At 44.7% G+C, this 144,179-nt stretch overlaps 1 protein-coding gene across 8 annotated transcripts; it reads left to right on the top strand.

Moving 5' to 3' along the window:
• Nucleotides 1–30,589: 30,589 nt before the first annotated feature.
• On the top strand, nucleotides 30,590–117,313 carry BMP2 (bone morphogenetic protein 2). Of its 8 annotated transcripts, XR_011738069.1 has the most exons (8): nucleotides 30,590–31,270; nucleotides 32,123–32,481; nucleotides 34,863–35,100; nucleotides 38,790–38,950; nucleotides 40,456–40,586; nucleotides 95,553–95,680; nucleotides 105,403–105,604; nucleotides 106,437–109,607. XR_011738069.1 is itself a non-coding variant. In XM_065835894.2 (3 exons), exons 2-3 carry the CDS (start codon nucleotides 32,130–32,132, stop codon nucleotides 35,705–35,707), a joined length of 1,197 nt encoding a protein of 398 aa, XP_065691966.1. In that variant the 5' UTR covers nucleotides 30,590–31,270; nucleotides 32,123–32,129; the 3' UTR covers nucleotides 35,708–36,550. The 8 variants fall into 8 exon arrangements, 1 of the variants encoding a protein (XP_065691966.1); XR_011738065.1 differs by lacking the exons at nucleotides 38,790–38,950; nucleotides 40,456–40,586 and adding an exon at nucleotides 116,844–117,313 and having other exon boundaries at nucleotides 106,437–109,387; XR_011738068.1 differs by lacking the exon at nucleotides 40,456–40,586.
• The last annotated feature ends 26,866 nt before the right edge of the window (nucleotides 117,314–144,179 follow it).

Genomic DNA, 144,179 nt, shown 5'->3' on the forward strand with positions numbered 1-144,179 from the left:
ACCCCGGCACAGAGCCCATACAGCAGGCCTTACGTTCTGTTTGCTGGGCTGTTATTGGGCCATGCCTCCCTATCTCCCCTGCTCCTGTGACCCACGGGAGCTGGAGCGAAGCCAGCGCAGGTCTGTGAGCTGCAGCAACAATCCCACCTTTGTTTTGCTGGGCAGATGAATAGATAGATAACAGCGAGTTAATGGATCGCAGCCCCTTCCCCCTCGCAGACGTCAGTCCTATCACTCACCTCCTCCCCCAGCAAAACGAGGCCTCGGGGACAGAGAAAGAGCGCAAAGATTAAAACTAACCCGTCGCTTTGGAACTCCTCAGCGAAAGGGGCTGATAAGAGAGGGCTGAGATCAGGAATCAGATTTCAGGGGTAACAAATGAATAACTAGAAAACGGAAGGATGCCGAAAGGGTTATCAGAAGAGAGCGAGATGGTGAGCACGTCCCAACAGCTTCTGTTCTGAAAAAAATTAAAAAGAAAAAAAAAAAAAAGAGGCAAGGTGTTTCTCTTATAGCAGCTACAGATGCAAAGAGCTGCTCAGACCACTTTGCACCCACCAAGACCCTGGAAAGGCAAAAGAGTGTCCCAGAGCTCTGGTGAAGCTCTCAATCAAGCACCGTTTCCATGCTGGCAGATCCGTGGGGTCTGTAAGCCCCACTGTTTGGTGCTCTCGCCGGGAAGCGACCAGCACTGGAAGGATTCAGGGAGTAGACAGGGCTCACGCACCAGGCTCCGGCTGGGCAATGTGGTTTCAATTTAGGAGGTCTCCTCCCAAAAGCCTCCAGAAAAGCTGCCTGAATATAAAAGTCCATGTTCTGGTAAGACTATCCCCACCTCTAGGGAGGAGTGAGATTCAGCAGTGGAGGCTTCGCAAAATCGCTGCAAAGGTAAAGTTCACGCCTCCAGAGATCTCACAAAGAAGTTGTTGGAGTCAGTGTGTGATCCGAGTTGTGTATTTCCCCTGCTGAGACACAGGCCTTTCGTATATTCTTTGTGCAGGAGAGATTATCAAGAGCGAGCAGGACAGTGAGAGAGAGGCGTGTCAAGTGGCATTACCTCTTTTTGGGATGATGGGGAAGGGGGAACCCACTTGTATCTTCCACCCCAGTGAAGACCGCAGGGGGTTGTTTTACTCAGAGGAGTTGGGCAGACAGCTGCGGCAAGGTTGCGAGGTTGCTCCAGCAAGTGCACGGTTGGCAGGTTTCTGCCCATTACCTGGCTGATGTGCAAGAGGCTAAAAACAGGCAAGGAGGATCCTGGGGCCTTGTCCCTCCTGCCTGGCATGGAGTGACCTGGGCTGGTTTTGATTCCGTCTTTAAAAATAAAAGTAAGCCTGAGGAAAGGGAGGAGGAGAGATCTGCCTTTGAGAATTTGTTTTCGCATTTCCAGTGGGTGAGCCTGTCTACTTACTCACTTGGGCACATAGTAGTTAATACAATTTTCTTGATAATAATAGTTTGGGGGCTCTGAAAAGCCAGCAGGTGGGAGCCAGATAAACCAGTTGGGAAGGTAAACATGGACAACTCCTGGGATGGCCTCAGCCATCTCCAGCAAGGCTGCGGCAGCCTCAGGTGTGGGGCTGGAGCCCCATCTCCAGCTGCTTTTGGGTCCAAACAGCTCCCTTGAGGCAGCACCAGAGCAACATCATCATCATCAGCCTCAATAGGTGTCCTTTAGCCACCCACGTGAGTGGTGAATAGGCTACGATTACAGTCTTTTCCTTCTTTTGAAATTCTGGATTTGGAGCCTACAGCAGTTCCCTGGTTTTGCTGGTGCTGCTGAATGTACAGGGGTTTTAAAAGCTATACTGCGTATCATGAGACTTGGGGAAGAATTGGAATATTAGGCAATTTTCCTGGCAGCTACTCTAAGAACCATTTTTAGGCCTGGCTTACATTAAAAAAATTGCCTTGATACCATTTTTTTTTTTCTTAGGAAAGAATTCTATATTTTTTTTTTTTTACCACTGGTTATAGTGGGACAAGACCTCATGTGAATGCAGTTATTTTGGTGTCAAAGTGACATATACCATTCCACTTTTTTCTGGTGAGAGCTGTAGTGCTTTCACTATTCTAATATACTCAAAGATGCACTACATTTGTATGTAGATGAGATGTTAATGGCAGAGACTTCATTACAGCACGGTGAGGGTGAGCAGGAAGGTAATTATAGTCTTGCTTTTTATTGTTGTTATATAATGCTACTGTGGATATTTTTCCACCCCAGCTGCGGCTCCCAGCCTGCCCAGTCTTACTTTCCATTGCAGTGTGGATTTTGGATCCCACAGGTTCAGGGATACATGGCAAGATGTCCCAGAATGGCTCATTTTCCCATGCACCACGACCGTGGAGGTGCAGAGGCAGACCTGTGCTTGCAGATTTTGCCTGGGTGTGAAACCAGGGATACTGTCCAGTTTTCTTTTCATTTTCTAGAACCAATGAAGGGCCTGACCCCAAATCTGGATTATTAAAGCAGCTTTTTTAAGAATAATTCAAACCTGAACCTGGATTTCACCCCAAATCGTGCGAGCAGTGTTCGCACTTACGATCAATCAGATCTGCGCTGTACAATCAGAAATCACACAACAACTTTCAGCTGTCCTGTGCAAGCATCTTCCCTTTGCAGAATACAACCACCATGAGTCTGATGCTTCTCTGGAAGAGCCAAGCTGTAGGTCCACATGCTTTTCTTGGGCTCTGTGGGTTTGCTGGCTGCGTGGCAGGGCTGCCTGAGCTGGAAATCCCAAACAGATTAATTCCTCAAGTCCTTTCAGGTGAGATTTCCAAGCAGGGAAATCAAGGATAGAAAACAAGACATACAACAGCTTTTCTTAGGCCGTGTGTTATTCCTCCCCAGTAGTTCTGGACAAATTCCGCAAAATGACTTCGTAAAACCTTTCCCTGAGGTGAGAGCATTCTTGCAAGCTGGAGAAGCAGAAATCTCTACAGGAGCTCAGTAGGTCCTACAAGGGATTTCACACCTGACTGGTTACTAACAGAAACATTTAAGGAACATGAAAAAAGCCCCATTCTTTAGGGCTTCATCCCATGTCCAGCAAAGATGCCATCAGGGATCTTACACCTGAACAATCTTTATGATTGCACATTCAGATCCTCTGTGATTCCTCAGGGAGATAACAAGAGATAATAGCACACATCCCGTGAAGTAACTGCTGGGGCTGTCAAACTTCTTGTCTAACCATCCCAGTGATGCTGGGTCACAAATCCTTTCGTTAAATGCATGTAGAAGAAGTAGCATGTTGAAACCTGTTAGCACTACAACGCCATTATTATTGGTATTACTCCTATTAACACCGCTACTGCTACTAATATGTTAATGAGTCATATCATTAATAGATTAAGAATGAATTATGTACTGAGGTAACGTATGTTACACTTTGATTTCAAGTGAAGGTCATTTGCAAATGTCGTGCATGCTTTACTGTGGGGATGTATTTCCCTGCTTAGCAGCTCTGGTGCTAGAGAAACATTTGGCATTGCTCCTGTTTTCCTAGAAGTTTTCCGCAGAATTGCTGTTTGTTCAGTGGTGCTACTTCCTTTGGTCTTGTTTTCATTAATGAAATAGGAAAGGACCTAATTCTCTTAATTTTTGGAGGCCCGAAATTTCCCATTAGTTTTGAAAAGGACAAGGAAGACAAGAAAAAATCCAGGGCCAGTCCTCAAATGTGCTCTTTGAGGCACTAGGTAAGAGACAGTGAAATTTGCCTCTTTCTGACTCCAGCAATTGCAGAGAAAATGCTCCGAGAAGCTCCTTTAGCAGGATAATATCCATAGTCTACCCACCACGACCTGGGCGATGCTTCAGCCGCGTGTGTCGCGCACATTCGTATTCCTCAGTGTCAGTGGAATGATATTTGATTTATATTTGCAGGTTTGATATTTGATGCTGTGATTTAATTTTTGGAGGAACCGTGTTCCCTTCCAGGGAAAATTCTTGTTTGAGAAAGAAAGAAAGAAAGAAAAGGGGTGGGAGAAGAAAAAAAGAGCGAGAATGATAGAGGTTACGATAGTATTATGTTACCGATTGGATAAACTGACAAAACAGCCTACTGTAACTCGGAGAGTTTAATTTTGTACGTTTTGGCAACTTCTTAAAGCAGAAAATGAGAGCAGTACTGTCAACAGGGCTTTTGATATTTCTCAGTGTTTATACTAGAGATGAAAGTGCATTCTGAATTAGAGTGGAAGGCAGCAGGCCAGATCCTGACTTCGGCGACAAGAGGTGATAAACGCTGTAGATCTGACCCCCCTGTAACAGCGGGTAGGAAATGGTTCTCCTGTTGCACAAGATGTTGTGAGATTTCAAGTTTTTTCCATTCCACTTGAAAGACAGAGGGATTCGTAAAGGTTGGTGGGGTTTTGTTCTTATTACTGCAATAAACCAGTAGATCGCCAAGTCACTCGCTTGGCATATGGGAGACCCAGCATCATGTTCCTGCTCTTTCTGGTTCAGTATTCCGGCCTCTGGGCTACACATTTGGTCTCTCTGTTACCAGCAAGTATTTTATGACTTACATCCAATATGAAATGACTCCTACAGGAAAGCAACATCTGAGAATGGCCTCTTGCCTGGAGGCTAAGACATCCCTCTTGGATATAGGAGATCCAAGATCAGCTCCCTGATGTGGATCAGGCTCTTAGTTTTACATCTTCTGCGCTCCAGCTGAACACTGAAACCATTGGCTGCTCTGGGCACGTTTGTTCATATGTGTTTTAACCAGAAGTTTCCTCCTGGACCAGAGAAACCTTTTCCCAGTGGAAGCTTTGCTGAAGCTGATACGTACAAACAACCAAAAAATCACATTGTGAGGGGACGACGAACTAGCAGAATCAACTCTGAACAAATACGGGTTGAGACACGTTTGCCAGCGATGCAAATCAGTCTCAGTGCCATTGTGTCCTTTTGCTAAGATTTAATGGAAAGAGCTATAAATTGTGGTTACGATTAGCCAGCAAGAAAGGTATCTGTCAGGCAAGTTCTGCCACCCTTACTCATGTGCAGCATTTCATTTCCCAGGTTCTCTCGACTATTTTGCTGGACCGTCCCCGTAGAGCCGCTCTGCGCTGCTCCTCTCCGCCTCCAGCAGTGCTGTTAAGGGACAATTCCCTCAGTCTTTGGTAAGCTACAATTTCCTTCCTCGCTCACAACTAATGAGAAAGGCTTCACCTCTTCTCCAAACCTTCTCGCCTATTTATTTATAGAGGCAAATATCCAGACAGTATGGGTAGTGCTTCAAACCAGACTTGGACTTGGGATGTAGGCAGGTCCAGCTCAGCTACACAGTAGGGTTTTTGTTGGGTGGAGGCATCTTAGTGTCCGGCTTGGGACAGAATATCTTGCCTCTAAATAAATGGTATGCCCTGCAGGATAAGGTGATTCTCAACATGAGTGAGGCTGGTGAAACTTGGGCTTATAAAAATATCTGAGCAGTGGAAGAAAATAACTGCTGTTTGCCAAGAAGATGCGTTTTTCTATTTTAATTTTTGTTAGGCTGTGATAAAGTAAATGTTGTCTATGATGTAAAGCTGAAGGGTTGACCAGAACTTCCTTTGTGGTCGAGCTCTTTTTTTATTGATTGATTTTAAATCCTCTATATTTGTCAGGCTCACAAGTACAGCGGTGATTAAGTTAGAAGGGAATATTTGTGTCTTTAAGGAAAAATACAGCGACCCCTCCTCTGCTTTGCCCTTCTCTGCCTTGCAAGGAAATCTACATTTGGCCAGAATGTTTTTTCTCCTTCAGTGGAAAATGTTGATTAAATATTCAAAAAAAATAGCAATTAAACCCCCAGACTCCTAAATCCCAAGAAACTTCAATGGGAAACTGCTCAATATGGAACAGTTGCATAATTTTGGCTGAAAATGCACATTGGCTTTTTTTTTTTTTTTTTGGTAGAAGCTCAAAACTTTTAAGGAAATGTCTTGGAAAAATCACTTTTCTGTTGATAAAAACGTGTTTTTTCAAGCATTTCTGTGCAAGCTGCTGTGCAGTGGAGTTGGTTGAGCAAAGCCATGGCCACATGGCTGTGCTGCTGAAAGGCACATGAGCGGCTTTCCATACTGATTTTTTTATTCTTGAGCCAGAAATGATTTTGGTTCAGCTTTTTGGTTGTTCTTCACACCAGGACAGACACCGGGGTTTGAGCCGGGATCATTTGAGAGGTCAAGTCCAGTCTTGTCGCACCGCACTGATGCTGCTGCTGCCGTCAGCCCCTCGGGGTCTGGCTTTAAGCTCTCTCTGCACTTTTGGGGCACATCTTTGCTTAGCTGGTTTTACTGGGGTAAAATTCCTCCTCTTATTACTCCCCATTGGCATATACTGTGTTACTGCTGACTCGGGTTTGTTCTACAAACAACGTGCAAGTGTTACGTGTGGAGGTACAAAATACAAAATGGCCAGGTGAGATGACCAGGTTGTGGCAAGTCAGTGACCCGACGGCAAAGCTCAGCTGAACTCGGTGTGGTCAGGTCACCAAGTCCTCAAATAATACAAAATTACTCATCTTCCTTCAAAATCCATGCCTGCTTCTGCAGCTAGCTTTTGAACGTAGAAATGTATGGAATCGGGATATATGAAATGCATTCCAGGGAAGAGGATGAACGAGCAATATGAACATGGAAGAGCTTTGCACATCGATGTTTCTCTTGTTCCCTGGGTGTGTTGGCTGCTTCTCTAGCGTGTTCGGTACTCCGTGGTTCTCAGGGTCTGATCCATCTCCCATCTGACTGGGTTTTGCTTCTGGTTGAAGATTTAGAGAAGAGCTGGACACTGGCAATCTGCAAGACTGGAAATAGAAAAGGTGGAGCCACGTTTTGGTGTCAGTTGAGTTTATTTACACCATTTAGGATGTGGACTTCTCTGCTTTGTTTTCCCTCAAGGAAAAGAGATAACAGAGGAGGTAGAGGTGGTCTGCAGCAGAATCAGCAATGAAAGTTGGCTGATGGGCAATTTCTTCATGTCGATTCGGTTTAGCTCTCGTTGAGGTCAGTTTGTCCAGTGCTGGCAAGGAGCCCTTATGATGGCCATGAGTAGAGAGAGTACACTAGATGCTCACAAGGTGCACAAGGTAGTCTTCAGTGGCACTAGGGAAAACAGTTCACGCAAGGGGAAGAGATTTATTTCCACAGACCTTTGTTTTAAAGGGTATTTTGGGGTACGAGTTAACCTTTCCTTGGGTCTCTTGCCAGCAGGTAGGAACCTTTTTGAGTTGTCCTTTTTCTGAGAAGGGCTGAATCGTCCGCCCTAAAGCATCCCTTAATGCAATTAAAACCAGCAGTACTGCTTCTCCAACACTGGGGCCTCCGATACTGGGAGGGGAAGCGGAGGCTCTTCTTTGAAGTCCCACCTACATGAACATCAGTGGCAGAACTTCAAAGGGAAGCTGCTATTTCCTCTTGGAGCTCAGCCCTGGTGCTCAGCATTGCTAACAAAGCAGTCAGACTGGTTGTAAAGGCACTGATCCAGCAGAGAACTTAAGCATATGCTTAAGTCCCTGAGGACTTAACCGCATGGTCCGCTGGGTTGGGACTCAGCTCATCTGGAGACTGGACTGATGGTCAGGGTTACATCTCCCAGGTCAAAATTTCAAGGGAAAGAGCTGGGTTAAAAAAGCCTTTCACAAAGGGCTTGATGGGTGCTGCAAAGCTGGGCTCACCATTCATAACCCCATGGCTTGGGGCACCTGTGCAGCAGCAGAAGGTGGAAATCCCACAAGCAATGCTACTGAATTTAGCAAATAACTTGGAGACAGCCAGCAGGCTGCAATAACTCTCAGCAAGTGCCTGTAAATCATTAATTCAGGGCTACCCTAAATCAGCATTGTTGAGTTCACCTCAGAGGAGCTGGCCAGGTGAGGACCCAGCCCAACAGATAGAGTTGTAAAGATGGGAGTCTATTTGCAAACAGGTAAGAAATGCTAAAGGCACAATCACTCAGCCCCACCTTTTGCTGAGTAATATTTTCATTTTAGTGTGAGTTGCTCTGCTGTCTGTGGAGCTACTGGCAGACTAACGGATGGCAGAGTTGAGATGTAATTTTCTAGTAAACATTATTTAGGTAATTCATGTAATTTGCACCAACTTACTCTCTGTTTTTATCCTCGGGCAACAGACAGACCTTGTGGTCATGATCTGCAGTTGATACGCGGGTACCACACTGCCAGCCCTGTTGTCAGCATCACCTCATCCCCTCTTCAGTAGCAGCGCAGCGTGAGAGCTTCTCCCTCATCCCAACCTACACGAAGCCCCGTGTTTGCCTCATGTGTAGCAATTAAAAGATGCCTGGGAGATGTTCCATTCTGGCAGCCTGGGTGTTTGCAGTTGGAAAGGCTGCTCTTCTTTGTGGAGCAGATGTATCAGATGGAACGTGGTACTTTTTGTAGGCTGTGGGAACAAACAGGTCACAAAGCCTGAGAAACCCCAGTAGTTTCCAGGCCTTGCTCCCTGAGGTCCTCCTGCACTTGTGGCAGCACCGCTTGCCAAATCTGAGAGCTGACTGCAGCTTTCCTCCACCTTGCTGCTCTCCCCATAGGGGAACCCATTGCCTAATTGCTAATCCCCCTTCCCAAGAAAGTGAACCGAGAACCGTGTGTTTCCTGGAGATTCTCATCTGAGACAAAGTGGGAACATCTTTATTTGGATTATGAAAACACCTGTGAAACTGCTAAGACACTGGTTTTGGATGTCACCAGCAGACATCTGCCCAGCCGTTCATGTTCCCAGAAGAAACTTGTGACGTATCTTCACTGTCTGGGTGAGCGCTGCGTGGTTCGTGCTGACCACAGCAGCAAGACTTGCTCAATTCCATGCCAAACTGCTCTGTTATGTGCCCACAGTCTTGCGGCATGACCCGCCAAAAGTAAGACCCCCACACCTCTGCTTCTTGGTTCAGGTGTAGGACGCTAGCACAGCGCTGACGTTGCGTGGTATGTCCTTGGCGTACTCCTTGTGGGCTCAAGTGGGTGTCTCCGCTCTGTGATTTGGTGTGAAGGTCTGGTTTGGAAGTTCCCGCACGCAAAGAGTAGACATGTGTTTCTTTGGATGGGGCACTCGTTGACAAACAGCGGCGCGATTCATTGCTCGCACCCGAATGTTCTGCAAGGGGCTTTTGTTCCTGAAAGTGAGTGTGGTCACCTCAACCTGAGTGTGAAGCTGCTGACCACGGAGACTTGAAAAACTTCAAACTCAGCTTTTCTGCACCTTGAGAATTCACAAGAAGCAGCCAATGTGATTTTGAAGGACTGAAGCCTTGTGTTGTGCTAGTGTGCAAGGAAACTGGTCAGACCTGGGTGCTGACACAAGTGTCTCGGGTGGCCTTGAGCAATTCGTTTGGTGTCTTTTTCCTTTGGTGTCCCACCTGTAAATTAGGCTAATAACTCCTTACCCAGCTGGCTATTAGCCAGCAGGTTCTTCAGGTAAGGGGTATATCTCATTGCAGGTTGTATAAATACTAGATTTGCTCTTGAGCAGGATTCTCCTGTAAAATGAAGAAATAATAACCAATGGAAACAGGGTGGATTTTTGGAGGCATTTCTTCCAAAGGTTCTTTGGATTCAAAGAAGGTGCATTTTGTTAATCTTCTTCATTTGTGTGGTTTCTACCCATGGGTTAGTACTGAAAGGGTTTTATCCGATTCAGGGTGTACATGCAAATATTTCTATTTGAATAATACTGGAGAATAAATTTAGAAATGTTTAAAGAGGGTATGAATACCTCAATCTGCTAGGTGGAAAAATTACTACTTCTTGTGGGTAACCCAACCTGTTTAAGTTGCTAAAAACATACCTGACTTAAAAAAAAGAGAGAAGGAATAGCTGCAAAAAGAGCTTTTTAAAAAAACAACTCTCTTCACATTTCTAGTTTAATATTTCAGTATGCAACAGTATTTTCATAACTGCAGCTTTTTTTGGGCAGAGGTGGGGGAAATTAGAATATATTAAAGAACTCTGGAAGCCACTTTCTATTTGTAAAGCGTGTTGTGTGTGTATCATAACACCTACAGCATTTGTAGCTCTGCCAGATTGTGCATCAGCTGCCAGAATTTTCCTCGCTAAATGACATTATCCTACTTTGTGGGTATCGAAAACAAATATTTTGAGGGGAGGGAGCATTCTCATCCACAAAACGTTCGTCGTGCTTGCAATATTCAGTCATAGCGTTTTATTTGAAGGCTGCTGCGTTTTTCAGCTGCTTATCACGAGTCAAAGTCCAGGTTTGGTGAATGTTTGCGTGCTCTCCAGATGGTCATCGGGATGTATTTTTTGCAATATAGCAGTCCCTGGGGGCTCTGAAGATGAGGGGCTTGGGATGCTGGGTGCCCTATGAACACGTCATAGTGGAAATTGAAAAATATGGTGGTTATCTTCAGAAGCCTCCCGCAGGCTTGTGGGTTTTGAGAGTGACACAGAGACATTCCCTTGCCAACGTGGGCACTCCTGTTGTTCAGCGTAAAAGCCACGATTAAATTGTAAGCTAATTAGTAGTTAGTTATTAATATGTACTTGCTTTTTAATCATAGTAGACACTTGTGATCAGTTTTCACAGGTATAAAGAACTAGTGTCGCGCTGAAAACTGTAACGTGCTTGAATCCGCAGCTGGGCAGTTTTCTGTGACTTGAGAGACCTGTTGGTTTTTAGAATTTGTTATTAGAGATGGATGATTAAAATAGAAAGGAAATGGAAAGATGTTGTGGAGCCAGCTAGGAAAAAATCTTCAGGAATGGACTCTTCTGGCTTTTTTGCTCCCCTTTGAGAAATGATATTATCTGGGATGGATGGGGTTGCTCCAGAGGCTTCAGGGCACATTAAAGGGTAATAAGAAGGGCATGGGGTGAGGAAAAGGTTCCTGCTGGGTTAAAGAGAGACACATGATAGCTCATCTGGGAGCAGAGAGTCAGGTTTAATAATGTCCTTGCTAAACGCAGTTAATAATTGAGGTCAGGGCCCTGGGTGAGGGTAATAAGGGGATAGTCTCCCGTGTGTGGAGTGATGGGGTAAGGACAAGCTGTTCAGAGTACACAAGTGATGCTGACACCAGGCTCGGTCACTTGGGCCCGTGGTGGCAGCAGGTAGTTCACAAAGCACTGCTTTTTGTTTTTCTCTGTGTGTGTCTTGTCTTTTAAAATCCCTGATAATCGCATCGCTTGCAGAACAGGGGGGGCAGCACAGAAGCAAGTGTGTTGGCTTAGCACAGCCAAAATGGGAACTGGTCGGCTAGCGGAGATCTGGTTAAGACAACAGGCTTATCTTGCTCCATCGTGCTGATGCGGTAATGTATAGCCGGAATTAGGAACTAAAGGGCTATAAATGTTTCCATCAGAAGGACTGGGTTTAGGTATCTGAGAGCCGTTACGTGTGCTGTATGTCAGAGTCCCTCCCAAAAGCCAGTGCAGTCATTCTCAGAACGCTCTGTGAAGGCAGGATTAGCTTTTCCTCATTGTACAGATGAGAAATTGAATTATCAAACACCCAAGAGACGTGGCTAAAGTTATACAGGCAATCTCTGTCAAAACAGAATTAGGTTTTTAAGCACGGTCCCTGGCTAGTTCCCATAAGGTATTTATGCTCACAGGGTTTACATTGCCACTGACACCGGTGTATTCTCACAAAAATGTTGAGAGAAGAGTTCATACTTACTACAAGAGACAAAATACGTGATGATCATGCTCAAGACACCAGTTTTTGGGTTACAAATGAAACAGAACTATTAGATTAAACTAAACAAATCTTAACATATTAAACTGAACTGAGTAGAATAAATGTCAATTTCTTGTTACATCTACTCGCCATCAGTCTAAGCAGCCCAAATTTGCTCTGTATCAAGAAGACTGGTGAAGAACAGCCGTTATCTGAAAAAACACAAACTTGTTTAATATGTTGCTTGCTTTGGATGGCCTGTACTTCGTGGCCCAAATCCTGTCATAAGGTGCAGGTGGAAAATGCCCATTGGTTTTGGTGGTGCCATGGGCTGTGTGGTCCAAGCCCGGTGCGTTCTTTGTGACAAGATTTGAGCTACATCTTTCTGGGACGAGGCAGCCGTCATTCCTGGCACAGCAGGGAAAAACCAGCACAACTCATCACGGTTTCTTCCACCTCATGGCAAAGTTGGAGGGAGGATGGGGAAAAAAACAGGCGTTCTGATTGCAGCTTTTGTATGTGCTTTGGCAGAGAGAACACAGTGTGATTATGGGCCTGAATTTTGCCATTAAGTAGTAAGTCCTTGAAAACTCTCATTCTGCTGGCTTTAGGCAAGGGAAAAGGATGTTTCTGGGAGGTGGAAGAAATGGGAACATGTTGTCGAGGGAAGAGCAGTGTTGTGATGCTGTGCAGATCTGGGTTCAGCTCCAGACGCTTGCACCATTTCTGTTGCTGCGTGGCCCCCCGTGCACTTGATCATCCAGCACCTTTATTGCCCTTCCCGTTACGTAGGAGGGGGCAACTATAATACTTCTGCCTAGTTAAAAGGTTTGGGACAAGGACACCTTCTTCCTAGTCCATACATTGCCTAGCACAGCATCAATACATTACCTAGCACAGGCAGGGGCTTGTGACCAGCAGGGACTTCTGTGCCAGCAATTAATAATAAATCACAAATATCATGCAAGTTCCCTGACAGAGCCTTCCTTCCTTCCACAAGCTTGTACTCAAGGTATGGGGTAAGGAAAACAAAAAGAGGAAAGAAACAGCTTACTAAATGGTTGGATTGCATTAGTTTGGCAGTCTTTGCCTTAAAAAGGCCTGGTAGCACATGAAAAATTAATCAGTATGTGAAGGACTGGAACATTAGCGCAAGATCTAGTAGACTGATGAAGGACTGAAAATACTGCATGAATAAGTAATTCATAGCTTATCATCCCAGTAATCATTTCCTCAGTGATAACCAGCTTTTAGAAAGCATTAAACTGAACATGGCATGACTTAAAATTTCAGATAAATGCGGGTCACGTTTTGGCTGTTGGTGAGGTTGAGTGGCAGAGGGGGGATGGCAGGAAAGGAACCATTTCTGTGAGTTCTTTGTGCAGGGACGTGTGCTGGGTGAGTCCCCAGGGTCAGCAGCGCCCAAAGGGGCATCTTTTAAGGGATGCAGCTGTATACAATTCCTCTCACATCTAAATGCTGCAGCCGTCCCCGGTCAGTAAAATACCTGACATAGTTTGTGGCCAGTTGGACCTTCCATGTCCATGCTCCCGAGCATGGGTCCCGTTCCGAAAAATAGCATGTGGTCTGCAGAAAAATCCTATACTGTGAGGCGTACGTTAACCTTAATTGCTGTGTTTCCTCAGTTTTTAGGCTTGGCTTTGTCACTGCCGTAATGTCCTTTTAACGTTGTTATTGTTTCTTACATACATTAAGAGTTTTACCCATGATGGATGGCCAGGTCTCTGTGATGTTTGGTTGCAAAAGCTCAGTTACATGTAGTGCTAAAATATTAACCAAAGGAGACGATTAACAGTCTGTGTGCACAACTAAGATGGATTTAGGGCTTCTGATCCCCTGGCTGGGTGTAGTTTGTCCTCACAGGTATTACCAGCCCAGATTACACTGTTGTACCCCTGCTATAATTTCGTCTGCCTTTACTCCGCTGTTCCCAGAGGAGAATCCGTCCCTGCTAGTGGTGGCGGGTGCTCCCAAAATCACAGAGTCCCAATTGTCCTCCCTGTGCGATTCATTTGCCACATGTTTAAAAATGAATGTAGCTATGTGAATAAGAGGAAAAGTTCAGGCAGAGGAATAATTTATAATTCCCAATAATATTGCTTCTAGCTACTGCTCTATAGTGCCAGTTCCTGCCCAGTGTGGTTTCAGCAGCTAACAGCTATAAAAGTTTGTTGACCCGAGAGGCTTAGTATCAACCATAGGTACAGTCAAAGTCAATATGGAGGCTGAAAATTCAGTGCTAATAGAAAAATAGAAGTCAATATTTAAGATGTGAGTCAGGAACTTAAAATAGGAAAGTGAAACAGATGAGGGCTGTAGCTGCAAGAGGGCTGGAGGTGAAATGTTTAGATCCGAGGACCACTGCTGATTACTATCTTCCCCTCTAACAAGGTTGCTCATTCTGCCTCAGAAATTCATTTCCAGCGGCCAGGCCACCTCCCTGACCCATATTGCTCAGACTGCCGTTACGTCAGAGCCTATTTGGGGTTATAAGTGAAATCCTCTGTCTTCTGGGTGAAATCCACAGGTAATTATATGTGGGGCAAATATGGGCTGGGGCACGGAGAGGCCAGGAGAAGAGTTTGGCTGAGCTCTGTTTATACTGGAAAATCCCCTTTCTAAGGCTGTACTGTTCAGTCCTGGAGGGGAGAGGAGGGGGCACAGGGGAACTCCCCCCGCGTGAGGCGGCAGCTGCCGGGACAGGGGTTTTTCACAGCCCAGCTCTTCCAGCTGAGCGTCGGGTGGAAAAGTCACCAGCCCTAAGTGGGGGTTTTCATACCAGAGAGGGGCACGAGGACCTGAGAGCTCTTACCCACAAATGAAAATGATGTGGCCTTATTTACACCGTGAGGGATGGGGAGCAATGCCCGAGCACGCTGGTGATGAATTTATATGCCCTTCAGTGAGGTGGTATTTTAATTTATATGTCCTTTCCTCAGTTTGGTTGCAGTGGACCAGATCTCCAGCAGATGTGAGTCTGTCCAGCTTCATTAAAATCAGTGGAGCCTGTTTACTCCAGCTAGGGACCGCATCCACATCTTCTGGCATTTAAAGAAGTTGCCGTCTGCCAGGTTCTCCTATCACGCTGCCTTTCCATGGCAAGACTTGGTAGCCGAGAAGGTTTCTCAGGAGTCACGCTGACATTATTTTGCTACTGTAAGAGGAACCCATCACATCCTCCCCCGGCACATGTGATGACATCCCTTTGTTTTGGCTTTGATGTCATAACATTGTTTTCACAGACTTGCCCTGATCTTGTTGTGACAAGGTCAAGTCCCATTCGATTCAAGAGGAAAATATTAATACCAGGGTGAAAAACCCTGGTATTAATTAAAGTGCTGAGCAGTAACTTCAGGCATGTGCTGCTGTCTTTATTTCTCGCACGTAAAGTGCTGCAGCCAACACAATTGGTTGATGGTGCAATAATAGCTTTGATTTAAAAAAAAACGTGCGTATTCTAGTGAATGATTGCTGGACAGGAAGGAATTGGGTTGAAAATATGATCAGTGCTCAAAAGCAACACCAGCAGTAGCAGGGAGGTAAGTCTGACAAACCATGCTGCAGTAACACACAGTTGACTGGCAAAATCTGCTATTGAAACTATATATTTTTTTAAGGTTTGTTTCAGCTGAGCTACCTGAGGTCTCTATATAAATCTGAGCTTTTTATTTTTAAATCCGAATGTCCCAAACCTCAAATATTTAAGCTGAAACAGTCTGACTGTAATACGGTTCCTGTTTCGTGCTACCTCATCTGGCTGTTGTGAACCACACTAGATTTTAATTCAGTGTAATTGCAGACATCTCTAATTTGCTAGCATTATTGTAGTATCAGTAGTGTCGCTATTTTTTCTGACCAACTACTCAGGCAACATGGCGTGTCAGCACATCCTAAAATCTATACGTTGGGTTATGCGATCCCTGGTAATTATTTAACTTAGTATTTCAGGTGTAGAAACTGAGGCACATTGCAAGGAATGATTTGCCCATAGTCCTAAATCCAACCTGTCGTAGAATCAGTACATAACTGGATCCCGGTCTGATGGGATGTTTCCCTGAAGTAGGAAAAGTGCAGTTATTGCACACTCCCCTTTGCTGCAGTGTTACTGCTACCGAGCAATAAACAAACTGATCTCTGTTTGGCTCGCCTTGGGGACCAGTATTGAAATGGATACGGCACCTTTCGGCCAAGCTTCTTCAGCTGGAGAGTTCTCAGAGGTAAGGTATCCATAGAGATACATTATCTATACGTAAGGGTATACGTAGAGGGTTCTCTTAGGGATGGCAGAAATCCAAGGTTTCTAATTCTCAAGATACACCAGCAGTACAGGCAGGACTCTTTCTAAATCCTTGCTTTGCCTTGCAAAAGTCAATCAAATGCAGGACATTGCAAATCAAGCCTTTTGAGGCTCCACGAAGCGTCACGTCTGATGGAACTTTCTTTCCATAGAAAGCCTGTCAACTGGGAGCAGTTTTCATCATCGTAGCTCTGGGGAGGTCCCGTGATTTTAGACCAGACAAGTCATGAGTCAGTACTAAACAAACCCTTGTTTGCAGCCCACTGTCTGAAGCACTTGTGTTATGTGTCAGAGGCTTTGAAGATTTTGTTTAAATATAGTTGGGTATTGTAAAATGTTCTTGTTGCAATAGAAAGGTTTCCCATCATCTAGACACAAATTCAGCAGTACAGATTTTAGAGGGATGGAATGTCCTAAACTGACCTAAAATTGTTCTACTTTGCATAAACATGTCATGATTTTTGAAGAGCTGAGTCTCTTTCACGGACAGAAACTTGGAATTTCTCCCCTCAGACAGTACAAAGCTTTTGATTATGAGCTTTGATGAGTCAGGGAGTATTGAATCTTACACTTAACACTCTTGCAAGACTGAATGTTGCGTATTCTGTTGCTCAGAAAATTGTAATTTTGCAGAGGTGTTACCCATTGAGGAAGAAAGCTTGAATCAGCGTCTTCTGGGCTTATGTCTAAAGATGTATCTCCAAGGTGGTCCCAAGCAGAAATACTGACATGTTTCCTTACTCTGTTTCCATAAAGAAGGTGCAAAGTACCTTGACAAGTGGACATGAAGAATTAGCAAGACTGGTTTAAAAATGAGTTGCAAGACAAAATAACAATTCCTTTATTGAACCCGTAGTTGCTCAGAGTAGAAGACAATGTTCTTCCCCACCATCCCAATACAAAGAAGCGTGCCTGCATGTGTTCAAACACCAGCTATATTTCCCACATCTTCCCACAAAACTGAGCATGAAAAAGAGAACAAGTTACAAAGTAAAATAAAATATCTGTTACTAAGAAGCTATTTGGCACACAAAAAAATAATTCAAGTGAGAGGAAGAAAATCCTCACACCATCACACGCCCCTGGGTAAAGCTGGAAAAAACAAGCAGCAGCGTAACCTGTTGCAGATACATTTGACCCTTTGCCCAAGCTGAATTTCATTAGTATATCTCAAGGAGGATGGGCTGTTAAATGATTCAAGCTGGATAAGATTTGCTGCAATGGAAAACTTGCATGCTTCTATTCCTCTCCAGTTGAAAAAACATTTGCAAAAATAGATTAGCAAATCATTGTCGCAAACCGGACTGTTAACCTAAGAGCAGAAAATGCAAGGGGATTTGAAACTGCGTTTTAATTTATTACACTTCTAAATAATTTATTGTACATCTCACAATATATTGAAATTAAAACCTGAAGTATGACGTACAGTAAATAATTCAGAACGGGTCTTTCATCAAGTGTGAACTGGGTTATTGATACTTTATTTTAGTTAGATGGACATCAATGTCAGCTCCTGCAGGGGATTTCTCAGTTAACTGATTTTCCTTGCCTTGGTATTGGTAAGATCCTCCTTTAGACAGTCTGCAAGATCCTTGTGCTTAGTACTCGGTCAGGATAAGGCTGCAGTTATTGATCAAAACCTGATTGTCCCCTCTCCATACCAAAGATGCCGGAGAAGAGCAGCACCTGGGGCAGGAGCCGTGTGTTGTTTGCAGATTGATGGCACATTGGCAAAAACAAACACAAGCATCACTGCAAAACTGTTTTTGTTATTTGAGATTGAAATCTCAACAATCAATTAGTATCTCATTAGGGTTCTATTTACATAGCTAATGAAGATAATTTATGAGGAAAGCAAACATTTGAGACTCCCCAGCACAGTCAATTGACTGCAACTCTCGTGAAGCAGAGAGCCAGCTGCATTGAGAGCTGACTTCTTATGAACAGAAAACGTGTTATTTTATTTTATTTTATTTTATTTTATTTTATTTTATTTTATTTTATTTTATTTTATTTTATTTTATTTTATTTTATTTTATTTTATTTATTTATTTTTAATCTCAAAACCAACCAACCAACCAAAAAAGAACAGGGATCATCAGACCTGTTTGGAATTTGTGGATCAGTCCTGTTCAGCCCATCTCAGAGGAGGTCTATACGTTATTGTAGGTAACCCAGAGTTTACTGCAGGACAGTGTGAATTTGGCACTTCCATATTTTGGGGAAGATTCACTGAATGAAGATACTAATTCCTGTAGTGAAAAACGGTGTTTAGAGAGTGTTCCAGTACACCAGACCCTTTGGTGCTGCGTAGACTTAGAATTATAGGGTTTACAAATGGCTGGTGGGCTGTAGCTTAGTCCTTAGGAGGTGGGAAGAAGTCAATTATTTTTAATTTTGAGGCATTTTCCCAGCTCTGGTCTTGTAGAACTACAGCTCCTGTTTGCAAGTAGCAAAGCAGCAAGGAAATGGAGCCCAAATCTCCCACGGCAGAGGAAAACCAAACAAGAGGAGCTGTGAACTGTTTGGTTTGGTTTTCAGTGCCAGCTCAGGAGTTAATCTGATCAGGGCCTGAGCCTTGCGGCCACTTCTGTGTGTGTTCACCAGAAGGCTCTAGAGAACAAGACCCAGCCTAGGCTGACGTTTCTGGCAGAGCATGGGAACTTGTGTGACGCCTCACCCAGGTTCATTCCCACCTCACCCAGGTTCATTCCCACCTCACCCAAGTTTGTTCCCACCTCACCCAAGTTCATTCCCACCTCACCCAAGTTCATTCCCACCTCACCCAAGTTCATTCCCACAGCCACGGGAAGCGTCTGAGGAAGACGGGGCTGTGGTTGAAATGTCCCGAGCGGTTCTCTGGGTGGCTGTGCTCACCTGCTTTGTAGGAATAGTGAGAGACTGATTTTTTTGTCGTGGTTCCTCAGGGACTAGCCCTAGAAATGCCAAGATCTTGTAACGACTGGTTTTAGGTCTTTAGCTGCTTTGAGTCAGCACAGTTTCAGCTGAGGTGTGCAAGTTCACTAGACTTAGACTTCATATTCCTCTCCAAGACTTAAAACAAGTTGCAAAACAAAGTTGAGCTAAAGCGAAAAGTGTCCTGAGTTATAGTGATACATATTCAGACCTCAAAGAAGCTATATGAAGCTATATAAAAATGTGAGTCTGTATTTATGATCTGATTGTAATTATTAGCAAATTGCACACTAGAGATTAAACCGTTTGTAGAGGCATTAGAGAACTTTTGTAGACCTTTGGGTGGGCACAGGATATTGAGTAGCTAACAATGACATCTGGGCAATAAAAAGAAGAAACAAATGTATAAGATTAGAAACAATCCATCTTCTTTCCCTCCTTAATACCTCCTTGATCACTCATGGTCTTCCTGGGAAATACCTTGCTGAAGGTAAATATTTGTAGTGAGAGACAGGTAATATAGTGGGTGATGACACTGCGCTCTATGAAACACCATAGATGAGGTATGTGTGTGCAGCCGATGCTCATGGAGCGTCAAAATATTATCTTATCCCATCCTTTTCTGTTTGCATCCATACATCCATAGATGGAAGACGTTCCTCACAGCGTAGAAGGGCAGCTTCAGCTCCCCCCTCCAGCAATGGTTGGAAAATCGTTTCAAGCTACACTTCAACACACAGCGCAGCAGGAGAGGTGTGCAGGGACCTGAGGTTTAACTCAATTGGGATCCTAAATCCCAGTATTAAGGGGCACCTGAGCACTTTCTGCTCTGGAATGGGTCTCGGTGACTCCAAGGAAATGCCACCAACAGCATATGAAACAGTTTTCTCTCTGCTGCTGTAGGGATCCAGCTGGCGTTGCACTGAGATGGTTTTCATTTACCACATGTTGGCTCTAAAACTGCTGCTGCAGGAGAAGACACTTTTCCCTCATCTGCAGCAGGGTTTCAGTGACATTATTAAACTTGTGCTTTGCTGGCTTTTCCCCCCTTTGCCACTGATTTTAATGATGCTGTGGAAGATCTTGGTTCTCGTGCTGTTGCAGATCCGGTTGGTGCAGATCACAGGGGTGGCATTCCCAGGGACACTGGGTCACCCAGGAAAAGAAATCAGCTTGGGAAAATCACTCCTCTTTTTTCATACACCCCTGTTCCTCCTCCCCCCATCCTCCCGTGTGTGTGTGTGTGTCTCTCTCTCACACACACAAAAAAAAAGGAGAAAAAAAGGCAAAAAAGCTTTGAAGGCTTAAATCTGAGATGTGAGCTATTTGAGCTTTTATTGCCCTTTTTATTTTAATCCAGAAAAGGATATGTGCACCCAAAGTAGCAATTACTTGAGTCTAATTGGAATCATTTTATGTAGCTCCAGACTCATTGCTTGATCTCAATAATAAATGAACTTAAAAATATTTTTGTTGCTGAAGGAATTGTAGTCAGGCGGGCCAGATCATCAATCATGATTTCCTTTTGGAGGCTTAATAGGAACCTCATTTGATTTTGAACAAAACAGCGTTAGCTGAAAAATCAGCTACTGGGAGAAGTGGCTTCACCTCGGTTGTGCAGAAGCCCCGGGCACAGGTAGCGCTGGAGTGGAGATCACTGATATATTCTGCGCAGCTTACGGCTCGATAGTGAAGGAACAGAACTTGAATGAGGTTTGACCGAATTGTCTCTAGTGGACAAATTGCCTTTGGGGAGGGATTTGAGCGCATGTGTTCGTCTAGTGAACTGGATAAAAACGTATTCGCTCCCATCACCAGGTTGTTTTAGAAAAATAAACTGCAATAGAACATGTTCATGTTGCATCAGCACTTTCTGCCAAGGCAGATGCTCATCCCTGCTCCTCTCACCCATCCCGGAGCTGCCTCTCCCCTTTCACCTGCCAGCAGAACACCACATCCAATTGCGCCCTAACTTGGCCCAGAGAAAGTAGTCAGAGTTAGCTTAAATGCACGGAGAAGTTTCATCCTAACTTGGAGCAAATGGGGAGACCTGAGTTAGGGAGTGGTTGTCCATGTGAAGTGCAGACACTAACCCAGGAGAAGCTGGGAGGAAAAGACGATCCCTTTCCCTGCTCCCTGCAACCAGGACAGGGTTTATGACCCTGAAACCCTGGTCAAGAGGATACCTGCCACAAGTTGGGTACCAGTTTGGACCATCTTGTGGACCAAACCCAATGCAAAACTACGTTGTGGTACATGCCGTTAGCGTGCCAATGCAGAGCTCCGCAGACCCCAGCAAGCCTGTGCACAGTTTGTGACAAATATCCCCTAGCCCCTCTGTGGGAATGGCCGAGCAGGCACCACAGCCCCACAGGAGTCCTTGGGAGCCCTCTCGCCTCCCCACAGCTCAGCAGCACCCCTCGTCCCACCCCGTTTCATAGAATCATAGAGTCATTTAGGTTGGAAAAGACCTTTAAGTCCAGCCGTTAACCTGACGCTGTTAAGTCCACCTCTAAACCATGTCCCTGAGAACCTCATCTACGCATCTTTTAAACCCCTCCAGGGATGGTGACAAAACCACTTCCCTGGGCAGCCTGTTCCAATGCCTGACAACCCTTTCCGGGAAGAAATGTTTCTTAATATCCAATCTAAACCTCCCCTGGTTTTGGTCCAGGCCTGCCCCAGAGCTGCTCTCTGGATCACTGCAGCTTCGCTTTCAAGTGGTTTCCCCTCTAGGCTGCTTTAAACGCTCTCTTATCAACAACTTCTGTGTAGATAAAAGGTGCGTTCAACAAGGGTATGAGGTCACCATCAGCTGACTGAAGCGATGACAGCGTTAATCTCGGTCCTGCGCCCTCCCCATCGTACCTGGGCAGGCAGAGGTAGGCATGGCCTTGGGCTACACCTGCGCTGGTAAATTAAGCAGTGCCTGGGAACACTTTTAGATCCAGCCAAAAGCCAGCGAGTGCTTGTACTGTCAGGACACTTTTGGGCCAGGCCAAGAAGCTCTGTCCCAAACCGTTTCTAGCCATGGTTTGTTGTAACGCTGCCGGGACCGTCCCCACGCGGCAGTTTGCATGCAGCCACCACGATGCAGGAGCTAGCAGTGAAGCAGGCTTTTCCATGCCAGCTGGCCTCCATGCCCAGGAATGTTCCCAGGCACACTTAATTTACTAGTAGAGACGTAGCCTTAGAGGAAGAGCTACAAACAGGGCTGTGGGTCTAGCTTGCTCCCATGGAATTTTGCCCCAGGCTTTGGAAGGAGAGGATTTTGCTTCTCTGGAAAGGCAGTGGGCCCAGGAGGGACACGGAGCCATGTGCTGTTGGAAGGGAAGGAGATGGGGAATATGATATGGTTTTTGTCACTATCGTGCAAGCAGTGATACGACAGGTCACTTTGGTATTGCTGGACCTGGATTTCTAGTTAATGCCCTACCGTGGGTGTAAATAGCACCTCAACACAAATGAAGAGTTGCAGTTTCGATGAACTGGGGAGAAACTAGCAACACTGCCCCCTGAATCCCAGTTTCTGGACTGAAAACCTTGCCTTGTGTTGGCTTTGCAAGCTCAGCACGGTGACCGAAGCCTTCCAAGCTGCAGGTGCGAACTTCCAACTGTCCATAGTAAGGGTGAGATAGAGATTCACTCCCCCACAGTTAACTTGGGGTTTCGTTTTACCCCTTAAGATGGGCTCCAATGCTGAGATTTCTTCTGCTTTGAGGATGTGAAATATTACAATGAGAGAAAAACTCTAAAGCCTCCTCATGTGGGTGGGTAATTTAGCCTTTTCTGGCTTTATTACACCATTTATATCAAAGCGGTGTTGTTACAAACCCCTTTGTCAGTAGCAGGCCTAATGAAGGGATTGCCAGGAGCAGTTGTACCCCTCTTGAGGGACATTCAGAAATACTACTTCTCAGAGCTAATCTGCTGCTCTCCTTTGAAATGTTTAATTTAAATGATCACCATGTGGCAGCTCGGGACCCTCCTTTCCACACGGGGTTTTGGGAAAGCCACAGGGCAGATCAAAAGCCAAAGAGATGGACTTTGGACCCTCAAGCTAACGGCTGCAATAGCTGGTACCCAACATAATGTCAGCAGCATCTGTTTGAGTTACTTAGGTAGCTTGTGCACATCATTTACCTGCAGAATGGATAAATCACCCTACAAGGTTTGTTAAATACAGGAGAAGTATTTCAAATAGAAGTCATCATCCTGAAGCCATGTATTTCTAATGAAATTAGAACTCATTATTTCTAATGAAAGCAACTGCATAAAATACGTGTACAGCTGCCTGGACACACAGAGCGATGTGGTACAAATGGCATTCAGTCAGGCTAGCTGTGAAATCTCTTCAACTTAAGGGAAATAAACCTTTATTTTATAATATATGTATATTTTCATTGGGAGAATGTGTAGATGCTGTTCCACATTTTTGGCCCTGGTAAGTATAGCTTGTTTTATCAGAATGTGTTCTATATTGTAAATGAATGGAAGGAAAGAAGGAAGGAAAAAATAATATTTACATATTATTACAGTGGTATATTTTTTTAATCTGTCCAAGTTCCCTCATGTTAATATCTGACATTTTAGAAGTTGCTTAGGGAAAAAATAGATACAAACCAGTCTACTTCTTATTAAATTTATTTTGTAAGGAAACTATTTTCCCACCAGCTGCAGAAGTGAATGTCACATTCGATTGCACAACGTGGAATTTCAGTTTTCCACTGGTATGGAGAGAGCAGCCCTGATTTTTCAAGGATTTATTCACAAACTTTATTTTTAGGTCCTCGGGGTTCTTTCTGGGCTGTGTCAGCATCTGAACCAGGACTTACAGAACCCATTGGGACTGTTTAAAATTATTTGAGGTAGCAATTTTGGGACTTTTGGTGATCTTGCTTCCCTGATTGATGCGCCATCTGCTTTTTCTGGCAAAAAAAGAGGGGCAGGATAAATTCTGGGGCAGTTCCTTCTTCTTTTTCCAAAGCCATCGGCTGTCAGGGCTGTACACAGAAGCCTGGGATGTACATGGGGGAGCAGAGAGCGAGGGAGAAGATCAAAAGCGCAAAATAAATGGAGTTTATTCCATGGTTCCCCAGCTTGTTTGTTTTGTATTTTGGTTTGTTTGAAAGGAGTTTATTCCACGGCTGACAGAAGGAATGTATTCAATGTTTAGTATACCTACCTTAGGTGGATGTGAATGGTTACTAAGTCTATACAAATAAATACTATATAGAAAACAGAAAATGTACAAAAGGGTGAATCTCCTACAGTAACACAACACTGAGGCTGTATAAGTCCAGTTAGAGAACACAGAATTGATGGGAATAATGGAATTAGTAATTGGACAATGCTGCACATCACGGATGTTTTATGGTACTGCTTTTTCAGCCAAATGGGCTGAAAGGACATAAACTAAGGGTAGATAGGTCATTGCAAACCTCCGAAAATGCAGGTGTGGCGAGGGGAGGTAGTTAAAGGTGTTCAGGAATGTCAAGGTTGGCCTGGGATTTCCCTTTGGGAACAAATCTGTATGTTTATACCCTGACCAGTGTCTTTATTGTCCAGACCCTCTCTCTTCAGTGCAGATAGACTCTTACAAGATCAGAGCTTCTCTCTGTAGTTGAATGAGACCATTACGTTCCTGCTGGGATTTACGGAACAAGGCACTACAGGAATTTGTCAGGAAACTGTTGGGAAATAGATTTGGTATTGGGCTTTGCAAAAACGTCTACATGAGCTGAGTACTTAACGTCTCATGGAAGTTTGGGGAGTTTAACCCCCAAACTGTGTCTAACCTGATTATGCATCATCGAAAATCTCAGTGTGACCTATATAGATCTTCGGGCCCCTGTGTACCTCTTAGGAAAAGAGCCTTTTGCCACTCACTGCCCCTTTTCCCCTTCTGTAAAGCAGAGGTAGCAGTTCTTCCTCCTCTTGGAGAGGAGTACAGAACGAGTACTGTGACTTTGGGGCTACAGATGTTCCAGGGATAAACGGTACCACCAAGCAGTTCAGTGCATGCTGCTAATAATTAGTTTCTGCAATTTAGAGCCAGTCAGTAAATTTTGTAGCACACACACTAAATAAAAACCAAGCTACCGAATAAAAGTGACAGGGTGGTGGCCGAACTGAGAGCTGTGCCCATCGGAGCTTCTCTGGAAACTGGGCAGAGCTGGGAACAAGGGGGGTAATTGAAAGCAACTTGCAAATAGCTTTCCTGCCAGCGTGAAGCAGGTGCAGCAGCTGATCGCTTGTGCCGAGCACATGCCACAGAGCAGGCACAAAGCTTTGCTATTGTTTTCCATAGTTCTGTCTAGTTTTAAGAGGATATTTAAAAATTGGAATGATAATGACCTGAGAAAACATGACTTTAAACCAGAAAATGAAATCGCAAGCATTCATTATCAAAGGCATACGGGCAAAGAAGTGTTAGAGAACAAGAATGCCTGATGATGCAATGTTTTTCATCCTGCAACTGAGCACAGAAAACCTTTTCATATGCCCTAAATCTGCAGCTACAATAAAGCCTTCATACAGACAATCTGCTTAAACAGAACGTCACGCTTGCCTTTATTTTATTTTAATTGCAAAACATTATCCAGTTCCACCGCTAAAATATGCACTTCTTAAGGCAATATGCGTAACTTTATGTTATCCTCCATTTTACTTGACGTCAGCATCTCGGCAGTGATGAAATGATAAGCTCCTGAAATGGACCATCTGTGACGCAGCCGTTTCTCTTTTATGTGGGGGAACTCCCTCACCTCTTTGTCTTCCTAACAAGACTTACATAATATTAAAAAATCCCTCTTTGCTCCAAATCTTCTGACCGGAATAGTCAGCATCCCTGTCGCTTCATCGCTTAAACATGTGAGCCTGTACCACCCAAACCAGCAGGAATTTTGCCACTGTCTTTAAGGCAAGTTGATTCCAGATATTTAAGATTACTATTGGCATTAATGTGGTAATTAGCCCCAGACAACAGCACTGCCTCACTCTTAGTGCTTTTACTTCAAGCTCTTGCAGGAACTTAAAAGTGAGGGTCAGCGATAACCACCCCATTTCCAAACTGGGAAAACTGAAGCACAAAGGGAAGAAAAGTGGCAATTTTAGTGCTGCAAAGAGATCTGAGGTCTCAAGAACCTTAGTTCCCTGTCTACTGAATCTCTCTAACCTGACAGTCTGTGACTGTTCACATTGCAGGTGATTAAATGTACAGAAATGGTGACGGTGCCCGGGAATCCGTTCAGTGATGGCTCACTTGTTTTTCAGGCTGTACAGAGGTGTTCTGGTGGTTTTCCACCTCTTAACAATACAAGCCACAGGTCAGATACTAGATTTTGAAATTTAGAAGTTTGTGTCATCAAGGGGAAAACAGTAAAAAAATAAAATGTTAGAATGCTAGCCTGCCTTGTTCTTCTTTTCCCAGCAACTGGATTACAAATTGTAGGAATTTGTCTTACAATATAAAAGCTGTGCAGCCATGCAAACTGATTACTGCAGCCTATATTAGCAGATATAACATTGTTAGGAGCAACTGTTGCCGTTCGCTAGCAATGGAGGCACAGTGGAAATGTAGAGAATACTGGGTCTGCATTGTATTTCCTGATAAATTGCAGTTTCCCTCCCTATGATGGAAGGAAAGCTGAGGTTTGATGAATGAAATGGAGAGTTGCTGTGAAACAGAGCAAGAGCTTTGAAGAGCTGCCAGATTTCAGCAAAGGTGAATAAGAAAGAAATAGACATTTCTGAATCAACTGCCTTTCCCTCTTCAAAACCAAGTTATCTTCTCGGGTGAGAATCCATCCTTCATGGAACACGCAGCAGGCCGCATAGCAGAGACAATTGATAGATGTTAAAAGACAAAACCACCAGAAGACAAATATGTCTTCAGAAAACAGAATTAGTATTTTAAAGAATGGCCACACATCATATTCACACAGATGCCAACAGGAAGCACAGAAACAGAAAAGCTTTCAGATAATCTCCACCCATTACGAAGCCAAAACCTCAACATCACTAACACATCTTAACTCATTTTCAAAAGTCACCCCTCTGGCATTTGATGCCGTACCACGTATATGTTTCATCCTTTAGCACAGGTTTTTATCAAGAGGTTTATTCACTAAAATCTGCAAATTCTGTAAGAAGAGCTCACTACTATTAATATTTCACATCTCACATACTTATCACATCCAGGGGACAGTGGTCTACAGTGGGCATATTCAAAAACGCTCAGCATTGGTCTGCTGAAATCAGTAGTAAAACTGTCAACTATCAATGTACATAGAGCGATGCAAGTGTTTCTGAAGACCTGTGTCTCTAACTAGACCAGAAATCGGGTCATTTTGCTAAGGGTTACAGGTTATAGTCAGAGACCCTGGCGAGCATTTCTCATCCAGGTCTTCCAGCTGAAGTCTTCTGCCTGTAGCCATTAACCATGATGGCCACGATTTAACCAGGTTGGAAAAGAAGATGCTACATGGTGGCAGTATATAAATGTGATTGATATAGTATTTGCAGGAAGAAAATGCTGGGGGGGGAAAAGATTCTCATCTTTTCCCTTCTGGTCTTGAAAAAGGACTCTTACTGTGTTGTAAAATTTATCCTTATGTGGATATTTTTCTATCATTTTACTAAGTACACCTGACAATACTTAAAGTTGAGAATTATCAGCTGTGTTTGGGTCCTGGAAAGGAACACCTGGATCTGAAACCTTAGCAGCAGGTGCTGCTAGTTGAGTATTTACTGGTTCAACCCATCTCCACCAATCAGCTGTCCTAAAATCCAGTATCTGTCCCAGATCTTTTCAGTGGAAATGGTTTCTCTGGCAGGAATTTAGCTGAAGAGCAGGCTTGATCTGAAAAGTAGCTCTGTAAAGTGAAATGCCACTGTAGGAGCTCACTGTGATGGGCCTGAGTCTTTAGTTGATGGATTGCTCCACTCCTTGGTTTCACGGAGTCCGTGAGGAATCGCAGCACCAGGTAATGGGGCTGGTTGAACTTTGGTTTCTTTCTGTTAGGTGAGCTGCAGGGATGGGGGTGACAAGGGCCTTACACCTGCTGTGAAGGCTCCTTTGGGGAGCTGGAAGTCTGGGTGGGCACCCCCTGGCATGTTTGTTCTCCACAGATCAAGTGCTGTGTTTGTTATACCTAAATATGCCTGTCATTGATGCTGTGTCATGATAAAGATGATTCTCAGCTTGTAACTTTGAGTGTGTTGGTGCTAGAGATGCAGTAGAAGTGGGTCTGGGTGCAGCAGGCTCTGCAGAGGGGTATTTAGTTTATTGTTGTGCTGATGAGGTGTGAACCATAACCAGACCTTTGTGGATGATGCTTTGAGGGCCTTATTCTCCATATTCACCGGAACACTGGCTGAAAGGGAGCCAGACCCGCCCTGGTGAGAAATCTCCATTGTGGGGAAGGTGCTGGAACATGGCTGAGATTCTGGTGTGGGTGCCAGTGTGTTCAGGGAACATGGTGCAAGTGCTTCGGTGGTGTCTTTTGGGATATCCTGGGAACAGGAGGGAAGGCAAAGTCACTGCCCCAGCAGCTGATCTAAATAGATTGAGGGGTGACAAACTAGAAGGGGGAATATTGTCTTTTATGGCTAAGACAACAGAAGACTGTGAGAGCCTATTTATATTTAAAATAAGAGAGGGGCAAACATGTAAGACCCTCTTGATATCAGATCAGAATACATGCAGGCCTTCAGAACAACCACAAACACGTTTCTCCCTTACAAGGCTCATCATCCTAATATAGAAAGCTCCTGGAGATAACGCAGAGCTGGGCATACAGTACAGCCTATGCTCCAGGCACAGGGAGTAAGTGTTGAGGCAAGAAATGACTTTTTCCTGGCATGACCCACTACAGATTGAACTGGAATGGCAATTAGAAGTTGAAGTGCTCATTTAATGTCAGTGATGTGTAAACTACGTTGCTATTGTTATTTTAGTGTGGATTTACATAATTGGCATACCCTGAAGTCACACTGCATGCACTTTCAGTTCATGCTAAAGACTTGCAGGAAGTCATAAAATTAAACATTATCTTTGCTGGAATGCAATGAAGAAGTAACTAAAATTTGAAGGGTTTTGCCTCGCTCTGTGTCACCTCTACCGCCGTATGTGCGGTGGCAAATGAAGATCAGGTTAACGAATGTTGGGAGCTGGTGGTATGAAGGAGCTTTAATTATGCTGGTGTAGTTCTAAGGTGGTTTGTTACACTAGTGTGTTAACTCCTTGTGTGAACACCTCATCCTGCAGTGATGTTTTGCCATTTAGCTGAAGTCACTCTTAATGTGATAGGAAAGTTGAGAAAAGAAGGTCCACAGGAGGAATTATCCAGTCCAAATGTGCTGAATTCCTGACTCAAATTGGCGTTTTTCTTATACTGAGAAAAGTCGTAAGATGGAGGGAAAAGGCCGCTCCCAAAGGAGGAGCTGGTAATGGAGTTGTCTCAGTTGTTATTGCTTTAAATCCTCCTCCGCAGTAACTCAAGGTGTCAAAGGCTGTCTGCGTCTTTTGCAAATGAAACCCCTGAGAGGTATTTGGAGGAGCACATGGCACTCACCTTGCTGGGAAGGAGCCTGTGCTAGCACCGGGACCCCAGCTAATGATGGTGTGCCGATGGCTTTGATGAGGACCCTAAATTGCTGGGTATCGCATACCTGTGCAAGAAGGGCCGGGCCCTACCGCAGAGCCCGAGCAGACAAACAACAGATGGTGCAAAGGGTGCATCTCTACCCACCGGTTAGCAAATTGTGTTGGGATTAGATTTGCCAAGATCAGCGGAGTGAGTGATGTAGCTTGGTTTGGGAGCCAGATCCCACTGGGCATAGGTCTGCCTTCTTCACCCATTTGTGCCGTGTGCGATGCTGGGTCTGGGACGATCGGTCGTGGCTGCAAACCCGGGGCGCACCGACGTGTCCCCCACAACCGTGGCGGGAGCGCGATGGTCCCCGGGGCAGGTGGTGGGCGAAGGCGAACGGCCGAGGGCCGGCCCAGGGTGGTTTGTGATGGGGTTGCCGTTTCGGGGCCGGAGATCCGCCGCATTTCCACCACTGGAGGGCAGCCACATCTTAAACAACAACAAAAAAAGCCCAAACCGAAGCCTGTGCCGTCCGCACGGCCGGGCCGAGCCCGCGGTCTGATACACCGGGAGGAGGGAGGCGGCTCCTCCCGAGCCTCGGCGCTTCTCTTTCGGGGAGGGGAGCGAGGAAACCCCCGGGCTTCCGCGGCTGGGCTGCGGAATGCCCCGTGCACTGCTGAGGTGGGGTGGAAACATCAATACGTGTCCGTGTGTGTGTCTGTGTATATATATATATATATATATATATATATTTAAACTGCTTTTGAAGCACCGGGATTCTCCCGGTACCTTACGTGACCTTCACACCGGCAACCCACGGCGCTAATCCGATTTGCGGAGCCCGAGAGGGTTCAGTCCGGTTCCGGGACACCGCCACCCGCAGCGGGACCGGACCGGCGGCGCTTCCCACACCCGGTGCCACAGCTTAACGGGACGGGACACCGGCCCCATCCCGCGACCCGGGCGCGGGCGGGCGGCTGCAGCTGGGCGAGAGAGGGAGGGAGCGGGCGAGGGAGGAGGGAGGGAAGGACCGAGGGAAGGAACGAGGGAGGGAGGCGGCGTCTCCTTTAAAAGCCGTGCGGGGCCGCAGCCCGCTCCCACAGGGCGGCTGTGATTGGCGCGGGCTCGCGAGCCTCCGGGGTCGTGACATCGCCGAGCAACAAAAAGCCCCGGCGGCGGCGACCGGGCCACCCCCGGCAATGGTGCGGAGCGGGCCGGGAGGCGGGCAGGACACCCGGCGCTGTCCCCCGGCGCGGCCGCTCCACGCGGGCCGGCAGCAGGCTGCTCTCCACCCTTTTTGATTTTTTATTTTTTTAATTTTTTTTTAATTTTCCCTCCTCCCTCCTTTCTTTTTTAAGGGAGCGAAGTCAAGCTGCTTCTTCATGTCGCTGCGGGAGTCTCGCTAAATGTCTATCTGGCTGGTGCGGGTGATGCAAAGGACATTTTTTAAAAGGAGCCTTTTAACTCCGTAGACACGTAGGGACCCCTTCACGGGCAGGCAGACACACACACACAGGAGGAGGACGAAGAAGAAGAAGCAACAACTTTCCGATCGCTGCTTTTAAAAGGGAGAAGCCCTTCCCTGGCCGGGACTTGCCTTCTGCCTCCTCAACTAGCTGCTAAAAGTATGTTTCAGAGGCGGACTGTACTTCAGGGAACTTCTATTTTCTGCTCGGCAGCTGTAGAGGAGCAGCAGCGAAGTTTGGAGTAACACCAAGTGATGCGGGAAAAACACCCCGAGAGCAGAAAACCCTCCTGCAGACACAACCCCTGCTGCTGCACACAGGTATAGCTCCGGCGGTCGCAGATCCGCTGAAAACCTTCTCCGCAGGATGACTCCGTGGGCCACGGCAGAGGTGCTAGCGCCCTGGAAGAGAGAGGGGGGACGGGACACTAATCATAACTATTATTATTATAATCCAGCGCAGAGTTTCACGGGGGAGAAGAATATCCTGTGGGTTTGGCTAAGGACGAAGCAGGATTTGTATTTTCCTCCTTCCCTCCGCCAAGGGGAATAGCTCTCCCTTCCTCTCCGTTGGGGGAAGCCGCTGCCCCGGCGCGGGGGAAGCGGAGCCGGCCCTGAGCCCCCGCGGCTCGGCGCGGCTCGGAGAGGGGAGGACGCGCGGGGGTCGGGACGGGGAGGTCTCTTTGCGCGTCGGCGGGGCAGCCGCCCCTTCCCTCGTCCGCCGCCGGGCGCTTTCCCCGCGGAGCAGTCCCGGCAGCGGCGGCGGGAGGCCCGGCCCGGCCGGGCGCACACCTGTGCCCCGCCGAGGGCAGCGGCCCGGCCCCGGCGGTGCCCCCGACCGCCCCCTCCTTCCCTTCACCTCCGCGCTCCTTTGTTGCGGATCGCCCCGCTCCCCCGCCCCGTCCCGCCTCGCTCCCTTTGATCTCCTGCCACGGGGATTTTCGTGCCTCGCTCCGCCGCTCGCCGCCGCCGAGCACCTGAAGCGGCCCGACGGGGCCCCGCGGGGGGCTCCTCCGCGGCGGGCAGCGCTCGCCATGGCCCAGGCCGGGCGCCGGGGTGGGACCCACCTGCGGACCGTCCCCGTCCGCCCTTCCCCCCCCCACCCCGCGGCTCGTTCCCCCGGCGCGGTGACCGCGCTGACTGGCTCCCATCGCCTCCTCCTCCTCCGCGCAGGTTGATCATGGTTGCCGCGACCCGCTCCGTCCTGGCGCTGCTGCTCTGCCAGGTGCTGCTGGGCGGCGCGGCCGGCCTCATGCCGGAGGTGGGGCGGCGGCGCTTCAGCGAGACGGGCCGCGCCGCCTCGGCCGCGCAGCGCCCCGAGGACCTGCTCAGCGAGTTCGAGCTGCGTCTGCTCCACATGTTCGGGCTCAAGCGGCGGCCCAGCCCCGGCAAGGACGTCGTCATCCCCCCCTACATGCTGGACCTCTACCGCCTGCACTCAGGGCAGCAGCAGGGGCAGCCGTCGGCCCTCGGCTACCCGCTGGAGAGGGCGGCCAGCCGCGCCAACACCGTCCGCAGCTTCCACCACGAAGGTAGGGGCGGGGGCCGGGGATGGGGGGGCCGGTAACGGGCTCCGCGGGCCGGGCTGAGGCAGCGGAGGGAAAAGGGGAGGGCCGGAGGAGGAGCTCCCGTCGGGGCGGATTCCTCCCCGGGAGCGTGTAAGCTCTGCCGCCGGTAACGCGGGGTTTAGCAATGGAGCGGGCGGCGGTGCGCGGCCAGAGCCCCGGCTGCGGGGTTTCAGCCGCGAACCGCCTGCTCTGCGAACCTCTTCTCTCCCCCTCCCTGCTCTATCCGACGAGGGGCTCGTGTTATATGTCCTTTTTTCCGCTAAAAGAGAGCAGCTCCACGTTAAGCGTTCTCACAAATAGCTTTTTCTTCTGCGAGGCTAAAGAGCAGGAAAGTCTCCCTAATATGCTGCTGAGCCGGGGCTGCTGCGGAGATTTCTAATCCTTATCTAATCCCCGTGAGAGATCAATGAAACGATCAATCGTGGCTTCTTGAGCGCTCCCTCACCCTGCCGTCGAGGAGCGATTGAGCCTGGACCCGCTGCACACCCCCCAGCCAACAGTGCTGCTAAAAACCCCGCAGCTGGGTTTTGACTCTCACCTGCAGGTAGCCCAGCCAAATGCAGAACGGGGTGTCCAGCAACACCTCTGCCTCCCCTCTCCCACAGCCCACCGAGGCAACGGACCCTCTGGGACAGGGCCTCGCTGAGCAACCAGGCGCGTTTCCCAGCTTAAGTAGCCAAAACAGTCTCTGTGGCTTTAGCCACTGCGCGGGTAGGCCCGTGGAGCCCGTGGCACGCGTGTCGCTCGTGTGCTCATCGGGAAACGTTTCCCCAGGTTGTAATAATTCTTGGCTGCTAGTCTCTGGTGTTGGCATGCAGCGGCCATGCTGTAAACGCAATGAAAATGCAGTTTTCCCTTTAAAATTAATTAGTGTTTAATGTTGCTGATGGATAAAGGGGTGGCCTCAGAGGAATGGACGTGCTATTTAGTGGAAAACCTTATCCTGAGAAAGGAGATGAGAGATGAAATGTTAACCCCCATACGAGAAAAGTAAAGATGCAGCAGTGGATGGGGAAGAGCCAGTGAGGGGTTGTTCATGTTAAACTTGAGCGTGGCAGGCGAGGGGCTGAGCAAGAGAGGAGCTGGAAGGGCAAAGTTTAGAAATTTTTAGGCAAATGTAGAAATCTGCAGTTTGAAGTAGTCATACTGCTACAGCAAAGACTTTTTGACATATAAGCTATTCTATAATTTTCGCGAAATTTGGAAGAAAATGAATATGACCCCATTTTTTCACTGAGTTCTCAGTCTGTACTAGTGGCTTCATGAAGGCAGAAGTTTGTCTTGTGACCTCTCAAAACGTCTGCATATTTACAAATATTGGTCTGGTCCTGAAATACTGTAAAGCTGAGCCTTACGTTATGCAAAAAATCGTACTGGATTCAACAGGGCATGGTTGCAGGACTAAGAACTGCTAACAGCTTCCCCTTAGAAAGTGACTGTTTCTTCAGGATGCTTAGTACCAAAGTTAAACCCCATGATTTGAGAGAGATTTATTATGGCAAACACTTTTAATTTTTTCAATTTCTGTAGCAACATCATACTTTTTAGCAACCCTAGATATATTTACTGCCTCTGAAGCTCCATTCAGTTATTTGTTGGCTCAAAGGTGAGAATGGCCTGTGGTTTAGTGACTTTTTACATTTTTGTGTGTATGTGTGGTTTTGAAAATCTGTTGTTCAGAAGTGACTTTATGTCATTATCCCTTTACCATCCACCTCTTTCTAGCAGTTGAACCTTCCTGCCGTTCTTTTGGGTAAATGCTATAGGATGTGCTTTGTAAGGTGCTATTACACATGTTGAAGTCACAATCTCTAATTAAGATACAAAACTCTGTACGTTAGGGTTTGTAAGTCACCTAAACTGCAGAGTAATATTTTTCAGAATGGAGTTTAAGGGATTGATGTTAGAGCCACATTCTTGAAAAAAAAACAATGAAAATGCAAGAGTTACCCCATGTTCTCAATGAGTTTTAATGATTCTCATCAGGCCCTTACTAACTATAATGCTTGAGTTTTCTCACTAATGTTCTCGAATTCCAAAGTAACGCTGCATGTTTCTTGCCGCTTATTATAACCACCTGGAATGCAAAAGGCACCAGTATTCAATCAAAGTACTTAACAATGAATGAAACATTCTGAACTTCATGCTGTACATGCTTGCATAAATAAACGGAGAGACGAGGCAGATGGTATTTTCTGCCTGAAAGTCTTTCAGATCCCGCGTGTCACATGTGTTAGCTGTCGTTTGAAAGTTGCCAACAGCAGGCTGAGGGGTTTGGCTGCTTGTCTCAGTTCCTGATTTGTTTTCCCTTTTTTGTTTTTGTTTTACCTGTTTAATCAAATTAGAAGTTTTGGAAGAACTGCCAGAAACGAGTGGGAAAACAGCACGGCGCTTCTTCTTTAATTTAACTTCCATCCCTAATGAGGAGTCTATCACCTCAGCTGAACTCCAGATTTTTCGGAAACAGGTGCACGAAACCTCAGAGAACAACAGCAGCTACCATCACCGTATTAATATTTATGAAATTATAAAGCCAGCCACAGCCACCTCTAAGGACCCTGTCACAAGACTTTTGGACACCAGGTTGGTGCATCATAATGCAAGTAAATGGGAAAGTTTTGATGTAACACCAGCTGTTTTGAGGTGGATTGCACATGGACATCCTAATCATGGGTTTGTGGTAGAGGTGGTTCACTTGGACAAAGAGAACAGTGCCTCCAAGAGGCACGTTAGGATTAGCAGGTCTTTACATCAGGATGAAGATAGCTGGTCTCAGCTCAGGCCATTATTAGTAACGTTTGGGCATGATGGCAAGGGACACCCGCTTCATAAAAGAGAAAAGCGTCAAGCGAAACACAAACAGCGTAAACGCCACAAATACAGTTGCAAAAGGCATCCGTTATATGTGGACTTCAATGATGTGGGGTGGAATGACTGGATTGTTGCCCCACCGGGGTATAGTGCCTTTTACTGCCACGGGGAATGTCCTTTTCCACTGGCAGATCATCTAAACTCAACAAACCATGCCATTGTTCAGACTTTGGTCAATTCAGTGAATTCCAAAATCCCCAAGGCTTGCTGTGTGCCGACAGAACTGAGTGCTATTTCCATGCTCTACCTTGACGAGAATGAAAAAGTTGTATTAAAGAACTATCAAGATATGGTTGTGGAGGGTTGTGGGTGCCGCTAACACAGCAAATATATTAGATAAATGCAAAAAAAAAAAAAAAGACAAAAAAAAAAAAGCTGACACTTTAATATTTCCCAATGAAGACTTTATTTATGTAATGAAATGGAAAGAAAAAAAAACACAACTATTTTGAAAATATATTTATGTCTACGAAAAAGTTGGGAAAACAAATATTTTAATCAGAGAAATATTCCTTTAAAGATTTTAAATGTATTTTAGTTGTACATTTTATATGGGTTTAACCCCAGCACATGAAGTATAATGGTCAGATTCTTATTTTGTATTTATTTACTATTATAACCACTTTTTAGAAGAATAGCTAATTTGTATTTATATGTAATCAAAAAGAAAAAAATATAGGGTTTGTACATAATTTTCCAAAATTGTAGCTGTTTCAATTGTGTGTATTTAAGTTGAAAAGAATACATGGAAGGTTACTATGGCAAAGTGCATAGCACATTTGCTTTCTGCTGTGCTACTGTTAAGGTCACAAGTTCAAGTCCAGAAAAAAGTGGATAATCCACTCTGCTGACTTTCAAGATTATTATATTGTACAATTCTCAGGAATGCTGCAGGGTGGGCTGTCCAATCCATGAGAACTGGCGTCCTCTTTAGGTGGAACATTTGGATAAGAACCAGACGTTGCCGATCTAGTATAAATACTGCTATTCCCAACTAATTTGCAGCGTGAATACGAGAAGGGCCAATAGAAACCCTACGGGAGGCGGGGGTGGGGGAAAACTGAATCCTTTCTAGACCTACAGAAAAGTGAATGTTTGATGTTTCCTTTCAAAGTCCTTCCTTTAAAAGTCCTGGCCAAATATAAAATAATAAAAACTAAAATGTCATCCTTTTTTTATTTTGTGATTATGTACGCTGAAGAGGAATAATGACCTTATTTCTACGAGCCCTTGTCTTTACCAGTTGGAAAAGCGTTGCATGCTTCCTCAGCTCAGCTGAGAGCTCACTTCTGTGGAGTGTTATAGTGAAATTAATCTCCAATTTTTGCCAATCTGTTGTCACATGCAGCCTCCTATCTCTTACCTCAGCTGGTGGTTTTGCAGATTAGTTTGTCTTCCCTTCCAGGGTTTTGTGTTTGAAAGCACCTTTTTTATTTCCATCCCTCAAAATGCTTATTTCAGATAATAAATCACAGAACTCTGATGTTTCTTTCTGAAAGGTCCAGTCTGTAAGAAAAAATGGTTCTGTTGTGCAGTCATCGCAAGGATAACTTGAGCTTACATCTTTTTAAATCCTTCATGTGTGGGGCAGCAGTGCGATTTGCAGTTGGCAAACGCAGCATTAAAGCTGATACTTAGTTGTGCCTGTTGCACATTAAAATACTGATGTGGTGGTCAGGTTTCTAGCTGTAGAACCCAGGACGAGCGTGCAGGGGCCGGGCTGCTTGTTGTGTGGTAGTTGTGCTGAAATAGTAGAGCAGGAAAGTAGCTGAAATTGGCTTTTTGTGGGGTTGTTGATCAGAAGGGCTCACTTGATGATGTTTTACAGGTCCTAGGGAGCAGTTCTCTACTGCTAATCATCAGGAAAAGCAATGGGTGCAGAGGATAGGACACAAAATCTCATTTCTCTCTTGTGGGCTTAGAAAATATCTTACGCTAGCTGTAAACTTGTGGCGAGATAAAAACATATGTATTTCTTTGTATTTTTAATAGCTAGTAGAGAACAATTCAGCACTCTGCAGTTTGGCTGATTTTTGCTTGGTTTTGAGCGGTAGCTGATGTTATTGGTCATGCCGATGCTACATGGTAACACAAGTTGGCTGGGTGGACAACCTGTTTGCTTTTACAAGAGATCAGCGCTGTTTTGATGACTATTTTAGTGTTTTTAAGGGGAAGTGTTACCTGTGCAGGAGTTTAGTTTGCCTTTTGCTCATTGGGAAGGGCACTCCAGCTTTCCTGGTGATGTCTGAGTTTCGAGCTGTTGATTTGGGAGGTTGTCACTCATGGGATTTACCACAGTGGAGATTCTACAAGACTTCATTGATCGTTTGGGATATGTGGTTGTGCCAGTCACAGCAGTGCTAGTGTACTGTGGAACCTGAGCTTGCAAAAGGCCTGAAGAATTGAACATTTTACCTTTCCTATGGACAGGAAGGGTCTGATCCCAGACCTGCTGAAATCAATAAAGACCCCACAGTGCTTCCAACCAGCTCCTAAACTCCAGCCTTGCAAGCTTTAAGTTTCACAGCTCCCAGCCCTTCGTGTGTAACTAAATTGAGGGAGTCTTTTTACAGAGTGGTGGCTGCTTTCCTTCTCCTCTAAGGCATGAGAACACATTGATGCTAATCTTGTCACAAATAAATTGGCTACGGTGCTTGTCTGTGCACGAGCAGTAGTTGGGTCATGGTGTGATGCCACATTCCTTGTGAAGGCAAAAACCTCCAGTTGCCTGACAAAGAGTTGCATCCTTAGTAAAATACACCATGAGACCAACGTGTAGTTGTAAACCTAGTAAGATTGACTCTTAGTCACAGAATCATCAGTTCCATACTGACTTTGAGGAAGAAGTATGCGCATGTCAAGCTTATCAAGTCAATACATTTCTGCAAAATTGGTTTAATAAGGTATCTTTAAATCTGTAGCCCTTAACTGCTCTCTTTAGGTTGGAGACGTGAGTGTGCTGCACTGAATAGTTTGTTTAGATAAAAAGACTTTCATACATGAGTAACAGAAAGTTCTCCTAGAGATCAGTTGGGTTCCCAAACTCTGCTAAATAGGGTTGATGATCAGACAGTCCTTCTGAAACATCTGGGCTTTCTGACATCTTCTAAGTCTGGTAATGACTGCTAAATAATTCTAAATACTAAGGGTATGCTGTTACGATGCTACTCCAGTACTTATTTCAGTTCTTTAGTACTTTTTAGTGTTATTTAGTACTCTACAAGAAAAAAGAAAAGCTTTATTTTTTTCCTCTTAAGAGGAGAAAAAGCAGAAGATCTGGAAGGCAAAACTGCCTTTGTTACCCCGTAGCCTGTTTCCCCTAAACATATTGCTTCTAGGCACTTATATAATCTATATAGGCAGAGATTGTGATAGATAATGTCACCCTTTGTGCATTTCAGATAAGCATCTCTCTAAACACAAATGTGATCAGCATCTCTCCTTGTCCTTTTGAGACTCAGTAGCAGCTTTGTCGAGTGGCTTGATAATTTTTACGCAAAATTCAGTTGGACTTCTGTGGTCAGCAGCATGTAAAAATGACGCGGGAGGATCGCCAGTTGAGGTAAGCTCTCCCGAGAGCATTGGCCGTTTTCACCGAGCAGGACCTGCTCTGCTCACCTGGGCTCATGGTAACCAGGCGTTGAGACCTTTCCTGCTCCTGTGGTCATGGGGTTTGGGGTCCACAGACCGTCACCCGCTTTCCCCCCACCCCGCCAGGCAGCGAGAGGTCTCGCTTGTGCAATCAGTGCTGATGAGGCTTGGAGAGGAACATGATTTATTGTACTCTCAGCTTTGAAGAAAAAGCTCATCTGGACTGCATTTATTAGACCCACTTTGCTACACTATTAGAAGAGGATAATTATTGAGCTATTTTATTGTAGAACTATTCCTAAATTGATGATTTTTTTTTTTTAATTGATTTCAGGAGGCAGCTAATTGCCATATGGCAGCTTGATGTTAATGTTTTATGAAGATCAGGAAACAAAAGTTTATGAAAAGTTTTTGTATAGTAACTGCAGAGTTTCAAGAACTGTTTTATACTTCCTGACAGTGCAGGTCTGGCTTAATGGTTTGTTTTTATTGCTTAAGAGTGTAAACCTTTCTTTAGCCGATGTGTGGAAATTATATCCTCATCCCACATTACGCATTTCTCATTGCTCATTACTCATGCCCTGCTTTCATTTCTGCCATCTGTAATCAGAGCTTTACTGTTTCGACTGCATGCAAAACACTCCTGTCCTTTGCACACTAAGATACTTTTTCTTAGCACTCACCCACCCTTTCAGAAAAAGGGTGGGGGGGGTGAAAGAAAAGAGGGGGGGAAAAAAATAGGAGGAGAAGCTTGCTCTGTCTATATTGTTTTTCTCTGTTTTGGGTGGAGTGTGTCTTAGATTCTGGTTGCTAGATGGTTTCTGTAGTAACAAGCTGAGAAAAATTCAGGACTGAAAAGGCACTTTTAAAGGTGCCATATCTTGCCTGAAGTATTATTTATCTCATTATGGGTATGGAATGTTTCTCTTCTTTATATTAAAGGTACCCCTTTTGGTAGGGCAGACTGCTGCTATGAGAACTTGATTTGTTGTGTTCTTACAACGTGAGAAACACAGATCTTGTTCCCAGTTGACTTAAGCTGCTCAAAATAATGCTGAAAAGCCAAAGGCATTAAAATGTATTCTTAAAGACGTTATAGATGGTTGTTACAGGCACAAACCGCTTTGCTTTTTAGTTACATAGGAAAGAAAAAAGGTAGGTTCAGAAGGACACTTGGAGCGTACATATTATTTCTCTAGGAGGGTGTTGGGTAAAAGAGGCAGTCTTTTATGTTACTAGACTACTCTGTATGAGGAAAAAATCCTAGCTCCTTTGGTATATATCCTTACTCTACTGTACTCCCACTGTTTTATTTGTTTCTCCTAAGAGATGTTGCAGATATATATGAGAAAGTAACCATGAGTGTCCCCATCGCATTTGCCTTGCTTGGGCACGAAAATAATTCAACAATTATTTTAAGATTACCTCTCTCCTGTCTCTCCAGTACTAATCCTTCCTTACCTGTATTCCTGACAGCCTTGTCTGCAACAAGCAGTAATGGTTTCCTAAGGTGGAGTTTCCTCCCTTTTTGGAGTCTAGTCACCTGTCAGTGCCCTCCAGGATTTAGCCACCTTCCGTCCACAAGCAATGGTCACTTAGAAAAGCAGGTACACTCGTTTCGTCCGGGGTCTGTGTCCTTTACAGAGGCAAATTTGTCCCTTTCGGCACGAATCTTGGTTTGGGAAGGGGCTGAAGGTTTGCACTCGTACTCCTCGTAGCACCAGGGACCACGTTTGGAACTTGGCAGGAGTCTGAGGGCCAAAGCTCGTTTTGCGTCTGTATTTACATAGCGCTGTGAAGGCGCTCGGCTGCGATACCTGCCCGGGCTTGTGTTGCCCTCCATAGAGGAGCAGCGGCTGAGAGCTATCGGACTTCTGCTGAGATGTATTTTTGCTCTTCACAGTTCAATCTTCTAGGGGCTTCTGCAAAACATGCTTGGCTACCCATGTAGAAATTAGTCCGGAGCCACTGGGTTAGGTCTGCAGTTGGGTGTATTGGCTTAGCGCCAGGAAAGAAGCAGATCTGTGGCTTTTTGGTTTGAAAAGAGGCAGGATTTTCTGTGGGAACAAGTTGGAAGTGGGGAAAGGACCCTGCAGGCTTTTGAAGCTGAAAGCGTTAAAAGTTTGCAGAGGGATTTCAGGTAGAGGGATCAGAGCGGAGAATTGATAACATTCTGAAAGTTCAGGTTCCCACAACAGCTGGGCTGCGGCAGATTTACAATTTAATGAGGCTGATAATCCCATTAGAGATTAAATTAAGAAGGTTATTCTGGGAGACTATCAAGAAAATGCTGAATATTGTACTGTAGCTTGGGTCACAATGCCAAGGCAGCAGAGAGCTGACATGTATTTCTTGCACTGCAGGATACTGTTTCATTCAGTGTGTCTCATTAAAACAGAGCATTCAACTCCAGCAGTGTTTCACTACAAACAGAAGCCAATGTATTGTTATTGTTACTACTGCTATTATTACTATCATCATCATCATCTTGGAAACAACGTGCAGGTTAAAAGATGGAAATACCAACCAGATCTGCAAATCTCCACAGCTCTACCGACTTCGTTCTCAGACAATCCAGTCCTTTTTATTAAAGCAAAGCCTCAGAAGGCAGGGTGACCATGTATAAAAAATAATGTATTTAAGGTAACTATTGACAAAATTCCAGTAGCTTGGAACTTGCACAAAACCACTTTTTTTATAGCATCCTGCACACCCTGGTGATGGGAAAGTGTTGTATGGAATAATGACTCTGTAACCACAGACTTCAAAAGTATAGAATGTCTGCAGTGTGATGGAAATAGCTGTTTCCACATCAATAATATGCACACAGGCATATTGAAGCTTAATTGCAAGGCCAGTGGTGATTTGGGGGGAAGGGATATTTGGCTACAGCCGCACCAAACATGCGGGCTGAGCAGAATGCCTCTGCTTTACAGCCAGAAACAATGATTCATTTCATTATAATCTTGACTTTTGCATTTTTCTCATGACTTATTGATAACTTTGTACGGGGCTTCATAGACCAGAGGAGTTATTGACTTCTTAGCAAGTAGGAAGAGAGGCAGGATATGTGTTATTTCTTACAAACATCATTCTGGCTGTTGTTTTAAATTATTCTGTTTTAAGGACAGTTCTAACACATTTTATTTCTGCTTGCATTTTCTTTCTTCCTGTGAAAGAGAAAATCTTTTACTTAAAAGCAGTCTCTCCCGTTAAGACCCCAGCTTTTTGGTCCGTTTTCATGAAGAATCCCGATCTTCTAGTCGATGTCATAATATTAACGTGAACGCAGTTTTGACGTCACAACCTTGCTATTGGACCAAGTCCTAATGCACGTGGGAACTGTTTTCTCAGCACTGAATATACGAGCAGTTATGTTCTGCAAATTACTGGCATTATTGATACTCTTTTATTCCTATTGTTGAAAATCTGGGTTACCAGAATGGCAGGTATGTTGTTGTTTTACTGCTTTCAGTGTACAGACGATGGCATTCTGCAGGATTACTTTAAAGCTTCCCCTGCTGGAATCGCATGAGGACACCGTCAAGCCTCAGGTTCTTAAAGTTTCCTGACACTGTCCATGGAGAGGTCTCAGAATGACACCTTGAGACTCAGAGACCAGGAGGAAATGGAATTGACGTTCTCCTTTTCTTAACTCCTGGTATTTTTAAAGTCCATCAACATTTTTGGTTACTTAGGATTAGCAGTAACCCATGTTCTAGATGATATTATTACTGAGGGGAGGATCAAAGACTTAATTGATTCATATTTCCTGGTCTGGTGATTTATACTTTTAAGCTGGTTTTGTTTTTTTAGAAATAGTTAATTGTTAACTACTTCTTGACATGTTGGGCAAAGAAGTCTCCCAGGTTTGCAGATGAAAAGACTTTAATCTTTGAAAATATAACCCACATGTACCCTAGAGGGCAGAGTCATTTAGAGAGAGATCCTGCACACCTGCTGAGTTACTGATTCATGCCCACTGCAGAGCTGCTCTGAGAGGAGGACCCAGCCCTGGGAAAGTGGTGGTGGGGGTGAAGTTGTCTGGGTTTTGGATTTTGGTCGGGTTTTTTTTGTCAGCAGCAAAAGTTGAGAGAGTGATGTGTGACTCCCCTGTGCAGGTTCTGACCAAAATAAAACTGAAACAAGCAAAAAAAAACCCACCAAACCACCGAAAACTCACTCACACACACAAAAAAACACCCAAACAAAAAGATACTTAAAAAAAAAAGAATCAGTAGTTTGCCTCCAGCTCTGTGTAAGCCAGCAGACCATTCTGCTGGCAGGTGGTTATTGCAGCTCTAACCAGCTGCAGGGTCTGAGCCTTTTGTTGAGGGTTAGATTTAATTTTCAAATGCGAGCAGCTTAGCTTGTGTTCTGTATCACAGCAAATAAACCAGGTGCTACCCTTTCCAAGAGCCTTCTCCTTTTGAGACCTGAGCCACGCGGTGGGTTACTGCCAACTTTTCCATCTCACCGGTGAGGAAAGTTTGTTTGCAGGCCTTTCTCTGTGAGCCTGAGCATCAGGAAGGTCTTTCCAGCTCCCCTTGAGTGCGAATATTTCCTTCAGGGTTTCAGGCTCCATTTCTCTCTTCTTTACCTCATTCATCTGAGACGGGGAAAAAAGGAAAGGGAAAAAAAAGGGGTCAAATACTGGGAGTCTTTGAAGAGTGTGCTTTTACCAAGCTTTGGTTTTTCTCTCTTCCTGGAACTCTCATTACATGATCCTGGTTTTCTGAGCCAATTGTTAGCCCAAGGCCAAATCCTTAACCTTGGGCTAGATAACAAAAGCACAGCTGAGGTGATCTTGACTCGTTTAAAAAGGCTGTCTGCTCTTTGATGCACTCAGAATGAGACGCATAATTCATTTTGGTTCCAAAGGTTGTTCTTTAGCATGGGAAATTAGCAACCTCGGTGATAAAATGTCAGCACGTTAACTGCGTGCGTGTGTTTTATGTTGATCTCTGTCTTCCATTGCGTTCCACATCCCGGAGGGCATTGGTGTGGCAAAGGAGAACGCAAGGCTGCGTCCTATCTGGGAAGTTTTATGTTTTGTAACTGCATCGGTTCATACCAAGGCCCAAAGACTTTTGCGCCAGCGGTAGGAACCGGCATTTGGAAAATGGAGCTTTCTTGCAGTCCTGAATGAGAGGAGTCTGTAATTGGAGCATATGCTGAAGGGAAACGAAGCTGAGATCAGGTTTATTAATGGATATCAACACTGACTTGTTAAATACTGCCCTTTTCTTCCATGGGAAGACCACAGAGACATGAGAGAGGCCAACAAGTGTCACACTGTGATATGTGCAGAAGCTCTTCTGTCTGTGTGCTCTGGAGGCCTCCCTGACAGGTCCTTTCTGAGCTTTTTCTTTGGGCAAGGGCTCTTCCACCTTATTCTCTATTGCTGAAGTCTCAGTGCTGCTCTAAATAACGTCTGAGGGTTTATTTTGTACTGTCGTCTAGCAAGAAACAGCATCTCTGGTGGCTGTAATGTCAAGCGGGCCTTAGTCAAGAAAGGTGGTGGAATTTGCAGCTGAGCTGACGGCAACAACATGGGCTTGGGTGGCTAAACCTGTTAGAGGGAATAAATAGTCAAATTCTGCAGTAGAAGATGGGGCAGTGCAGCAGCAGGGCCACCAGAATAGGGACAGGAGAGACAACAAACTGCTGCAGAGCTGAGTGCACCGTTGGAAAAGTCCTTGTGTGCAAGTTCTCCAGTAGCCCTTCCCTGCCTTGTGTTTTGGAATGATGTGTACCTACAAGAATCTGGAGATGCCCCGATGCACTGCTGTTTATCCTGTGGGGGAGAGATAGATAGCTACATTATATGGCATAATAACAGGTTTCATCCATTGGTAACCAGTTTGCATGCGGACCAGGTCTGGCCAGTATTAAATTGGAAAGCAAAGATGGCTTTGTGATTAAGGTGCTGGAGTGGGACGCTGGAAATCTGGGTTCAAGTTGTGGGTCAGCCATAAACTCCCTGTGTGACCTTGAGCAATATAATTATTCCAAGACTTCAAAGGTATCTAAACAATTTGGACACCCATTTTCCAGTCATTTTAATTAACTGGGGTGCTTTGAAATGCTCAGCTTTAATCTGTCTGTGCCTAGGATTCTCATTTGTAAAACCGGGATCATGATATTTCCTAGCGCCTGAAGAGGACGTGGGCATTAATGGTTGGGAAGTGTGCAGCTACTCGAAATGTGGCGCACACGGAGCTCGAAGGTTTGGTGAGGGAGAATGTGTTGAGTTTTGCAGGCGTGGGGCTGCAAAAATACAAAATACATCTCTAGGTGCTGCACACAGGACAAACTTAGCCCATTTCAGTGAGATCTGTTTACATATGAGCATAAACTGGGGGATAGTTACTTGCTGTGATATATCACTGTCATAGGGGTTCATGGGAGATAAATACCAGTGCAAGTAAACTGCAAGCAAAATATTTACTGAGAGGAACAGCTCATTTACTCAATATTTCCTTTAGCTCCATAACAACATCTTGCCCTTTCTTTAGTGTCTTGCCGTTCTTTAATGGTGAATATTAAACTTTTACAAGATAAAAGGACTAGTTATTAAGATTTCCATTTCTGTAGCTTTACTTCATAACAGGCTGTGCTCCCCTTTAACATCACCTACGGTTATGCCCCTTTGCCGGCTGTAATGAAAAGCCTGTAATGCACACAGGCAGAGGGAAGGGTTAAAAGAGCCAAGGGAGTCTTTAATTCCTTCGTTTTCTGACTTTTGTGGGTTTAATACACAATCTTAACATTCCATTAGTAAGTGGTTGCATTTTTTTTTTCTTTTTAACTCAAGAGATTAAAGGTTCCTTCAGATTTTGCATTTTTTCATCGCTTTCTTCAGTCACATCAGGTTTGTGTGCTGGGCAGGTGGGAAATAAAGAGCTCTCGTCAGAACCATCGGTGTGACTTCTAGAGCCAAGGGATGGATGTCTAGGAGATGTCCGTCCAAAGGAGGCTAATTTCCTCCCAAAAACACGTCAGTCAAGGTAGAGAAGTGTTTCAAAGGCCCTTGAACTTGGGTTCCTCACTGGACTTTGAGATGACCGCCCAGCACCTTCGAATAAAGTGCTTTGCAAACTGCCTGCAAAACACCATATAGTGTTACGTACCATCAGAATGTCTGATCCTGCTCGTTACAAAAGTTACTGATACATCGCTGGTAAATATATGTTGAAGTGAGGTTTTGCTATGTAAATACGAAGGAAGGAGGCGGCTGCTACTCCAAACAGCTTCCGCTGAATCGGTTGTGTCTGTGACTTCACTATGACTCAAATCTGAGACCTTTTCATTGCTCCATCCGTTGGTTTGTTATAACGACTGCTCTTCAGACAAGAACATCTGACTCTCTCACTTCTTGCTAGCGTTACGCTGGGATGGCAATGGAGTAACTTGTTATTTATCATAAGAAAGTCTCAGTTCTGGCCGTCAAGTTATGCTTTAATTTTGAAATTTGATTTGCAAAGCAACCATGTAATGTGCTGGTGCGTGTGTTTGCAAGGTAGGTGACCAAATATTTCTCAGTTTTATTCTAAAATCCATATTATGAAGATCCTGAGTAGTAAATGGCAAATTTTCCTCTAAAACTTCAGTGGAATAAGATAGTTGAAAACTCTGGTTGTGGTTTTCACTGAAAACTGACAATCAGAGTTATGAAGGATTTGGAGTGGTAGCTGTTACTACCTGAGATTTTCCTATTACTTCGATTCAGGTTTTTACTGAAGTGAGCAGGTAAGAAATACTGACAAATTATTACTTAATAATGTATACTAGCAAATATAATCTCTAAATATTTTGCAGAAGAATAACTATTTTGTGATAAGTCAAGTAAACATTTTCAGGTAGTCTTACCCTGTAGAATGTGTCTTTGTTTGGTAGGTGCATAGTTCAAAAGCAAACAAAACAGGAAAAAATCATGTCTAGATACCCACCAAAAGCTGAAATAACCTTAGACAAAGAAAACTACCTCTCGATTTTCCACAAGAAAATAATGCTTTGAATTAACTGAAAAAGATAAAGCTACAAAATACGGTAATGTTTGGGGGGATTTTAACCAATGGCCTAATTCTGCCAAAAGGTAATGTTCTTATTAGCTATTCTGTATTCTAGGCCCATGAAAAGCTTCAGGACAGAACTTAATTTAGTGCCTTGTTACAGACTCTGGTATCTACCCAACTTTATCCAAGTTCATGAACCTTTTGAAAGTGGCCCCCCTCATGCCCCTGGGGTTCTGAAGAGGGATTTATGGTTTCATGTGCAAAACAGTGTGAAACTTGGCACTTTCACATGGCCTGAACCCTGACAGCTCCAGGAGCACTAAACAAAATCAAGGTCTATGAGCTCAACCAGCTCAGAGGCAAAGCAGAAGTTTATTGAAACTCGCATGAACTCGAACTAAATTCCATTTTGAAAAATCTGACCCTTGCTGTTACCGTTGTTGCCTTATCATTAGCTTGGAGGAAATCTGCCCTGCGTGGCTGTTGCGAAGATAAATTCAGTGGTATTTATGAAGTGCTCAAATAGGTTTGGTGGCAGTGGTGGTGTTGGGAAGGAGTGAAGGATTTCTGATGCGTAGGAAGGAGGTCAATGACTGGGGGATACGAATGTCTTAATAGCGTATGGACAGGAGAAGTTCCTCCAAGTTCCTGCTCGCTGCAGAGCCAGGGCAGGCCGGTCATTAGGGCTGTCTGATGGGGTAAATGAGTCACAGGCAAATCAGGCACTCATTTACATCACCAAGATTTTCAGAACCTGGGCAAACCGCAAGCTCCAGTTCATTCTGAAGACCAGGTTTGCCTTCTGTTTACTCTGCCTTCAGTGGGATTGAATGATTACAAGTGGGAATTTGGCCGAAGGTCTGAAGAACTGCTTGCGTCCTCATTTATAAACCAGCAAAGGTGCTACGTGCAGCCAGTATCCAAGTCCATTAGAGAGTGTCAGGTTCCTAATGTTATTCAGTTGCATTTCTGCAGATTTGGTCTTTTTTAAATGAGAATTGAAGTCTCTGGCAGTCATTGGAATTGACTGGTGCTGGGGATCGGGCCCACAAGGTACAGAAATGTGTTTTATTTTCCTTTACTCATCTCCTGGCCTTGCCCTCTGGACTGTCTGGCTCTGGAGCTTTCATCATTCAGGTAGGTCATGTTATGCCTCTACTTACCAGGTCCTGAAATGAACCAGTGTTGCTCACCCCCAGGCCCAAATTGGCTGTAAGTGAACACTTGGGGCATTAATTCTGTGTTGTGTTGCCTCTACTTCTACACTGTGTAAAGTACTCGAGGGATCCTCTGCAAGTGAGGCTGTGGGTGGATTTGTCTGAATGGGCCTCTTTCAAAATTGTGTGTAATTGTTGAATTTACATGGTATGGATGCCAACTGTGATCCTACAGTGTACTTAAGGTGACAGTACCTTGGCTTATAAAGTCACAATAGGAATATTCTGCTGTTAACACATGCAAACATCTGGTTATCAAGAACTTTTGACACTAGGCTAAACCCTTTTAGGAGAACCATAACTCTCCCCACAGCTGCTGAAAAGGCAGCGTGATGGGGCATAAGCAATTTGGGAGACTTGTGGAGTGCGTAGGGACAACTTCTGGATGAGCTGACTGATGGAAGCACTGGGCTGGACCTGCTGCTCCCCACTAAGGAGGAACTGTGCTGGGATGACTTGGCTGGAGGACCATGAGATGGTTGTTTAAGAACCTGAGGGAAGTGGGAAAGGCAAGTAATATAATAATCACTCAAAACTTCAAGTGTGTGGACTTCGGTTTATTCAAGGAGCTTGTAGGTAGAATCTCCTTGGGAGTCTGCCCTGGAGGGCAGAAAGACCCATAAAAGTTGCTTGATCTTCAAGGACAGCCTCCTCAAAGCACAAGAACAGTCCATCCTGATGTTCAGGATGCTGAGCAGGTATAGCAGGAGGCCAGCTTGGCTGAACGGGGAATTCCTGACTGATTTCAAATGCAAAAAGGAAGAGTATGGAGGTGGAAGCAGGGACAAGCAACCAAAGAGGAATACAGAAATGTTGCCTGGGCATGTAGGAACACAGGTAGGAAAGTCAAAGCTCAGCTGGAGCTGGAACTGATGAGGTTTGTGGAGTGTAAGCAGATGATTTCCACATGTGCGTCAGCAACACGAGGGAGACCAAGGAAGGTGTGGGCCTTCTGCTGAATGTGGCAGGTGATGTGAATGCATAGGAAAAGGCTGAAGTATTCAGTGTCTCCTCTTGGTCTTTAATGGTGAGATCTGCTTTCAGGCCTCTGTGCATAGTGGTAGAGTTTGAGGGAAGAGGTGGTACTTGTGTTTAAGAATTAAAGATCACATAGGTAAACACAGCACGTAGAAGCCCATGGGGCTGAGAGGATGCATCAGGGTGCTGAGGGGCTGATACTGTTCAACATCTTCATCAGCAACCTGATCAAAGAGAATAGAGTGCATCCTGAGCGAGTTTGCAGGTGACACCCAGGAGAAGTGGTTGCTAAGCTGGAGAGCACATCTGTTGGCCAGAGGAACCATCTGAGAGATGAGCTGGAACAATGGGCCAACAAGAATCTCCTGAAGGTCAACAGAGACAGATTCAAGGTCCCACACCTAGGACTGAAACACCCCACACACAGGTAAGAGGTTGGATCTCGACACTTGGTGTTTCAATCTCTTTTGGAGATCTCCTGGACTTGACTAATCAAGGCCCAGAGCAACCGGATCTAACCTGAAGCCCTATATGAGCAGGAGGTTGGCTGAGATGACCTCCAGAGGTCTCTTCCAACCTCAATAATTCTGATTTTGTGACACAGAGAAAAAACATTGAGCAAGAGCAATAGATGGAGCAATATGAATGTAGCGAGTTCTTGTTTCTGTGTAGACCACGTTATTTCTAGTTTGTGCTCCATTTGACAAGCACAGAGAAAGAGAAAACATGCTGCTTTTTTTGTTTTACTTTGATTTTCCTCCCCCAAATCATCAAAAGTTGTAAGCAGGAGGTCTGCGGTGTGCAGATTAGGATGTCACTGTGTCCAATATTGGTGAATTAAGGTAAGAAAAACTGATCATTTACTTCTGGCAGGTGTTTTTTTTCTCATAAAATTCTCAGTTTTGAATGAATCCCAACAATGGGTTTGATCTGAATTTTTTGCAATAAAAATTATTCAGTACAGGATAGTAAATGATTTCAGTAGAAAGTAAAGTATATTTTAGGTTTGTTCACACAGTGGTTGAGCATGGATGAGATGATGTAAGGGCATCTTTGGCCCATCAGAGTAAAAATTAAACCCAGCAAACTGTTTGCAGCCACTGACACCTGTTAAAACTCAACTCAGCTATATGGAGCTTCTGCTGAAATAGGTACCGAGTGTATTTTTGTGTTTTAAATATGACTTCCCATCCTGGTCTTTGCAGGTGCATTGTACTAAAGTGAACACAATCATTTTGTTAATTGCAGTTCAAGCTCATTAGGGAACTATAAAGGCAGAAGAATGAATGTAACTGTGCATTAAATGGTAAATGATTTTGGGGTGGGAAGCAGTCAGGTGTGTTGCCCTAGGCTATGATTTTCCCCAAATTAACATACATAGCAAAGAAAGAAAGAATGAGGCGGGTGGGAAGAAAGAAAGGCCACAGGTCACCAAAGCAAACCTCCCGAATTTCAGTGATGCTGAAGGGGGACGTTCGTTGCTGAAGTGCTGAGAACAATCCAGCTGGTACTGGCTCACACCAGGCAGTTTTTGTATCGGTTTCGGTTCATTCCGACCAAATATGGTGAAATCCAAACCACCTCGGCATTGTTCAGGCAGTTAACGTGTAACCGAGCAGAGTTTTAGAAGGTTTCGCCGCAGCCTGCGAGACCTCTCGAATGTGCAACGTTAATGACTTCTGTTACAAAACCATCTTGAAGTGGCGTATGCTTGAGCAAGCAGCCAAACGTTTCCCCTCGCAGTTTCAATGGGAGATGGGTAAACCTGAAAACGTGTTATCGCAAAGCTTGGTTGCTTCCATCTCCCCACCAGCCTCTCAAACCGGGGGGGAATCCACAGGTTTCCAGATGGTTGTACAAGCATTTTGCTGCCTCGGAATAATTGTCAAGTGAAAGGAAAACCTTGGGCGATGCTTCAGATCTGAATAGCAACACGGAGTGTCTCACTGGTGGGGTGTCCAGCTGGACATGGCTCAAAATGTAATTTTTTTCAGATAGCCATGCTTTGGATCTTCTGGAAAATCAGGTTCCTTTATGTTGCCTCTTGTTTTCCATTTTACCTTTGCTTGAAGTGGAAATACTTGTTTTGAGAAAGGAGGAAGGCGCTAGGAGAACTGAATGAAAATTTTCCCCTGGAATTTTTTTGATACTGTGTTTTATGTAGAACCCCTTATTCATTCTTTTCTCTTTATCAGTTCCTTGTTTTGTTTGCTGAAAGTGTTTCCGTTTTCTGCTACTCTAGTGAATTGTTTAACCACTGATCAAAGTTACAAGTTTCAGGACTTTCAGAACACGTTTGTAATATCTGAATGGCTATTGAGGTGCAGACAACCTGAGTTTTCTTTAAAGCTTTCAGAAAAATAGCTGGTTTCTGCTTAGTCCTAAAAAATCCTTTTGATAGAGAAGAGAGAGAGAAATACAATTATTTAATGTTTATATCTGCTGAAATTATATACTCCTTAGCCATTGTTTCAGTATATTTGGTTCAATTCCTTTGTTTTTGAGTTGTATCCCAAAGAGAAAATAGACACATGTGGACACTGGTCCCTCAAAGCTTAAACATAACCGTGAAAAGCAATTAGTCTGAATTAACACAAGTGTGTAAATTAGTCGTGAATTGTATAATTATTCAGGAAAGTAATTGCAATTTTATGGGACTCTCAAGCCCCAAAAGTCTGTATAATAGACAGGAACATGAGTATTCTTTTCTCCTCCGCTCTCACATATCTGGTGCTGTGTAGGGTCGGAAGAGCTGCTGGGATGGACTTGATTGAATCTTTTCCAGCAAATCCTCTGTTCTTTGAAGTCCCAGCTTTGGTAGCTGCTGCCAGCTTTACTGTCCAACAGGAGACCAGTAAAACCAGACTTTGCTGGTAGGCCCAGTCTCCAAGATGGTTTTCTTTTGTAGAACCAAATATGGGCAGGTTATTTGCTTTTGGGTGTATGTTGTATTTAACAAGATGGATATTTGTTCCTAACAGCTTAAACGCAAAGGTGTGTCCTCTTGTCTACTGTGTCTATGCCCAATTAATCTACTTACAATTTATTTTAGAGCGTTTGTTGTTTGCCTACTACATATAGAAGGTCTGTGAAGAAAACATATGTGACTTTGTGAATCTAAAATGAAAGTTCTCGGCTTGATGTAGGCAGGTGATGAGCTGCTCAACCATAGCCAAGTCAGGGAAAAGTAATACAAAAACCTCTTGCCTGAGAGCTGATCAAAACTAATAATATTAAAAAGCCAGACACACACCCATGGCCAGATTGGTACAAAAGTCGTCTTTATTGGTGGCACGTGGGCAAATACAGTGGAAATACTTTTTAAGGTGTTACAGGAGGGAGGTTGAGCCATCATGAAGTTTTCTGTTGTGACGATGGGTGGATCTGAAATATAAACCTTCCCAGACGTTTGCTGTAAATCAGGACAAACCCATCTCTTCGCTTAACAATGTAGAAACATGGGTGGCAGCACTGCCGTGTGTGTCTTTGTGCACGGGTGCATGACATGTGCTTCATGTGGGACTGGCACCGCCAGCCTTTCTAGAAAAAGGGAAAAGAAGTTTTGCTTGCCTCGAAACAGCAAGATATCCGCCAATTCGAGCAGCTCTAGCACCACCGTGCTGTGGAGATTTGGCAGCAGAGTGACTTTTCACTTGGTTTCCCTGCCAAACTCGGCCACTTAATGAACATTTCAAACCTCTCGGCTGATGTCTGAGGGAAAAATCCCGTCCTTGCGAAGCCGGCTCGGGCTTCTCGCTGCTGCTCTCCCTCAGCCCCCACCCGTGGCGGGTCCATCCCTCGGGGAGGCGGAGGGGGCACCGGGTTGCTCTGTAATTGCAGCTGCATTTTCAGGACGGGAATAATCTGGGGAAAACCTGAGTGTCCATCTGTACTCATGGGAGGGGAGAGAGATTTGCAAAGAGGTCCCCTTGATGCATAGATACATATTGAAGAGAGCAGGAGACTTGTGTGTTTTGGGGAGGTGGTGGAAGAATTTGCGTTCAGCGTGTTTCCTTCCAGAAACCTGAAACAGAGCCGGCAATTCCTGCGTTTTGCCCTTCTCGGTGTCTGCAAAGTCGCTGGACAAAGCGTGTGCTCTCCTTCACACAGGTACTTCGTTAGCTTTAATTACTGGGGGGTCTCTTCAGTAACTCAGGGGTCCTTTGCTGGAATTTGCTTCCAGCTACGCAGTGGATTTTTCGTAGCTTTTTTTTTTTTTAGTTAAGGACATCACACACGTGTGCAAAAACTGTGTTTAAAAACACTAAGGATATACCAAAATTATCTTGCAAACTTTAATTCTCTTCCCAGCTCTGCTCTCAGCTTCTGTGTTAGGATACAGTCTTTAATTAGACCACTACAATTACAGACCTGCTTGAGGAATGAATCAGGGTTGTATGGTAAAAGATGCCGTTGTCAAGGGATCTCTACCCCATTTCTGGCAGGAGCGGGAAGATGAACGGTGAATGAGGCAGGGGTTTGTGGAAAGAGGAAAACAAAATATTAAAGGCTGTTCAGATGTACACTAGAGATTTAGCACTTTCAGTGCTTCTGCAGGAATGATTCCAGACAAGTTACCTAAACCAAACTCTTCATGGGTGGTCACTAATTAAGGGTTCCTCATGTTCTTGGTATCTGACTTAAGGCCCAGGGGTCTGACCTGGAATCCTGAGCAGTCACAGTGGCAGCAGAAGCTCAGGAGACCCGCAGTGTAGAAAATATTATTGTCCCCATAGCCGTGGATCCTTCAGCTCCCCTTTTCCTTCCTTGCTTCCCAGCTGGCGAGGCAGGGGAAAGGTTTTCCCTTTGCTCACATGGGTTTTGGAATTGCTTTATGGGGTCGCACCAGCCCCTTTTCAACCCCGCGGTGAAAATAGGAGAGTGGTTGTGGCGCTGCAGGCTGCTCATCATGCATGAGGGGAGGTAAAATTGCTCCGTTTACTGTAATTCTGGCTTTTTCCTCACTTTTGGGTGCTCGGCATTGCAAGAACATTAAGGCTTCTTTGTTTTGTGAGTAACAAACATCCCTATACACCCCGAAGCAAAGAAATGCTTTCCTGATGGTCCTTTAATGCAGAATGCGCTGCCTCGGTGGCTTCTTACCAGGAAGAAAACTTGGAGGCACAAATGTTGATCTTTTACTGAGCAGCAGTTTATGGCTGGATAAAAGGTTTCTGAAAATAGGTTTGATTTAAATAAAACAACTATCTCCACTTCAATTTTTCATGTGTGAACGCTTCAGAGAGCGCTTCTGTAAACTTCATTACAACGCATGCCATTGCGTGCCAAATTCTAACTTTCAGGATCTTTGAAATTAGGCATCTGTTATCTCTTGCCTGGGGTTTACTTAAGGAAAACAAGAATTCAAAACACGAATGCGCACAATCTTTACAAAAATACAAAAATGTTTACAGTTTGACCTTTACTTTCTAGTGTTTACCTAAGGGCTAAGTATTTGGAATTATGCTTTGGCTTATAAATGTTTATCATCTAATAGGAATGATATCAGAGCTCTTGTAAAAATAAGAGTTCCCTGGAATAATTTCACTAAAAAAAGAACCACAGTGAGTGGGGGGGTGGGGGAAATTGAAAGCAATGACTGGGGCTTTCTGGCAGGGCTGCAGTTTTGGTTGAGATGGTGCCCGTGGGGCAGGTGTCCCTGCTTGCCAGCAACTGATCCCTGGGGTGATGGCAGCACCCTGCTCCTGTCCCCAGGCTGCTCCTGTCCCTGGGGAAAACCCCGGGCCCGCAGGGAGACCCGGGGGACCAGCCCTGGGAGCTGGTGGCACCGTCCTCGCTGGGGAGGAGACGTGAAGTTCAGCTGAGTGATGGCACCCGTGGACGAAGCTTCAGCCTCGAGGAGATGGAGCAGCCACGGTGCAGCTATTGCATGGTGTGGGAAAACCTACTCGTCCTTTCTTTGTTTTCCCACAAAATTATGTAGCAGGCTGTGAAGTCTTTCTCAGGTGGAATTTCTGATCAGTGTTTTTGAGAAGCTGAAAGAGGGGCAAGGAGAAAGATGATGGTGTGTTGGGGATGGGGCCAGATACAGTGTAGGAAGGCTCAAAGAGACCTATAATGTAGCTCTAAGTTTACACTTTGTCTCCCTTACCATACAGTATCCTGCTTTTCCAATTTCCTGAGCACCTCAAGTTGCTGTCACTTTCTGTTGGAGATGATGGGGTGTTCCCTTATCCGAAAATGAGGTACTTTTCCATGTGCTTTTTCCACACGGGTGTAGGAAGTTGGTAGGAATCGAGTGGAAGAAAGGTGGCTCAAGGTGCCATTACCGTGTCCTTTTTCTCCGCTGATGAAAACATGCGGAGATGACATGTGGACTCCTCTGCTGGCGGTGAGAACAACTCTGTGTCAGTCTTTGGAGGATTTCTTTTATCAATTCTATTTATTGCTGAGCTTATTGCTTGTCTGCCTTCTCGATTTCTTTCCCTTCTCATACTGTCTTTTCATTCAGCGTAAAAACAAACTCCTCGTCCATCTCTCTCCCCATGAGCAGCACCCAAGTATTTCCAAATGTGATATAGGTACAAAACTCAACAAGGTCATTGGCTCTGTCAGTAGCTTGGTGAACGTGGGCATATTTCCATCCACACCCATGACCTGGGATATTGCTGTGATAAAACAGAAGTTTATAGGAACACACTTTATTGCTGCTGCAGCGTTTTTATGGCCCTAATGCAGCATTAGTGTGTAACAGGGCCACCATATAGCAATGCAAAGGCAGCCAGTTCTGGTTTTTGCTGCCTCGACTTCAGGTTTTCATATCTTCTGTACCTGAGTGGGCTTTTGAAATGCTCTTGGAGCAGTTGTGGATCTTGGGGTGCCTGGCTTGGTGGGTTTTTTGGTTTGGTTTGGGGATAGGTGTGTGTGGTGTGGGGTTTTTTTGTTGATTTGTTTGTTCTCCCAGCTGCATACATCAGGCCCTGCATTGTTTTTAACTTTAGTTTTGCTCCAGATGCGAACTCTGTGATCTTAATCAGCTGTTCTCTGGTTAGCTTGCTGTGGAGAGGAAGAGGATTCTCTTTACAAGCAGTGGCTTTTTTTATGGAAGTAGAGCGCACTCCCTGGTTTATTTTGAGAGCATCAGGCACAGCCGAACTCCTGGGGTCAAATATACCTACCTGTGTTCTTCCTGCCCAGCTTTCCCGTGGCAATGGATAGCGTTTGGTGGGTCAGGACAGGGCTGTCAGAGGTGGTCACCTCTCCTTCCTAGAGATCATGGAAGCAGCATTGACCGGGACGACGCTGATCCCATTGGCCCTGGAGATCTCTGCATGCTCTTGGTGATGCTGGGGCGGCTCTTGTTCACAGTCCTTGGGTGAGCTCGACTAAGCAAACTTCGCCACTGATGGTGTCACTGAGGATCTGTTTAGTGTAATTGTTGTGAAGCTACTGCAGGCCTGGCTGGGTGAGGAGTGTATCTGAATTTCCAAAACCTTGGAGAGACCTTTGCATGCACTTTTTACATTTATGGCAAGAGAACAAAATGTGAGACAGGTTGACAAGTTTTGTGCCAATGCCTCTGGCATTAGCTGTGATTCATTAGCCCAACCTTGAAGAGATGTTTGGAGGTCCAATAAACTGATTCAAGGTCTTGCAGGAGGAGGGAGCGAGAGGTTCTTTATGATGAACCCCTTCCCTTTCTCTTCAGGAACAGGACTGATAAGCTCCGTTTCCTGCCTGCCTTTGAAACTGGTTTTTAATGTATGTTTAGTAGTGCTCAGCCACACGTTCTGATGTGGATGGGTTTGCAGGACTGGTGGGAAGGAGGACAGACCCACCTCTGTCCTGCCCTCCTCCCCGTGTAACCTTATGCTACAGAGCAAAGTGCATGTAAAATACAACTTTTTAAATTCAGATGACATTTTCTTACCATTGTGTGATAAACAGGTAGTGCAATCCAGAGGAAAAAATCCTAGAAATAGCGGTATTAAGCAAGTCTCTCTTTTGGGAAACTGAACTATGTATAGACGTAAAGTCAAACTCACCATTTTTAACCCAGTAGATGTAAAATAGGTAGAAATGCGAACACAATTTCTTAGTTTACGCATTTGTCAGAATTTCTGACGGAGACAAAAGCTGCTCATTAGCTTGTACAGAACGGAGAAGAACAAAAAAATCTTCGGAGATATCAATTTAGATTTCAGTCTTGGTTACAAGAGATGCAACTCCAGCAGTTTTGGTAAAGCTGTTCCTAATGGATACGGGTCACTTAGACCAGAATGAAGCCCATCCTGCTTTGTAAGTACTTAATCCTGGTTCTTATGCATTAATAGATGGTGGCTTTGCTAATTTAGTCCGAGTGCTTGAGGTGGCCTATGGCTGTGCCAACTGGAATCATCTGGCCACAGGAGGAGCAGATTCTCGGTTTTAGGATAGGCCTGCGGACCGTTAGACTGGACTCAGGTGTTTATTCTAGGAATTGTTTTCTCTGCATTATGCGAGAACCCTTTTTCACTCGCTTTGGAGCAATTCCCCTCCCAGGTTAGTGCCCAGAGTTTGGATTCAGGGTTTGCTCAGACAAATGCTTAACATGATCTGTCTTGCTCTGACCTTTGTTTTGGGGTATTTCAGCTATTTTTTCCCTCTGCTTTCAACATTCTCAATGCCTCCTCCTTTCAGTGGCCAGCGGCAGATGAATTCATTTTTCTCTCTTTTGGACTGGGTAACTAATAGATGGAACGAAGGGAAGGTGAAGCTACAGCTGGACTAGTCTTGCAGTCAAAGTTATGTATCGCCTGTTAGGAAACCTGTCCCAGTCAGACGAGTATTTATGTGGGGTGCTTGGATTTAGCAGCTTAGTGTCTGAATAGTGGCATTATTTATTTTTTTCGTGCAAACATTCCAGTACTACTTTCCACTTTCCAAACAGGCCATTGTCCAGTGTTATCTCTGAAACCACTGTCAGATAACACTGGACAATGCACCAGTACAGGCATTAGTCGGTTAATTATCAACTACTCTATCAACATAGTTTTAACAAGGGAACTTGTCTTAATGGGATGGCTAGCTAGGAAATTAGCTTGTTTCCTCATTCTGCAAATGCTATTACTGGTTTTATGTTGATGAGCGCATGTTTCGGTTCAGATTTTGAGCTTTGTGTGCATCCGTACTGACTTCACTGCAGTTCTCGTGTGCTTATAGGTATTGCCTGATGACCCGGAGGGCAGCCTTTCACCATAAAGTAGTAAAAGAATTTAAAAGAAAATAAAGGAAAGGGCACAACAACCCACCAAAACACGCAAAGCAAACCCTATTCCATTAAAACATTGGATTTATATGGGTGTATGATGAAGATACCAATGGTCAAACCACCAGTGACTGTAGCAACACACACTTTTTCTAAAACATGGGTCTTTTTCTGTGCTGTTGGCATCCCTTTGTACTGAGACACGATTAGGTCTTCTTTTAAAAAAGGGGTCCGCGTTTGAGAGAAATTAGACTGTTTTTTCCAACACTGTTGCCTTCCCCAAACTTTCCTGCCTGAGGGGAATCACGTTGGGTTGGTGGTGCAGAATGAGAACTCGTGGGGTTGGAGGTTTGCTGGTGAATGAGCTCTCTTCTTCGCGGCCACGGACACTTTTCCAGCATGTTACCTGTTTATCCAGCTGAATTAGACTCCTGAATTAGCTCTAGGGCAAAGGAGGTTGTGTCAGCTTTGAACTAGTGCAGTTTTCTCACCCTCTAAGTGATAGAGTTTGTCTCTTTTGAACCTAGCAGAGGGTTTTAATGCTAGCAAAAATCCAGAAGGAAATAGCAAACCCAGTGTCTTGGTAATTCACTGAACAGCCATGGCAGCCCATGTTCAGCCTGCCTGGTGAAGGAGGAGCCCATGAAATCACCCTTGAGGCTGGGGGGCATTTTTAAAGGGTCCTGGTTCATACGTGGGACAGACTGGAGACAGAAAACAGCAATATATCAGCTCAGAACATGCCATTATTTGCAGAGAGACACCAGAATCCTGTTTCTTTGGCACAGCAATGAGTCTCCTGTCCTGCAAAGGTGCCTCTTGTGTTTTCCATCTTTCTGTGAGCTTCCCTTGGGTTTAGGGTGAAAGGCGTGTGGTGCCTACTTCCAGTTACTGACTGGGGAAGAAACTTCACCAAGCACTCTTTATCTCAAAGCTTTTATCAAACAGTTTTCAAACTGAGGTCTATTCAACAGGGGGATGCTGTTTTACCTGGTGGAGAGACTGCACTATCAGCACCTTCCTTGTTGCTGAGAATTAAAAAAGCTTCTTGTTCTGGGAGCAGATGGCCACCTCTCCACCCATCCGTACCGGGAGGCAGCCAAAAACTGGCTTAAAAGAGCAAAGCGTAACCTGTTCAAAGGAGAACAGAAAGGAACATTTTTCAAACAGCTTAATGAAGCACTTGTTAAGGACTGCCAGGGACAGATTTCCATTCTACACAGGATATTCATTAGAAAGGTAAACAGCCTCCAGCACCATTTGTAGGAACAAAGCAGCTTGCATTTTATAACGAGGTGTTAATTTAACGAAGGAGGGGACTGGCAGAGGAGCAGGAGGCCACTAACCAAATGACAGACACCTTTTCCTGGGAGGACAGGAGGACAGGGCAGCGGTGGCTTGGTGTGTGGTGGAGGACGGCGGGCTCTGTGCACAACACTGGCCAGGGATGGTCCTGGGCTGAGGATGTGGAGTTTGTTGGGCAATGTGCGGTGGATGAATCCAGGTCTTCCAGAGCCAAGTGTCTCAGCTGAGGATCCAGGTCCCCTCAAGGCTATGGCTTCAGGGTAACCTCCTAGGCATTTTTTTCGGATACTGAGGCACAAAGGTTGTTGGGATGTGTAGCTTCAGCACAGCTCCTCTGTACAGTTTTGGGAGCTGGGGATCTTACAGCTTCCACCTTTGCTGCCCTAGGGCAGGAACCCAAAAACCTTATGGAGGCGGGGACCCCATGTTCCTGCTCTGCACCTTCCTCCAGAGCCTGAAGTCTTGGGACTTCCAAGTCTACTGTCAGGGTCTCCAGTGCTTCTTGTGACCCCAGGGCAGGGTAACGTAGGAAGTACTCAAGTGTCACAGAGCCAGCTATTTATTTATTTCACAAGGAAACAAATCCTGTGGAAAGTTTTCCCATTTTTTTCCCCCCTTAAAATGAAACAAAAAGTCCTGAGTAATTTCCTTTCTGTGGGGAAATTGTCTTTCTCAAGCTGATCCCACACAGGCAGACACTCACGAAATGTCACAGCTTCTTGCAAAAGAGAAGAGTGGTGGTTCCACCACCTCTGCTCTGGTTAGGATGTCAATGGATTTGTGACTCGCTGGCTAAAAAGAGCTGGTCCGGGGCTGTGTTCCCAGCGGGTCACCCCAAGTGATGCATGGCTATGGGGTTGCTCATGACAAAGGGGGACGGAGATCCCCAGCCTGCTTTTCTAGAGGGGTGAGAAGCAGCAGGAACGTTTTGCTGTGTGGACGCAGGTAATCTGTGTGCTCCCAGGATTAGCCAGATGTCACCGAGGGAGAGCTGGGAGGCGAGGGCGAGTTTTTCTGCCTCTCCTGCCAGGACTTTAGCCTCAAGCCTATCCCTTATTTTCATACATGTGTGTTTCCCACCAGAGAATTTCTACCAGTCGCGGGGACAGGGCCAAAGCCAACCTGCCCTCCCAGCTCTGGGAGAATGGGAGCGACTGTGGCGCTTGGCCGGGAAGCAGGTTTAGGAGTTGGAGGGAAAGCGCATGACATGGGGCCAATTTAATGACGCTATCCTGTTTTTGATCAGAGCATACGGCAGCCTGGAAAGGAGTGCAAAAATAAGGCTACGCAAGAAATTCTGGCCAAGAACCTATATAATCAGTCTGAATGCTGGCACAAATGAGGTCATTTCTCGTGTTTATATTTTTACATGCATTGTGTGCTCCCCGTTCCTCCTCCTCGTGTCACTGTGATGTGAAGGGAATTTCCTGCGCACGCACGGTATTGTTGTTGCAGGGCTTTTGTGAACAGAAACCACTTTGAGTAGCGAGGAGAAGTAATGATACTCTGTTCTGGGAGTGAAAATACAAAGTTTGAAAACTCCCACTCCCTCAAATCGTTTTGCTTCTGGTTGCTTGCTGAATAGTTTATTAGAAGATGAGAAGTGGCTGCGTTTAGCAGCTGCTGACGTGTTTCAGTGATTTGATACACAGAGGTCAGCTCTGGACTGCTGCACATCAGCCTGACTTGGCTGTGCTTGTGGAGAAGACCACGTGGAGCCTTCCTTTCCTAGTACATTGTAGATCATCTATCAGATACCTACAAGCAAAACAAATGTATTGGAATGGTGAGGTTTTTTCCTTGCAGCCTCTCACCTTTAGGTGTATGCCACTCATGATAGTAGGGCAGGTTGAAAATATGTGTCGCCTTTGGCTTCTGGTACCATGAAATAGAAATATATGAATTTTTCCCGAGGTCAGAGAAGTTGGGGAACGGTCTAGATGAGAAGCAGCTGAGGGACTTGGGGGGTTCAGCCTGGAGAACAGGAGCTGAGGGGAGACCTTCTCACTATCTACAACTACCTGAAAGGAGGTTGTATCATGGAGGGTGTTGGTCTCTTCTCCCAAGTAACAAGTGAGAGGATGAGAGGAAACAGCCTCAAGTTGTACCAGGGGAGGTTTAGATTGGATATTAGGGAAAAATTTCTTTCTGAGAAGAGTTGTCAGGCATTGGAACAGGCTGCTCAGGGCAGTGGTGGAGTCACCATCCCTGGAGGGCTTTAAAAGATATGTAGATGAGGTTCTTAGGGATATTGTTTAGTCCAGAGCTAGGTTGTGGTTGGAGTCCATGACCCTGAGGGTCTCTTCCAACCAAAATGATTCTGTGATTTGTGACACGTTTTTCCCACCAAAGCTGTGCAAGTGCGCTGTTGAGGCTTGAGGAGACAGAGCCATGACCGAGAGCAGCCCCAAGGCTGCTGCGATGGGCATGTCTCCCCTCTCCCTCCACCCCCTGGCAGCACATCCCCTTTCCCAGATGCCATTGGTTTGGCAACATGGGGCCGGTGGCCGGGCTCTGGCCAAAAGCAGGGCTTTGTGTCCTATATGTACCACCAATGTGCCCCCCAGCCTTTAAGTCCAGGCAGGGCAGCTGTCACCATTGAGGTGACAGGCATGGGGCAGCGCCGTGGTCCAGCAGCCAGACCTGCGAGCAGAGCGGAGGTGCCCCAGACGCTGTGATAACACACCTCTTCTAAAATTACACTTGGAACAGGCTTCAGAGTGGAAAAAAAAAACAACAACAACAAAGAAAAAAAACCAACCCAGAACAAAAAGCCAACCCTCATGTAAACCCCAGGGCTGGAGGAATGAAAGTGCCAGAAAACATTTATATTGGGCTCCCTTGATATCAACACAGATGAAATGGATCCCCATGCTTCCCTCCAAACCGCAGGCTCTAAAGTGGATTCCAAATCCCATCCCCACTTTAATTTAAGGGCCTCCCAATTAGACCGTTGGATGCCTTTCAAAGGTCTGTATAAATTGGAGATTATGCATCTAGCAGCAGAGGCTTGTCTCCTCGCTCGAGCAGCCACTGCCAGGAGCTCACTGCCCAAGCACCCCGGGCTGCTGGCAGCCAAGTTTGGGGGCCAAATGTGGTGTCCAGGTGCCCCATGGAGGGCAGCTCCGGGCTGGTATCTGCTCCAGCTATTCAGTGTTAGAAGAACCCGGGTGCTGCTGGGGGGCTGGAGGAATGAGCCGTTTCTCCAGCCTGCTGACCCATGTGGAAATAAAATAATCTCAAGAGAAGGGGGGGAAAAAAAACCTTTCAGGTTGATTTGAAATGTTTTTGCTGTTCTTCCTCTTCCCTCCTCCCAGAAACCAGCAATCAAAAATAAAAAAACTCATCTACAGAATGTGGCACAAATTCAAATTGTTCTGGTCTAGCTGTATTTTTCACAGTTAATTTTAAAGATTTTTTGTTGTTGTTGACTAGACAAAGGTTTCTCCTACATTTTCCTAAGATTTAATACCATCCTAGGTGGTGGCAGCTTTTAGCAGGAGAAATAAGAATCTGAGATTTTTCATTCCTGTGTGAACATTAAGCATTTTCCCCCTCCTCCTGTCTTCTATCTGCCTTTGCTCCAGGGGCTGCACCCACACCTCAGAGGCTAATGGGCCATTAGCGTTGTCTCCAGGATCAAGATGTCCCATGTGTGAAAGTGGCTGGACACAAGGAGGTGTCCCTGCAGGGGAAGAGAGCTGTGGGCCCAGCCACCTCTCTGCAAGGACTGAGTGGGAGATCAACAAATGACTCATTTAACAAAGAGTCTCCAAGGGTGGCTGGAAAAAGCCACCTTGAAGTGGCTGGTGGTGTTGAGTGGCCGTGGTGGTGTTGGATTTCTCCTGTTGCTCATCAGTTCTGTCATTTCCCACCTGGGCTCCCCAGACATTGCAGGTTCTGGATGGTCAGATCCTGAGCAGAGGCTGAGTCCTGTCCTGTACGTTAAATTTCCAAAGAAATGAACCAAAACACCTGAATATAGATAACTTTATTCAGCTTCATATTGATGGAAATGCAATCTTTGTCCTAATCTAATTATTTGCCAGTGGGCTTCTGAGCCCAAACTTGGAGTGGACCAGCTCATTGCACTGACATTAACTGGCTTCAGTGGGTGGATAAAATTATTAATGAATGACTAAGTGGCTGAGATGACCAAGGGGTTGCGAAGTCACTTACTCAGACATTTCCACATGAGTTTGTGTCTGGACTTCCCAAGGAGCTGGAGCTGCCACCCAGGGCAGATCCTTCACTTTTTGGACCAGTTGATGGGTGCCAAACACAGGATTTGATTGCAACGAGTTTTTATCTTCTCTTCAAACACATTTTTCATGGTCAAATGCCCTGTTGGGCATAGTTCACATTAGGGCAACCTCTTTTGATTTTGGCAGAGGAGTGGAGCACTTGCAGGGTGGCTAATTTGCTGATGCCAACTGCTTTGAGGTACTGAGCCTTGAGTGAGGGATGTAGGACTGGACTGAGCTTCAAGTCGCTTTTCTTTGTATGCACAGGAATAGCCCATTTTATCAGCCTTCCCTTGAAACATGAGAGTTTTTCTTTAAAAAAGCAACAGGAAAAAAACAATCATAAACCCCAAAGGATAAATTTGTGTCTCTTTTAATGTCAAAACCACGACGTCACCATTAAACTGTCAAATTATCTTCTGTTTAATTTCTATATAAATTTTAAAACTTTCTGCAGACAGCCAATAAACCTCAAGGTGATAGGACTTGTTTCTGCTTCCATTGAAGTTGGTGGCAAACCTCCCATTTATTTTGGTGTGTAGGATCAAACCCCCAGCACATAAATAATCAGGCACTGAAGGGGCTCTGTGATTCTTCTGTCCCTATCTCTCCCTTCCTCTCAAAAAAACTTCTGAGGTTGGGCCCAACATTGATCTCATGCACAAGCTGAGAGCATCTTTCTTTATTTCCTTTTTTTTTTTCCCCCTTTTCTTTGTGGGTTTTGATCTCTCCTTTTGAAATGGAAGCAAATTCCCTGCAGGGTGCTCTGTGATCACTCTGGGTGTAGTCGCATGCTTTCACTTCTTGCTGGAGGTGAAATGGCTCCTGTGCAATGGGTTTAACTCTCTGCAAGGCAGCCCTACGCAACAGGAGCCGCATTCCTGCTCTTTTCCGAGATGCTTCAGAGTCAGCAGCTTCCCCCAACCCCATAAAACCTCCGTAAAGCACAAGTTTGCACTATGAGAATTTAAGATATATGAGAGGCAATGTTTTACGGAGAACCAGATCTTGGGCAGCCCCATCTGTATAATTAGCCTGGGTTAGCTGATCGAAATAAAAGATGCAAACTCTTCCTGCAAAATCGTGCATCATCTGATGGTTTGTTGTGAATTATGATTTATTGGCGACAGAAGAAAATGTCATTTCCCCTTGGTTTCTGTGGAATGAAGCAGTTGGAGAGTGTAGTTGAAGAGGGAAATTACAGTGATGGGATAAGTGTTGGGGGGCGGGGGGGAAGAAAAAACCAAACTGTTTTAACAGGAGAACTATGGTTAGGCCCAGCCCAGAGAAGTATGTAAGAATGTGCTTGTGATTTGCTTCCAACAACATTTTTAAGCCTATACTTAACTATAAGCATGAGTATCTCATTGCTTAAGGTTAAGCACGTGCTGAAATACTCATCTGGAGGTGAGCCCTGGCTGGCAAGACTGAAAGAAACAGAGATCACATAATCAACTTCCAAAGCCAGAGCTTAATCCTACCCAGTCAGCTATTTTGGGGGAGTTTCCAGGAAGGCAAAGAGGTTGCAGGAGGTGGATCTGCACCTCTGATCTTATAAATTTCCTGGCAGGTGCAAAAGCAACTGCTCCGAACAATACCAGAGGTGTTTGCAGGATTGGCCTGGAGGCTTCGTCTGCAGCAGAAAATGAGGTTAACAGGCTATTTAAAACAAACAAACAGCCCCACCTCCCTCCAAAAAATTCACAAAGATGGCCCCTGTGGTTGTGGTGTGATTTTAGAAAATATTTTGGCAGGTTTGCTCTGAAACCATTCCTATAGCTCTAGAAAAAATTAGTCTCTGCTCCATTATCTCAATCAGTTTTGCAAATTCGTATCCCAAAGTCACATTGGCGCATCTCTTCTTGGATTTTAATATTATTTGAAGAAAAATACCAAGTGGCACTAAGCAGTTCTTCTTTAATTGCTGTTTACTTATTTAGTAGGAATTTTAACTGGAAATTTTCCAAATAATAACTCTTAAGGAATGTGTGTGCGTGTAATGGGGTAAACTATGCTCTGTACTCATGAAGAAATGCATGTGCACACACGTGCACAAAATAATGGGGAAGAAAGGGAAAGGAAGAACATTCACTTACGGATATGAAATGCAATTCTGAAAATAGTTTTATTTTAAGCCCTTGGAGAACGTTACGACATCAATGAATGTAACGCCGTCTCTTAGCATCTGTGAACTACAGGACTGGGTTCGTAGTGAATGGAGAGAGAAGCAAACAGAAAACAAGGTCAGGGTGGGTTTGCCGGTGCGTGCTGCGGTGGCCAGGGTCTGCATGGGGTCACAGAGCGGGATTTAACAAGAAGGCTGGAAAAGGAGCTTTTTTGGGTACTCCACGCTTCACCAGCGCTAGGTGTAAGGTCCTGTTTTCATTACGAAGGCTTTTGGCAAAGGCGCAGTTGATGAAGCCACTTGGATTTCTTCTATCTAGTGGAGACGTGAGGGAGGCGATTGAAGTGTTTCCAGGTGTTTCTGGCTTCAGAGAAAACTCAGGAGAGTTTTCGGCTTGCTGGTGGTTTGTAGGCTCGACTGGGGGCTCGCCAGCACTTGCTGCCCCAGCAGGCTGCCTGGACAGCGGATGGGTTTGTTGGTTTTGTCTGAGCACCCCTGGGTCGCTCTCCCCATGCCCAAGCGTGTGGTGGCTCTAGGACTGACCTCTGCAGACGTAGTTTCAGCCTCTGGTTCAGCTGTAATTGCAGTGGAGAATAAGCCACTCGTTTTCCAAATCCCCAGCGGTGAGTTTGTGGGCCGGGCCGTGTGTGTCTCAATATGAAATAATGAAGTCGAATAATGTGGATGATCATCGTGTGGCATTGATATGGGACAGGGTGATAAAATGTGTCCTACGCAGTGCTTCTGCAAACACTTCGCCTTTGGATTTTCACGGAGACGATGATCTACAGAAAAGGTAATGTACTCGAAACAATGGCAGTTATCTTCAAGTATGTTCAGGAAGGCCTGGGGCTTTTAGATGCAAATACAGAAATATATTTAACATCTTGACTTCTATTATTTTGTCATAATACAAAGTGGAAAGACAATGTTTAGTAAATGTTTACATCTTACAAAGGGGAGTTTTGCAAATTGCATTGTAGCTCTTTGGGAGGAACCAGGAAAGAGGGCAGGATGTTAACAACATAAAAAAGAATAGCAATAAAACCCACCCCTAATATTAATTGTCTAAGAGGAAATGCATATATCTCTCATCAGGACATTTCAGACTCTGCTTTGCATTGCTGGAAGCCTGAGAACACTAATCGCTTTTTGGCATGGAGAAGCAAGTTCTTGCATACTTGAAACATAACTCATTTACAGTTGTTTTGATGGATGCTTATAAGCAATATGGAGAACCTCCCAAGTCCCCTCGGCTTGCCAAGCATCAGAGCTCAGAATGGGCTCAGGCCACAGAGTTCAGTGTAGATCTTGCTCAGCTCCTTGACATGAGAACCGGAGGGGACTGCTCCGATTAAACACCTCCCTTTGGTTTTGGTCCTAAGGTTGGCTGCGTTAAATATCGTGTAAAATATCATCAGTTGTTGATGTTATTTACTTAGACGTGAGGCTTTGCCCCACAGTTCCATTTTCCCCACAGACTGCCATCCAAAGATGAGTTCGAAGATGAAGATCAACAACACAACACTAGAGAGCTCTTGTGGAGAGCGATTTCTTCTCACACCCCAGCCCATTTCTCCTGGTGCCCTGAGAGCAAAACCCTGAGCCAAGTGGTCTCCATCTCTTAGTGATGGAAATGGTTACATTTCTGTGCATGATCTTAATTTCATGCTGAATGAAATCCTATGAAGTTGCAGTGAGTAACGTTTTGGTTGCATCACATTGTTGTGAGGTAAAGGAGTGAGGTTATGAACTGTGTGACTGTCAAGGAATCCTGCATGCAACTCACAGTGTGGCTTGTATATAGAGGATGCAAAGATTTCTGCAGGAAATCTCCCTTGTGGAGATCCAGGGGAGTTGATGCCAAACGCTTCAGAGCCAGACGGTTTTTCTTTTCCATAGGCTACCTCAGTGCCTGTGCCCCTTTCTCCTGACAGGTGAACCGGAGACCTCCTCTTCGTTTTCCTTTGCTCATGATGTTTTCATAGCAAAACCTATGAAACCCTGCAGAAGATAATACTTAAGTTTTTTTTCCCTAGTTCTTCTCTCTCTCTGTGTCTTTCTATTCCTTCCTTTCCCTTCCATTCTCTCCCTTTCCTTTCACCTGCCTTCCTCAGAGCATCCGTTCCCCCTCTCCACGAACAGCTGCCCGACTCTGTCGTCCATCGCACTGTCTCGTTTCCATGTTCTGTTAGAAAGGGGTTAAAGAGTCACTATCATTTCTTTCTCCTCTGCCTCCCCACTCCTGCTCTTTTTTTTCTCTTACTGGAAAAAGAGTATGAAGTATTGAAAAAAGCCCCAAGCCTTAAAAGAAGAGGAAAGAGATGAAAACTTACCAGAGTCACTTTACTCTTGTTTGAGTAACAGCAAAGGGCTTTATTTTTACTGGTTTTTTTTTTAAATGAGGTTGCATAAAAACTTTTCCCAGGACAGTTGAAGTATAGTAAAAAATGTAATTAATAATAGAAAGAAAATAAAAGTCTAATAGTCCAGTGTGAGTATGGGCTAAGATGCTCATAATCATATAAAACCTCCTCTGGGATCTTGTCTGAACACACATGAGCTTAGAGAGCCTTTTACAGCAATGCTACGGCCTAACAAAACCGGGAATGAGCTACAGGATCATTAGCAAGTAATCAAATGTATTTTCTAATTTTTTCAGTCCAGGAGGTTTTTTCTTCCTAAGGATCATCCTCCCGTGTCCTGACTGCGACCAATCTTAGAGACGCTTGTGTCGCGCTGTGATAATGTGCAGCTGGGATAAATAAGAGGAAAAGGACATTTAGAACATCCGACTTCCGATATGATTAGGATCAGGGATTTTTTTTTAATTGTATCAGGCCAAAATTTTCAAAATCTCCCAAATTGGCTTAAAGACCTAAAGTAGCATTTTTAAAAGCAATTGGATGTTTAGGCTTTGGCCTCCCTCTGATTTTCTGTGGGTGAATATCAAGTCAAGTATTCAGAAGCATCACAGTTCTTTAGCCAAACTCCTTGTGGGTACTTGGTAGGTTTCCCTTCCCTGTTTCTAATTTGGTTTATACCCCAAAGCCAACTAGTTTTTGCTATTCGTTCTGTGGGTGGGAAAGCTTGTGAGGAGGTATTAACAACTATACATCCCAGTCGAGTGATTTTATTCTCTGAACTTTTCTGGATGGGAGGAGGAAATTCTTTTCCAGTTCAGCAGCGTGTTTTCAGGACTTTGTTGTTGTTGTTGTTTTTTGTCAGGCAGATCTACATCAGAAAATCTGAGCACCTGGAGAGGGTTCAGGAGCAGACTGAGCTTCAGGTCTCAGCTTGGACTCAACAGATATTAACAACAACTACAAATCTTTCATCAGCACAGCTCTCCTACGTGTTAGTAATACATGAAATATTGTTTATTCCTCAGGGACTGGTGCTCTGGTTGTTCTCCTTCGTGGCACATGCACAGGTGAAGTGATTTCTGCCAGTTTTGGGCAGTCTTCACCCCTGGTTTGTTCTCTGGTTCCCAGCTGAGGTTGCCGCTGTGGATGTTGCATCCAGCAGCCTTGGTCCCTGTGGGTGTGTTTGTCAGGGGTGGGCTGAGGCCTCCAAACCCCTCCATTGTGGTGGTAGATGTTGAGCATCAAATGAGACTTGCAGGTCTTAGCAACAGACGCATTAGCCACAAGGTGAGATAGTTACAGGCAAGCCGGAGGATCCCTGGGGAAAAGTCTACAAACCATACACTAGTGAGGGAGCCAAGGGCTCCTGACCTCCGAGTCATCCACTTTCATCTCCATAATTATTGGCTGCTCACAGACATTTGCTGCAATCCCACCTCTTCCCACTTTACCCAAGAGAAAGAGCCCTTCTCTCTCCTTCATTACTGTTGACTCTGGTTTGAGGAAGGTTCGTGTTTCTCCTCTAGCTCGTAGAGGGCAGGTAGTGACCTGAGCTGGTCCCTGGTGAAGGAAGCGCTCTGAGACTCTCGTCTTACTCCTTCACTTGCCAGCTCACCAAGAGTGACCAGTCACCTCCTAAGACATGGGCATCTCCTTTCCACAGACAGGACCATTGAATCTCCATTTGACCTTGGTGGAAAGGCTGACTGTCAAGAAGGGGTGTAGAAAGTATGAGGATAACCTCTTGGGGTGAAGAGGGATCTTCTGCATCAAGGCTTACCCAAGCTTGTTCTGCTTAGGCCGACTTGTTTGCTGTCACGCTCTGAAGCCACCAGAGATGATCAGTAAGAGGTTAATGGGCTTCACTGGCCACGGGTTTGAGTCGGTGCAGTAATTCCTGTAGCAATTCCCTATTCTAGGGAAACATGTGCTCCAGACACAACAGGGACCACATAAAACAGCTTGTGGTTTTTCATCAAATTGTATTTTGCGCTAATACCACAGTTTCTTCCTTCAAGAAAGGATTGGTGACCAAAACTTTAACTGCCTTTCCAAAATTAATTTGTTAAAATGCTGCTTCCAACGGCTGGGGGAGCCCACACCAACATTCAGTTTAAAGTTCAGTTCAGTGCTGGTGCTTTATGGCTGATAATGAATTTAGCAAGCTACTAGTTAGGCTTTGATGCTAATTATTTTGAGTATCATAGGTTCTGATTCACAAGGCAGAAATCATAGGTCATTATTACTGACATTATTAGGTTAACTTAAAAATTAGCTTTTAGGCTTAGAGCACCATGTACTAATACACTCTGAAATGGAACACCTGTGTGATGCCTTAACAGGCAATTGAGGGAAATTAGCCTTCTTAATTAAATGAGCTACAACTGCATTGTTGTTACACTGACTTTGTGTTTTAGATAAATGTCCATGCAAACCCAGTTTTCTGACACAGCTTTGAGGACAAAAAGCAGATTTTTTTCCTTCTGAGAGCTGTGATCCCCATGGCTGCTCCACCACCCATGCTGCTGGGGCTTCTCATCTCCTCTGCCAGCTCTGGGCAGGTTATGGCCACGCTGGTCCCACTCGAATGCTCCTCAGACCCTGAGAAAGCCCAGAAACGCCTTTCTTGAGAGGCTCTTCCCTCCAGCTTCATGTGACACAGGTGCTTTGCAAGCAACAATTCCTTTCCATGTGCAGTGAAAGGTATTAGTTTTAATAGAGTTTTGAATAGGATGGTTATTTCCATAGAGACTGTTACGCTTCCTTTAGCTTTGGTTATCCAAGCTATAGAAAAAGTACCTTGTTCAATTGGGAAGGGCCTGATACTTGCATTTCAATGGGACCCTCTAGGTATAGAATGCAATGAAAAGCATCTGCAGGCATTGTTTTTGTGGGATTTCAATCCCTTTGCATCTCACAAAGAATTGACAGATATTTAATTCAAAGAGAGAAGGAAGTAGGATAATTTCCTCACCTCCAAATGAAAAGTTTCTTTACAAGGAGGTTATGGAAAGCTTTAATACTTTGCCCAATAGCCAAGCCAGAAATAGGACACAGATACCAACCTCTAATCCTCACCTGCGGCCATAAGATCATCTTTCTTCTCGTGATCGTCACGAAAACGCTGAAGCTGCTCGTGCTGTCGTGCAGGACGGGACATGGGTTGGGATGGGTTGGGATTTTGAGGGGCAGCACCTGATGTGTTGGGGTCGTCCCTTCTGTTTTTTCAGACACTGCTGCCAGACAAAACGAGCCTGGTTCTGCAGCACTGGTTTTGGTACATGTCTCTTTAGAGAAATATCTATTCTTCTACTCTACCTGTCCAAAATAGGGCTGGGTTGGCTTTCTTTTCGAAATGAGCCTAAAAAATAAATGAAAATGGAATCCTCCTCTTCTAAAAATTGGGTCCAGCTGAAAAGCTGTCTTGCATCATTAATACGCACTTAGGTTTACAAAACCAGTCTGAATTGTTCTGAGAAATATCATGAAGATGACCAGCACAGAAAAAGGGACTATTCAGTTGAAATAGTAACAGGGAAATATGCAAGAATACCTAGAATATGAAACACCAGAACTGCAAAATAGAAGTGAAAACTCAATGTTTGGATTTTGTGTCTGGGAATACCAGCAAATCCCAGTTTATTAAGTTCTGAAAAGAAAAATAGTAAGTGGATCCAAGCTTTTTTTTGTTTTGTTTTGAGAGAGAGAGAGAGAGAGAGAGATGGGGAATGACAGCGCTGGTGTGACAGCGCTGCAAACAACTGTTTGAATCTCACTCCATTGCTTTGGCTATGCCAAAGTAACGAGTCGGTTGCCCGTGGTGTATCTATCTGGGGATGAAGGGAATTCACTCCATCGCCCAGGAGCTGCGGGTGGTGGGGAGTTCTGGCTGCTGGGGCTGAATTGGCTGGTTGGTTGGTTGTGTGGGTGCTGCAGGACAGGGTGTTCCTGCACAGAGGGCCCTCCGCTGAGGAATGTGCTCCTCACAAAGGTATGCCAAAGCCCTGGGGCTTCCTGCATTTCGGTGTGATGGAAGATACAGCTCTTTGTTGAGAGCTTTTCTTCTGACATCCTTGCAAGCCGGGCAGATGTGTGGATATCTCCTTGTAGTTACCCCTGGGAGGAAATATTATTGGATATCCTAAGGGGTAAACGGTGCTCAGAGCTGAATTAAGAAGTGTTGTCTCTGTTTACTCCAGTTGTGTATGCGCCTCTCAATGTTTTTAGAGCAAAGCACTCGTGTTTTATTAGCAGCGGACAGTTTTCAGTATTGACTCCCAGGCTTGCAGAGATGTCTTCTTTGAAATCCAGAAGACTGAGGGATTTGCCAAGACTTGAGGTTTCCCTCCAGACCCAAAGCTCAGACTACGCTCAATGGACGAGTCACCAAGGGGACATGGGAACGGATGGCTTGGACACACGTGTGACAGGCAGTGGGGCTGGTGCTGGGCTCCAAAGGCCAGGAGGTATCACCCCATCACCTCCTTGTAGACGGAAGAGCTGAAAGCAGATGAAGCTGGTGGCCTCTCCTGACGATGGCAAGCAGCCATGACCTACCAGGACAAGGTGAGCACAGTTGCTTTGCAGATGTCCCTCGTCATTGCCCTCCTCCTCCAGAGTTAAAAGCTCCCCACAACAGCTCTGTACAGGCACCTTCTGCTTTTTTAAGGTGTTACTCAGGTTGAGAGATGGCTGTTTCTTCTGTAGTTTCCTTGGTGAGTGACAAAGCTCCTTGTCTGTGATGAGGGACACACTAAAGCCACTGGCTGATGCTGTGTATGACTTCATGCGTCCTCGTACTCTCTCCCTTGGCTTGTTGGCTAGTTTGCAGTGCAGGGCAACTGCTTCTTATTAATCTGCACATTGCATTTTCCATCCTGCAATTTTCATCCAAGTTTGGGAGCTTTAGCAGCTGCTGATTGTGTACGTAATAATAAGGATCTTCAAGTATTTATTCCTAGACTTTGTAAGCATCTTTCTTTCTCTTGTCTTTAGAAAACACAGAAATTTTCATCATTCAAGCTGAAATTTTACCCAGAAGCAGTTTGGGTTTGGACAGGTTGTTTGGCGGGATAACATCGTTAGTCCAAGAGGGGATTGAGAGAGGAGAAGAAAAGAAGGGAGCAAGACAGATGGATGCCCCGTCCTTATCCCCGTATTTCTGTGTATGAGTAGCACCAGCCTGGTGTCTGATGAGCCTGTTCATGTGGGAATTCAGGGTCCATGATGACCTTGTTAGACTGAGATCAGTGGCTTGGCCTTGGATTCCCACCTCTGCCAGGCAAATGTCCTGTTTTGGGAGATGTTTCTCAGAAATTCACAGCACAACTACTGTTGCATGCTCAGGAACCCTCCTATCCGGAGTTCTTATTTTCTAGCTAATACTATTTATATCAACCTTTCCCTTCAGTTTTAACCAGGATAGGATCAAAGCTCTGGGAGCAGAGATCTGCCATTACACAGGCTATGAATTCTCTATTCCTACCTCAGACTTTGATTCATTTTCGGGGTTGTGTGGAATTCATCTAAAGCCAAGTGGTTTTGGATGTCAAAACCATAAAATAATTTTCCTGTTTCTTGTGACGTGGGTGCATAATAATATATCTGACCTTACCCCTGCATTACCGAACCATGGGGTGTGATTCACCTCCAAGATTTAGCTGCCCTTTTACTGGACCTGTGCTGCTCAGTTTCAGTTTTTGTAATGAAACCAAAGCCCAGCCAATACTTTTGCCTTTCAGGTTCCACCAAGAGCACTTCCAATAGCTCTGCTAGTTAATATTAAGATCACTTACTGCCTGTACAACACTACTTTAAGGGCACCTTTGATGTGATCTCAAAGCAAATCAATTAAGGGTTATCCCACACCCATGCTATGGATAGAAACATTAATGCAAGTCAAAGTCAAATCTATTTCATTTTAAATTTCCCATATAGAAAAGAGACACCACCACCCCCCTGCAACAAATCTTTCCTGAAGTTTGTCCCTGAATAATAAGTCAACAGCTCCTCTTGCACGTTGCAAGCCACAGTCTGCATGCACACTGTTACAAATCCGACATAAATCAGGTGTTTGCAGAACGCAGCTGGGATCAGGTAAAGAAAAGAGCTATGTATTTATTTATGTATTTATTATGTATTTATTTCAGCGGTCTCACTGTTTATTAGGCCTCGTACACAGGTCCCTCTGTGTGAAGCTGTGACTGCTCAGGTTAGCAGGCACTGGTGTGTGTCCAGTCTGGAGACACTGCCCTGTCCCAAGCCCTGTGCTGATGGGATTTAGCCCATAGGTCACTAAAAGGAGACGGGCTACAGTCAGCTTTGCTTCTGGACTCTCCACATCGCAGTTGTTTTTGGCCGAGGAGGCACAGAAACCATTTCTGATTAGATTGTGTGTTCTCGTCCTGTTCTGCCTCCCTGCGTGTTTGCGTGCACAGGGATAGACAGTTGGCCAAACAAAAAGGGTGAGAGTCAGTCTTAGAACTGGGTACGTTGCCTTTGAGAAGGTCAGCGCCACATTTTTGGTGCGGTGCATGTAAACTCCGCAGGATTAGGCAAGGAAAAGCTTTCCCTCCCGCATTATGCTTGTCCTGGGTGCTGGTGGTAGTATTTGGAAGCGTTTAAACACGCAGCTGCGAGAGCAGAAGGGGGAAATGGCTTCTCTTCAAACGCTGGAGGCAAGGATTACTTTTCTGCAAATTGCCATGGGATGTGATGTTTCTCAAAGCTCACCTCTCCTTAAACACGTCTTTCCGAGCAATGACTTTCCCTCCACGTTGACAGTCAGCCTTCCTCACGGTGCACGTGGGCTGGAAAATCCAGGCAGCTGAATGGCAGCACTCCCTAAAGCCGAGCAGATTCTCCAATTTGTCCTGTTGGGCAAACATCTGCATGTGAACAGAGGCTTCTGCTTTAATCTCAGCCTCTCGGTCTTGCAGTTCCAGGTTATCCTTTTATGTGAGTCATAGTTTTTATCTATACAAAGAGAAGCTTTAAACTGCCTCAAGTGAGGTAGTTTTCCAGTACTTTAGCACTAATTAATCATTAAAGGGCCAAGATCAAAGGGCGGGGAACTGCAATGTTGGTATGTTCTTATGATCACATTGTGACCAGTTCGTCTCTTAAATACCGGTATTTTGTGAGTTTCAAATCAAATCTCCCATGAAGAACAATTTGGCAACAAGACGGTGAGTGTCTTGGAAAAGTAAAGGCAGCTTTAACTCCATGAGGAATGCAGTGCCAGCCCCACAATTAAAAGTGCAACTATTGCTTCCAACACATTGGCACCCACAGACGCCAGTGATTTTGGTTAGGCGTGGATGTAAAAACCCGACCTCATGGGGACAACGAAGCTCTGGTAGCTCAATTAGACAAGCAACGAAATGGCTGGAGCCTAGAGCCTGTTTCAAGGGTAACTTGAGGCAGTTAAGGGTGTAAATCTCACTGTAAGCCAAGAAGATTCACCATTTAAGTGCTTGAGTTACTTCTGAAAGTGAAGCTTTGGAAAGAATGCTGCTGCTTTTGAAAAATGTAGCCTAAGGACACGACTTCAGTGAAGCATTAACCTCGGTCTTAAATGGCTATGGCAGTTGTTGTCTTCTAAATGGGGAGGCCAGCGCTGGCATTTAATGATGATGCTCTAACCCATGGGCAGCAGCAACATGGCAGAGGCTTGGGCAGGTGTCTGGGCTTTGTCTCTGCTTAGCTATATATGTATCTATATATATATAACCCGCACCTTTCCCCTGACAATGTGGTTAACTGGTATAAAATCTGCAGCCCCTAAGTACTTGGGATCTGACAAAAGAGCTGTCATGTCTGTGGCTTATTAAAAATGAGAGAGAAAAGAGCACATGGAGTGCAAAAAATGTCCGCTGCTGTGACCTCCCGGAGATCAGAACATGAGAATCTGGCTGTTCTGGAGGAAAGGGTTGGTTGGTTGGTTTTGGTTTGTTTTTTGGTAGAGTTTTTTTGTTGGTTGGTTGTGGTTTGGTGGGTTTTTGTTGGTGGTTTTTGGGTTTTGTGTGTGTGTGTGGTGGGTTTTGGGGTTTTTGTTTTGTTTTGTGAGGAATAAGCAAGGATGGATGGAAGCCAGCGACACAAGTAATGAAGCATCTGTAAAATTAGTGGGTTATCATGGTTATCCTAAAACATACATCTTTTTTTTTTCTTTTTTCATAATATGGGGAGTTTGAAAAGGCCGTTATTCCTTTTTAAAAACATATTTCCTTCTTTTCATTTTTACCTTGGTTCTTTCTCTCTGGGAGGCTTGGGACTTGACACTGGGGGCTCTCGCCCAGTATTTGTTCTGACCTAGATTTTGATCTCCGCTTTTTTTTTCCTCACCTTCTGCTTAGCTGGCTGCTATCTCTTGAAGATGTGCATATAATCTGTAAAACATTTGTGTTTCCCATTAGTTTTGCTTTCTATTTTCAGGAGATTCTGAGTACTATAACAAAGAGATTTAAATTACACTGACGGCGAATTCTTTGGGCTGCTAGGGTGATCTAAATAATTGTAATTGGCACGGAAGCTTGATGGACCATTTAGTAAAGAGATCAGAAGTGATATATTAAAAAAATAACGAATCAGTGAAAAACACTGCAGATTAATCAGCATTTGTTTTCTCTCAGTGGGCAGCAGCAATCCGAAATACCTTTTCTGACAGCACTGGAGAGCTGGTGCACCTGAATTTAACCCTTAAAAATCAAGTATTGCAGTACAGCCTCAAGCCTTATCTTTGGAGTCTTTTGTGCTGGTTGGGAGATGTGATGTTCACCCTGACGTTTCAAACTGATGGTTGATCTGATGCTGTTGAAGGTGGAAGCAGCTGTTGCTGGGTTGTGCAGGTGCCATCTTCATGAAGGTGACTTTATTTTTTTGCTTCTATGTTGAATTTAAAGGCGCCCCTTCCAAACCAAAACTGGCTCAGTACCCAGGGGACAGTGCTGACCGAACACAACAGAGATTCTGGCCTGTGCTGGTTGAGTTTTCACAAACCTATCGGAAATATTAACCCAGAAGAATAAACTTACCGTGCCATCTTGTTCCACAGCAGCAGCTTCTGATTGTGATCTATGTGCTATTACAAAATGCATTATTATTTTTATGCATGGGCATGTTCGTTGTTTTTGGTTTTTATATCCTTTTCCTCCCCTCCAAACAACTCAAGTGACCAACAAGTGATGTGTACATGTGCGATTCCTGCTTGGAAATGTACGACAAGGTGAGTGTGCAGCCCCACTGGCCCCTGTCTCCTTTAGGTGTTCTGCACCACCCACAGTAATTCGTACACTAATCCTGTTTGATGATCCAGAAAGAATGTTTTAAGAACGTTTCATCCCTCGGTAATTTTGTTAACCTCTCCTGGCAACAAAAAAAGGGGAGGTAAAAAAGTGGTATTTTCAAAGAACATAAAACCTCGAAAGCCGGTCTTTGGTTTGCGAAGAGTTCGTAGGTGTATGGAGGACTTCTCCACGTGGCTCTGCACTTCGTCTGCAAACAACCTCATGGGATACTATTTCAGTCCTTGGGTTCTTTCTTATATCAAATGCTGCCAACTGTGCCTTAAATTTGGGCCAGATGCACAATGGTTTAATGATGTGATACCGTTAGGAAGTCTGGGTTGAATATAGCAGAGGCTCTGCTAATGGGGCTGCTCCTTTAGGGCAGTGGTACAAGGCTGGCTCGGGAAAAAATGTCTTCAGCAGAAATTAATGGTTGGGTTTACCCAGGTGGGTAAGTTTACTGGAGCTGGTTTGGGTTGTTCTTGTGGTGAGAGGAGAAAAACACATTCTGATATATTGGGTTTTGAGGGAGAGCCCTCCAAGTCACCCTTATTTGAACAAAAAAATGGCAGATTTTATTCAGGTTTATTCCTGAACTATTTATTTGTGTGCTGCTGCCGGCACTGTATCCACAGATGGTCTGTGCAGGCTCTCTCCTTGTCCGAATGGATAAATGGGCAAAGAGGGATCACGCTCATCTCAGAGCCAAGGGGTTTGTACCCACCACAGCAAAGACGGGGCACAACTGGAAGCAGCACAGCTCACAAGTCCAGATTAGCACACGGGGCATGACTGAAACCTAATCTCAAGACTATCCTGGTCCGTTCTGATCACATCCCGTCCCAAAAGCCTTGTGGAGAATCAACCCAATCTCCTGTGTTTTCATTTACTAAGCTCATATAAGTGGTACAAAACCCACAACACTATTTCTGCCAACCTGAATTTGCAGTGATGAAATTGTGCTGTTGTAAGGAGTTAATTTTCATGGACAGATATTAATAATTAGCAGTTAATATGCTTAGTAATGTTAACAAAATATTTGGTAGTCTTCACAGCTACTTAGCTAACAGAAATTGGTGTAATTCTTTCTAACTCAGTGTTGTCTCCTCTTTTTGTTCTCTTTCCTAATAATCTGTGTTCACATCATGGTGAAACTTTCCCTTCATATCATTTATTTCCCAGGGAGAGCCTGCACTGCGTTGTTGCCACCTGTTCTTAAACCCGCCTGTTGATGCAGAGATGGAAGAGAACAGTTGGTATAGTTTATCAAAAACATGGGCCGGGCATGACCGCAGCTTTTTTTAAAGTTTAATAACCTGCTTAGTCAAACTGGGTGAAGTTGCACCATGGTGGATGCTGCGCTGTGCAAAGCTGGCGAAGCACCAGCTGAGTATCTGCCACAGCAGCCGGCAGCAGAGATGCCATGGAGCGGTGTCCGGTTTACCGGAGGCTGGGACAAGGATGGGTTTTTGGGGATGAGGCTGTGTTGCAGACTGTGACCGCACCGCTCTGCCCTCGCAAACACTGATGTGTAGCAAACGTGATGTACCACTGGCTTCTTTCCAAAGTGTGGGGTAGGAAGACACGGAGAGGATGTATTGTAATTTCCCTGACCACTGCAGGTGCAAAGAATTCAGTAACAATATTTACTCTGGAGCCAAATTACTCTCAGCCTCCCAGGTATGTTTATTCAGTTAAAGAGAATTACCCCGCTTTTCTGCTGCGCAACAATCACAGGGTAAGAATTCCCAGGCAGGGTATTTTTCTTTCTTTTATTTTATGCCCTTTTGAAACCTGTGTTGTCTAGACAAGTGACAGGCAAACCTCAGATGGTTTGATTGCGTATCTGAAAGGTACCTGAATGTTTCCTCCCTCAGACCATCCCCTGAAAGCATTCAGCCTGCCTCGGTTCCTCAAGAGACCAACTTGTTGGTGAGCCTTTCATCTCCTCCTCAGTGCTTTTGCAAATACTTTGGGTTTCTGATTCTGTCTCAAATCAAGAAGCACAGGGAAGCATTAAATGGTAAAAATATATATGTATGTGTATATACAGTGAAATGGGTCATGCAGGTTATTTTACTAGTACTAATAGACCTTGGTCATGGTTATAGGCTTTTTGGATGCATTTAGTCAAATTCATTTGACTTCTGTGAGATTTCACATGGACAAAAATGTCTATTGCAGGGTTGATGGCAACCTTTTCAGTACTTGGATCACTAAATATTTTCCTGCTCTAAAATAATTACAGGGTCAGGGCGATTTACTGGAAACAGTTAACAAATAATTAAGGGTAAGTGAAGGCAATCAAGAGCCTCTTAGATATCAATCCATTTTATTACCTGTTTGTCCAACCAGTGATGCAGATGGCCCTACCCTCCGAGCCAAAGCAGTGTCTGTCCCTTTTATACTATGTCATCACTTCGTAAATGTTTTTGGATTTGGGTTTTACTTTAGTAAGTCATCTCAGGATCATGCTGCACCTCAGCTGGGTCACTTCTCACAGGTTTTGGGCAGCTCCAGTTGCACTTGAGCTGACGTGGAGGTAGGAAGCGGGAGGGAGTAATCTGGTTCGAAACCACATATTTCAAAAATGCTTATTTTCTGGTGTTTCTCTCATCTCTCCGCCACCTCACTGGGTTGGTGCTGACACACAGTAAATACCTGAGATGAGCCAAAGAGCCTAACCTAGTGTGGGAGCAGAGGTTCACTGCAATAAATAAGGTAGGAACAGTGAAAAGCACTGATTTCTGCTATCCAGCAGTTCATTTTTGCTCTCATTTTTCAGTTAGCAATCCATAAAAAAATTATTGCAAAACTCGACTCTTCTCCCTAGAGTCAATAACATCCCCTGTGCCAGGTGGTATAATAATTCAAAATAGGGGTGACCTAGGAGAGAGTTAGATTGGGTTAGGAAGCAAAGTCCAAAACTCCAGCTCCAGTGCAGCTGGTTCCCTACTGCTAAAGGCTGAGAAACCCAATATTGCAGCTCCGCAGTAACACTGGAAGATTATAATTTCCATTCCATTCGCATTTTAACATGAAAAAAGTATTATTTGGCTTGATAAATTCCACGCAGCCTTCCCACCTGTTTCAATTTTAATGCAAAAATAGAAACACTCTAGTTCGTATCTTGTTTCCAAGTTGGCAGGAGAAGTCCCTGGGTGGTTGGTAGTGCTATAACTTATCAAAACATGGTGTAGCTTAGCTTTATATTTTTATTTCCCCCCTAATGTATTGAATACTGAGGGCTGGTCCTTTGGTTGGTGAGATTGGGAGGGAAGAGTTGAGATTTCTGCCTATAAATATGTCATAACTGAAAAATAAGGAAGGTGAAGAACTCCTTGGGAAAAAGGGTGCAGTGGCACCAGAATGATCATATAAAGGATGCACTTAGGCTGGAATTAGAGGAAGGTTTCCTAACTACCAGCGGTAGCAAGCACAAATGCTCTGCTGCTGTTTATCTTTTCTCGTTCATGCCTGTGGGTTCTTAGATACCTCTCGGTTTGGAAAAGGACATCAGAAAATTATCAGGAAAGAAAAAAAATAAGGATTATTGAAAAGTATGTTTCTGCCTAAGAAATGAGCACTTAAAGGAAAATAACCACAAAGAAATGAAATGCTTTTGGGAAAATCAGAGGGGGGGGAGTTGCTTTATTTGTCTACATCCCACTCACACATCCAGGTTAGTGCAGAGGGCTGCTCAGACTGGATTATTTGGAGATGCTAAGGCAAGGGTGACATCCTGGTGCTGTCACACTCTTCCTCGTGCTGCTCACTCCCCAAAATATGTATCCTACCAGGCTTGACTTCAACCTGTCCATGTTTGATCTAGGGAGCAGGAGGGAACCCAAGGCCACGCTGCGGAGAGAGGAAAATGGTCAAAATGTGGCCCTGTGTGTGGGGAGGTACCTGTGCAACTGTTTGGCCGCAAAAACTGCCCCTTAGCTTTCTCCTACCAAGGACAAAGAGCAGCTGAGTGGCAGCACAACCCCCTCAAATAACTGTGCTTATTTAAGTGTCACCGAGCCAAGGGGAGCTGCCCCTGCTTGAGGAGCTGCTGCATATACAGCTTGGCAACATGGAGAAAGTAGTAGTATTTTTTTTAAACTGCGGGTGATGGCAAGAATAAAAGACCTCAGTGAATAATCCTAAATAAGGAGTGAGCATTTAAACAAAGAGCCACTGTGGAATTTACAAATGCATGAATTGGCCTGTTGTAAAACTGATGGCGTTTTACTCAAGGATGCAGTGGCCACTTCCAGCCTTTCGAATTTCCAGCAAGTTTTAGAGGCTAAGTGCTAAAGAAGATAAAGATGTTAATCAGTGGTGGGATTTCACCTGACCTGAGAGTTTCGCTGGGATGTGAGCATTAGCCCATCTTCAGTGCACCTGGATTGGCCTCAGTCCTCGGATCCCCGTCCTGCAGCTGATCAAAGACACACGTAGCAGCAGAACAGACCTGGTCAGTCCAAACATCCTTTGTACCTGCATCACCTCCCATCCTGTTCGCACTGACATCTCCCTTTCTTTGCAACCGTGCACAAAAACAGCAGCGTAACACGCACGGCAGCACGTTGGTGTTACACGGATGAATGGGTGGTGCAATTCCTACTGCGGTTTGGGGACACAACTCGCTTTTGTGCTCTAGAGTCAATGAGAAGGAATAGGAAAAAAAATAGTCCTGCCTTAGTGCTTTGGCAGAAGAGCAATAATTTCAGTGCAACCCCTACAAACACGCACGCTTTGCTGTGTTACAGGCAATGGTGTTGCTTGGAATTAAATGCCACAGCTGTGAAATTTGCTTCACATTAGACAGGAATGAAATGTTGTCTCCCTCACTTCTGTTTGCAGCACAGGTCACAAGACTTCGAATTACATTACCTGAGTGATCAACATCCAAATTATTTGTCCAGACATAGAGTAGCGTGGCAAAAAAAACCCACCCAAGAACTCTGCACAAACTTCAAATATGTGTATGAGTATTTCCATGCTTGCAACTCTCCTGTGTAGGTGTCTAGTGATTCCCACTGATTATCTAACCATATGTTTTATTTTTTTTCTCTCTCTTTTTTTTTTTTTATAAATGATTCAACACATTTTTTGCCGCATGTTAGAGTGGCTAAAATAACACATAGTCTGATCCTGCTCTCATTGAATTTAGTGCTGCCATTCCCAGTGACTAAACTGATGCAGGATTAGTCCCCCCAGTGAAGAAAAGCCCCTGCAATGTGTAGAAGTAGTCAGGACTGTAAATATGGTCCCTCTAGCTTGGGGACATATTGAGCTTATTTGGTACAGAAATAATATTTTGCCATGACCTGGACATATGGTCCAGTTCTGCACAACACAGGCAAAGCTCCCACTGAATTAAGAAGAGAGAAAAACAGGCTGAAAATTCGCAATTGCAATTCAAGTCAGTATAGCATGATCAGCAGAGTTCTGAAATATGCAATATGAAAAATTGCAGTTTTTCTTTGCAAAAAGTTGTGGTCCGGATATGCCACTCGACTCAGTGACAATTGTACAAGTCAGGTTGGCTCCGTTTCCAGTTATACTCTGTAAACGCCAGGCTCTCATGTTTGTGATACAATTTCTGCAGTGGATCACCTCTATGTCCAGCAAACAGGTTTTTCAGGCACACAGCGATGCAGGGAACAACACCCAGAGGGGTAACGCTCAGAAACTCCTGTCCTGCATCACAACGGAGCCAGGAGAGCCCTGAGTCACAGTCCTCGGGGATGCCTCCCAACTGCGCAGCTTTCTAGGACGAGGCACAAGCTAAGTCTCCGGTTAAGTTTATCACAAGTTTGGTCCTTCCTGCTAAACCACTCGGGCAGCTGGCTGACGGGGGAGTGAGAACAATCCGGGACAACAGAGAAGTGACAATATTTTGTGACGCGAGGAAATGGCTCGCCAATGCTAACTGCCCCGTGGGGTTTCACACCACCATGAGCGTTAATCCTCCAGGAGAACTGGATTAAACCGGGGGGGGCGGTAAAGAGAAAAATATCTTCAGCTGGCATGTGCAAATAAGGCAATTTCAGATGATTTTGCTTCTAGCATTCCTCAAGAGGAGGACAGCTGAGAGCAGCAATAGGAATCATTCAGGCACATCAAAACAGGCCCACTGTTCAGGATGCTGTGACCTCTTGCAATAGGGCATTAAGAAATAGATTTTCTAGTTTTGGCTGATAAACAACAGAAATTCAGTGCAAAAGGTGTGCAGCTCACCTGTACATGTGATTTTGTATTTGTCAGAAAAAGGCATTGTAGTTGATTCTTACCAACAGGAGGACCCTGCATGGTCTGCATGGTTTATGGAGAAACGTTGATCATCAGGCACAGATGATCTGAGAATTCTTAAAAATAATAGGTCAACAAATGACATATCCCTGGCCATGGAATGAAATACTTGACGCACCACATGGGCCTTCTTATCACTGATTTCTCCAGCTTACCCACTCAATATTGATAACATGCTCAGAGGAGTTAGGAGAGTCACGCCAATAAACACAAATGCCTAAAACCTGCCTGCAACAAGGCTTCACGATAAGAGATGAGAGAGGAAGGTTCTTTCCTGAAGAAGTTAAAAGCTGTTTTTTTGAGGGATGAGTGTAAAGCTCTGCTCAATATTGTGGGAGGTTACTGATGAGTCCCCTCAAGGGTACCTGCCACGCATCTTTGTGCAAGAGAGTAGTTTTTGTGCATTACTTAGAACTGAGATCGTTTAAATACTAATTTGATAGCATTCAGACATATTAATAAATAGTCCATTAAAAAGGATGAATAGCGAGAAGAGAAATTTTGCAGATGATGCAAATTATTCAGCGTTGTGAAACTAAATCTGGCCACAAAGCGCTGCCAAAAGAGTTCACGAGCCTGAGAGGCTGGGCAATAAAATGATGGATTTAATGCAGCGTCAACAAAAGCAGAGCATGTGCAGAGAACTCACCTGAACTAAACTTCAACACAGACGAGCCCAAAATGTAACATTTAGCAAAGAGAGCTTGGAGGTCCCTGCAAATATTATTTGAAGTCCATCAGAATAGATGACAGTCAAATTCAGAATGAATTGGCGAAGGGAAGAACAAATCATCGTTATAGCACTGCTCAATTAAACCACATCTCCACGGGAGTGTGTCTTCTGGCCATCAAACTCCAGAAGGGCTGAGCTGAACTAGAAAGGGCAGGAAGAAAAGCATTCAGAATGAGAAGAGATGGGCAACAGCTTCCGTAACGATGAAAAAATAAGCAGATGACAAGTCTGCAGGCTGGAAAGGGATGATAGGAGCAAGAGGTAAAGGTCTGTCAGGTCATGATTGACATAGAAAAAAGCAAATAAGAATCAACTGTTCACTACTTCTCCTGAGAATTAGAGGGGACCTGCTGATGCTGTCACACAAGAAGGTTTAAACCAACAGAAGGAAGTACTTTTTCATAGAAAGCATAATTAAATAGTGGAACTCATTGCCACAGGATGTTGCGGAGGCCAAAAGTTATAAATGGCTTGAGAAAGGGATCAAAAACATTTGAGGAGGAGAGATCCATGGGTGGCTGTTAAAACACACTGGTCTGGAGGCAGCCTCTGCTTTGGGAAGTCCATAAACCACGATTGCCTGCAGTGAGGAGGGTACAGCAGGGGAGGGAACGCGCTGAACCTCCTCCTGGGGCTTCGTCCTCCTGCATCTCCTCCTGGCTATGCTGGGAGACGGGATACTGGGACACACGATACTGGGACACAGGATACCTGCACATGTGGCCTTTTGGTGTGACACTGGTCAGGTCCCAGCTCTTCTGGGTCTGCTTAAGGCATGTCTCTTCTTACATCCCTTTAATTAAAAGACACACACACACAAAAAAAGAACAAACACAATATAAAACAGAAGAGGGGGAAGAAACAAACCCCAGCCCTCCACACACTGTTAGTAGGCAGCCTGGTAGTTGTTTTATTTTCTTTAGAGTGGACTTTGTGTTGCAAGTGGCAGGAAGCCATGAACCACAAAAATAAAATAATTCTAACCCTAGTGCTAAGTAAGGAAAACAAAGATGGCTCAGCAATTAGCAGCATTATATATGTTAGTACTAAGTAACAACAGATGTCAGGACTTAAGCCCTTTGCATTCCTCGCAATCCTTCGGAAACTGAAGCCTTTTGACGTCGCTATACATTTTTTTACGGTTATTTTGGGTCTGAGAGAACAGCAAGGGCTCTTTGAATGTTGAAATATGTATGTTGCTGGGACTGGCCAGGTCTTACCTGCGTCTGCCTCCTCGTCCTGCGGACTTCTGCTGACTTGGGCTGGTGTGCGCTGTAAACCCGGCTCTGCAAAGACATGCGCTGGCCATGAGTCATTAGCAAGCATGCGAAGCTAATTGGCAAAATACTCATAAAAGATTTTGAAGGTGGGTTAATTACAATTCATTACACTGTAAACTGTCCCCAGGCTATTGTTAAAAAATGCAGGAGTTTCAAGGTCCAGTATTTTATGATTCATTTTGCCATGCAGTGAAAAACAGACTCTATATCAAACTACATTCATTATAGTTAAGACCACAAAATCTTTATTGGTTTTCCCAACATTCCCTCCTTGTTATATGAATTCATATGGACTGCACATTTCTAACAATTGGCAAGAAGGCACGAAATAAAATTTATGATATTTTCTTACCTTCTACTCATTGCAGCCTTAGAAACTGCCCGTTCTAGTTGCTTTACCTCTTCCCACCTTTATTTATTTGAGCTGATAGGATGAGAAATCGAAAAATAAAGGAAAAATGAATGGGAATGACTTCGCTGTACCTAAGGTTTGGTTGTCTGGTGAATCTGGCTGCTGGGTGTATGCGCAGGAGCTTCAGCTCCAAAAGGATACTGGTAATGAAAGAGTAATAAAGAAGTATTACCCACATGCTTTGCTGGATGAGGACCTTTGTCTACTCATAGCCAAATTCTCCAGCTTATGAAAGAAGATAACAGAGCCTTTGACTGTCTTTGCTTACACCAGAGATGTCAAATAGTTATATTTTCTCCTGAAAGGTCTGTGGGAGGGAGGCGTTGCTATCAAGTAGCTTGGTATAATTCTCAATAACGCTGTGTTGAGAAAAAGTTTAACAGAGGACCCAGCTGTGACCACTGCTCATCAGTGCCACCTTTGTGCCCTGGTGCTCCTCGTCCCCTCGTGCCGGCTGGCACTTGGGCTCTCCTTTGAGCCTTCAATGGTGCCATTCAGCCGAGCTTTGCTCACTTGTACAAATCCTGGACTTGCTCCTGCGCTGGCCCAGCTGAGCCTGACTGCACCCAGCCCCGCTCTCACCTTCATCTACATCGCCAGGAGAATCGCCGGTGGGGGCATTTCCAGCACAGCCCAACTCATTTTGGGTTTAAATAGGTGCCAGTAGGCTCTAAGCATGTTACTAATACACAGCGTTAAGCTACAGCGGGCTGAGCTCAGCTCAGAGCCCAGCCCTGCCCGGCTTTGTGGCACAGCAGCCACCGATGGTGGTTAGAGCCAGATCAAAACCAGGTTTAAGCATAAGGAGCAAATAATGGAAATAGCCAGGGATTACTCTTCTCCCCCATCAAAAATGTCGATGACATGAATGGGTTTTGTTCTTTCAGTTAATATTTTACCATATTTTTTTTTAAGGTGATGGGGAGAGGGGAAATACTGAAGAGACCTCTCACTCAGGCAATAATTGAATTGCTGCTCTTAGTTTTTTCGTATTGAAACCTCTAAATCTTTCAATGAAACGGGATGGTTTTGGAGGCAAAAATTTTCATTCAACTGAAAAAATGCCTTTTCCATCACAAAAGAAAAAAAAAGCTTTAAGAGAAAAGGAAAAACAAACAAAAAACTAAACCCAAACCCTTCCTGCTTGAAATTAGCTGTGTGGGAGCATCAGTTTGTTGTTGTAAGACTCAGTAATGGATTTATTGTAGCGTGCATTTTTTTTGTTTGCATTAACATAGTGTAAAGTGATAAATATCTTCGGTTGGCTATTTTGTCTGAGGTTTTCTCTGGGAAACTGGATTTCCTTACATAACAGTGTCAGAACTGCCATATTTATTGGGATCGAGAATCTGTCAGCTCTGTTTTCCAACAGAGCCACGCATAGAAGAGCTAAAATGAACCTGAGTACTTATGGTCCTTACGTTGAGTAGTTTGCCAGCCTGCACACCTGCTCTGTCACCCTGGGGACCAAACCCTTCCTACTGATGTGACCCAAGGCTGTGACAACAGGAACAAAGCCTGAGGCGTCACCTGCGCTCTGTGATTTACAACAGAGGCATTTTCCTACCGGCTGACCCACCATACGGGATGTGCCTCTTGCTTCCTGTCCCAAAATCCTCTCCCGATTGCACTGGTGGGGACCACCGGTCACTGTGCCAAGAACTGAGCAAAGGCCAGAAGGAGTTACTGACCCAGTGGCCAGAGCTCAGCTGGGTTTCACCAGCCCGTGGGCATTTGGAGCAAAGAACTTGGAAATCAGAGTTGAACGACAGTGATATTTATGGGTACTCTGACTAATCTCTGTGCCTGGGACTTGACAACTATATCCAAAAACATTGGCAATACTTCTTTTGTCTTGTTTTGTTTTGGTAAGAATTATAGCTGTTCCTGTTGCCATCTCACCTGGAACTAGTACATAAAGAAACTTCATCAACGTCACTTCATGACATTTAGCGATGTCAGTGCTGTCACTGGACAGATGTACCAGCGAGTGAAATGGGAGCAAAAGAGGGAAAAACGAGTGACCAGATTTTTCCGAACTCTCACAGAGATTTGTTTCTAGTGGTGGAGAGATTTTGCAAGTGGCAAGTGTCAGTATTAAGTACTGAATTCTTCTTTTTCCCTTTGGTCTCATTATAAACAGGGATATTTGTTTTTAAAATAGACATTTTTCATCACTTCTTTTTAAGGTCATGCCTCTGTAAGGCACACAGATGCTGAATTTGGACAGGACCTTTTAGCCATAATATATGAAGCTCCAAAATTTCAGAGGCTCCATTAAGAATATTGTGCAGAAATTGGGAATTTTGCCATTGGCTTGATTGGCTCCAGGATTACACCCTTGCTGCTCCTTGGAAGTCATCTTTGATTTGGAAATCAGCTTGAAAAATGCTGTGATACATTGCTCTCCAAGGAGATTCCTGCTACTTCATCGTTTTGATGAGGCTGTAAATAACAAAAGAGCCTTACTCATCAAGTGCTCCTCCAGTCCCAGCTGAACTCGGAGTAGTCAGGAATGGGCAACAGCAAAATGTTAATCAAATTCCTTCGACTCTCCAAAATGTTGAGCGGAGCTTCTCCGAGACTGCAGAAAACTCTCCATGGGAAACTGTCAACATTTCTACTTAACATATTGTGTCAACATTTGGCATCTGTGGATCAGCTGATGAAGTAGTTGGAAAAAACAGGAAAATACTATTTTATGGATGTTTGGAATATATATCTACATGAGCTTATACATCAAATATATACATGAGTATATACATCAAATATAGGCATCTTTCTATCTAAAATATACATACTACCTATATACGGAGTTTTCCAGTTGTCAGCTACGTGTGCCTGTGTATGTGGTGTTCAGGTGATATTTATATAGGACAATAGAAAAATTTTCAGCCAGCCCCAGTTTTGAGCCCATCACTTTAAAGGCAGATTTACTTGTTTGTTTGTTTAACAAAACCATTTTGACAAATGGCCCCAAAAGCTGTTCTGGACAGGCAAAAATCCCATTGACCTCAGTGAACCTGGATTTCACCCCCAGTCTTTGGAAAAATTGTACAGATGTCCAAATAACACACAGTCCTATATCCCATAATCGAAGCCTCCCCATTGAGCTTATTTACTTTTACACTGTGCACGATATTAAACTCCAACTCTTTAAATTCCTGCTCTTATTCTGGGCCCAGGGGAAGGACCCACCTCTTCTGTTTTCATTGAAACTCATTGAGGTTGGTGGAAGTACCTTGCTGAAGGTCCCTCACGTAAATTGCTTCCTACAGTAAATTCAAAGGGATTAAAATCTCACAATTGGATTTTATAACCTTTTGGAATTAAAAAAAAGCCATTCTGGCTCAAAAGCCACTGACATTTTCTCTAGCAGAGGCTGAGTTGCTGAGAACTCTGTAACACTCCCCCTCAGTGAGCCAAACCCTGCAACTCAAAGCAGGGAAAAGCATCATAAATCCTTACAAACCAGAGGCACTGCGATCGAGCTGCACGCCGATAGCCCAGCCATCACCTCCGGAGCCACCAGCAAAGGTGACATTATCACCGCCACAAAAGCAACCTGAAGCCCTATGATGAATTCAGGTCCCTTGGGTGACCTTGGACACGGTGCGTACACTCTTTGCCTTCGCTTCCCCATCTAGAAGGTGGAGCTAGTAACTCTTGATTTGCTCATCATGTTTATTTAAATTATAAACACCTTTAGGCAGAGGGAACCTCTTACAATGTTTCCATACAATGTCAAATAGAAGGCCCTTGTCGCAGCTCAACCTCCAGGTACTACATGGAGGCAAACAGAACATGGCGGAGTGCAGATTTCAAATTAGAAATCTATTAATAATACCAAGTAATTCTTATTCTCTCCCGCTTTTGGCACTTGACCCTATTCAAGATGATTTTAGTTTGTTTGTAAGAAGGTACAAGATCAAATGCTGGGGACCCTCTGTCTCCAATTCCCATTAAAGTTGACATTACACTCACCAGCAATTTGTCTCAGAAGTGTCCCAGGGTTTCCCTCTTAGATTTTTAAGCAGCCGTACGGCAGAAAGCAAGAAAGCATGAACTTTATCTGGTCCTGAACCTGCAGCTGTAATCAGAATCTTTATGATGAAGTTCAGCTGGAAGAGCAAAGGAGAGAAGAAAAAACCAAACACAAAACAAAACAAGGGAATGCCATCAAAGTCTTTCAAAGCCAGAAATTCATTTTACCTTTGTCAATGACTGTGGTTTTCAAGGATAAAGATCAAAGCGATGACCGTGGGCAGAGCTATGACAAACGCCGAGATCAGGCTGTTAAACCCTAGCATTAGCGCTACAGTTAGACTGGTGTCTAGACTAGCAGAGGGTGCTCATGCCAGGTCTGGCAAACGCGGCAGCGCTGCACTTGCATCAGAGGGGCGGCGGGAAGAGTGAGGCATCCAGATTGCAGAGGGAAGGGAGCAATCGGACTCCAGCAGAGTGGAACTGGAAAAAGGAAGTTTAGGAAAACAAACAAACAAAAACCCCACAACCAACCAAAAGAAAAAAAAATAAAGCAAAACAACAAAACAAAACAAAAAAGTCACCACCAGATTATTGCCTGAGCTCAGGGAAGGCAGCTGAGAAGACTCATCCCCCCTCCTGGTTTTTGCATGGTGATTAATGGACACAGAAAGCTTAGATAACTGGGGGAAAGTAATGCCAAATTCTTATCAATACAGATGAGCTGGCTTCATATTCCTCCAGCCCTTTCATGTGGAAATGAGGCTGCTTTTGATGAGGCCAAGCCCGTGTTTGACATAGCTTGGCTGGGATGTGCACGGCGAGGGTTCAGGTGCCTGTGCGGAGAATCCCCACAGCTGGATGGAAAAGGGGAGACCCTTCCTGGGGGCAGAGAGTGCCGAAAGCTCCCTCGCTTTCCTCGTGGGGAGGACAGAAAGCTTTTGTTCCACAGAATAAATGCACACTGAGGTCTGAGATGATGGTTGCAAGGTGGTTTTGGCTGGTGAGGGGCCCTGTCCTGCAGTGTCTCCACATTCCTCCAGAGACCTCTTGCACAGATGCTTAAAAATAACACCCTGCCACATCCCGAAGGAGGAAGGTGGATAAATGAGGGGAGGACACACACGCTCACAGCAGCTCGAGAAAAATTGTGTGCTGCTGGGCAGCCACTGTCACTGGAGCATCTCAAAACTCCCCAAACACTTTAAACCAACCATTTCTCATCACAGTTACATTGGCTTCCACCAGTCGTGATGAGTTCTAAAGAAGCTGCAAACTCACGTGGGCAAATGTCATCTCCAATGGATGAAGACAGACTGGAGGAAGTATTTTCCCAAACTCAGTTGGTTTCAGCTGTGCTTCACGCAGGGGCTTGTGTTGCCCATTGTCAGGAATACGCTGTAGTACTTGCTAGAAAGGATTAGCTAAGACTGAGACTGGTCATACACTATTCTCAGCTCTGTCACTGACTCACCTGCGTGGCCTCGGGCGAGTTGCATGGCTATTTGTGCCTTAGTTTACCTGTTGGTAATAGCAGAGATAGTAACAGTCTCACAGAGTGGTGAGAGAATTAGTTAATTAATATTTGGAAAACAGTTTGTGCCTTGACGTCTTTGTGCCTTTGTTTACCCATCAGTAATATCAGAGATAATAACTGTCTCATGGAGAGGTACAAGGATTAATTAATTATTTGAAAGGCAGTTTGAGATCCTTGGATGAAAGATGCTATGTGAGTAAAACATATCATTAAAAACATCTCCCGGTCCTCTGTGAAGTTAAAATAAAGCTGGAGCTTCTTAGTCATTCAAATAATTAAACCATAAATACTGTTTATTTTAATCTTCCCTTTAAAAAAATAATCTAATCTAGGCAGTGATACCAGCCAAAGAATGAAAAATGTTTCGAATCCAGGAGACCTATCAATTTGAAGAGCTTGATTCTTAATTGCTTTTTGATTTCTATCAATGGAAAGTGAGAGCAATTGTATTTACAAATGCCTGCAAAAGCACAGGGCAGCCGGGAGGACACCCCCAGCTCCTCTGCAGGGTTCCAGCCTGCATATTCACACGGATACCGCATCTGTACCCTGAGCTGCACAGGGTTCTCACACCATCCAGGCAAATGATTCTATTTGACTTGGTAACCAACAAGGAGGTGTAGACCAGCCTATCTTGAAGACATGTCAAAGCCAGCTTCCCCCCAGAACACGGGTGCGTTGAAACAGGGACACAAAAGCAACTTTTCTTCCCAGGAATGGTGTTTGAGGGACAACTCCACCAAGCAAAAGTGCCAGCCATCAGTCATCGATCCATTCAGCTGTTTGCATCCGGTTTTTTCTTGCTCTCTCTCACTAGTTTTTGTGCATGTTTTTGTTTTACAAACCACACATGCGAAGAAGAGGGTTGCAGAATCAAGGTGGTGGTTTTTAATTGAACTTTTTTAAAGTGTAACTACTATTGGGAACCTGCTAGAATAATAATCTGCCATACTGGACACTCAAACCACCATCCCAGAGGAGCTTTCCATGGGCTTGGAAGCACTTGTCTCAGCCTTTCCATGGGCTCCCACTCCTCTTTGCCCATGGAAAATTTTGCAGTAATCCCTAAGCAACCTGTGTGGGAATGCGGGGAGGAAGAAAGGACGTAATTGCCTCCCCGAGCTCCAGCGCCTTCATTAGTTAAATGTCCTCCTGCCTTTTCCACGCTAGCCCAGCTTCTACTGAATTTTCATCAGGCCAGAAGAGGCCTTGAGGGCCATTGGAGAGTAACCATCAGATAAAAGCAGTTGTCATCCTCCTTATGCGGCAGGCAGGGAAGCAGACACAGGTAGACTGGTCACACAGGAAGGAGAGGAGGGACCCGGTGACTCAGAGCTTATGACTCCCAGCTGTCAGCTTGAGACGCCGTTCCAGCCAAGTATAAAAGCACACGGTTATCTCTGAACTCATGAATAATTCCATTGATTTAAGCCATAAACTTCAGCATCAGGGCCCTAACCACCTGGCTGTGCTTGCCAAGGATGGAAAAATAGGAGTGCAGGTCTGGATAGGCCCGAGATATTCCTCTTGACATAGAGGAACAGCAGCAAATTGTAGATTCCCTGGTGCAGGTTTCTAAGAGAACTACCAATGGGGATGAAAAGGTGGCTTGATCCCTGAGATGAGATGTCCCTTGGGGATGATGTAGCTCCCGTGCCAGCCCCAGGAGGTCTCTCCACATTGGACATGAGTGGACTTGGCCACCTACCTCACAGTTGCCCTGTTGGATGCTTGTGCAGGGCTGCATGACATTGACCTTGGTGACTCCCCAGAGCACCATGCCCAGGTGATGTGATCCCACTCCCCAGGCTTTGCTGGAGGGAAACCAGGTTCCCTTGAGAGTGAAAAGGGATATTTGCATATGTGATGACACCAACTGTCCTCTCCCAATGGGGATGTAGTGAGTTCTTTATCCCCTTGCTCACGCAGAACCAGGAAATGACCTGGTTGTGAAGGAGTCTCACCCACACGCAGAGGCGTCCCTCAAACCTCTACAGCCCAGTTCAGGATACAGTTTACTCCCCCACAGCTGCTTTTGACCTTGTATTTCTACCAAAGGGCTAAGAGATCAAGGCAAACAAGAAGGAAGCAATATTCCTGTTGTTGATGGGAGAGTGAGTGAAGCAACCTAAATTATACACGGCGTTGCCTACCAGATGGTCAGAGCGTCTCTCCCTTCTATTATGCAAAGTAATAGTTTCACAGACAAACTAGAGGGGACTGGAGATACCAGAGTATTTGGGAAACACGTCCCATAGCTGAGTGAAAGGCGTGTTTTACTTCTGGCTGGTAACATGGGATTTCAGCTGGATGCCTGTCATTCAACCCTTCCCCAGGGGTGAAAGGTGTCAGCTCTGCCTCTGAGAGGAAGCAGAAAGACCGTGAACCCAAACAGATCTGGAGCCAACATTTATAACGGCGGGCTTAGGTTTTCCAGACTAGAACAGGAAGTGGTGGTTTAAAAAAAAAGCGCTCAATAAATGTGGGCAAAGCCCATTTTGCTTCTCACTTACGAGATGCTTTCATTTTGGTCCCTTGTAGCTGTGGACACTGACTCGTGATCTCTCAGCTGGAGTCACAGTGGGGCTGTGTGAGCTAAATTAACCCATCCCCATTGCCTAATACATTCAAATATTCTTCCCAGTCTGCATCTATCTGCTGCCCCATGTCATTATGGCATGTCGACACGGGAACTGAAGGTGTGAATGGAGAGCTACTTCTGCTGGCTTTAGCTTACAACAGTTCAGATATTGGCGCAATGCTCCCCTGGGAGCTGGGATGGATGGATGTCTGGGGCTGGGATGGATAGATGTCTGGGACTGGGACACATGTCTAGGGCTGAGGCTCCCAGGGAGCCCCACTGCCCCACACCGCCTGGCTGGAAGCCCCCTCAGTCTCGAGTTTGTTTGCAGCACGGACAAACCCATCCTGAGGGCAAGGATGAGAATATTCTCTCCACTTAATGATCATACAGATATTTCGCACAATAGTCTATGAGCAGAGCTCCTCAGCAAGCATAAACACCTACTGAGAGCACATACAGGAATGAAAATTCCTCTTATAAGCCTTGATAGACTGGCCTCCTTTGTGCCCGTTGTGCAAACCCACCAATAAGCGGGATGCACAGACTTAATTTCACTAATAATGGCATTGATCCATACATAAAATAGCCAAGCCACTAATGGCTTTGGGTTTGTGCATCATCTGAAGGCTTTAAAAGGGTATCACACAGATCTCATACCCACATACAATTGCCATTTTCTCTCAAATGCAGCTTTCATTGGAGTAGTGCAAGATCTAAAAATATGTCAGGCTTCCCTTATGGCTTTTCAATAACTGAAATTCAGCTGATGAAATCTCAGATTAGGAATGGAGGCCCTTGTTCTCAGAGCTATGGGCTGTCAGCTCTTGGGCTGATTTCTGAAGCAGTTCACCCCATAGTAAGAAGTCCTTTAAGAATCAGCAGCAAATACTGGACCAAATTCAGTCACCTTTCACTTGGCTGCAGATTCCGCTAGCACAGGTGCTGCAGTTTACAATCCACATTTAATTTTCCCCTCTTTCATCTTTCCCTAGGAACACAAAGGGAAACCAAACCAGGAAAGGACAGAGGAGCCCAGCTTGCACCTGAGACGCTGCTTGAGGACCCAGCAGTCTGACTCCTACTACAAGACCTGCCGCCTACAGACTCATGCCTACTTCAGGTAAATTGCATCACAGCTTCCCCATCACTCGAATGCAGTTAAATATATAGTTAAATACAGCATTGATTCTATAGCTTTTACAAACTGACAGGTGGAAAGCGTTTCCTTGGAGCTAGGCACTTGTAATACTGCATTTTTAAGGCATATACGCCAAAATTCAAGCCATGGGAAAACCAAAGGTTTGATAACAAAGCGTGGAAAAACCCCGACAATTATTGGTTCAAGCCCTCCCTTTTCAGGCTGCACCCAAAATGCAAGTGAGACTATATTGGACAAATCCTCCCAGCCAGAGTGCCGTTCACCGAGTCCCAACCTATTTCACACCACGCAAAATCACTGCAGGAAAAGGCTGACATGGTTCACAAAGTCCATAGCACTGTACCTTTGCTCATGACAGTGACGCCAGCCGATTGCCAGCGTCTCGGTGTCTGGCCCAAGCCGATGGCAGATGGCTGTGTGAAGCTAGGACCTGGGAAAAATGGGGATAACATCAGGAATAAAACCAAAAACATCTTACGTACCTACTAGTCCCATCTCACCCCGCTCTGGGAAGATGCCTACTTGCCATGGACTGAGTCAGGGCTTGGTCTTGTGGTCTTTCAGTGCTCTGCGGAGCTACCGCGGGCTTGCAGGCTTGGAGCTGTTGGCACATCTCGTCCCATCTGCTGTGTGCAAGGATTTTCCAGCCAACACTGCGAACCAGCAGCTTGGATATTTCCACCTTGTTTTGGCTGTTTTGGCCTATCTGTGTGTGTGAACGAACATGCAGCGTCCATATCAGGTCAGTGGGTCAGGATGGAGCAACAGCACCTACTTGGGAGTATCTGCTGGCTCCTTTGAAAACTTCTCCCCGTACTTTTTTATTGGATCTTAGATTACCACAACGTATCTGCCTGGATCTGGGCTTTGATTCTCCACAGCTCTATCCCAGGCTGGCTGGGGTAGCGCCTTTCCCTCAGAGACCACAACTAACAACTCTTCTCAGGGAGAGGGAGGAATGGGGTAGTGGCTGCATTTGGAGGGTGGGGAGAGGGAAAGGCTGTTTGAGGCCACTGTCTGCATAGGGGAGCTGCAGGGCTGGTAAGAATGATCAGGAATCATCTTATTTCTCCTTCCCTGGGTTGCTAACTCCATCTAGGGGACCACCACTCTAGGTTCTTCCATTACCCGCATCCCCAGGTCCCACATTCCTGGTTCTCCCCACCCCAGCTCTACCCTGACCTCCCCACCATTCCCCAGGCAATCCCTGAGCGTTCAGCTGTGCTGTGGCCACATTCAATTTTGCCTACGTGGCTGAGAAATGTCAGGTTTTCATAAAAATACCGGCTCGCCTGCAGGGAATGAGGTGGAAGCTATATCTTCTATTTCCTGCAAAGGCGTGTTTGCAAGACACTGGTTTGCAAGACACTTGGTTTGCAAGACACTATGCAGATGAGCGACACTGTGAAAGGCAGGGCCAGCTCCCCGGTGGGGGAAAACAGGGTAGATCAAATAGTTATCCAGGTTTCCATCAGCCGCGGGGCTGGCGGGGTGACAGGGAGGTCGGCTTGCCGTTTCGCACGGATGGCTCACCTCTCTGCCAGCTCCAATAAACAGGGGCGCCTGATGCCAGCAGAGCTGGGCTGAGCTTCACCAACAGATGCGATTTGTTCCCCGCCTGCTCCGTTGGTGCGAGCGGCCTCCTCTCTGCAAAATAAGCACACGAAGAGAAGCTGAAATTGCCAAGTGGGAATCCGGTCTGTGTTCATGCTGAGAGTTGGCCGAAGAAGGAGAAAACATCAGTCTCAAAAGGGTTTTCAAGATTTGGATGTTTGGCTTTATCGTTTGGTAGGTTCAAACATAATCTGTCAACTCCCATCAGGAAAAACAAGAGGGCAAATAGCCCAACCTTTAAAAGTCAGTGCTGCCGTGGCTACAAAGTTCACAGAAAACATGGGAGGAAAAAATAGTAGTTGGAACCCATTACCTGAACACAAATCTGCACCTCATAACCAAATATTGGGGGGTTCCTTTCTGTCTTGTAGTGCTAAGAAATTCTGGCTAGAATATTAGAAGTGGAAATGTAAAAAAAATCTCTTGAAATTAATCATAATTTTCCCGTCAAATTTAAAGTTAAATTGTGGAACTTCCATGTTCCTCAGCTGTTTACGTTTTGCGTTTGAGAAAATTCATGGTAAGGTGTAAAGATTTTACCTTTGGATGATTTCATTATTAGCAGGCCACAAACGAATTAGGTGGATGATGCAAAAATGAAGGCCAATAAAATATTTACAAGGATTCTTCATTCTGTGTGAAACATCTTTTATATATATGTGCATACGTATATACTATAAATAATAGAAATGATGCTCATGTTTTATACTAGGGATGTAAACACTGGTCCCAACAGCAGTGGCAAATGAACCACTCACATTTTCTGATTGCATAATTTGCCTAGAGGATGGATACATAATTACACTATAATTAAGTATAATAAGCAGAGAAAATGATTTGAGAAGGAAAAATTATCACAGCCTCAACCACATCAGCCAGAAGCTCTCTTCTAATTAAGTTATTTTATTAAACAAAATGTTTTAAGGTGGGTCCCCTTTGAAAATGTACATTATAGCCCGTGTAATGTAATTTAGTTTATAAGTAAAACACGTCTTTGTGTACGGACAAATCATATCTGATAGGACTCATGAAATACGCAGCTACTGGGTCCTGTCCAGCCAGGTCCTTAGGCCCTCCTACCCCTGGTCCAAGGAGCAGACCCTGAGTGCTGCTCTGGGAAATCACAGCAGCTTTTTATTTGCAATCACTGACGGACTCTTTTAATGTTACCTGGGGTAACCTGGGCTCAGGTTAGCCCAAAAAGCTCATGCTATTTGGGGTTGAGGGAGTCTTAAAACACGATTCCCTCCCAAAAGCTTTACCCTCACTAATTCTTCTCTGTGTCTGGCAAGATGGGAAGATGGAGTTGTCTTTTCTGTTACTGTGGCTGAAGAAACCCAAAACACCGGCTCACAAACTGCAGGACTCAGGAAGACCACATAATCTGGCGCTTCACATGGCAAAGGACAATCAGACACCCTTCAGTTCTGTTGTATTAGAACTACAGCTCAATATTTTTTAAACATCAGGGACCACAGGACCTATTACAGAAGCCTTGGAGCATTATTCTGAAATTAGCTACTACTCTTCCCCCTCCCTGCAAAAATGTTCAGTTTTAAGTTTCATCTGTAAGATTTCTCTGTACATCTGCCTCATTTCCACATTTTGCTTCCTCTTGTAAGTACTTAGAGATTGTGACCAAGCCACCCCTTAGCCTCTCTTCTGTGAGCTCATTAGATCACACTGCCTGATACAAATCTCTGCTGGTTTCCTGACTCTTCAAGGCTCGTACAGCCTTGTGATGTTCTTTGGGAAGGTCTCTGTATGTCAGTAACCTGTTGTCTTAACTATTTACTGTCTTCCTCAGTTCCCAACTCACCTGTAAGCTTTATTTGCAAAGACTTAGTTTCTTTTTCAGGTCATTGTGAAAAATAGCATAAGCTCAGTAACACATCCATTTGGTACCTCCTAGGGATGAGGTCTAAGAACGGACTTACATCTGAGGTAGGAGAAAACAGCCCTGGCCAAGGAAAATCTGGGAAAGAAGAAACTGTGTCCTAAAATACCACAGCAGCACAAGGTCCTTGAATTCACAGCATTGAACATTATGTTGTGAGAACATCCCCAAATGCACAATGGAGATGTATTTCTCTAGCTCTGTCTACTGCATGCACAGGTTATTGGGTAATGGAGAGAGCAGGGTGGTGGTCAAGAGGAATCTTCTCTTATTTAGAGTTTTCCTCTCTCAAATATTTGCAAACCTTGCAACCACAAAATGTTTTGGGTTATTGATGGGTTTATTGATGTGTGTGGTTACTGCTTGCAGGGTGCCCCAGGCAGGACACTTAAGTTGCCATGGGTCTGTGTACTCCTGATGACTACTCCAGTTTCTCTCCTAATCCCACACATTTTCAGTTGTATAGTGACCTGATTTCAACCAGCAACTTCCATGAGAAACCACGTGGCAATCACAGACATTGTAAAGTCAAGCCAAAGAGTCATTTTCAAATGCTTGGCAAACGCTAGACCACAGAAACTCAACGTGTCGTAAGATTCCACTTGGTCCCATCATCATGGGTGGGAAAAAGGAGGAGGATTATCCGTAGACCTCAAAGTGTTTTATGAAGGGAGGCAAATGCTGCTATTCCCATTTATTGGATAGGGCAACAGCAAGTTCAGACTTGCACAAAGTCACCCAATTAATCAGCCAGAAAACTGCCACTGAAACCCATATTCTGGTCTAAACAGGTTCTCAGACTGCCCTCATCACTGTAATACACAAGTACCCTTCAGAAACACATCAGGAGAATTTGGGCATGTCTTCGCTGGCCGATGCAGACAGCTGCCTGCCAAAGCAGCCCCCTTCTCGGCCAACTGCACATGGGCCATCTCCAGATGGAAGCTGTGGAGCCATGTTAACACCGTCCTGAACCCAGAGGTATGAACCCCACCACCACTCATCTCTGTGGCTTCTGGGTGCAGCTTGCTCACGGGGCACAGACAAAGCAGATGCGAGACTGTCTCTGAGAGTACGTAGACCTTTCTTTATTCTAAATCCAGTTTCATCGCCTCTAGTGCCCCTCAGAGTAACTCCTCATGCTTTGGTTCTCACAGAGCCATGGAGACGGGTCACAAACCTGGTGGTTATCTGGTTATGCCCTCATGACTCCTTGGAGGAGATCTGGAAGACGACAATTTGAACAGGGATATTTGCATACACTGCCATAAAGAAATAAAACCTCCAAAATATAATTAATAAGTCAAGGGAAAAAAAAAGAGAGGGAAGGAAAGCATCTCTTTAAACTCAAGATCTACTTGTCATGAGCAAGAGTACTAAAAAATTAGCAACTTAATGACCTGAAGGAAGAGTAGCTGTCATTACAGGACATTATATTGGCCAGGCTTCTACACATCTCAACAATAATTCTCTCCAGACTTCCCTTCCAAGGCACGAGGAAACATCAGCGCACTTAGCCGCAGCTCCCTGGCACTTCCTCAGGAGAGGCAGGAGCTGACACAGCCATGGAAGGTTGGCCTTGGTAGCAGCTACGAAAGTCCCGTGTGACCCAGTAAGTCTGACACAAAGCTGAAGAAATGAGTCTTGCTCCAAGGAAGCTAAAAATTCCGAGGTGCCCTGAGCGTTTCTCCTGGACTACTCATGCTCCCAGATTTAGAAATCCTTTGAGAGTTGCTAAATTCATACGAATCACTCCTGGCTCTGGAAGTCCCCGCATCTTGAATGGTTAGAGGCAGGGAAAGCACAGTGTGGATGCATCCAGCTCTGCTCACTCCCATTTTGCTTTCCTCCCTGGGCATTTACGTCCCCCATCTGCCAGCAACAGGCTGCTGGGCTCTGCTCTGGAGCAGCACAGCTGCCCTGATGCTCTCACCTATTTCTGGATCCGCATCTCTGCTGGCAGGGATCCAGTGGCTTCACTACATCCCCCTTCGCCTGGGGAAACCAGGGCAGCATGTAGGCAGCAGCATTGCTCTGCAGTTTTGCATTTCTTGAACTTCTGCACAAAGTCCTGAACGGCAAACGTGTCCTTCATGCATATGCAGCGAGGGCACAGACGCCGCTCAGAAAAAAACCAACAAACCGGACCCGGTTAACTTGGCTACAATCATCCAGGAAGTTTGTGGCAGAGCTGCAAATAAAATCCAGACATTTTGCCTTTTGGGCCCGTGTCTTCACAACAACACTGTTCTTCCTTTGGGCATCTGGGCTTGTTGTCCTATCGGGAGGCGCTGCTCAGCGTGTCTGTTTAAAGGAAAAGTGTGCTGGGAAAGCCACACTTTAATTCTTTAGAGAAAATGACGCTACCTACGTAGGAAAACCACGTAGCTTTTTGCAATTATTGCCATGCATGTATCTCTCTCTCTCTCTTTGTGATCTTCACCACTTCCTCACCATATGTAAAAGGCCTGATCCTGCTGAAAATATTCATGGCTCCAGAAGTGCCACTCAGATATGTTGATTTACCTCCACAAAGGATGTGGCCTGATGCTTTTGGCGAGATTTTTCTGCAAGCAGCCAGTCCCATCTCGCTCTCCCTCACCCGAAAGCTGGGGGAAGATGTGCAACAATAACCTTGCTCGAATTCACCTGGCCCACCCAGGGAATAGCTATTTCTGGATGAACATGGAAAACCCAAGCCTTGTCCCTCTCATCATGCACGTTGCTAAGCCTAATGTTTAATTTGAGAAACAAAAACAAACAAGAAGAAAAAGGAAAAAAAATAAAAAGAAAAAGAGGAAAAGAAAGAAAAGGAGAAAGAAGGAGAAGGAGAAAAAGAGAAGGAGAAGGAGAGAAAGAGAAGAGAAGAGAAGAGAAGAGAAGAGAAGAGAAGAGAAGAGAAGAGAAGAGAAGAGAAGAGAAGAGAAGAGAAGAGAAAAAGAAAGAGAAAGAAAGAGAAAGAGAATGAGAATGAGAAAGAGAGAATGAGAGAGAGAATGAGAAAGAGAGAAAGAGAAAGAGGAAGAGGAAGAGGAAGAAGGAAACAGGAAAAGGGAAAAAGGAAAAAGACCTCAACAACAACAAAAACCCCACCTGAAAATATCATTAAAGGAAGCAAAGGATTTGAACAGGGCTATATTTTTAAGCTAGTCTTTCTGGAAAACACTATGTTTAAAAACCGACCCTTTTACCAATGAGGTTTCTGAAGCTATAGAGCCATTCCCAAGCTTCCTGTGAGATAAGGCTTGTAATTTGGAACTGAGTAATGAAGTATAAATGCAACTGGCTTGGCATTAAGAAGCAATGTGTAATCATCTGGCAGCGTCATATTCCCCCCACTCCAGAGTGGTGTTGTGCTGGAAATTAAAGTTAAGAGCAACACCCTGACGAAGGTAGCTCATCCTCCGAGCCCGACAGAAGGATGGTGTCTCAGGGTACAAATCTCCCTGGAGCTTTGGAGAAAAATACTTATTTCCGAGCATTTATGGTCCCCTGTCTCCCAGATTTGCAGGCCTGTTGGTTTAAGATGCAAGTCTACAACATGAAGTGGTTGGAAGGACAGCTGCTGAGCTGTGGTGGGCAGAGGTGGACATTGCAACCTCCTCTTAACGGAAGCAACACAAACTTAAGACTATTTTAACAACATCTCATTCCTTCATATTCACTTGACATATTTCTATTAAAAGGGATGGCAAAAACAGAGAGAGAAACGCAGGAGTTTCCGTGGTGGTTTTATGCCAGGCGTAAATATCTGTGTAGGAGCCTTTCAGACCTCTTTGCAGTCCCAGAGCAATGACCAGATCTGGCCTAGGTTTTTAAATTTTCTTCCAATTTGTTGGCGTGAAATCTGACAGCCGGGCAGATGTGTCGGCCTTGATCTCTGGTGTGGATCTCCTGTTGCACTCTCCTCTGTTTTTCCAAGCCTCAATAGGGGAAAGTGAAATTACTGTCCAGAAGCATTAATCACAGCATCTCAGGTCTGTGAATTCTCAAGAGTTTTCCTCTTGCAGCACTGGAAGGCTTTGACCCATTTTCAAAAGTGGGTATAAAGCATATATACATAAGGAAAGCACACATACTTGGAGCATCTGCAAAAACATATGGTAGTTGCAGTTCCCACTAACCAGTTTCCTGGATTGAATGCATTTAAGTGCAGGCTTTGTGAGAACTAGTAGTTTTTGACTGCTGGGTTTCTGACTCTCATCCCTTAACCACAAGTTCTTCCTTGACTTTGGGACAGATACTATTTCCCTCTTCATTTGGCAAGTTATTGCACAGAGTCTTTCTGGATACTTATTCGTGTACTGTCTCTTTTTTTGTAGGTGGAACTACTCTCAGGCTCCCTTGACAACCCCTTTACCCAACTTCCCATTGCATACAGAGGTGCTGTGTTATCTCTGCTTAATCCCAAATGCTGAAAAGCAATTATTTCCAGTATCACTAATTACACTTAGAAGTCTTAGGATTTTGCTGGGCTGATAATCTACAGAGCTCATTGCAAATTTTTCCGTCTAAATCTTTTGTTAAATGAAAGACTCTGTTTTGCCAAAGGGTCCGTTTTCCTTAAATACACTTTTTTGAAGCAGAACATTTTAAGGTTTTGGCTGTTGTTTCTGACAACAATATCATTTTTCCTGTCTTATCAACATTCTCTGTGCAAACACAGCCACCCATCAGCATGTTTTCCATTTTAGCAACCGAACTTGAGTCCATCATGCTTCTGTTACTGCCACCAAAGCAACAAACCCTGAAGAATATATTTAAGCAGAGGCACGTAGATCTAGAGAGACCCTTCTGCATCTTACTGTGCCTATACCACTCCTGTTGTAAACCAGTTTAAACTCCTGGCAGTTCCCAGTTATGGAGATCCCAAAGTCTTTCTGCAATATCAGTTCCAGCATCTCTCTCTCTTTACAGATAGGGCATTCCTAAACTCTCAACTCCTCTGTTTTGCTGCAAATAAAGCCAACTAGATCTTGTCCTTCTCCATGCAAACAGACCCAGTGATCACTGTACCCTTTTACTGTGCCCCTTTCAGCTACTGTCTTCACATGCAAAGTCTCGGTCTTTTCTAGACTAAAAAAAAAATCCTTACAGGTCACATTTTTTGAAGTGTCTTATGTTGCTCTCCTCCAGACTTCCTCCCGTGTTTACATCTTTATTTGAAGTACGGAGTGCAGATCTGTGTTCTGGGCCTCTGCAGCACCAGAACGACCTCCATGCAAAAGGTGCTTTTAAAACCTCTTCTAATGACAAGTATCCTCCTGGCCACAGCATCACTGCCTAGACTTGTATTTGAGCTTCTCCTCTATCAGCTCCCCAGCATATGGCCAGTACCATGACCTGGTTCCTTATGTGTGTTTTAATTTTGCACTTCCTTTTTCATGTAAGACTATTTCTAAAGTTTATTCAGAACATTAAAAATCAATCCCCCTCCCGAAGCTGGGATCCCAGTCTATTCTGCTGTTTTCACCTACAATAAGAGCCTTGTCTGTTCCACCATCCAGACTGTTAACAGAGATTCAAACGAACCATGACCAGCACAGACTCACTCATGCCTAATCTTCAAGGATGTAATTCCAATCAATGGTTGAAAAACAGCAATTATTTCTGTCAGATAGATATCATTTCTGATACCAACAGCTGCCCAAAGGAGACCTGAAGCCAAGAGTGATACCAGTGAATAATAGGCAAATACCTACTCATCACCTGTACCGAGAAACAGGCTTGAGTACCAAGCCCTGAAACTATACTCTCTCCCTTTTTTTAATAAGAGGACAGCAGCAAAGCCGGATTATTCATAGCTCTGAAAGCAGGATGGGCACATCAGTATGCCCCTAAAGCCAAGATGATGAGCTAACCAACTCTGTATTGTTAGAAGAGTCCCCACCTACACTTTCACACAAAGGGCCGATTAGCTCACAGGTATGCAAACCTCTGGGAGGATGCCATCTTTCATCGCTACCAGAACATGTTTAATATATGCAAAGTTGCCAACAATTAAGCGTTTGCGTGTGTGTGTACACACACGCGCAGCCACTTGCTCGGGTCCCAGGAGCTACAGACCGTGTTGTGCTCCCCCACCATGTGCTCGGCTGTCCCCAGGCCCCGCAGGTACCACCTCTGCAGCCCAAGGGAAGTACATTTTAACATGTTTGTCCTGCCGTCACAGGCTGAGAGCATCTGCATGGGGAGCAAGGAGGAGTCTACAGTGCATGATGCATTTCCACCACTCTTGCGATGTCCTGGTGCAAGACAGCACTCCACCGTGCAAGTCACCGATGGAACTACTGAGTCTGGGTGTCTGCACTAAAACGTGCTCTTCCCACGTGCCGGTGTGCTCCATATAGGAAGGTCAAATAAGGAGCAGGACTGTAAGTGCACACAGCAGCGTGTCACCGCTGAGGCTGCTCAATGGGATTCCCATTCCAAACCAGGGGCGATGATGTGAAGTGGTGGCCAGACGTCTGGAGGTGCTTAGCATCTCCTCCCCACCGCCACCACGTGGGATGCGCGTGGGCACAGCGCTTTTCTCAATAAACACTGGTTTTACATTGCTTCCAGTGTTACCTCTAGGAAAATGGTTGCATGGCCCCAAAGGGAAACAAATGGGATGGGAGGAACAGGGCAGAAAAGTCCTTTGAAGCAACACATTCCCCTCTTCTCCCAGTGGCGAAGCTGGGCTGTTGAGAGGAATATATGCATGCAGCCCATTGTGAGCCACCAGCAACGTATTTGTCCCCTTTCAATATCCATTAGCAGTTCTCAAAGTGCAGCAAGCTAAAATAATCTCCCTATGTCACAGATTTATATCAGAAAGAAACAAAGGATAATTGGAGGAAGAAACCCTACTATGGGAAAGAAGAAAGGCAGCAATACATTTGCTATCTTCCAATGGTGTACCTTATCTCATGTGCGTAGTAATGTCTCCTCACTGTCCTTTTCTGCACCGTTCTTCCATGCTCCTTGCTGAAGACTTGCAGGATGTCAGGAATGCTCGCTGCTCCCTCTTAGTTTAACAGTTATCTAGAAAAGAAGGGGACCAAAAAAGTCATACATTGAAATGAGCTTTTGACAAATATAGAACAATGTATGTTTCTCAGTATGTTTTCTGACTACAGTGTGTAAACAGTAGAAGACACAGGAGCACATCACAAGAATGTATGCTTGCAAATACAAGAGTTTTCTTTTCTCTTGTTTATACAGGAAGCATCAGACATTGCAATATAGAGGATTTTTCCATCTGAACCATGCGTCTTCTAAGAAGTGAGGATGCTGAGGGTGTGCCACCTGCATCTTCTCTTCCCATGGACATATGTGATGAGAGCTGGTTCACCTTGTGCAAATCAAACTCCTAAGGAACTGAGTGTAAATTCACGCCCTACAGCTTGTGGGAAGAAATTATCCCAGAATAACTTTGGTCTATTGCTGACAAAAGGTAACTGGCTAAATCTCAAATGGTTCCATCCCTGTAGAGCTTCGCTGGCTTCAGAGGGGCAGTCCTGGTGATACCAGTTGGGCTCCAGCACAGCCCTTTCACCCAGCGGGAGCTCCCAGCCCAGCCCTGACCGCTCCATCGCTGGCTGAAGTGAATCAAAGAGGGAGTTTTGGGAGCCACACAGCTCCCCTTGCTTCCCCTGGCCACTGCTTTTACTTAATGCAGAGCGTTTTTACTTCATAGAAGCCTTTGCACTAAATGACTTTGTCCTAATCGCTGCACTACCTCGGTTATCGCCCGCACAAACATTCCCTTCTGATCAATGTACCAGCTGGGCCAGAAATCACACAATTGATGTTTTGGTTTCCACTGTCTTATCTAAATCCAGTTACTGCTCAAAATGAGACTAAGTCAACAGACTTAATTGAATGAAAAGGCTGTGAGACAAGCTGGAGATTTGTGGCTGTGTATGTCCGTGCAGGAGTTAATCACTAAGCAAACACTTTGCAACAAACAGAGCTGGGCTGAGCAGGATCAGTTTTTCGGTGGCCTGGAAGCTCCCGACACGCTGGGGTTGCAGGAGGTATTGTTGGGGCTGGCAGGAGGATTTAACCAGCATTGCAAACAATGTACCACCGTGGAGAAAAGCTGGGGATGCACAATGGAGCAGGCCGTGAACAAACACTTCTGCTTGCTGCCTAGATCGGGAGATAGCAGAGACCCTGTAGTAGTGGCCAAAAATAATTGCTCCCCTGTAATTGTTGCTGTCTGGATATGCGAAACATCCCTGCTGGCACCCAACAGCTTGATGTCCCCAGCTCATTGCTGTGGAGGCAGCTACCAGACTCTGGTCACTCTCACAGACATCACAGGTTTTTCCCAGTTGTACAACCATGACATTCCTCCCAGCTCTGCAGTTCGAGAGAGAAAGATCTATATGGAAAATGTGGGAATGGCCACGCTGGGTCAAGACCACTGCTCCACCTCACCTCTCTTCTTGTCTTCAAGTCTGCCATGAGCAGACTTGTAGGAAAGACCATTAAAACCTGTGTGGAGTCATAGCCAGGACCTAATTCCTGCTGTGACAGTGCTGCACAAAGCTTCTCCAGAGCTGCAGGAATAAAAGGACAAAGCCCTTCTCTGCAGCTCTAGCGTGCCCTGGCAACATCTGCACCTCTCCTTTTTCTATCACCTGCTCAGTTCAGAGGCACCATCTTGGTACCTGGTGAGGCTGCAGTGGAAATGCTCAGGCTCATGCCAGTGGGTCATCTCAGCCTTTGCAAATAAAATAATCATTAAATATCACCTAGTACGAGATGACTCATGTACTTTCCCAGTTTGTAGGACTCCATCAGGTGATGGAGAACCTGAATCAGGTTCTAGGCAACGACAGCCTTACACAGACTAAAGGTGGCTTTGCCATGAGCAGTGTAAAGACAGAGACTTGCTGCTTTAGCTGCGGGTTTGAACGTGATTTTGGCAGGAAAAACTCATCCCATGCTACAGAGACGCACCATGCCTTCCACGGGCCACCCGCTTGTCACCACACGCTAGCTTGGGGCCAGGACATCTGGCTGTAAAAATGCAGCTGTGGTGGCGGAGGGTACGGAGCCCAGCTAGATCCTTCCTTCCTAAGGAATGCCACAGATGCCACTGTTAATTTGCAACCCATTTGACAGCTCTTGCCCTTTGGCTCACTGTACAAGCAGACAGGACAACTTTTCTAGCAAAGCCAGGCAAGAAAGACGATGAGCTTTGTGATCAAGGTGCTGCACGGCCAGAGCGCGACACAACGTCAAAAGAAACTGCTGCTGGATGCCCAGGCTTCAGGATACAACAATAACACACAAAGCTATATTTCATTCCTTTAACAAGTGCTGAATACGCAGAGGCTCCTTTCCCAGCTTCTGTCTCCGTCTTGGAAGCCGGGGAAGAGCTGTGTGTGTAATTATTTTCAGATGCCATTCACTTTATTGATTATCTGAGCAGGATGCACAAATAATGGCAGCTAATGCCAGGAGCAGAGATCGAATGAAGCTCGCTCTCTTTTGGGAAAAGCTGGAATAAAACCGCCATATGAATGGGTCATTGAAAACAGGCTGGAATATATTCCCTATAGTCATTCTGAAAGTTCAAGGGCAGGGGAAAAAGAGGAAAAAAAGGCAAAAAAAAAAAAAAGAAGTTGTCTCTGTACTCACTTCTAATATCTGAAAGTGCTTTAAAAAACACACATGCACTTTTTTTTTTCATACAATCATGGAAAAACACACTAAGCTTTTGACTCAATGGTTTTGTTTTTCCAGTGAGTCCCTTCCAGGTTCCACGCGCCATCTCAGAGTCACGTCTGCTGGGTGAGCTCGGAGCTGACAACCTTTCGAAGCGCTTTCTCTCTCTCTCTCTCTGTGATTTTGCCACATCGAATTTCAAGTATTGGCTTGCTGGAAGTGGAGAGGGAGCAGGGAGGGAAGCGGCGTGAGCTTTGCCAACACACCTGCACAAGCTTTGGGCTCTCCTGGACACTCTGTGCGCTAATGATGTATAACCTGTAGAGCCTGGCAACGCGCTCGCTGAAGACTATAACAGACAGGCTGTGCGTGCCTCTGATTTCTGATTTCTTAAAACAAGTCATAAACTGGCCCCCATCCCCCAACCCTGTGCTGTAGGTAAATGCTTAGGATGGAAACTGAGATGTGTTCGGGTGGGCAGAGCTTCTACCAAGGTAAGGAACAAATGACAATTTAATTATGGTATTTTAGGTCCATGTAATTCCTCTTCTAAAGCAAAAGGGAGGAAAAATGCTAAAAGAAAGACAGAGTTCATTTCAGTTCCAATGTTCTTCTAATTTTTCTTTCGACTATTAGAGATGCAGCTGGATCCTATTTCTAATCCACTTTCAAATTCGCTTGAATTAAAATCCCAGATCACTGCTGTGTTTTCAAGTTGAAATGTGCATAGTAGCCAAGGTTTATATTGCAATTTCTGGAGTTATGGAATGATGAGCTCCATTAGAGGAAAGTGTTGTATGCCTGAGTTTTGGGGGAAGAAAGAGGAAAAAAAAGGTTGGCATCAGTGTTATTTGGAATTTGAGCTCACTTGTAGAATAAACAGCCCTGAAGTTAATGCACTGGGCTGCATCTTACATCTGGTTCCACCCACTGGAACTGGTGGGTATGGAAGAGCAAAGGCTGCCATAGTGGAGAGGTAGGAATGGGAAGTGCTGTTTGATTATAAAGCCTGGATATTTTTGAACTTTCCTCTAAAATGTTGAAGTTCCCCCGTTAGTTTGGGACTTAGTTTAATAAGAAATTCAATTGATGATTAAAACAGCACAGTAAGACTGCCCTTGCCTTGAAATACCTGTGCTTTCTCTATTGCTACCTGAATCCCAGTCTAAAAGCTGACGTTTCTCCTCTGGTATCCTGTTTACGTCTAAATCCAATAGTATAGTCTTGTTAGACTTTGCCACTTGGAAAACACCATAACTCACGCGAAGTTTTGAATCCCAATATTCTCTGGGCTTTTGTATCTGCCATGACAATTCCCAGCCCCTGCCAGGTGAAGCCAGCCAGTATTTATGGAAAATGAACAGACTAATCATTTCCCGTAGTGAGACACGGTTATGATATAATTGCAGCAGTTTATGTTGACATCCAAGTGGACAGATATGAGCCAAAAATTGGAATAACGGCTCCACCCATCTACCACCCAAGTGTAAACAAGCCAGCATGGTTAAAAAGAGGACAAGAAGACGGGGCTCAGGCGTTTTCCTTCAGCTGTGTTATGGTACAATTGCCAAGTTACCACACGACCACTTTATCCAGCTGTAAACCAACCCTTATCTCACACAAAAAGCTCAGTGGCTTTTTTCAGTATCAGCTTCTTTTTAAACAGGGTTAGAAGTGTATTATTGTCAGTGAGAGCGAGAGATGAGATTTTGGAGGTGGAATGTTGTAGGGTCATGACTTAAACCTGGTAAGTACCTAAAATCCAGCTCAGCCTGAGCTGAGATTGGCACTGTTATGGTGTGTATGCATTACTGCCAGCGTGGACAAGGGAGCACCGGCAAAGGGGAATAAATTCTATAGGAATACAGCTGGAGGTGAATGAGACTGACGGCTTTTTACAGAAGATTGGGGAGTGGCTCCTTTGCCGATGGATGATTGAAAATCCAGAGGTGGATTATGAGGAGCTTGATGTGATGTCAAAGGAAACTGGGGTAGGTCTTTAATTGAGATAAACAGATGTAATGGCCCTGATGCTGAGCAAAATCTGCTACTTTATAATAGTTTTGTGAACTATTAGCACTTTTCAGAGGAGAATTTCTCACAGGAGAATGAGATTTTTCTTTCAGTAAAACCAAAGTCAGTCCCACTCTCCTGTGTGGATTTCCCTTATTGACAGAAAGAACTAAGCTATCTGCGTTTTGGGCAGGGGTGATCCTGAGAAGAGCCTTAAAATTACCCTTATAGCTTACTTCTTCGCCTCTCTCACAGTTGGCCTAAATTAGACTAAACTAAACTATTCCCCAAATGACCTTTCCAATAAATTCACGACCGGAATGAAATGGTACCTGCCGTTCGCTGACGCACCTTTCTGTGCAGCGGTCAACCTACGCCTGGTAGTGTCACCAGGAGAAAATGGGTGCTGCTCAGCTTCGAGTTCTCACTCCTAAACATGAGACCGGCTTGGCCCGAGCATGGTATGTGCCTGTGTCTCTGGATATCACCCACCTCCTCAACGGGCTGGTTAAACAGCAGCTCTCGGGGAGGCTGGGGTAGTTTATACTAGCGGAGGATCTGGCCTGCAAACTCTCGCATCTGTGGCGTGGGGACAAACCAAGGCCAATGCTCCAAAGCATGGTGGGCTCCCAGTCTCCTAAGCTGTGTGAAATCCCATTTCCCTTCTACTTGTGCTAAATGTAAAAACAGAAACAAAGGCACACACCTAAATAAACAGAAAAGCACAGGCAGCAGAAGGGGAGGGAGGCCCTAGTACAGTTCACATGCCAGCTAGTACAGAGGGATGTTTTCTATTTGCGGTCCTTCGTGTGAGACCTCGCCGTATCATGTGGACGAGAATGTGAGTGGGAGACTTGTTGGACAACGTTGGTTTTACAAATGTCTCACGATTGCAGAAACACCTGCTTTACATTACTTTTCTTGCTGGTCCACAACAAAATTCCTCTCTGGTCAACAGTTATCAGCAGGCCTCATGTTTTCCCTCTCTGTGGACGGTTCTAAACCCTGGGCCACCAGATCACACGAACTTCCTTGAGTAGGATGGGGAATACAGAAGGGCACTTCTGCACAGAATCACGCCAAAATGTTGGCTACAGGGCCAAAACCACACGAGACCTGTCCCATCAGGTGGGGGACGGGGGGCAGAAGGGTTATCCAGGCCAAGTGGATGGATCTGTGAGACCCATCTGTTTTCACCATGAAAACCTCACAGCCCACACCTATGCAACACACACCACTCCAGCCACCACAAGTTATTACTCTTGGTCTCTGCCGCTTCCTGTGAAGCTGTAATGGGTCTGAAACAGTCTCCAATGAAACCAAAGGGAGCCTTTCCATTAACTCAATGGGCTCTGGATCAGGCCCAACATCTGTTTGGCCCTCTCTGTATGCAGCGCAGCCAATTTATTCTTTATCCGTTCCTGGGCCTCCCTCTCCAATAGTATCCATATTTTTCCTACTTATGGTTGTTATTAGCCGTGCTAAGCACCACCCTCAGAAAAAGACCATCCCTACCCCCATGGCAGCCAAGCCCCCGGCACAGCATGGCTACGGGTGTTGCTTCAACCCCTTATGATTCCAGCAAGGTAACGGTCTCTTCTTCCTCCTTGTTCATGTTCCCAGGCCATCCCTTCAAGCTGTCAAGCTTTTCCTGCTCTTCTTTTCCCACCAAGGATAGGGCTGGTTGTGCCATCTGTCAGATTGTAAACCTGATTAAGAACCAACACAAAAACCAAACAGAAAGCTGCAAGAGCCTGTAAGACACCTGAAGAGCACTGTCGGAGGAGGAACAGGCTTTCTGAACAGACATTTCCCACCTTGGTTGATTACAACCCAGGCAATGACTTACCTGGCGATCCAGAGTAGAGGGAGAGCAGCCAAAAGGCAGCTCCATACCCTGTTTCCCTGAAAATAAGACAGAGTCTTACATTAATTTTTGCTCCAAAAGATGCTTACTATTTTACGTGTACAGCTGCCTAGACACTATTTAAATTGACTTTTTAAAAGAACTATAGCTAGGGCTTATTTTTGGAGCAGGGCTTATATTTCAAGCATCCTCAAAAATCCTGAAAAATCATGCTAGGGCTTATTTTCAGGGTAGGTCTTATTTTTGAGGAAACAAGGTAGTCTTACACTGGGATCCAGAGCTAGAGAAGAGACCTGCAATAATTCTCCAAACTATCTGCATAAGACCATCCCCATATGCCCTCAGGTGTGAATACATACATTGTGCCAGTTCACGGCCCTTCAGTTCCTAACTACTTTCACTAAATTCATGATTCACTTTGTGCAGACTATAATGGGACCAAGCACAGGTCTTCTCTAGGTCCCATGCCAACAGCAGTAGCGCTGGCCCATGAGACACCATCCCTTCAATGAGCAGCACACAACAATAATTTGTTTATAACTTTGCTCAGCCCTTGGATTCCAGGGTTCTTCTTTCACCCATCTCACGTGGATACCCATGCCATGTAGTGCAAGTCATTGCTAGGAAGAGCAATAGCCTGCACTGAGAAGCCAAGCAGCTTCTTACAGCAGAAAAACAGGTCTGAAGTGTTAAATCTATGCATTCTTCCAGATACAGAGTTGCAGATTGATTTTGCCATTGCGTAAGTGAGAATCCTCTACAAAAATACCCCCACAACATACCCCCAAATCACAGAGGTTTGAAAATGCGAGCGTGACGCCTGAGGCCAGATGTGCGGACTGGCAGGCTGCTGGCACTGTGCATCGGCACATCTGCATGTCAGGTAGTTACTCATCCCTGCATACTTCCCTGATAAAATCTGGATTGCCTAAAGCTGGTATTTTCACTCCAGTTTCCTTATCAAGGTATTTACCACCTCCTGTCTGTGCCTTGCAGATGGAGGGTGTTAAATGCTCCCTCGCTCTCTCTGCGGTACAGGGAGCTCAAGCATGTCAGAGCTGCCGCACAGGACGGGATTTCTAAACCCACCAGAGGACGTAGTGGGTGGCTGCTGGCCTGGGCTTGATAGGATCTCACCCTGTTTGTACCTGGGATGTTGCTCTTTTGATCCTCAGGCTGGCTTTCTGCAGCTGCCGGGCTCCTTCCTGCGTTTCAAGGCGTTTCTTGTGGTGTTTTCTGGTAGTCCCTGATGGCGTTTTAAAAGCTGTTGTCTTCTGTGGAGGGTTCTGTCCTTGTGTGGCTGTTGTAGAGAAAAATAGCTCAGGATGAAGTTATCTCTGGAATGCCAGAACTGTATATAGCACCCCGATATATATGCATAACATCTTTTTCCTCTCTAAAATAAAAAGCAGCTGTCTCGCTAAATAACGCTATTGCAATAGACTTGTAATCATGAGTGCAACCTGCCCTTGGAAACTTGGAGCAGTCCCTTTCCAAGAGCACCCCACATCTCCTTCCCACCCACTGCTGATACCAATCATCTATTTTAGCCAGTGGCTCTCACACCCTCCTATGCCCCCGAGGGACAACATCACTCTGAACCCCACACAGGGTGTCCTCGCTGTTCCCCTCCAAGCTTCAGAAAAGGGGAAAAAGAGGCACAGGTTCTGAAACAGAATATCTTAAAAATTAATAATTTCCTTGAGGAAAAATATTATTCTATTACCCACTTAGGGAAACATAAGCAGCAGCTCTGTTTCAGTTTGATTTCATAAACATGCTAAATATTTCATCAGTTTAAGAAAAACGTTGGTGGAGATTGACCAGCTGGGTCCACATTGCATTGGGAGAGAATGTAGTTTATTTTGGGATGCTGATTCTACAAACAACACTGTCCTCAACCACTCACTCCCATGAGCATTACACTGCAGGAACATAGCTTAGTGTCAGTCGGACTGAAAAGGACGCCTTTTGGCTAAGTTCAAACAGAATGAAATGAAATGCAATTTGATTTCAGAAGTACCACCAAGTTCTTTTAGTTCAGAAAAATAACGATATAGAGTTTTTCAAACTTCGTATAAAAATATTTTCTTCTGACATTTCTGCATCATTTTTTATTGCTGTTTGGGATGTAGACAAGTCAGAACTATCACATGGAGTAGGTTTTCAAATTACTTGAAATTTCTGTCTTGACACAGGCTGGCTGAAGGAGTGACCTCCCCAGCAACTACCCATATGCCACCAGCTTGAGTAAACTGGTTTAAATCCCACCACTACGTGCCCCCATCCATGCAGTGCTCTCAGGATGCTGGACAACACTTAGTGAAAGCCAGGAAAAAGATCTCTGGTTTAGTGTTTAACCCCTCTGTGGTCTTTCTGCTGAAAAGATGTTAAACTTAGGTCTAAGGTTGTTGTCAAACTTGGCAATGTCCATCCTGGCAAGAGCAACCTGAACCCCACCAGTCGTCCATCAGTGGTGAAGAAGGATCAGGTCCGTGGGGCTGGTTTTTCCTGTCCCTTTGGTTCTTGGACAAGCCAGCACTGAATCAGAGACATGATTGCATATCTGAGATGGCGTTAATTAGGTGCCAATTGCAATGAAGCTATGATGACATGGGCTTCAACGGGAGCTGGCTGTCTGGGATCGTATCCTGCAATCCAAGCTATGACCTGCTTTGCACCACTCCTTCTGCTGGTGTTAAGACTAGCTAAGCTAAAACCAGCTTGAGACCTGCCTCCTCTTGCTAGGGTTTCTCCTCGGACTCTCTTAGGGGCTGCGATTTTTTGGGGGTGTTGTGCACCTGCCGCAGCCCCTGCCTCCATGCCTGGGTGCTGAGCACCCAGAGCTGCAGCCCTGAGAGGCCTCCAGCGAGAAGCACAGGGAAGCAGATGCTTCGTGAAGTACCGATCTGCAGTTTTGTCCCGTCCTGCATCCTCCAAAGACAGGGCACGAGAATAAAACCTAAGGAGCCGCGTAGTGTGAGAGAGTGACTCAAAAATTACTCCTGTAGTGAAGAAACCACATAATATATTCAAGATGTCAGAGGTTAGCCATGGTGCATGTGAATCATGCTGCAAATACCTCACCTTTAACTTCACCGTCGTAATTAGATTACTAAGTTTTTATTACGGTTTTAAATTCTGCCTTTATAGGTTGCTGCCCAGCTGTGCACTTAAATCTGGTTTTATCACACTTTCTGAGCTCATCACATTTAATTCTGCCCCTACAATGCTAGATTAACTTTCAGGGTCGCTGAAGTCAGAAGTCACTCACCCTTGCCCTACTAATGGGTTCACACCATCCCCGCATGGCCCTGAAAAGTGATGTGTACAGTAAACTGTATTTATTGGTGTGGCAGAGGGGAAAGGGGCATGGGGTTGTTTATTTACTCCACCGCTGTGCTCAGCAATCAGGATATTTGCACAGATTACTGCATCCATGTTGTTTACCTCCAGCCTGTTGCAGTGAAATCTTCTCAGCGGCACTGAATGCTAAAAAGGAGAATATTTAGGGTGGCTGATTAACGAGGTCTATAGGCTGTGTCATCTGAGGAACTGATCCATTGTCTCCATTCAGAAATCCAGAAATCACACCCTGCTGTCACACTCACTCCTGCCAGAAAACCCGGGCCTGGTATTTTATGGATCCTGTCTCTGATATTTGAGGCAGTTCCAGAAGAATGAAAAAACATTATTCTTTTTTTTCTAAGGGTGACTTCTTTGCTGCTCCCTATCATCAAGAAAGCTTGGCAAGGCACAAATGAAACTCTTCATCTAAACAACGTTCCTCCCCAGTTTTCACCTCAATCTGTTTTTCTTCTTTGATCAGCAAAGATTAGATGGGCTTGTGTTAGATACCACACAAACAAGGTGATTCATTGTCCTGAAAAAATCACCATGTAAATGGGCAAATAAAGGGGAAATCTTCTTATTTCTATTAAAAAAAAAAAAAATGGAGAAATGAGATACTGAACATCCACATGATTTACATGAAGTCACAGGCGAAGTCTGAAAGGGATCTGGGGAATAAAACCAGCTCAGTGGAAAGGTAATTTCTCTCTTTCTTGCAGGAGAATACATTGAACAGAATTAGAAGTGACCTGGGCCAGAGATGGACAGCAGGGACTTTAGTGCAAAACGGAGGGCAAAATTCATCACCGAGTAATGCTGTGACAATTTTTGACCTTTACCATCCAATGACTAGACACAACATTTTTGGAACTGAGGTTAATAATCTTCAGCAATACACAACCTTCTCCCAAGGAATGCGTGGTGATTAGGGCAAAGAATTTCACATGGTCACAAAATATCTATCTCAGAGTCCTGGGCTTATAAAATACTCTATTTCCTCCATTAATTGTGTCCACGTGGAGCTGTAACTAAGTAGCTGAAACAAATAAAACCAAAGTAATATTGTTTCCTTTTAAAATATTTCACTTAATTTGTGGAAGAGGTTTGGGCTCATTAAAAATAGACCATCTCCCATGAGGGCTTTTTTTTTTTTGTTCCTTTTCTTCTCCAAGTCTCTGAAGCAGCACTCGGTGACGTGTGGAGCAGCTCGTTCCTCCTCGGCACGGCCCCGGCTGCAGCCGCTCGCGTTTGACTCAGCAGCTCCCGCCGCGTTTGGCTGAGCAGAGCGAGGCCTCGGTGTCCTCCCGTGCGTCATCGCTCCGAGATGAACAGGCCGTGTCGCTGACTAAAATTTCCTCTTTCCATCTCCAGCTCGTTAGGAAACTCCACTCTCCTTTCTCCCATGGAAAGACTTGGCTATCACGATCCTAGATCTCAGCTAGAGCCTACATACTTGAGACTATTGTGTAGACATATGTCTTCTTCTGGTAGATCTTAGTCTGTTCCCTAATATCCCAAAGCAAGCTATGAATCAGTTAGAGGTGGCATCAGAAACCTCTGCATCATCACCAGACGGAGACAATTCCTTTCCCCGAGCCAATGTCAATCACAAAGCACACAAGACAAAGGTCAAGAGTGACCTGGAGCAAGGGTGTTAGGCTGCAAGAACAACCTCCAGAAGAGATGAGAAGGTTCTATAGCTTCCTTTCCTGTTTAACATAATTTATTCGCCTTCATCAGGATAACTTTTCCAAGTCCATTCCTCCAAGAGAAAGATATCTGCAAACACAACTCTAATTAAAAACAGGAGAAGATCCAGTGATAGGATGAGAGGGAAATGGCTTCAAGTTGCACCAGGGGAGGTTTAGATTGGATATTAGGAAAAATTTCTTCACAAAAAGGGTTGTGAAGCATTGGAACAGGCTGCCCAGGGAAGTGGTTGAGTCACCATCCCTGGAGGGGTTTAAAAGACATGTAGATGAGGTTCTTAGGGACATGGTTTAGTGCCAGAGTTAGGTTATGGTTGGATTCAATGATCTTGAGGGTCTTTTCCAACAAAAATGATTCTATGATTCCACACAGACCCTTGCAAACTCTCCCGTTGCTGGTGTGCTCTGACCTGGAAAGTACTTGTGCTACAGTGTGACTGGGGCAATGCCAAGGTGGACGATGGAAGGATCTGACCAAAGAGGGCCAAATGTGCAAGTATTTGTAGAAGTTACAGGAAATGTAGGGCAGGATTTAAGACCACGATCTCTGTGCTACCATGTTTCACAAGGTAGTAATGTCCCAATGGCACCAAATATCCTTCCCCTCTTCCCCACTACTGATGTGGCCCCAAATACTCATCAGGTATCTGGGACAAATGCCATGGGATGTATGCTTCAGCCCTGTTTTATGAAGACATTTCCATAAAACCGGATCTTATGATCCCTCTCCAAGTTTTCTCTTCTCCCTCGCGGGCTCAGTCGCACTGGAGAAGAATTTATGCCAATGTTACCAGGCAACAACCAAACTGTTCGTGATGGTGTCCCAGTCAAAGGTGTAGAGGAGTTCAGAGGCTCCCCAGTGCTGGGTCACTCCAGTTCTTCTTACTGGTTTTGTTGTCGTTCTAGGGGGGAAACCACATCTGGAAAATTTCTGGTGTCCTGCTGTTCACCATGGACACCACTGGGAACTGGCATATGGTCTTGTAAACTGTGATGAGATCTACAAAGTAAACTCTCATTATGACCTCTCTCAAGGTCTTTAAAAACACATTTTCCTAACTACTATGATTATATCCAAATTCTTTCGTTTTGGTAATTAACAACATCATCCACATTTTCCTCTCTCCCTCCTCCTTTTTCTGATCATAATCTTGTTAGGCACAATAGAAAGATCATTCCATAATTCCCTTCTCTCCCCACGCTCTCCATCTCTGGGCATGAACACTCTCACCAGAAAAACAACATAAATAGAAGCAGCTTCTCTGCTCTGGGTGATGTGAACTTGAAGTGTGGGGTTTTTCTGGACCATATTAAAAAGTAACTATTATCAATCTCTTATTGACATAATTATCAACATTATTAACATTAGTATTATTATTATATTAGAGGACTCCCTTAGAGATGACACCCAAAGTCAAAGGCAGAATTGCCATCACTCAGCCCCAGGAAACGCTCTCAGCACCTGATTGGGATGGCAGGGAGGTTTTGCCCAAAATCTTGTCCCAGCTCTAAGAGCTGTGGGAAAACTTGAGTGGGATGAAGATTTCTGCCCCAAGTATATTTATTCCAGAGTATAACGTTCTGCGCTGGGCAGGCAGGCACTCGTCCTGGGTGCCTTCCAAAGAGTTAATTCAGGATCACATTTGAGGAGAACCGGACCTGCTGACCCTGCAGGGACCAGTTCAGGTACTGCGGCACCTGGGAAAAGAGCATCAGCCCATAAAGCAGGGACTGTGCAGGTCACATAGGCCTATACAGGCATTTTCTGCATCACGTTTATCTATGTGTCATAAATGAAGACAAAGACATAAGAACGTTGGTTTTTAAGGACTGAATCACTTGGCTTTGATAACGTTTTGTCTAGATAAAACCTGAATTGATTGACATCTCATATTTCTTGACATTTCATTTCAGTTTAATGAGCTGCACTTTAATTGGTTTAATTACCAGAACATAATATTACAGGTATATAATGTAGGCCTATAATACAGTGTTAAACAATATATATGCTACACATAATAAAATGCAACAGGTAATGTAACAGTTTTTAATAAGAATTATTACTAGGATTATCAGTAGTGAGTATTTAGTGACATGAATAGACATTTCCTTTGGGTAATGTCTTCAGGATTTGGCCCTCATTGTGTAAGCTTCTAAGAACAATGTGTGTGTGTGTATATATATATCTATATATATATAAGGAAAATCTGAAGGCTGAGAAATATGAAATTATTGGTAGGTTGGGGCGGGATTTGGCTTCCGTAAGCTCAGGGTCTAAGTTCCTCCAAGATGTTTAGGCACCCAGCTCCCACTTCAAATTTCCATGTTTGCTCCAGAAATACAATTTTTCCTCTAGCTTTTTCCAAGGCTGGCTCAATGCTCGTGGCATTTTCTCAATCTGTTTATTGTCTGCATTTTGGAAATTACTATTAACAGTCACCCGGTGTTTTCCTAATATAATTGTTTAGATCTCTCCGGTGACACAATTAGCATCTGGGAGAAACACCGTAGCGTGCAATTGTGTCTTTAATTAGTGAATAGAGATGCTATGCGCCAAGGCAGTTATTACACCTGACAGGGACAACATATTTTACAATAGGTGTTTATACAGGCTAATTCCTTATAAAAATACCTTGACAGAAAGTGCTCCACCTGCCTTCACGTTCCCTATCGCAATTGCTAATTAATATTATTGTGCTGAAAATTATCCTATCAATTAAAGCCTCTTCTGTCATAACCACTGCTCCCTGCCTAGCTATGCCTAATTAGCCTGTTGCTGACTCACATGCCGGGAAGGACGTTCGTCAGCCAGACTTTGTCTTGCTGATCTGATTTCTTACGCTCAACTGCTGCTGATTTTAGGTTTAAAGATATATTCAGGTTCATGATAAAGTTTTCACTGATTTAATTGGTTAACAGGGATGTCACACTGTTTAAAATACGTTTGCGAGTGCGCTCTGTGCCTTTGGACAAAATTATTCTGCAGGACACCACACACAATGTTTACAGCTGTTCTCAATTTTCTGTATATTTGTCAAGCTAAAATGTTGTTTATATTGCTTGCATAAATAAGACTTGATCCTTCAAACTGAAACAGAGTGCAACTGCTTTGCAGATCTGGTTTCTGAGAGTTGCGATAGGGACAACGGTGAGAGCCTTCCTGCCATCCATACCAGCAGAGTCAGGTTCAAAGAGTGACTTTGCTCTGGGCAAGATGCTTTGGGCTTGATTTTAGGCTTATACCTAGGTATGTAAGGATACAAGCAGAAGTCTAATGAGATTGTCAAAAGAACATCACTCACCCCTCGGGAGATCGCCTCTTCTGCCACAGAGCTCCTGCGCGGCTTGGCTCAAATTGCCGAACCTCCATGTTCTTCTGTTTCTCGTCTGTTACAAGGGAGAGAATTACAGAGGTGCTAAGAGGATAAACGTAGTAAAGTCTGGGAGGCGCTCAGAAAAACCTGTGTGTAAGATAGATGGGGCAGGACTTGTCTCAAGACGTGCCTGAGCTCTGCACAGAGACAGACAGGGCTTCTGGGCAACTGAAAAACCAGCTCTGATGTCTCAGGGGCCAAGGGTGAGGGCTCTGAGGAGATGGGGTTGTCCTCTCCAGGTCTGATGCTGGGACGTGCTGGATTCAGACTTTGTTGGGCCTTTTTGGTGATCAAGAAATCACCAGCATAAACCTGGAAGACCAGTTTTTTAATCCCATTTCTGGCATCCCTCTGTGCAGCTACAAACATTGGTAAATCACATGGAACGAAAACAAACCACTGAATCTTCTCCTTTCCAGCTCTTCAAGGAAGACCAGCTCGGAAAATGGAGCAACATTCGTGCTGGCAGCTGCTATTCACTCATCCCAGCTCGCTGGGCTGTCCTTGGTGATGCAGCTGTTTGCCAGATGTTGGCCAGTGGTACCACAGCGACTATGTCAGAGCATCACAATGTGGCGGAGGAGCCTGTCCCACCACCCCGGGGCTGCACAGAAGGAAACAGGTTCTTAAGAGAAAGGACATCCAGTGATGAGCCACCACCTCTTCTGTTACAGATTAAATACTAAGCAAATATAAAGAAATCTTATGAAGGGATGGGAAAGTAAAAAATCCACGTGCACATGCCTTCTGGCAGATGAGGCATTCAATAACCAATAACAACAAAAACAAGCAGGAAAAGGGAAACAAATACAGCTTAAAAAGTGAAGGCACCTTCCAGTGTACAAAGTGAATCAGTGAATCAGGCTGAAGAGGAAGATATATGTGAAAATAAAGACTTTTTTTGCCCCCATGAAATCACGAAAGAAAGGGAAAGGAAATATTTATTCTCAGAGAAACGCAATGGTGCCACTGTGCAACAAAGCAGGTGGTCAGCACATTGTGTCTGTGCATCTCCAGCGCTAACCAGGATTAAGCCATTTCAGAAAACATTTTACTTCAATCTGTTCCCAGCCTGTGAGAAGCATCTTCCTCACCAGAGATCTCCCTCTGTGCCAATCCTGCCCTTCCTCCCGTGTTTGGAGAAGGGCCGGAAGGTGGACAGAATAGACCATAGTGCCCACACATCACAGGCAAAAATATTCTTTATGGGAATATTTGTTCTTGACAGGGATAAGAGCTGAACGTATGCAGCACCTCACTGGATCAGCACTTGCTATTGCCACTAGGAATAAAAATAATAATAAAAGGCAGGTGAAGAAATAATACTGCAACCTCCAACCCTGAGGTCTGTGTGTGTTGGGAGAGCAGGGGTTCCACAGGGCACTGGATTCTGCTTTTTTTGAAGCAGCAGTAGATAGAAATAACTGGTAAAGCTTCAGGAGAACCGTATATGTTTGTGGTTATATAGGCTGACTATAAGGAATACACTTATATTTCTTTGAAATATGCTGTTCTGCCAAAAGGGAATCACTTAGCAAAAGCAGATCCCTTTTTGACTGCACTTTGCTTTGAAAAGAAAACATCCAGAGGAAAAGAAAAATGCCAAGAGCACCGCTATTGTGCCATTTCAAAATTTAGAACATGAAGCCTGTGGCTTTTTCACCTTCCAGTTTTCATGTAGATCATTATGCATGTCTGTAAAAAGCAGGAATGGAGACAACAGACTCAAGCTCACTATTTGGGAGGGAAGGTGGAGAGGTTTTCTTCTGGGGTGATTCTTAAACTCTTAATTCAAATTTCAGGGATTCCTTCTTGTCAGGACGTTCCACTTGGAATACTGCCTGCATGTCTCTCTGTATTACTTACCGTCACCTGAGGAGCCACACATCACATCCCTGCTGCACTAATGCTCACAGAGCCCATGGCCCACGGTTGTGGAAACTGAGGCAAGAAGCAAGTAGGTGATTTTTATAACTTAACAGAGAGCATCGCTGACAGCGCTAGGTGATGAGCTGTATATTGCCAGGCTATGATCCACAGCTCTGTCAAAAATAATCCCCTTTTCTACTCTATTTGGAGTCAGCCTGGGTAATGACAAGGAGTCTTTTGTTGTTGCCGTTCGAGAAGTTGGCTGTTGGTTCGGGCTCTCGCGTCCTCATTAAGGAGGCAGCAGGGGGGGAGCAAAGCCCCAATCCCAGTGGGAACACGTGTCCTAGGTTGGCCCATCTGCAGAATAGTTCTTCTGCGTGTCATCTGGGCCAAAAGCTGAGCCTGGGATCTGCTACGTGGCTACGTTCCCTCCCCGCGGCAGCCAGAGCAAGCGTGGTGACAGTTTCGGGGAAGGAAATTGAAATGTTTTGGGGAGTTATGGCATAGAGAGTGACATCTGTGGCAACGGGCTCTTCAAGTGAAGGATTTGGTCGGACACATATTGCAAACAAGGTCATGTTCTCAGAAAACTAGGACTTGCCAGAAAAATGAACAGATTCAGCCAGGGTTATGATTTGGGTTGATTGCTTCCAAATTCATCTTTAAGTTCTTTTCAAGGTCATCACAACCAGGCTTGCCTGAATCTTGGGGCCTAATCCTCATCTGGTGCAAACTGGAGTGAATCCATTTAATTCAAAGGAGCCTTGCCAGTTTACATCAGATTGTGGTTATTTTTAAGGACAGGTCATTTAAAACTATGTAGGTATTTCTTTCCAGCTATACTTTTTGATCAAAGTAAATAAATCTGAAACCTACCAGGAGACAGAACATTTTCTTTATTCTCTCAAGCCATGGAACAAGTATCCTCTATGTTGAATCACGCTCTAATGGAGGAAACCCAAGGATGGAAATGGCATTGAGGTCTCCATGGAGTATTCCCTGGTCCATCTCTTGCCAAGAAGGGATATCCAGAAGGGTGCTAGGCTGGTCACTCCACTTGACAGTGGTGGAAGCCAAGCGTGCCACCAGGAGAGAAGCTGGAGTAGAGCAAAGGAGATGCTGCCTCACCTGCAGCCTCCAGAACCTCCTAGGTGCCAGCCTGCTCCTTCGGCATCCCTGTGCTCTCACCAGCTTCTCCCAGGTTCACCCCACTGAGCAAGGAGGTGTAGCTCCCCCAGAATTAAAGCAGATGAAGATTTTTCCATGGGATTCAGACAAGCCCAGGTCCGACAGTCCCGTGAAAGAATTTGGATGAAAGACACATCTGGAAGCAACCAAGCCTCGAACAAACCCTGGGCCCCAACTCAGCTTTCCAAACTGGCCAGCCTCAGCTTCCAGAACCCCAAACAGCCCTCTCCAGATTGAATTTTGCAGTTTCAAGGAGGAACACAAACCAGTTTTTGCCTCCCTGCTGGAACGGGCTGGCTCTGAATAATTCCCTTGTACAAGAAGGGGTACTGAATTACTTTTGATTCTTCATCTCTGGTGATAATTACTCTTCCCACATCCTGATTTCTAGCCATGGTGGATTGCTTTGCCCTGAGTCCCACAGACTTGTATCCATGGGGACACTCCCCATCCACAGGAACAGTCACGAGGTAATGAATGAATGCATTCCTCCAGGAAGGAGAGACCATTCGTAAGTTTAAGATGGCAAAAAGATAATTACCTGGAGTGAAAGTAGTTCGGTAGGTCAGAAGAAGAATCAGCAGCTCACTGAAAGAGAAAGAAAAACACCCACTAGCAGTGGTTTGAAGAGAAATAAGGTTAAACCCGGGATGACCCAGAGACCAGCAGCTCTTTTGCTGCCTTTTGGGTTGTAGCCTCCAAAGACCTTGGTGCAATGGTCTGCAAACAAGACTGAGACCTCTCAGTAATATCCGAGTATAAAGAGAATGAGCAGCACCTCCTAATGAAGTTCTGAGGAGGAGAAATACCTATTTTGCTCTGTGGTGTTTGTTTAACATCCGTTGCACTTAAGTAATTGTCTCCCTTTGCAAAAGTGCTGCACGTGATATCTGGCAGAGGTGAAAGAGTATTTAAAAGCTATAATTACTGCTGTTTAACAATTAGTAGTTCTATTTGAAGATGTTTTGAATAAGATTTATGGTATGTTTTCTAATTTTTAATTTATAATTATGGAGGACAAGCTTGGCCTTGAGAATTTCTCCTCTAAAAATATTAATATATAGTACACTTTTGGTCTGGAGAGAGAGAGAGATACAAAAACAGGAAAAAACCTGGATAATTTTTTTGTGTGTGTAAGCACAGTTTAAATGGAATAATTAAATTTACCGTAATCAATAAAATGTGTGAGTCAAGTTTATTGAAGTGGCTATTTCCCATTGCATAATTTCCCTGGGGAACTTTCATTTTTAATTCAAAAATAAAAAATAATAATAATAGAAAAACCAAACCCCTGAGCACTTACTGTAAATATGCCAGCATATGTGTGAAGTTAAGGAAAGCACGAGCCTACACCCCGGAATCAAAGAGGGGCTTTACCACTGCTTTGACACTCATTGTAAAAACCAAACATTTTCTAGAACCATAATCAAATCTTGACTGCCATGGGGGACTCATTCAGCAGCTCACAGTAATTCTAATAAGATGCAGAGCCTTTCACCTTTAGGTCACCAGTTCAAACCCACTTTGGGTTGGTTAGTAAACAGAAGGTAAATCCTGAGCCCGGTGGAGATGCCGGAGCATCCGGAGTAGATGCCGAAGCAGCTGTTGAGCAGAAGTGGGAAAGGGTTTTCCGTTCCATTGCAGACCATCCATACTTCTGTCAGGACTTATGTGGCCACCTCCTCTGGGGACTTATCTCTCTTGGCCTCAGATCCTGGAATGACAGTGACAAACCCTTCTTCTTGCTGCCCTTCCTCCATTTCAGCTGGAACCTCCCCAGATTCCCCATAGCACCTACCACCCAAGACCCTGACCTTCTTGTGGGGTTCCTCAACACTTTTGTAACAGCCCTCCCAAGAAAACACAAATAGCGGTATCATCTCTGCCCCACTTCCATGTATACAATTGCTCTTAATTAATTAGTTCATTTACTGGAGCACTACACGGAAAATAGACGGATCGGACGTGTAATTGACAATAAGAGGCCCCCACCCCACTGCCCTCAGCCACACAACAAACAGCTCTGCCAGCAACAGCAGCATTTGAAAACTGAAGCTGAATCCTCAGCCCTTCACCTGGCTTCAGGTAGAACTTCTTACATGGCTTACACTGCATCCCTCGCTGCACCAAAGCCTGCAAGGGTCCTGACTCCACTGTGTCTTCCTCAAGGAAGGCATGAACATTTGTGTTTCAAGCTGTCTGAATGTCAAAAGACATCTACGTGATCCAACCAGCCTAAAGACATGTTGCCGCCGACACGGGCAATTCTCTTCTCTCCCTCAAACATGTGTCCCCCCTTCCCTTGTGCATGGGGATGACCTAGAGGCTGCATTATTGTACATAGTTATGGTATGCAGCGCTGCCTTTCTGGCTACGATGAGATGTATACTTCTGTGTATGTGTGCAAGCAAATATAATAGTCTGAGGTCTTAATCCGGCTGAGGAGCTCTAAGAAACAATTCATTCATTGTCCTCTCCACATCTGTGTTCACGTTCCCTCCTTGGATTAGTCTGTACCAGCGTGTTCCCTCTCTGTTCACCACAAGCTCGCAGTGCCAATTTCCCTCCGTGGCAGCTCCAGTGACAGCTGTTTACTTGGAAGCTCATGGATTTGATATATAGGTGCTAGCCACAAATTAGTGGAATACTTTCCAGATGCAACGTCTTTACATATCCAAACAATAAGCCAAAAGCACTAAGCTGCTTTGGCCATTTTTTCTCTTAACTCTGAATGTCTCTTGGAGATTATGTGAACACCATTTCTTGGAGCAATGACCAGAACACTTAAAATGTTTCAAAGATGAGTGGCAGCGTGATGTGCTGGATGGTAGATGGTGCTATTTGTCATCTGAAGCCAAGACTTTAAATGGCCAAGAAAGGAGAGCAGAATAAAGAGGAAAAAAAGAGTATCAAGGCCAACCTTGAGCAGGTTGTCTCCCCAGTTTGCTCTGGTCAGGGGCTGCGTGTGCTCACCTGGATCCCTGAGCTCAGGAGAGCTGTGCTTGGCACGAGCTACAAAAAACATCTTTGGAGGCTCATCTGGAGCATTTCAGAGCAACAAGAGCCTGCTGAGGATGGTTACAGTGAACAAAGATCACCAAAATACCTCAAGCCTCACCTTGTTAGGTGTCGCCTAGAAATTCTTAACCAGAGGAACTGGTAACTAGCTCAGAAGTGGAGACCAAGATCTGCCCCGCCGTGCCTTCCTCTCAAGCCAGACCTTCAGCGGCAGTATTGCTCCTGTAATCTCAGTTCACATTTATATTCACCCTAATGCTGAGGACTGGGACAAAAATAGCACCTGTGGTTGAAGACCAGCCTACAAAATGGGCAAAATTGCTTTGGGGCTGGTGTAATTTTGATTGTTACCACCTTTGCTCAAAGTTGACAACAGGCTGATTGAAAACTTTGGTGAAGTGGAATGGAATACCACCACCAAAGCTGTGTGGTAATGATTTATACCATCGCAGAGCCTGGGCCAAGAAATGTCACTTATTTCTTGGCCAACTTACATCACTTTTTCTTCCCTCATTGTGTTTTCTTTGGCATTTTCTTCTTTGTATTTACTAACTTTCTTCCAAAGAAATTTAACATGACCTGGACAGTTGAGCTAGCAGGACATGGATTTTCTATCCGGTAGTTGAAGGCAGGAACCTTGTTACACACTTTTATGTATTTATAGAAATGCCAACTAACAGGAGCTGTGTGGCCTTATGTTGGAGGAGGGCAAGAGAGAGTTCCAAGTAACCCTGCCTGAATTTGAAAACAGTTCAAGCTTGACATGCTGCCTGTTTGAAGGTTTCCCCTTTATTCCCTCCGGTGTTGTTATTAATTAGATAATTACTAGTTATTAAAGGGATCACCAGCTTCACTGAATGGAAAAATTCAAGTTCATTATCTAACTGGAGGAAAATAAACATCATTTTACAAGGACTTTGTAGCAACAACAGTAATAACAAACCACCTCAAACTGTAGTCCAAAGGCAGAACAGACATCTGCTAGAAAAATATGATGGCTCCCCCACCCACCACCCTCAAATTTAGGGATTTGTGGAATATGGGCCTTGCCTAAAGTTGCTTGGCAGAAAACCCCACGTTAAGTTCTTATTTAATGAAATCATGTGGTAGTAAATCAAACGCAGAAACAGGAATAAGTAAATCCACCACATCCTTTGAAAGAAAGTACAATTTGACTCTGTCAACTCAAGTTGCCCGGGCAATGAATTATCTGTATTTGTCAACTAAAAAGTGATCGTTCAACAGTCACCCACCTATTTGCGAAACTTCCTAATCTTCAGTCTCTCAGCACGGAATGGGCAAGTCCCTTGTGCAAAGACCTCCTAGAACCAGCACCGAGCTGCCACGTCTTTGTGAAGTCCATGCAAGTGGCCCAAAATGCAAACTTTGGGCTCTCTTACCAAGTGTTCACCTCTGTGTGTGACACAAAAATGAGCATCAGAAACAACACAAAGGAAAACAGGCGGAAGAGTGGGAAGAACATGGACATAATGACACAAAAAACAAGAGGTTGTCTTGGTCTAGGATCTACTGAAGTCAAGGGAAGCCTTCAGACAGAACCACCCTCCGTGGTTTTCTCTGTGTCCTTAGTGCACCCGCGTGGTTCAGAGCCAGGGAGAGGGGCTGGGTAGACTGTGTGTTCTGATAAATTCATTGTAACTTGGTCACAACTATCAGAACAAAAGGGCTGTCTCACAGGGACAGCTCATGAACCTTTTTCTTGTGAACCTTCCTACAGAAACCGTGTCCACTGAATCAACAATATTTGCAGATGACAGACCTCTTTTAAATTATGTTTCAATTTTCTTGCCCGTTCTCCCTCTTTTTCACTAGAAAAGATATATTTGATTTTTAGTCTCCAAAACGTCTAAGGGGAAAGTTCAGTAACATTTTCAATTTTTTGGAATGAAACTTTCCTCTGGAAAATTACAACAAAAAATAAACGTTTCTTATCAACATTTGCCTTAGGAGTAATAAAACACAGATTTCATTCACTGATATGTCCAAGAGAGCAATCAGAAAAGAGATCATTAGTGGTTTTACAAACAAGATTTACAAATAGAGTTATTTTGGTCACTCAACTATATATGGAGTCCCTTATCTCCCCAGTTTTTACAGCAACCTTAATGACAAAACATACGAAATTTGTATCCTACCTCATCCCCTGACATTCTGAACTTCTAACTTAAGGCTTTTATTTTTATGAGTGAGTACTTAGAAGTACTAAGATCGTGGTTTTATGCTTGTCGGTCTGTCTTTGATCCATTATTATTTCAGCACTGTCATTCATCGCTGTAAAATCAATGTGAAACAAGCTTCTCCGAAATCTCGGGATTTCTCAGAATCCCCATCTGAATGCCATTTAAGAAGCTTCGACTTTGTAATTAACCATTTCTGAGGGAGTTAAAAAATACAGAGAGCTCAAATGTGGCATTTTTACAACCTTAATAAAACCAAATGCAACATTTACTAGGCGCACATTTTAACAGAAAGTTTGCTATAGCAAAACAGCAATCACTGAAATCTTAAGCAAAACTAAAGGTAATTGTACAGCAGCAAGGTGCACATTACTGGCATAACAAAAATTTCTCTTTGTCCTTGAATAGAGCAACTTAATAAAAACAAGAGATCATCATAGGGAAACAGGCTGCAGTGATTAGCAGAAACCCAAAGCAACATGAATTCTGAAATTAGCAAGTGATTTCATTCTTACACTATGAAATTTGCGTATTTAAATTTCAAATCAAATTTGTTTCCGAATTCCTTTTCTTTCACTAAAAAAGGCGAGCGTCAGAGTGGTTCATTTGGGGCCAAATAAGTGATACTTCTTATTGTAATTTTTTTTTCCCTTTATTTCATTCACTGAAAAATAAAAGGGGAAAATCATTTGCTCCAACACTGCCCCCCTGCAGAAGGTGCCCGTGTACAAGATGCCACAAGTGACCATGCCTGGTCAGACAGGACACTCTGGGATCAGGACCAAGGCTTCACAGGCTCCGATTATCCCTTTTCAGAGACAACATGAACTTGGAAGAAGCCTTTGGAGATGACCTTCCTCCTCCTCCTCCTCTCGCAGCAGGAATTGCTGCAGCGACCGCCCCGTAACTTTACCCTTCTTGAGCTTCAGAGCGCTGCGCACAAAGAGCATTACATTTTATGGCTCCTGCAGCATACTAGGGGATACTAATTTTACAGGTGCATTCTAGCAAACTGCAGTCCCTAATATCAGAATGCCATTAAAAATAATGCACTCCTTATGCCCGGGCAGTTAATTTAATATTAAATCAATAAAACATTTACTAGGGCTGGTCAGGGGCCTGGTTGCTGACAGCAGACTCAGCTCATGGCAACAAATGTCTCCTCGCCCTTTGCAGACAGCTGCTGGGTTATTGTAGAAGACGTCTTTGGTCCTGACAAATAGCCTCCCTAAGCCCTAATGAGTGCAGAAATTCAAAACATTTGTGGGACATTTATTAGCAAGAAAATACACCGGCCTTTGGGGAGATTTGGATCAACAGCAACAATCATCTGTGGGCCAAGCTAAGCCCAGCTTGTGCAGGGAATGCAAAATGACTTTCTTCACTGCGGGGAAAGAGATTGCAGCTCTTTCCAGTTGGTTTCATCTCTGGGATATGGAGAATGGGGTGGGAGCTCTTCCCTACGCTGAGTTTTCACTCGTGGAGTCATTTAGGCTCCACCAAATCTTGAGATGGCAGAGGTCACGGGGATGGGATCCATCGCACCCCATCTGGTGCTGAGCATGAGCAAATCACCTGGCACAGCCACCTCCCCCTTCCACAGTCACTTCCAAATTAACTCAAGCACAAAATACAGGATTTTGCCAGCATCTCTGACGGATGATGTGCTATAGAGACATTAAGGGGTAAGATTAGGGAACTGGCTTTGCTTGTTTGATTTTTTCATAAAAGAATAGAGGTGAACTTTTTATCAAGAACCTGACAATCAAGTAGAACTTTCATCGCAAATACAAATGACCTCCTTGCACACAGCAAATAAACAAATTAACAAAAAAAAAAAGAGAGAAAATGGAAAAAGCAAAAGGTATCATAAAGGAAAAATTTACCAAGCTCTCAGAGAGTAGCGATCTGGCACTTCTGAGTTAAACAGATACCTTCCATCCAATGGTATCACGTGGAAAGTCCAATTATCTGAAAAATCCCTGCACAAGTTGTTTCCCAGCGTTGTTCTCAGAAGGCCAGTCCTGCCCTGAGCTGACAGAGCTCCAGCGACCCACGGCCAGGGACCCTCACTTGAGAAAGCAGATTTAGGACACTGACCACCATGAGAATGGCAACACACACTCTTTTAAGCACAGTCCTCCCCAAAACGCTCCCAGCAGCCTTGGCCCCTCCAGGAGTGAGGACACGGGTAGCGTGAGGGCTGGCGGAGAAGTCTGGACCTGGCAGGAGGTGTCTGCCTGGAGGACAAGGTGATTCCTGTGCCTTCGCTAAACCCTGAGCACCCGGGACAAGTCGGGGCCTGGCCCAGCTCTGACTTGTCCTGACACCGCTGACGTTATTTGTGCGATGAGCCTCCCTGCCGCACTTACAGGAACGCTTTAGCTGTAACCCACAAAGCCAAGCCCGGTCAGAATTAATATTGAACTCAATCCCTAGTAGCTTCCCTTCGACATCAGCATTCCAGCATATGTAATATGATGAAAACAAATTTCATGCCATGAAAGCAGAAATATGGGTGAGGTCTGGGAGCATAGTTAGGATGTGGTTTTCATAAGCACTCAGCGCTGGCTTAACTCTGCTCCTGTTACAGCCCAGGGTAAAGAAAGCCCCGTTGACTTCAATGGGCGCGGAATTAGGCCAGCGCCGAGTGGTTTTGAAAATCCCACCCTTTGCTTTTATATAACGTAGAAAATAAGAATCACATGCAAACCTTCAGAGGGTAACCGGCCCATTAAAGTGTGTATTGTTATTTATTTTAGCCACCATTTTTAATTTGAAGATTTGTGGCACTGATAGATGCGGCCTGACAATAGCTGGGGAACGCCCTCCGGCTGGGGAGAGGAGCGTGACAGCGAGGGAGTCACAGAGCCAGCTCCAAGCTGTGTTGACACATTTCTTGCTTTGTAGAGATTCTGCATTTTTTTTTGAGGAAAGAACTTTCCATTGGAAAGACCAAAGTCTCCCAACCCCACCTAATAGCCCACCTTTATGTTCTGTTGCTCTTCCTGATTTTTGATGAAAATATCTCTGCAGCTGGAAAACAAACAAATCTCTTCGTTTTCCCCCACCTTTGGAATGAACTCTACACAAGTTGTACAGGAAAACTTAAATGAAAGCTTTTTTTCAGCAGTAGCCTTTGATGGGGAGGTACTGGTGTTGTGTCTGGCCATTCTGGTCCTGCTGGGACCAGAGGTACAAGATGGGGCACGGTGTGATGCAAAGTTGAAGAGGCATCAATCTAGAGCACGTTATTTACTTGTCTGCATTCCAGAAGAGAAAGAATAAGGAAAAAACATTGTTTAAAGGCTGTAAAACCCTAAGCTGTTCCCTAAGGGGGAACTTACGAGCAAATCACTGTTTCCTCAGGAGGTCTCTATAGGAAGCAGACTACAAGGTGGCTCCCAAGGGGTCTTGCAGCCCCATGGTCCATCCCTTGGGTCACACAGAGGTGACCGCCCTTGCTTGTCCCCGGGTGCGTGGGGACCTGGCGTGCCCTCGGTGCGGCACTGAGTCAGGAGTGACTCACCTGGAGGACAGACTCGTTTTCAGGCGCTCAGGAAGCTCCAACAGAGGAAGAGGACAACGAGGACATGAAGGTATCTCCGTTGTGCAAGAGAGAGGCTGCTGGGTTTATTCGCTAGTGCCAGCAGAGCAAAAAGCAGGGGCAATGCAGTATTCAGGGGCTTTGCCATCATCAATGGGGACAGAGGAACAGGGCCGCTGACATGTTGCTTTCTGACCCCAAGTGCTCCAGCTCCAGCTGAGCGTGGGACCTCCTTACGTGTCTCAAATGGAAAGTGCTGTTGGCTTAATCCTGATGCTGTCAGCAGAGCATTTATCAAGCCGACATATCAGGTAGGGATAAAAAAAAAGCAGCATCCTTCGGAGCAATGCAGTTAGTCCTCCCATCGCTCTCAAATCACAGCTTGTCTCTCTCTGCCCTGCCCTCGTCCTAGACTTGCTGATCGCGAGTGTTTTGCTGATACCCTGGCATCTGTTCAGCTCAGCGCTGTACGCTCCTGTCCTCGGAGAATTAGGAGTGAATGAGGAGCAGCGAAGGTTTCTCAGCACCTTACTAAAACTTTACCCATCATGAGGAGACCATGGAGCTTGTCTGAGGACTCTGGCATCCATAACCCAAACAGACCCTTCATCCACCACATAAGATGTGACCTCTGGAGACCTCAGGCTATTGGGGCCGACGCTGCTTTTATCAAACGTTTTTGCCATAGCAGACACGGGGGCTCTTTGCCAGGTTCCTTCACTCTTCCCCCTGCTTTATTTGCACAGATGTTTTTGCCAGAGCTTGTCATCGACTTGGGGAGGGGGCAGTCGAAAAAAAAAATAATAATAAAAATGACTGAACAAGTTGAAGAAATTGCAAACAGTAAATCTGGCGCTCGCTAGGCCGAGCCCAATAAGTTGCTGAGGTTGTACTTTTCAGATTCAGTTTTAGGCTCTTGTAAATTTTCAGTTATTTTTAACCCGCCTTTCTGAGCGAGCCTAGGAATGAGAAAGTAATCGTTTCATCAACTCAGGCTATATAAATCTCCTTGGGGTTTATTATTTGCTGTTTCATTTTACTGGCACAAGTGCTCCCATGAAAGTACAATAACCTACTCCTTGATTTACAACTTGGAAGCAGGCACATGCTGAAAAACCAAGCGTGTAGCACCTGAGGAAAAGTGCACAGAGTTAATTGAAAAGCTTCAGGAAACTGGAATTCCTCGCAGTGATACTGTCACATGCGTCAGTCACCAGATGTAACTCCAATTTTCTGCTTTCATAATACGAATTCAATTGATATCCCCAGAAATAAAAATCTGCAGCCAGAATAACAGCACGTTTATCATGAGCAGGTTTAAACCTTAGAAGAGAGTTGTACTCAGCCCTCGGCAGAGGCGTAAGTGCTGGGGGTGTTTTTTGGTTTTTATGTGAGTGTGCTTTTATGCATATACCTATTTGTACAGACATACATATCTCCCAAAGAAGTCTAAGATTAGAAAGAGGATGTTGTCTCTAGACAGTTAATCCCATAGCCTGAGCTAAACATCACTGTCCTCGTTCCTTTTTTATCCATTTTGTTCTTCTACTATCCCCACATCTCCGACTTTCCATCGCACACAGACTTCTCCCGCACTCCTGACCCCATGCTGTCATTCACCAGGTAAAATTCTCCACGTGGGCTGTTGCCTTTGAGTAGAAACACAGACACACCGTGAGCAGCGCCGCACAACGCTGCGTGCTCCTTTTTGTACGCACCTACGCATGCCCCGGCACATACACACCTATACGTGCCCCTTTGTTGCCTTTTGGACACCTACATGGCGCAATCCTGCCGTGAAGGTGCGGCCAAAACAGAGCGGTAGGGAAACATCAGGCGCTATTAACTATTAACTCCGTTTTCTAGAAGTGGGTAATAACAGACTTACCATGGAGGAGAACGTGGCCAGATGGTGCTGAGAAGAAAGTCCCACTCCATGGGTTGTGAGAAGGAGGGTACCGGCTGCAGATGCCCTCAAGGAGCTCGGCCATGGCTCTCCATATGTTCCTTGGGGGAGAAAAGTAGAAAATAAAAAAAAAAAAAAAATAATCTACATCTCTCCATGGAGGAAACATGGGGAATGGAGCTTTTTTGGTCCAGATTCAAGGGTTTCCAGCTCAGGCAGGTTTCACACTACATTTAGTGGGGCTTGTGTTTCATCACGATGGGGTTCGTTGTGCGTTGTTGAATAAACTGTGAAAACTCCACATTCATACCCTGTTTCTAGATGTCCCTCAGACAGCAACACGTAGCATCCCTGAAAACAGGGCCACTCTGCTTCCTGTACCTAAGAAACAGGCTCTGCACGGTACTTTGGTGAGAACTGATCTCGGTCTATGCACTCAGCAGTATACAAGGTCCCCAACAGGGATTTAGCTGTCCTCGTAGAGCTGGCAGGCACTTATCTAATGTAAACATTCCCATGGACATTTTACATACATTAGGGTGAAGAAAAAAACCTCTTTGTTGATTTCCAACCAGTTTTAGGCAACGTCTGACTTCATACACTCAGATTGGATCGAGTTGGTTTAAGAATTTCTGTTTTAAAAATGACAGCTCTGCTTCTGGACGAAGCACAAGTGACTGTTTTTCCCCTTGCGTAGCCATAACCTGCAATTCCCTCCCAGAACAAAACCATAAAATACAATGAAATTTGTGTCCTCACTAGAATTTGAACTCTTTAAAATATTTTGATTGCAGTAATCTTAACATACATACAAAAAAAGCATACATCCATATGCATATGTAACGTCAAAACAAAATATGTATTATAATAACATTAATGTCCTAAGTAGGGGTAAACACTGACAGTCGTGGGTCCTTTCTGAGAAGGCAGATGACCCGTGATGCTTTGCCCCAAGCAGGTTCTGCAGCTCTTGCTCTCCGCACTCCCATCGGTGGCCCCAGCAGGAATCACGTTCTGACATCACCCAGCAAACAACACGGCACAGATCCACAATTTCCACCCATTTTGCAGCTGACACATCACTGACAGCCATTGGGATTTCTCCTGGACCGCAGGGAATCCTTGTACCCAAACTCCTAATTAAAACCCCCACCACAAGCACCAGTCGCAGGGGCCACCGCAGGCTCCTGTCACAGCTTCATGGGAGCCCTGAGACCTCTTGGGACCAGCAGCAGCACATCTGCAACCCCAGCACCTTCCATGTTACACCAGGTTGTTCTGCTGCTAATGCTCAGCTCCCTGGGTTTGCTCTGAGTCTATACCAAGACAAGTTCAAAAAACAAAACAAAAACACACAAAAAACCCCAACGCACCAATCAACCAACAACCTGTAAAAATTATAGCAGTTTAATTACGCCCGCTAACTTTTGTCCTGCCACCTATTTTAACAAGTCTTGTCTATTAGTAGTGCATATATTGCACTTAGGAGTAAAGCAACTCAAGTATTAGAGGCCAAATCACTTCTCAGATTTATGAGACCTTTGATACAGCTCATTTCGTGTGCCAGAGGAACACCAAGACAGGCCGCAAACCTCCCTTCTGGTCATGAGAGCTTGGCGAGAGGTTACGAGGAGACTGAGCTGTGAAAATCTCTTCCTACAGCCACTCAAGAACTAAATCTAAGTTTGCAATGTGTTTCAGATAAGAGGCTTTTAGGTACTTTATGCCAAGTGGCCTTCTCTCATCCAAGATCCTCTATTTTTTGGTTTAAATAATTTGTCTAAGTCTCACCAATATCTGCTTTTCATGAGGCCAAATGGGTGAGATTTTGAAGGACGTATCTCGCAGGAGCAATTGATCTCCAGAAGCAGACTAACGAAGCAAGCCCGTGGAAGAACAGCAAGCGCCCAAATTGTTCTGCACTACACAAGAAGAGCCAGTCCAGTGAGTCAGTACAAAATACTCTCATATTAACCTGCCTCTGAAGTTTAGGTAAACTTCCTGATCACTCAGACTTCCCATTTATTTTTAGGAAACTATTTCTAGTAAGTGGTTCAAGATGGATTATAGTTTAACTGGAAGCTTGGGAATAAAAAAGATGGTCACAGGAAAGCTGGGTTCAATTCTTGCCTCACCCACAGACTTCCTGGATAAATCTGGATGCGCAGCACCAGGGTGGGGGGTATTCACCCATCTGACTCAAAACATCTAATTTTAATGCCTATATTAAGAGCTCAGACTTCCATTATAGCGAGCGGAGTGAGCTGGGGTGACGCAGAGCACTTCAGAGTTGTGCACTCGCCCCCTGTATAGGGAGGCACAGGCTCCTAATTTAAGAGCATAAAGCCGAGTTCTGAACCAGCTCTGTGCTGACATCCTCAGGGCTTAGTTTCTCACCCATGAAATACGTTCTGGATTAGTGACATGAAGAAAGCAGCACCTCAGCTAAGCCGGAGCACCAGTCCCCTGGCTCAGCACCTCAGGAGAGAGGCAAGAGATGGACCAGGCAAGACCAAACTTCTGATGTAAAATTTTTCATTGGCATCGGTGATTTATCCACTTTCTGATTTTTTATTTTTACAAAAGGAAAAGGTTTCAAGTACACCTTTATTAATTTGCCCCTTTCCCTGCTCCCCTCCCTGCTATTTTCCTTTCTCCTGATGGCTCTCCCTGAGGTCTTGAGGATGTGGCACAAGTACAAAAGTACTTCTGGTGACATTAGTGAAAATATTGTCCCAGAATTTCTGAGCTTCATGAGCAGGCCCACAAAACCAAACAGCCTTCTGATCAGTGCTTTTGAAATGAAAAAAGTAGCCTGTGTATGCTACTGAAGCCAATTCAAACTCTTTTGGATATTCTCCTAACATACTCTGTAAGGAATTTTTGTTCACCTTTAATTCTGAAGACTGAGAATGTTGCTCTTTACATCTCTAGAATAAAGTTATGTGAGAACATAGTTTGAAATGTCTAAGAAAGAGCAATAACATGGACAAGCATCCGATATTGTGTAAGGAATTTTAAAACGCGAGGCTTCGCATATATCAGATTCAGCTCTGAACAATAAACGTGTTGTGCATTCCTGGGGCGGGATTGACGCTCTATCAGCATCTGAAGATTGTGCTACTGAGCAGCTACTCAGAATCAGAATCCTGCCGCGATAAATTAAACCAGAGGAAACGGATCATTTCTACTATCGGGGTCACTGTTGTCAACTCCTAACAGGGCAATTGACTTGTCAAGCTGTCTCTGAAAGCCCGAGCTCAGATTTCATTGCCTTTCACATTTTTTTTTTCAGAATTGTATACAAGGGTCTCTGAGCCTGTGTTTCACCCGGTGCTTTGGGAAATTCCAGGCACCAATCCTGCTCATAAATTGCAGAGGAACAGATGAGGCTCAGCTCAGCGTGAGAGTCTCCTACTGGAGCAACTGTGTGGAAACATTAAATACAGGGAAATATACTATAGGGATGCGCATGTGAGCAGATGGGGATTTGTTTGTGTGTCATTATCAGACACGAGCAAGATCTTACATGGTGAAAGGTCAGCTGGAAAAGCCACGAGACACCTCGAGACTCGAGAAGAAAAAGAAAGCTCTGACACTCTGAGGCTCAATGGATTATTTTGAATAACAATCAAATCCACCTGCTAGGGAAGCAAGACAATAACTGTAAGCAGACCAAACCCACTATAACATTTCCTACTTACATTTTTATAATTTTGGTAATATAGATTAATAAATACATATATAGTTAGTTACAAGCCAAAACAAGGTGGGTACTACATAACTGTATTTACTCAGCAGGAGAGAAATCCTCCATTTTAATTGGCTTCCAGGCTAGAAAAAATAGGTATGGCAGGAAAAGCCACTTGTTTGAATATCACATCACAGGGTAACGCCAGAGAGGAGAAGCCATTTCAAGTGTAGTGCTTGGGTCATGCTGGTACCCAAATTAGAGTTTCAGTTCTCCAAAACCGCTCTGGAGTAGTGCAGAACTCAAGTGAAAACTTCAGGGAAATGCCACTATTATAAAAAATGCTGTTGTTCCTAAACCAAAATTGGTCAGTGGTCAACTTAAAAGATTTCTTTTGTTATTAAAGATTTATTTTGGTGGTGATGTTGCTGCTGCAATTAAATGTCAACTTTTCTATTATGATGTTAACATCCTAGTTTTTATTACTGATTATAATAAATAGTTCAATTCCCTCCTCCCCCAAGAACTAAGCCGCATCCATTTTTCCGCGGAAGACCTCAGTTTCAATGCAAATCATTTCTGGAGGAAAAACATTCTGCTGGAAAATAGCAACCAACTCTTATAATCATGGTTGAAAATCCAAATGCACTCAAATGTACTACAAGCCCTCATTATCTTTGGGATGTCTGAGTTTTTGTGGCGTCCTCATGTACAGCCACGGCTCTTTGAACGGAAAGAGGTGAAGCAAGAATATGTGTGGGGAGTTTCTCTGCTTGGTCCTGCAAGAACGCCTCTCCTCTCCACTCCCCAAAACACAGCTTCTCATCCCAATTCCAGGCTCTTTACCACCTCACCCCCACTTTACCCTCTTGCCATTTCCTCCTGCCCTCTTCCCACTGTATCACGTTTCCCGTTCGGAATCTGTAGATCCCCAATTGTTTAAAAAGCAGCTCAAACTTCCAACTTATAAACATCGCTTCCTCTGTCTCCTGAATTTATTTTAATAGCTGATATTTGAGCCCAGGGGATTGTTTTAACTAACACTGTATAGTCAGAAGGAATCACTTTCCTCCAGGCTACCTCTGGGTCAATCGCATAAGGCAAGACCCCCTCACATTTCATTACCCAGGGATCAGATCCCCTTTCCCAATCCATCACTCCGAAGCTCGTTCCTCCTGTTCCTCTCGGATTTGCCCGTATGATTCATGCGGTGCCAAATCAACAGTATATTTGCTTTTTTCTCAGTTCATTGTTTTTATTTGCTTACATGTTCCCTGTCGTAGTTCAACTCATAAATCAACGCTGGTTTATTTTTTACAAACCCGTTGAAAGTTTGAGCCAGTTTCCACTGTTATGAAAAGGCTCCCAATACTACACGGCCTTTAACAGGTGGAAAATGTCTTAAGAGGCTGTTTGGATGGGAACGATTTTCTAACTTAAAGACAAAGTAGTATTTATTTATGACTTAATCTAATTCCAAAACAAAGTAACAGTTCCCTGCACTGAATTATCTCTTTATGATGCTATCCCACTAACATATGGTTTTATTATTTAAATTTTTTAAAAGTAATATTGAAACCATTTCTAACTATTGAACTTGTGGAACAGCTTCCAGTGAAACAATGTTCCTGAAATACTTTAGCAGACCATTTTCCCTTAAGAAGACCACTAAGTGTGTGTCCTAGCTAAACTTGGCATTATAAAAACAAACAAACAAAACCCAAACACATTCCCCCCCCTCACCAACCACGTCAACCTTCGACTAAACCTTTACTTTTTTGTTTCAGAGTGAAGAGCTGTTGTTTTACTGGGTAATCAGCAGGAGTGGGGGGAAAAATAGGAAAAAAAGAGAGAAAGGGAGAGAGGGGAGGACGAGAAAGGGAGAGAGGGGAGGACGAGAAAGGGAGAGAGGGGAGGACGAGAAAGGGAGAGAGGGGAGGACGAGAAAGGGAGAGAGGGGAGGACGAGAAAGGGAGAGAGGGGAGGACGAGAAAGGGAGAGAGGGGAGGACGAGAAAGGGAGAGAGGGGAGGACGAGAAAGGGAGAGGAAAATGGAGGGGGGGGGAAAAGATGGAAAAAAAAAACCAAACCCAACAACACAAAGAAAACCAAACAAAACCCCCCCAAAACCCCCAAACCAACAACAACCACCACCCACGCAAAACCAAACAGAAAAACCACACCTTTTCTGTAACCCAGATTTGGAGAAAAAGAACACGCCAAGAGGAACCCCCAAAGCTGAGCTTTGTGAGCAGCACTAAGGTCAAAGCTGGGCTGTCCAAGCAGAAGCTTCTGATGTTGCCAACCTCAAGCTCATGTTGTACTGTTGGGTTAAAACAAGTCAAGTCACAAGATTACTTTGAACACGCAGATTCAGTTTTTCACCGAACATGTAATGTTTAATGCATGGAAAATATTTCCTGTCGTGAGTCCTGATGAAAACTTTGGCAATTTTGTGTGCTGTGAAAGTTAAAAAAAAAAATAATTTAGAATAACTGAAATATTTCATTTCTGTAACATTTCATTAGGACTTGGACACAACAGTTTTCCAATATTTTTACTACAATGAGAATGTTTCTATGCAGTGTGCTGTTTTAGATGGGAAAACCATAACATTTAACTGAAAAATGCCCCAAATTTTTGATTCGACAATTTTGAGCTTTTCCACCTTGCTTTTTCCGCAGATGAAAAATGGACTGATCCTGCCCCTTTCGTGTAAGACATTTCAGATTTGACACATCAGCATTTTCCAACCACAAACACATTTACTTTGAAAAAACAAAACCAAAACAAAACTCAACCGGCTTGGACAGTCGCAATGAGCTTGTGCTCTTCGCTCGTTCCCTTCCAGCTCTGAGATCAAGAGGGATACATCCAATATTGGGTTTCCACATGCCAAGAATCCCTTTGTCCCGCACACAAGCTCCTGTCTCTCAAAAAGCCCTTTTCCAACCTTTCATTTGGTGCAGTTACCAACCCAGTCCTGTCCTTCAAGCCTCCACAAAGACCCCTGAATTCATCTGCTGTAAAGCCATTCAAAATAGTTCTTTCTTCCCAAGCGCTGATAAGATTTTGGATGAAGCTCAGCTTTTAAGTTCAGAGCGAGTATTTGCAAAGTGTCACAAGTTCGTGCCATTCAACAAAAATGACAAGAAACACAAATGAAAATAAAGAAAGCAGGTTAAAAGTCTATTTCTTTCATTAAAAAAAAAAATAAAAATCAAAATGCATTCTATAAGTTTTTACAGGTTCAGTTCCTAATTTGTTGTATATCATTAACCCATTTCCCTAAAAATGAGACAGGGTCTTATATTAATTTTTGCTCCAAAAGACACATTAGGGCTTATTTTCAGGGGATGTCTTATTTTTCCATGAACAACAATCTACATTTATTCTTGAACAAAAGTAAAAAAGAAAAATAAACGAACATTTATTCAAATATAGTCATACCATTGCATTCTGGAACATCATCATAATTCTCCAAACCCAAATGTCCTACTGCATTCTCTTGCCAACTGATTTTAGTTTTTTACCTGGACACTATTTAAATTGAGTTTTTAAATGAACTGTAACTATGGCTTATTTTTGGAGTAGGGCTTATATTCCCAGCATCCTCAAAACTCATGCTAGGGCTTATTTTCAGGGTAGGGCTTATTTTCAGGTAAACACCTTATACTAATCCTCTTCCATAGGGTGAGCGAGAGGTGATAGGCAGAGGTGAGACCAGGCCCATTCACATGAAGACAAGGCTATTTATTAATAGCAATTAGAGCAAATAGCAATAGTAATTCACTACAGTGTGCTGGTAAATTCACATCTCCTGAAGCAAGACTGAGGAGCTCTTTTCTGGACGATGCACCGTTGCCCAACACACAGTCACGAGCCTCACGCTCCAACGCCTAACGAAAATCCGTAGGCAATACATACAGATTGTCCAGCTAGATGTTTCCTAAAATGAATTATTTATTCCTACTTTCAGTTTGCCAGGGAAAGAAGCTAACTCTCCCCGCAAAGCTTAATTAGACGAGTTAGAACGGCTGGAAAAAATAAGCGCATTTCAGGCACACAAGCCTTTTCTCTGTGGGCCTGTGTGCCCAAAAGCGATTCCAGCTGCAGGAGCCGACCCAACGAGATTACCTGTACCTGCAGCCCTGTCTGCCTAATGTCTGCAGACAGCCCAGGCTACCACAGCACCACGACTTTCACTGGGTATTTAGACATTCCTGGCACAGCCAGACTGTAAGCTTGGTTTATTTTTCGCCAACAACATATTGGAAGCAATTAGAAAAAAAAAAAAAAAGGGAAGGGTGTTTGCCTTGTTTTCCAAAATACAAATTACATAGATCCTAAAAGCTAAAAAGAGTTAGATTTTTATACAGTCATCTAAAAGCCTGGATTATTTTCTGCAGGACAGGAGACACGGCTGGTGGACAGGTACCTGGGGCTAAGAATTCCCGCTTGCTGCCACAAAAACAAGCAGTTTGTTGCAATGCACACAGCCCCATTATTATTAATTTCCTCCAGCTTCTGAGCAATTTCTGAGTTGTCCCTCAATTTTCAAAAGTGATTTATGGGTGATAGGGAGAGAAAGAAGCAGGGGTTTTGCAAATAGGCCCTCCCTTTCATTCCATTTCAGCGCATTAATTGCTCATTGTCTGTAATTGGAAACATAAAGTGCATTCCTACTTGGATCACATGCAGACAGCTGCCCTGATGTGACTCCTAATGTACAATAAACCTCCACTGTGGTACTACGGACTTGCTTGTTTTAATAAAGTTAATGTACGCAGACTTTGAAATTCATGCAAGTACATCTAATGAACACTTCTCGGTGATTATTTAAGTTTCTGGTTTGAGAATATTTTTCCTCTTTGGAGGTGTGCATATTAAGGCAATAACGAGTTCACAAGCATCCCCAATAAAGTCAAAGTTTCGGATAGTATTCTGCCTTCTCTCCATGAAGGCAGGACCCAGAAATCCCTTAGAAAAGGAAGAAAGAAAAAAAATAAAGAAACATAAATGACTGTTTCCTAAATACAGAGTTTTCTACTTCACCAGGCTTATCTCTGTTTCTAAGCCTGTGTAAATGCAAAAAGGCCTAATGCCTAATAACGTGATGTTATTGGATCAATAGCCAATTTCCCAGGTTATAACTTCCCTTTAGGAAACGTGGCTAAGAAAGCCAGGAATAGTCCATTAAGATCCCCGTTGCTGTGAGCAAGCAGAAAAGTGACAGTTCCCACAGATGGAAGGGAAAAGGAACTGTTTCTCGCTCCATACCTGGGCTCAGTTTTAAGGAGGTTCTCATTTAACTAAAAACCCTTGCTTTTGAGTTTTACAGCGGGAACTATTTTTAAAAGTCCACAGCTAAACGGAATTTTTCCAGCAGTTTCTGAGGAAGTCTGATGAAAACAAGTTATTTTGAGTCAAGCATTCTGGAGAGGAGTAGGTAAAGAGAAATCTTCACAAGGAGTATTAGCGATGAGAAACCAACCCCTGGAAGGATCCTGGACGGGCTGGGGAAGCCTCTTGTGGGGAAAGCCATCCAAAGGCCT

This window comes from Patagioenas fasciata, chromosome 3 (genome assembly GCF_037038585.1).
Source record: "Patagioenas fasciata isolate bPatFas1 chromosome 3, bPatFas1.hap1, whole genome shotgun sequence".
Classification (NCBI taxonomy): domain Eukaryota; kingdom Metazoa; phylum Chordata; class Aves; order Columbiformes; family Columbidae; genus Patagioenas; species Patagioenas fasciata.

Bases quoted from the DNA above. Each gene is read 5' to 3' on its own strand.
- BMP2 (XM_065835894.2), top strand. From the start codon at position 32,130: ATGGTTGCCGCGACCCGCTCCGTCCTGGCGCTGCTGCTCTGCCAGGTG. The intron at 32,482-34,862 runs GTAGGGGCGGGG...TAATCAAATTAG, and splicing joins CCGCAGCTTCCACCACGAAG to AAGTTTTGGAAGAACTGCCA.